Source organism: Hyperoodon ampullatus (genome assembly GCF_949752795.1).
Source record: "Hyperoodon ampullatus genome assembly, chromosome: 3".
Lineage (NCBI taxonomy): Eukaryota > Metazoa > Chordata > Mammalia > Artiodactyla > Ziphiidae > Hyperoodon > Hyperoodon ampullatus.
The window spans coordinates 134,307,764-134,451,942 of record NC_136916.1 but is presented as its reverse complement, the minus strand read 5'-3'; the positions used below and the strand labels follow the sequence as shown (position 1 = coordinate 134,451,942).

Sequence of the window (144,179 nt, the reverse complement as noted above, 5' to 3'; positions counted from 1 at the left end):
ATGGAGCGGCTGCGCCTGTGAGCCATGACTGCTGAGCCTGCGCGTCCGGAGTCTGTGCTCCACAACGGGAGAGGCCACAACAGTGAGAGGCCCGCGTACCGAAAAAAATAATAATAATAATTTTGTTTTGCTATGCTTCTGGAATAATCTTAAACTAATGATACTAGAAGTTGATAAAACCAGTGGGAAAAGAATCTCTGTCAATGCATGTTTGTGTTCTTTATTTTTATTTTTTTAATTAATTAATTTTATTTATTTATCTTTGGTTGCATTGGGTCTTCGTTGCAGTGTGTGGGCTTCTCATTGCAGTGGCTTATCTTCTTGAGGAGCACGGGCTCTAGGCACGTGGTCTTCACTAGTTGTGTCACGTGGGCTCAGTAGCTGTGGCACACCAGCTTAGTTGCTCCACGGCATGTAGGATCTTCCCGGACCAGGGATTGAGCCTGTGTCCCCTGCACTGGCAGGTGGATTCTTAACCACTGCGCCACCAGGGAAGCCCTGTTTGTGTCTTTAAATAAATGAGTAAGAACTCGTGACACTTTGAAATCTTTAAGAAAATGATATTTTTGAATCATTGAAATTTAATCTGGGGGAGCCTGTGGCATTAGCACAAGACTAGCCAGCCTGTCCTTATTCTTCCTCAGCTCTAGCACACCTAATTCACAGGCACCTGCTATAGCAAAGGAAAGGCTGCCTGGTTAAAGTAACGTAGTTACATCAGCTTGCTAAAATGGTCCAGGGCATAGATTTTGCTCAAAAGTGAGTTCTTTAAAAAAAAAGCCACCAACATATTCTGCAATTTTAGAATTTGCTGACATTTTCTACCAGGCATAACTATGCTCTTAGTGCAAAGTCTTACTTTGAAATACCAAAGATACTTTGCAAAAAGTACAGAGCTCAGTTACCAGCATTTCCTTGCTAAATCATTTTTTTTTTATCAATGAGTAATGTACTGATATTAAATTAATCAACTAGATACTTTCCTTGGAAAAGTATACAGTGGTTGGCTTCTTTTGAATGCACCACCACGTGGACCCCATCACACTACTGTAGTAGAGTTTACCGTTACTCTAAGAGAATCCCACTGATTTTTCACACCTCACTCCTTGCCCCTTCTTAAGACTGCTGGGTTACATGTAATGTTTTGGTGTGCCTTCAGCAAGACACATGTGATCAACAATACATACATGTATTGTTAAAGCAAATTGAGCCTGTTTTGTCCTTTCTTTAAGTGCCCCTCCTCTCAACAAAGCCAAAGCGTGCCTTCAAAGTGGCATAATGACCTTACAAAAGAGTGGGAGCATCTGATTGCTCCCTCTCATTCAGAGCCACTCTGGCTTTCTATCTCGGAGCCCCCATTTTCACAGTCAGATTATATGCTCCTTAAGGCCCCATTCGTTGCTCCTGTGGCTTTGCCATCTGTTCCTTTGACTACGGCTGCACTTCTCCAGCTTTCTGTATGTTGTCCTTCTCTCTTTTGCCTCTGCCCTTACTATACCTCCCATATTTCTTGACTTTCTTACCAAATGACTTGACTTTTATAAACATTGCTAGTCGAGAAGAAGGTTCCTGTTGGTCCATACATGATACCATGCGAGTCTCTACATATTGAGTGTAGGTTTGAATCCTCTCTCTTTCTCAGTGATTTCCTTCATTCCCTGCTACTCAGGGGCTACTTTTGCATGGCTGCATGCATTATTTTTTTCACATTTCCAGTACTGGCAAAGCTCTAGAGCTCCACTCTCTGAATAAAATCAATGTGTGGTTAATATGTGTGGTAAGAATCTCATTCTTAAGTTCATTAAATACTTCTCTCAAATGTCTTAAATATATTTCCACATATGTGTTTTTCTGTATGTTGGCACATCTGATTCTTAATTTCCTGCTTTGCGGAGGAAGTTGTACTCTGATGATAAAAGCCTTGCTGGAACATCACAGGGAAAAAAAATTGTTTTTCAAGCTCCAAAATTATTGGTTAAGCCACTCTTCATCTAAGAGGCACAAAATGAATAAAACTGGTGTTCTTCATCTTTTACCTTTTTTGCCATTGCTCTTACATTTAGGGTGGCTATCCAGCTGCCCAGAGAAGGCACAAGTGCTGTGGTTCATACAAACATGTTATTTACCTACTACAATATCACAACTCTGATGAGTCATTCCCTGAATCCCTAAGCAAAATTTGTCATCCTCCCAATCTATGTCTCATGGTAACTTGTTCCACTTTTGCTGCTTCACTTAAAACATTTCAATGTACTTTGTTATGTAGAGAGCTTGCCTTCTCCTCTGTGAGCTCTTTAAAGACATAAACTGATTTGTTGAATCAGTGAATGAATGAGCTATGAGAACACTTTTATTGACTATATCAAAATATTCAGAGGTAAAAATATCTTTTCATTAAGTGCAATGCTATTTAAATTGCCAAACTTGTCAATTTTACCTAAATGGAACCAAATTAAAGAGCATGACCCTCTCCAATGGTCATAGCTTTTTTTTTTTTTTTTTTGCGGTACGCAGGCCTCTCACTGTTGTGGCCTCTCCTGTTGTGGAGCACAGGCTCCAGACGCGCAGGCTCAGCGGCCATGGCCCACGGCATGTGGGATCTTCTCGGCCCGGGGCACAAACCCGTGTCCCCTGCATCGGCAGGCGGACTCTCAACCACTGCGCCACCAGGGAAGCCCGGTCATAGCTTTGTTATCCTTCCCTGAGTGGTTAACTTGTCTTCATGCCTGGAGTGCTGCCTGTTGGCCTTTCAAAGGCTCACATTTTTCCTCAGTGCCTTCTCAAAGGTCAAATGACTTACATGTTCTCTCCAGAGACACTGATGCTATAAATTAACATTGGGTTTTATCCTGTATTGGACTATAATTTGTGCATTGTTGTCAAAGATGAATTATTTGAATCTTTTTAAAAAATATTAAATTACAATTTAATGAATTTGTGGCAAGTGTTGTTTTCTTATTTGTTTTAAAAGCACAATTTAATATTCATTTAGGCAGTAACTGAGCCTGCCAACTTTATTTTTTTTTAATTTTTTAAATTTTTTTAAAAGAAAAAAATATTTCTATTTTTATTTTTTTTAATTTTTTTTTATTAGTTTCTGCTTTATAACAAAGTGAATCAGTCATACATATACATCTGTTCCCACATCTCTTCCCTCATGCATCTCCCTCCCTCCCACCCTCCCCATCCCACCCCTCCAGGCGGTCACAAAGCACCGAGCTGATCTCCCTGTGCTCTGCGGCTGCTTCCCACTATCTACCTTACGTTTGGTACTGTATATATGTCTGTGCCTCTCTTTCGTTTTGTCACAGCTTACCCTTCCCCCTCCCCTTATCCTCAAGTCCATTCTCAAGTAGGTCTGTGTCTTTATTCCCATTTTACCCCTAGGTTCTTCATGACATTTTTTTTTAAATTCCATATATATGTGTTAGCATATGGTATTTGTCTTTCTCTTTCTGACTTACTTCACTCTGTATGACAGACTCCAGGTCTATCCACCTCATTACAAATAGCTCAGTTTCGTTTCTTTTTATGGCTGAGTAATATTCCATCGTATATATGTGCCACATCTTCTTTATCCATTCATCCGATGATGGACACTTAGGTTGTTTCCAGCTCCGGGCTATTGTGAGTAGAGCTGCAATGAACATTTTGGTACATGTCTCTTTTTGAATTATGGTTTTCTCAGGGTATATGCCTAGTAGTGGGATTGCTGGATCATATGGTAGTTCTATTTTTAGTTTTTTAAGGAACCTCCATACTGTTCTCCATAGTGGCTGTACCAATTCACATTCCCACCAGCAGTGCAAGAGTGTTCCCTTTTCTCCACACCCTCTCCAGCATTTATTGTTTCTAGATTTCTTGATGATGGCCATTCTGACTGGTGTGAGATGATATCTCATTATAGTTTTGATTTGCATTTCTCTAATGATTAATGATGTTGAGCATTCTTTCATGTGTTTGTTGGCAGTCTGTATATCTTCTTTGGAGAAATGCCTATTTAAGTCTTCTGCCCATTTTTGGATTGGGTTGTTTGTTTTTTTGCTATTGAGCTGCATGAGCTGTTTATAAATTTTGGAGATTAATCCTTTGTCAGTTGCTTCATTTGCAAATATTTTCTCCCATTCTGAAGCCTGCCAACTTTAAATTTTATTCCAGTTGGGCTCCCCCTTCTCTTTTACCCTTGTCATTTTTATAAAACTGTCAGTCAAGTTTAAATCCAGAGCAGGAATGACTAGCACCTAATGAAAAAGGAAGAGGAGGAGGAGGAGGAAGAATATGAGGAAGAAGAAGAAGAAAGCTGTTTTCAAATACTTAAGAAAAAGTAAATTATTTTCATGCATATATAATTTGCCCTTATTTATAGGTGTAAAAAGAGAAGAAAAGGAGATCTGGACAAATAGGGGATAGATGACTCTGTAGGACTATATTCATACAATGGAATAAGAAACAGTATTAGTATTAAATCATTTAGATCTATATGTATCAACATGGTAATTCTCAGAAAACATTTGGTTCAGAGATAAAAGCAAGTTGCAGATTACACACTATATGTTACCATTTACACAAATCTTAAAAACATGCAAATAAAACACACACCCAACAATGCTAAGTATTGTTTATCGACAGCTACAATCGCAATAAAAGTATAAAGACATGGGTGAGAAGGGTCCAAAACAACTTCAGAATAATAGTTACTTCTGAGAAGAAAGGGAGAAGAAACTATTAGAAAGAGACACAAAGAGGGACTTTGATCATATCAGAACATTTTATTTATTTAAGAAAGAAAATATCTGAACCAGATATGAGTGGTTCACTGTTAATATTTGCAAAAATCTAAATGGTGAATACATAGATATTTGTAAAATTATTCTGAATTTTTCTTTTGCATCTTAGATGTATTTCATAAATGTAACAAGTAAATGAAAAATTTTCACTTGAAAATTTTAGAAGAGGTTGTGATGTAAAGAATACCCTTGGGAAGAAAACCAATTAACTAACTTATTACCTATAGGTAATATTGATGCAAAGCAAAAAACCTTCAGTTCATTCCTCTTTTATCCCCTCTTCCCCCAAAGTATTTATGACACTATTAGTGAAACATGTAAAAGTCCTACTGTACAAAAATGATACTTCTTTGTTAAGTGGAGGAAGTGAAGTTATGATTTCTGTCTTTCGGGAATAAAGACACTGACCTACTAGAGCATGGACTTGAGGATATGGTTGGGGGAAGGGTAAACTGTGACAAAGTGAGAGAGTGTCATGGACATATATACACTACCAAACGTAAAATAGATAGCTAGTGGTAAGCAGCTGCATAGCACAGGGAGATCAGCTAGGTGGTTTGTGACCACCTAGAGGGGTGGGATAGGGAGGGTGGGAGGGAGGGAGACGCAAGAGGGAAGAGATATGGGAACATATGTATATGTATAACTGATTCACTTTGTTATAAAGCAGAAACTAACACACCATTGTAAAGCAATTATACTCCAATATAGATGTTAAAAAAAAAAAAAAAGATTTCTGTCTTTACTTACCCTGGCATTACTGCTCCATTTTTCCAGCGAGAAGGCAATAACAAATCTCAGGCATTTATAAGCCACCTGGAATGTGAACTCTAGGGGCAAATGCTTCCGTAAAGAGGTTTAAAAGCACACACAGAATTGGCAGTGAGACAAGAGTATCAAAGTTCTCTTCTCATCCCTAAATCATTCTCCTATCAGCTTTTTTTTTTTGGTTAATTTTTAAAAATAAATTTATTTATTTATTTATTTTTGGCTGCATTGGGTCTTTGTTGCTGCACACGGGCTTTCTCTAGTTGCGGCGAAGAGGGGCTACACTGTGTTGCGGTGTGTGGGCTTCTCATGCAGTGGCTTCCCTTTGTGTGGAGCACAGGCTCTAGGCACAGGGGCTTTAGTAGTTGCAGCACACGGGCTCAGTTGTTGTGGCTCACGGGCTCTAGAGCGCAGGCTCAGTAGTTGGGGCTCACGGGCCTAGTTCCTCCTCGGCATGTGGGATCTTCCCAGACCAGGGCTCGAACCCGTGTCCCCTGCATTGGCAGATGGATTCTTAACCACTGCGCCAACAGGAAAGTCCCTATCAGCTTCTTTTCTGGTTAGTTCCATGCCCTCTAGAGCTGTACACAAACAAAGCACAGAAATATATGTCTCACTTATGACAAAGCATCATTCAATGACTAAGCACTCTGGAGGGCACAGGGAGCTAAGACGCATGTAAGGAGACACCCACACGATTCCATCATGTGTCTTTACGGAGCTGTGGCAAAGGCACTGTCTACGGTCACCCCACCAAGTGCCCAAACACTTGACCCCTATGCTTCATGCAAAATAAATTTCAAACATATTGTTAGGGCTAATGAAGTCTCAGTAAGCTCTAAACAAAAAGCTGATTAATCATTAAAATCTTTTACTTTTGCCTGAAAGATTTTAAAGTCTTATAAAAAAAAAAGAAAGAAAGAAAAGGCCCTACTTATTTAAATGAGTTAGTGCCAGGGACTTATGTCAAAAGCAACGGTGCAGCATAAAGAAACCATGCAGTGATAATGTTAGAGAGCTGATGGGAAGGAGAACTGATAACACCCAAGCATCCTCAGGAGGGATTTCCAGCTGAGAAAAGCCCGTGGCTCTGTTCAAGGCATTCTACAATCTTCTCACTACTGTGTTTACTTGCCTCAGGAAAGAGAGGTCCCAGGAAATGAGAACTCAGACTTGATAAGGTAGATTTATTTTTCCATAAAGAAGTGTTAAGGAAACATCCAAAGGTCTCTTGCACAATAAACAGATCAAAGCCTGGTTGAAAGTATTTATAAGGCAGTGGTTCTGAACCTTGGCTATCGTTAGAATCACCCAGGGAGTTTCTTGGGGGTGGAGGAGGGTTATTCCAGGGATTCTGATTCATACAGCATGTGCCTGTTTCTTGGTGTAAATACTCCCACCCTGGCCAATTTCAAGATACTAATGTGAAGAGACAACGTGGAATTGGAAAGAGACGTGCATAATCGGCCCCCACAAGCTCCTGAGTGCCAGCTCCAGCAACCACCTTTAGGAGCTTTTGATGATGAAGTTACAGTCAGGGGTGAGAAAACAATAAATTACGTCCTGGGGCTTTTTTACATACCATAGAGCCTTAAGTCAAAGATCATTTCCTCATGAGAATATGAGGAAAAACTAACATTATATTAAACCATGACTTATCTACAATTTCATCAGTTTTTGCTTGTTCTGAAACAGGAGGGAAGGGGGCAGGGCACAACCTTTGAAAGAATGTCATAGCCTGAGGACATGACGTAAACTGATTAGAACCAAATGCGTCCAAGATGGCGGACAAGTCGACTTCCACTAGACCTTGAGCCTCAGTATATGCTCCCTGTAACACATCAGCAAGCTAAATGACACACCCACAGGCACCATGACAGTTCCAAGGCCAACAATAAGGATCAAAAAGTGGGCAGTGGCCCAATTCCTGGAAATCCCTGCCCCTTCCCAAAATAGCTAGAATACTTCTCCCACTCATTAGCCTATGAAATTACCCACCCCTATAACCCCATACCCTGGTGCATTTCTCACCTTCTGAGATGGCCTACACTCTGTCTGTGGAGTGTGCTTCTCTCTAAATAAATCCACTTCTTACCTATCACTTTGTCTCTCACTGAATTCTTTCTGCAGTGAGACATCAAGAACCTGAGCTTCATTAAGTCCTGAAACCAGGTGTGTGATCTGTTTTGGCTGGGTTTGAGTCCCAGCCATGTGGGTTCAAGTCCCAATGTGGGTTTTGGCTGGGTTTGAGTCCTGGCACGTGGGTTCAAGTCCCAATCTGAGGTGCACGGTTTCAGTTCCACTCTATTCTTTATTTTTTTCCTATTTCTTTTTTTTAATTTTAAAAAATTATTATTTATTTATTTTTGTTTTTCCACTCTATTCTTTAAACCAAAATTTATTTTTAAAATATCGCTCTTATAAATAGAATTATATCTTTTTCCACTTTACTAATAATTAATATTTGAAATTAGGTCATTTTTGCAATAATAATTTATTTAGACTTATCAGTCTCACAACTAGAGTAAATTTAGTCTTTGGTGTAGAGGAATAAACTATGAGTTTCAAATGTCTCTGGTTGTGAGACATCTCATATAAAATTGTTACAACAATTCATGTTATGGAAGACTTGTTAAACAGAAACAATAGAAATGTTGTCCTTATACCATCCAGAAATAGAAGAAAAGGAAACCATTCACTTGTGAAAGTCATTTTTAAATAATACATTTATAAAACACTATCCTGTGAATTATAATCCTATCAAGCTTATCTCTGAGCAAGTGTATGACTACTTAACTATAGCAGAGAAAATAAATGAGAAAATTCAAAATCACACTGTAAGGAGACCAAAAAAAAAAAAAATGCTCTTTCTGGATCAATAAAAGAGATTTGTTAAGCAACAATACAAAAGTACCATACACTAGCTAGAAATCAAATAAGATGGAAACAATTTATTAATAAGATTCACATTTATGTAGTGTACAAAGAATTATAGTCCTATTAAGTTTCTATCTGAGCTATTGTATAATCAGTTAAACAAAATAAAAAATCAAATATTATTTTAGAAGCAAAAACTCATGTGTTTTGAGTTATTTTAATGAATCTATTAACAAAGATGAAAATATTGTAATTATTCTATCTACAAATGTTGTAAAATGAAAGCAATTGATTTTTTAAAAAATTTATTTTGCTGTGTCAGGTCTTAGTTGTGATACGCAGGATCTTTGTTGCAGCCTGTGAGCTCTTCGTTGTGGCATGCGGCCTTCTCTAGTTGTGGCACTCAAGCTCAGTAGTTGCAGCATGCAGGCTTAGTTGCCCCATGGCATGTGGGATCTTAGTTCCCAGACCAGGGGTGGAACCCATGTTCCCTGCATTGGAAGGCGGATTCTTAACAACTGGACCACCAGGGAAGTGCAGCAATTGATTTTTTTTTTTGTTTTTTTTTTTTGTTTTTTTTTTTGCGCTACGCGGGCCTCTCACTGTTGTGGCCTCTCCCGTTGCGGAGCACAGGCTCCGGACGCGCAGGCTCAGCGGCCGTGGCTCACGGGCCCAGCCACTTCGCGGCATGTGGGATCTTCCCGGACCGAGGTACAAACCCGTGTCCCCTGCATCGGCAGGCGGACTCTCAACCACTGCGCCACCAGGGAAGCCCAGCAATTGATTTTTAAGATTCACATTTTAAAGATCTACCATTGTAAAACATTATCCTAAGAATTTATAATCCTATCGAGCTTCCATTTGAGCCACTGTATAATCACTTAGTAGCAGTAAAACTAAAAGAAAAAAAAGTAATTTACTTTAGAAGAGAGAAAAAAAGTAACCTGCTATGGTCTTGGATTTTCAAAAGTAGACTCATTGAGAGCAGATCAACTTGGAAGGTGATACACTGTTTTCAGGCTGTGTGGATAGAGACTGAGCCTTGGTGTACAGACCTTTCTTGTTGCCAGTGGAGGATGTGCTGGGTCAGGAATTTGCCCAGAGGAGGGTGGAAAGAATTCCTGGGGAGCTTTGTCCTTACCTTCCAGAATAAGGGAAGAATAGGGGGACCTACTTCTTAGAAATTGCCGTGTGTCCCCCCTGCAACATCTAACTCCTGAAAGGAGGATGAGAGAGGAACTGCTTGGCTCAGAGGCTCCCAGTTCAGTGGGAAGTTGAACCAAAAAAAAAAAAGATCCTAAGCATCTGTCAGTGTAAGGAGCACCAGGAAAACTCTGTCTTGCTCCTGATAGAGGATCCATATCAAGATGAAGTTGGCCTGGGAATTCCCTGGCTGTCTAGTGGTTAGGACTCCATGCTCTCACTGCCGAGGGCCCAGGTTCAATCCCTGGTCTGGGAACTAAAATAGAATCCCACAAGCTGAGCAGCGTGGCCAAAAAAAAAAAAAAAAAAAGATGAGGTTGGCCTTATGGGTGGATCCTTTTTCTGGGATCCAAACCCTGAAACGGAGCAGGACCCTGTGGGGTCCTTCCGGGTACAAATCCTTTCTCTGTCCACCCCTCCCCTCCCACCCCTTTCTTGTTTGTAGGAAATAGGATTCATTCAGCCTCTTGGACTTTCCCTGAGTTCCAAAGGGCAGATTCAAACAGTTGCTAATCAGGGAAGGGAGGGAAGGGAGGGAAGGGAGGGAACGCAGAAACAAGGGAGGAGCAGTCAGGAAACAATAATACAATCTTGGGGGCAGAGTCCTGGTTCCTTCTCAAGGAATATACATAATAATATCTTTGAGTTCTTCTGCAGGAGCTAAGGGCCCCACCCAGGAGGAGGCTGGTAACTTCAGGCCTAGCACAGGATTCCTGGAACACAGCCCTGTTACCTCACCACCAACCAATCAGGAGAAGGTCACACGCCCTGCAGCCCTCACCCTAAATTTTACCTATAGAAGCTCCCCCAAAACCACTAAGAAGTTCAGGGGGGAGTTTTGAGCATGAGCCACCCACTCTCCTTGCTTGGCCCTGCAATAAACCTTTCTCTGCTCCAAGCTCCTATGTTTCGGATTGCTTGGCCTCACTGTGCATGGGGCACAGGAACCTGCATGTGGTAACAACCCCTCGGGGGTAGCATTTGGTCCATATAGGACCCTGGTCCTCATGGATCTCTGCCAAATATCCTATTTGGAAGACCAGGAACATAAGGATCTTTTTCCAAACGTCTTAAAGCATGCTTTTCTCTTCTTAAATTATCAAAGTTTCTCTCAGGCAACAGCTCTCAACCCATTACATGAGCCTTTCTCTCATGGAAAATAAACTAGCATTGATAATAGCCAGCAGTTCTTTTGAATTTTTCTGAAAGAACTTTGGTTTTTATTTCGTAGGACTTCAGCTCTTCACATGCATAGCTGATCTTCACACCTGCTTTGAAAAGGTTTCCCTCTATCTTCCGAGGGTAAAATGGTTATTTGGTACAGATTCCTTTCTTTCTCTTGATGCAGTTCACAAAGAACTTGGAGTTTCAGCCAGACCGTCGGCCCCTCCCTTGCCCTGTTGTTTTTGTTTCCTCACTTAAAGGCACTTACATTTACAGACTTTTAATGTGACCTCAAGTGCATCAAGTAACGTATCTTCGTCCATTAACTCAGTGTACATTTGGTTTCTCTTTTCTTTAAAAGGTTTTAAATAAATATTTAACTCAGATGTATCAATCCACTTCTTCAAAATCCCTTTAATTCATCTTCTAGGAGGTGAACATTTTCTAAAGCATTTGTTATATCCAATTCCAAGTGCCCACCATGTACGTAGTCTTAAGGATGGCAGCCTGGTGGCTCATTGTTAGCACATGCTCACCAGAACCTTGCTCTGACTTTATCATCCAGAACTTGTTCCATGGGCATTTTAGCATATTCTAACTTTTTTTTTTTTTTCTGTTGGATTAGTTTGGTAATTCTTCCTTTCTATTCTTCCTTTTCTTGTGAGTACAGATTTATGTTTCCCTGAAAATCAGAATTTTCATTCAAAGCATCTTTTAGTGCTTCTGAAATTGTTTCTCACTCTTGTCATGTATATTGAAGGCTGTTTTTGTTGCAGTTACTTGAAATTTTGTTTTTTGATGCCTCTTCTTGTAACAGGGAAGAGCCAATTTTGACTCCATGTTGGATCTTTCTTTGAATTTAACTTTGCTTTTTGTTGCTTCTGTTATTATAATCATACATAATGGCCTGCCTCAGGGAACCCTGCCCCTCTGCCTGAATTTTAAACTGAAGTGCCTTTGTTCAGCTCACAGGGAGACAATCTGACCCTGCCCACCTGTGAATGGCTACAGAAAAGAAGAAAGTAACACACCCCATCCCCGATGCTGGCCAACCAGGCAAACCTAATGGCATTTTTACTTTACTTCCTCACCTCCTCCCTCTCTCTGTTCTATAAAAGAAACTGGCATCCAGACCCCATAAGATGGTTATTTTGAGACATTAGTCTGCCATCTTCTCCTTCTGCCGGCTTTCTGAATAAAGCCGCTCTTCCTCGCCTCAACACCTTGTCTCCCGATTTACTGGCCTGTCGTGTGGGGAGCAGAGTGAGCTGGGACTTGGTAACATTCTAAAGACTGAATCTTTCTTAATGTCTATCATCAGCTCAACTTGTTTTAAGTGTTTACGTTTCTCTTCTTTCGTTTCTTTTCTCAATTTCTTTAAGCCCCAAAAAAGCATTGGAAATTTCCAACTCTGTATTCATGATTTCCAGTTTTTATATTTCTGATCATTTGTCCTCAAATGTGGCATCCATTAAAGTTGATTTGAGGCTTCTAAATTTTTTTTTTCTTTTCCTGAATTGGATCCTTTATCTTGCATTAAAGGATACTACTGGGACTTTTGATAAAATTTAATGGGCTCTCAGGATTGGTTTGTATTATCAGTGTTAATTTCCTGATTTTGATGGTTGTATTGTGACTATGAAGGAGAATGTCCTATACAGACCCCTAAACTATTTGGGGATGCTGGGGCAACAGGTTGGTAACTTACTCCCGAATAGTTTAAGATAAAATGTTATCTGTATTGTACTTGCAACTTTTCTGTAAGTTTCAGATTGCTTTTTTTAATTAATAAACTTTATTTTTTAGAACACTTTTAGGATCACAGCAAAATTGAGCATAAGGGACAGAAAGTTACCATACACCCCCTGTTCTCTCTCACACGCGCACACACACCCCTCCATTATCAACATCCCCCACCGAAGTGGTCCATTTGCTACAACTGATGAACCTAATTTGACACATCATTATCACCGAGAGTCCATAGTTTACATTAGGCTTCACTCTTAGTGTTGTACATTCTTTGGGCTTTGACAAATGGTATCCCTCATTACAGTTTCATACAGAATAGTTTCACAGGTCTAAAATTCCTCTGTGCTCCACCTATTCATTCCTTTTAGCTCCACAACCCCTGGCAACCACTGATCTTTTTATTGTATCTGCAGTTTTGCCTTTTCTAGAATGTCATGTGGTTGGAATCATACAGCATGTAGCCTTTTCTAAATTCTTTTTGAATGAAGCTAAGCTTGTCAAAAACTAGATGTCTTTCTCCAGAAGGGCACAGACTCCAGTAGCCAGTTCTTTCTGTCTACTTGCATAAAGTAGCATTTAATAATTAAAACTATGACTATGAATATAAGTACATCATTTCCAGGAATCCATGAGGATCTGGGCCAGGTCTGCATTCCTCTGTCTGTGCTGCCACCACCTGGGACAGTGTCTCTGGGACTGGTATGACACAGAGAATCTCTTGGAACACTTTATGTTCCCAGGACCCTGCCAGCTACCTCAGACTGCAGAGAAGACACCAGATCATTTGGCCCAGAGCCAAACCAGTGGCTGGCAATAGGCATAGACCTCAATGGAGGTGGGGAAGAAGAGCCAGTAAAACATTGGCCAATGGCTCTCCCTTTTTTGAGTAAACATTTTATTCTGAGGCCTTGGAGGCCTTATCCTGCCCACAGAGCTCACAGAAAACTCCCTATTCTCAGCTCCCTTCCTTGGTTTGTGTCTGGCTGGCCTTTGAATGTGAGTGAGGAGAAGTGCTGAAGGGGTTACAGAGTTTCAACTTCACTAATTTTACGTTTAAAACTAAGGGAGAGGGGGCTTCCCTGGTGGCGCAGTGGTTGAGAGTCCGCCTGCCGATGCAGGGGACACGGGTTCGAGCCCCGGTCCGGAAAGATCCCACATGCCACGGAGCAACTAAGCCCATGCGCCACAACTACTGAGCCTGTGCTCTAGAGCCTGTGAGTCACAACTACTGAGCCCGCATGCCACAACTACTGAAGCCCGCGCACCTAGAGCCCATGCTCCGCAACAAGAGAAGCCACCATAATGAGAAGCCCGTGCACCGCAACGAAGAGTAGCTCCTGCTCACCGCAACTAGAGAAAGCCCATGGGCAGCAACGAGCACCCAACGCAGCCAAAAATAAATTAAATAAATAAATAAAAACCCTAAGGGAGAAGCAAGTGGTATTTTCAAAATCTTCACGTTTCAAGAATGTGCAGTCCAACTGGGATCAAAGAAAGCATGATTTTCAAACTATGCCTGTATATAGTGGTAAAATGATTGATGACCCAGAAGGCCTTCAGGTGCTGTTGTTCAGAGTGAGAATCTTAGGGGCTGTCGTGTGCTGGATGGATGCTCCTCTCAGTGGCGGGAGTATTGGGCCATGTGAACATCTCCTCAATGCAGAGCCTGGTCCTTGAATCATGGGGCACCCAGGTCTGGTCCAGCTCAATGAGTAGCTCAATCTTGTTGACAATGAAACTGTGTGTCATCTGGGAATTGGCTGGTTTTAACTAGTCAGGGATGAGTAGGTCTGATGGCCCCTAGCTGGCCTTGCTTACATGTCTCAAGGTTACCTGGGGGTGAGCTGAGCTGGGCCGATGGATCTGGGCAGTGCTGCTGATCTTGGCTAGATTTGCTCATGTGTCTTGGGGTGAGTGGATGTAGGGTAGGCGGGGCTAGACTATCTCAGTGTATCTCTGGGTCAGATGGGAATCAGCTGATGCAGATTGGACCCTGCTGTGCACTAAGCTCTGCCCTACCTGTTCCATATCTTCCTCCTAGAACAGCAGAAAAGCCCAGTCACACCTTCCCTTGGCAACAGCAGAGGCAGAAGGGAGTCTTTGCATTTTAAGAAGTTTCCTCTGGCTGTGAGATGTCAACTGTTTTGATGGCCTTTTCTTTTCTTTCCATAGTCCTCACCCTCTGGGAGACTAAAGGCTTTTTGGAACTGGGATACAGAGTAAGAGCAGCTGTTGATGCCCATCTCTTCTTTTGTTTCTATGGTTCACTTCACCAGCTCCAGAATCACACCACATTTGCTAGGATCTGCAGCTGCAAAATGCATACCCTGACCTCTCCCTCTTTGCACATAGAGCTCCATTCTGAAACAAAGTCTTGAATCTGGTTAGCAGAATTTATATCACATGTCTGCACCCTAACAAGAAGGAAAGCTAGGAAAGAGAAATGGTTCCACACTGAGAAGGCAGGATTTCTACTGTGAGGAAGTATGATTATGGAGAGAGAATGATCAGAAGATTTGGGGCGGCCATGAATGACAGATGCTCATTACAGTTGCCATACTTGGATAATGTGACCTGGCTACACAGGACATAACGGTTCATCTATAGACTAAACATAAGGAAAATATTTGCCCTTGAAGTGGCTTATAGAAGGACTCTAATAGGGACATAGAGTGTCAAAGTGACACAGTATAACCCTGTCTCAGGGAATCTGAGTGAGACATACAAAGAGATGAGCAGTTAGCAAACAGAGAAAAGTAAAGGACCCACGTCTGGTTAATTTCATCCCAAAGCATATAATATTTATGGAAAGTGCTCAGGAGATGTTTGTTGAAAACTGAAACGAGGATGTAAGCTGTAAGTGCTGTGGGATTCAGAGTAGGGAATAATCGTTGTTCTAACTCCAGTGTGTGAGGTACTTTGGGTTGGTCTGCTCACCACAAATTCATTATCTGCTCTTCTCTGCCCTGCTTTCTGTGCCTTAGAAGGATGACCTCCAAGGACTGCATGTCCTGTACTCCCTTGGGAATAGCCAAAGAGAAGCACTGCTCCTGATAATGGGAGGGAGGGAAGGAGAGATACGGGAACTCATTACCTACAACCCTGCATGGTTCTGGCAGAGGTCATGTTACTCTATGGCTGCACCTACTGCCAGGGAGTCTCTCTTCCATGGTTCCAGCTCCCTGAGTCTCTATTGACACTGCTCACTTCCCTTGCCTTTTCAGATCTATGGTGGTAACAGCTCTCAGCTGTTGCTAATCCCTGGTTACTTCACCAGCACTGTGTCGGGGCCCTTAACCCTGCCCACACCTCTGACAATAGTCCTTGTTTAAACTCTTTCAGTTAACCCCATTGGCTGTGCCATTTATTTCCAGCCAGCATGCTGACCGATACATTATATTGATATTCTAGAAAGGAGGGAATTGTACTGTACTTGTCCCCAAGTAGTCTTACCACTTGGAGACAGGTCCAGTTCACACAGACTGAAAGAAAGTGCAAAACAGCCTTTAACATCCAGCACTGGAGATACAGGAGTGACCCCTCTGTTTTCTTATATCAGTTTCTACTCCCCAAATTCCTTCACTGGAGCCAGACCTCAACCTCTCCCTCCCCCACCTCCTTATCAGAGAAGCCTCCTCCACTATAACTACAGAGTTTTTTGTTTTTTAATCTCCCATTCCCTGGTTTCAGGGACCCATTTCTTCTTGTGCCAATTGTCAGTCTTTTGACCAAGTCCCTTGGGGTTTCCAACCCTGGAGGCTCAGGATGGAAAGAGAAAAAAGAGAACTTAGTTGTCTGCACACAGTTTGTGGTATCCGTAAAATAATCAGATCATCCATAGATACAGTTAAAAATCCTGTAGGTGTTTCCTGCACTTGCTAGAAGGTTTACTAAAAGGCTGGATGTCTTCTACTAGGCTGGCCTGACATGTATCTAACTCTGGGAAAGAAAGGGAGGAATTGGAGAGGGGACCTCTATCCTACCACCCTAAAAACTACTTCTTTGAGGAAGCAGAACTTGAGCTTAGCTTTAAAGGAGAAACATTAGGCAATGGATAAGGAAGAGGGCATTTCGGAAAGTGGAGAAGGATGTGAGCAAAGAAGATATAAATGCAGCAGCTGGGAAGAAATGAGTACACCACTGTGCTGGTTGATGTAAGCAAGTACCAATTTGGGAGGCCTTAAATGCCAGGATAAAAGCTTTAAGGAGTCTTTAAAGCTTTTATTTATTTTATTTTTTTAACATCTTTATCGGAGTATAATTGTTTTACAGTGGTGTGTTAGTTTCTGCTGTATAGCAAAGTGAATCAGCTATACGTATACGTACATCCCCGTATCTCCTCCCTCTTGCGTCTCCCTCCCACCCTCCCTATCCCACCCCTCTAGGTGGTCACAAAGCACTGAGCTAATCTCCCTGTGCTATGCAGCTGCTTCCCACTAGCTATCTATTTTACATTTGGTAGTGTGTATATGTTCATGACACTCTCTTACTTCGTCCCAGCTTTTTAGCAAGACAGTTTTTCAGAATTCACATATAAAATACATTGGAGGTGTAGAGAGAGGATGACAAGTTAGAAAATATATGCAGTTATCCAGATGTGAGGGTGTGAAGGTCTGTGCCAGGGTAGTGGTCCTTGAAAACATCACAAAGGAAGAAACTACACTTTGGTTACAGGGTACATGTGGTAGAAAAGGGAAAGTAGAACATAAGGATGACAAGTTTTGAAATTGAGAAACTGAGAGAATGATGGTGCAGAGGCAAAAATAGAAAACTTCTTAGAGAGAGCTAGTGTTAGATAAAAAATTATTTAGGTTTTAGGTACATTGCATTTAGGTGGCGCCCGTACTTCCTAGTAGAGGTGGAAATGGAGGCATGAAACAAAAGGAGAGGGACGAAGACATGAGTTGAAGTCATAAGAGTGAGCAGCACCTCTGAGAAAGACTTCGTATTAAATCAGGGGGTCCAGGACTAAACATTAGGACATGCCCACCTTTAGGGAGTTAGAAGAGAAAACAGAGAAACTAAAATAAAGGGGTGAGTACAGAAACAATGTGAAAAATGGGCAGAGAAAAAGGTGAGAAATGAGACAGCATAAGAAAACCAAGGAATGTTTCCAGAAAGGATGAACTCTACATTTGAATTTTTTTTTTTTCTGGCCGCACTGCAGGGCATGTGGGATCTTAGTTCCCCAACCAGGGATGGAACCTGCACCCACTGCAGTGGAAGTGTGGAGTCTTAACCACTGCACTGCCAGGGGGGGTCCCTCCATTTGAACTTTAACACAGACACCTCAGCCTTTGCAAAAGGATCCTTCAAGATTTTGAAAATAAAATTAGAGAATAAAGCAACAGGGTCACCAATATGAACAAGTTGTGTTAAATTAGGACCGCCTGTCAAAAATACTTCCCTGGAAATGTTAATTTACATTATTGGATACTGATATAATCCTGAAGCCATTGGAAGGTATATTAGTTAAGATGTCTTTAGATGCAGATAACATAAAAACCAGTTCAAATTATCTTATCCAGTGTAACTGAAAGTTTGCTGGCTCACTTTCCTGAAAAGACCACTAAATGGGCAGGCTTTAGGGTTGGTCCAAACTTAGGGAAAACACCATTTTCCCACATTTCTCTTGGTTCACCTTCCTCCACAAGCCAGCTATATCCTCACCCCAGTTTCTCTAAAGCTACCTGCTTCAGTGTTTACATCTAGGGTTACATCCTTCTCCCAAACATCACACTGTTTGTATCACACCTGAACCAATTGCTAGGGCCAGGGGAAAGCCATAAGCTGATCGCCTTGGGTGCTCATCATGGAACCAATCACTCTTACCACCTCACATCTCAATAACCCAGGTTGGCTGGTAATCAGTCATGTGACCTCTAGTTGTGGGGTTTATGGTCAATCTCACTCAACCACCAGGCCGGTTCCTAATGGCAGAAGGCTTAAACAAATGTTGGGAAGACAACTAGGATTCCACAAATGGATACTGAATTAAGATGTGGCTGGACAAGTCAAAGTATCATTAGCTTAAACAAAGTAGAAGTTTTCAATCTCTCTCTCTCCATTAAGAGTCTGGAAATTTGTAGCACAGGATTGGTACAGCAGCTCTGCTGCATAACGTCCTTGGGACCCAGAAGTCTCTCTCTAGCTCACCACCCTAATGACATTCCTAGGGTGTAGCCCTAATTCTCATTGTCCAAGGGAAGATCTCTCCTGCAGGCCGCAGGATGGAGGAAGTGACAAACAAAAAAGGGCAAAGGGGCACATGTGAAGGAAGGTTCCTAGAAGCTGTCACACATGGCTACCTTACCACATGATCATACCTACCTGCCAGCTAGGCTAGGGAATGAAATTTACTCTGGGTGGCCATTTTCCCGGCTAACCATTCTATTCCTGTAGAATGAGGGGAAAATTAATATTGGGGGAAAATCATTCTCTGCTGCTCTTGAAAAATGAGATCTGAGTTGATTGAATAACTTCAGGGTAATTAGTAAATTACTCGGGAAAGTAGTTATCCATTTGTAATCTGGCCAACAGGACAGGAGTGAGATGAGAGAAAAATCCCAATTCAGAAGAATGAAATAGTGAAAAGGAAACAATAAGTTATGTGTTAAAAGAACTATGTTTACATCCCATTTTTGCCACCTAATAGTTGGGCAGTCCTTAACAAGTTGCATAACCTCTATAAGCCTGTGATCTTATCTGTAAAATGGAGATAATATCATCTACTCCACAGAGCTGGAAAAAGATTAACTGAGATAATATCAATAGTTGTTAAGTGCTTTATAAGCAGTAATGCTCATACAGATAAAAGTTATTATCTGCAAACAGTAGCTATCGATTATGGCAAAGCTTACAATAACATTGTTAATATTTTAGAGACACATTTATTGAGTTAAATTTGTGTTAGCTTTTTTTCCTTTTTAAAATTTATTTTGGCTGTGCCAGGTCTTACTTGCCGCATGTGGGATCTTTTAGTGCAGCATGCGGGCTCACAGTTGTGGCATGTAGCCTCCTAGTTGTGGCATGTGGGCTTCTTAGTTGTGGCGTGCATGTGGGATCTAGTTCCCCAGCCAGGGATCGAACCTGGGCCCCCTGCATGGGGAGTGTGGAGTCTTACTCACCGGACCACCAGGGAAGTCCCTGTGTTAGCTTTATTTTTCCCCCATTTTTTTTTATTATGGTGAAATATACATAATATAAAATTTACCATCTTAGTCATTTTTAAGTGTACAGTTCAGTGGCATTAATAAACACATTCACATCATTGTGCTCTGTGTTAGCTTTTTAAGATCTGTCTTTCAGTACAAGAAGTGATTTTTGTGGCTAATTGAATTTTTTAAAATTCTCACTATATTTTTTTCCTACAATCATGTGTCGTCTATAAGACTGTTTGATGTATACCCAGAAAGCAGTTGAGCAAATATTCTCATTGTGTCATAACAAACACATAAACACAAACCAGAAATTTCAGATAAGAAAATTTGAGTTATAATATTTATGACATTAATTTCTACAGTAAAACGAATCTTTTAAATTATGATAAATTATATTAATGGAATCCCAAGTTTCAGATATACTCTCTTTTGCATAAAGAATAGGAATGAGTTGAAAAAAAGCATCTCATCTGCTTTGTATTGGTATAATGCAATTCACACGTTATAGTGGGAAGAGCAATGGAGCTGGCTGATTGGGAGAGGCCTCATTTCCACTACATGATGGCCTCAGTGGGGCGTGATGTCTCAGTCTGCCATTAGGTCAGGAGATTGATGGCATACAGGAAGATTAAGTAAGTATATTGAGACAATGGGAGCTAGACTTAATGTGGAAAGGAAGAAAACTTGGCCTGGAAGAAGTGATCCCCTAGTAGTAATGAACACTCCTAGCACCCAGAGGGTGGCTTCTGAATATTGTTCTCCACTAAGATGATCCAGAACTCCTTGAAAAAATGGTTGAAATCAGGGCTGGGACAGGGAAAGTACAATATGTTCCTGGAACATCTTGTTGAGCATAAAAGTAAAGAAGTACCCGAAAAATGATGAGGACATGTGGTGAAAAATGATGAGGCTCATGAGGACAAGAGACAGACTGAAGAGTTTCTGTTAGCTAAATCTGGGACAATTTAAACTTCTTTTTTTCTTTTTTTTTTTTTGGCCACACCATGTGGCCTGCAGGATCTTATTTCCCCAGCCAGGGATTGAACCCGGGCCCCCTGCAGTGGAAGCACGGAGTCTTAACCACTGGACCTCCAGGAAAGTCCCTGGGGCAATTTAAACTTAAAATGAATAATGAAAGCAACAGATTATGATTCTTTGGATAAAATAGGAATCCATGGGTCTATCCTGATGTAAATATATGTAAATAAATAAATGGGGCAAGAATAGAAGCTTTATTTTAGAGTACGACAATGCCAACTAATAAATGTAGAAGGAATGATGCAATTAGAATATCACCATTTGCCAACCATTATAGTAATAATTGGTTCAGCAAAGAACCAACAACGGACATGAAAACTGGGAGTGAAAATGTGATGAGGAACAGGACAGTTACATAATATCAAAGTAGCTCTCCATAAAATACTTATTAACAATGTATTAATTAATAAGTACAAGATACTTATTAATTTTACAATGAAGTTTGGCAGACATCATTTTAATGAAATGATAATAGTCAACACTGATAGAAATGGGACAAATTAACACTTGTTAATTTGCCTCCTGATAATGCACTGAGAAGAACATAGTATCATGTCTCTGGTACTTCTCCAAAAAGATGAATAACCTGAATCCAATCATAATAAGTATAAGGCAAACTCAAATTGATGGACGTTCTACAAAGTAACTGGCCTATTCTCTTTTAAAAAGTCAATATCAGGAAACCTCTGGCAGTCCAGTGGTTAGGACTTGGTGCTTTCACTGCTGTGGGCCTGGGGTTTGATCCCTGGTCAGAGAACTAAGATGTCCTGCAAGCTGCGTGCTGTGGCCAAAAAATAAATAAATAGTCAACATCATGAAAGACATGGAAAACTGAGGAACTGCTCCAAGAAGGAGACTAAAGACACATAAAATTAGGTACAACACATGATCCTCTATTGGATCCGGGATTAGAAGGGAACGGGTGATTTAATGGTACATAACTAGTGAAATTCGAATGCAGGCTATGGGTTGGATGGTAGTTTTGTGTCAATTTTAATTTCTCGATTTTAATGATTTTACTGGATTTTACTATACATACAAAATAATTGAGTGAGAAAGAGATAAGAGAGAGAGAGAATAAGACAAATATGGTAAAATGTTAACAACTGATTAGAGAATCTGCATAAAGGGCAAACTAAAATCCTTTATACTGTTCTGACAATTTTCTGTAAGGGTGAAATGATTTTAGAATAGTTATTTTGAAAAAGCATAATGTGTAATATAAAAAAAATTAAATTTCAGTCCGTGGAAAGTTACATTGGGCTTCTAGGAAGTAACGCCGTAGTTTTTGGATCTTCTCAAAACCCTACATACAAACAGAGAAATTGAAAAGCGAAATTAAAACTCATGGATAACACTTACAACAAAACAAGATGATAAGTTATCCCCACAAAATATGAGCAGGTGGGGACAAATCACCAACAACCACAGGACCATGATATTAGAGTCTATGCAAGAGAGGAGAGGAATCAATCAATTAGATATTCAATGAACCAGAAAACTGGAGAATCCCAAAGAGAGACAGATATTTCCTGGAAAGCCAATCTGAGAATAGCAAATGAAACTGGGAGGGGTTTTGTCCATTCCAATAGCAGATGAGTGCAATGGAGCCCTCGTAAGACCTGAAAGGGTGGGAACAGTCTCACCCATATGAATTCTCAATGCTGACCAACCAAACCTCCCTTCCAGGACATACCTCTGAGGAGAAACTACTGGCCTTGGAATAAAAACTGATACGGATAGGGACAACACTGATGAAGTAAAAAGGAGATCCAGATAAAAAGTAGTTGAGGGGAACAGGGTCAGGAAATCTCAGAAAGCAGTCATATTTTATTTTATTTTTTTTATTGTGGTACGCGGGCCTCTCACTGTTGTGGCCTCTCCCGTTGCAGAGCACAGGCTCTGGACACGCAGGCTCAGCGGCCATGGCTCACGGGCCCAGCCACTCCGTGGCATGTGGGATTTTCCCGGACCGGGGCACGAACCCGTGTCCCCTGCATCGGCAGGCGGACTCTCAACTACTGCGCCACCAGGGAAGCCCTACAGCAGTCATATTTTTTAAACATTGCATAAAAACAAGAAGAAGCACCACGGTCAGGTTAGATAGCTTTTCTATTTTTTTAGTAATTGGTGATAATATTAGTAATATTAATATCCGTAGTAGTATTAGGTTTGGGGTTTTTTTTGGTTTTTATTTTGTTTGTTTTTTTGGCTGCACCGTGTGGCATGAGGGACTAGAGATGGAACGTGTGCCCTCTGTAGTGGAAGCACGGAGTCTTAACCACTGGACCACCAGGGAAGTCTCAGTATTGTTATTCTGAGACAACTAGGATTGTTATTCCGGGACTGTTGTTGGTATCATGTGGGAAAATGTAAATGAAAACTATGGAATATTTTAACTCTATCATCCCCTGTTACCTTGAGAACCAGGGTCCTTGGTGTGGAAGACAGAAGACACAGATGTAATATATTAGAAGAGGTTAAGTAAAAACTATGTCGTTCTGAATTTAAAACAGAAATGTGAATATGAACTTGTAAGGTAATATATATTCTACTAAAGAGGCTTAGAAATAGCAACTATGTTGTGGTCTTGAAACATTTCCCTTTCAAAGAAACCAGGAGTCCTCAGGAAAATGGCTGATTCTAGGGTTCAAAGTCCGTGGCAGAAAATGGAGCATCTTGACATACCAGCTGGCAAGAATGCTATTGAAAACTATTATGATCATGTCCAAGGAGCCAATTTGAAGAGTCCCCACAATCAAACAAGGGAAAATTGAAACTTCAAAAAAGATAAGAGTTGGGGAATTCCCTGGCGGTCCAGTGTTTAGGACCCTGAACTTCCATTGCAGAGGGCGTGGGTTCCATCCCTGGTCGGGGATCGAAGATCCTGCATGTCACAGGGTGCGGCCTAAAAAAATAAAAAGGATGAGTTGCAATAAACTGAAATCTCTTAAATATGTTTATTTACTTATTTATTTGGTTGTGCCGGGTCTTAGTTGTGGCAGGTGGGCTCCTTAGTTGCGGCTCGTCGGTTCCTAAGTTGCAGCATGCATGTGGGATCTAGTGCCCTGACCAGGGATCAAACCCCAGTCCCCTGCATTGGGAGTGCAGAGTCTTATCCACTGTGCCGCCAGGGAAGTCCTTTAAATATGTTTAAGTTCATTATAATATTTTTAAAATCTCATTGAAAAAAGAATTTTTTTAAGAAGATGTTGGGGGTAGGAGTTTATTAATTTTATTTATTTATTTTTGGCTGCGTTGGGTCTTTGTTTCTGTGTGTAGGCCTTCTCTAGTTGTGGCAAGTGGGGGCCACTCTTCATCGCAGTGGGCGGGCCTCTTACTATCGTGGCCTCTCTTGTTGTGGAGCACAGGCTCCAGACGTGCAGGCTCAGTAGTTGTGGCTCACGGGACTAGTTGCTCTGCAGCATGTGGGATCCTCCCAGACCAGGGCTCGAACCCGTGTCCCCCGCATTAGCAGGCAGACTCTCAACCACCGCACCACCAGGGAAGCCCTCACTGAAAATTTTAAAACATGATAGGGAATCAATTCATTGTACCCAAAACTAGGGAAGTAGAAGGGAAAACTCAAACATTTTTCCTGCCTTTTCTGTAAAAACTGTTCCATTGGATAATCAAATAGTAGATGAAAGATAGCACCTCATTAGACAATCATGTATCTAAAGTAATACATAAAAGCAAAATGGTAGAAATAGAATATCATCTTTTTGCAACTCTCAATGAATTAATGAATCTAAATATTGAGTATCAATGGCTGCTAATGTTAAAAGGAAAAAAGAAACTAGACTTCTTGAAAAAAGAACACAAAGGAATCGAACCTGAGCCTGATGAAGCCTCTGGATCCAGTTGCCAGCTTCTAGGAAATGCAGAGGCCACAGGAACTTGCTGAACTATATCATGAGTGTGCAATCAGCAAAATCCAGTTGGTAGAACAGTCTATGTGCCAAACAGACTGAGTTTATAACAGATAAAATATAAGGCAAAGAAAGGACAGAGGGAGAACCTGTAGATTAAAAGAGATTTAAAAGACATAACAAGATGGGTTTTTTCTTTTTCTTTCTTTTCTTTTTTCTTTTTGGCTGTGTTGGGCCTTCATTGCTGCACGCAGGCTTTCTCTAGTTGTGGCGAGCGGGGGCTACTCTTCTTTGCGGTGCGTGGGCTTCTCATTGCAGTGGCTTCTCTTTTTGTGGAGCACAGGGTCTGGGTGTGCGGGCTTCAGTAGTTGCAGCATGCAGACTCAGTAGTTGTGGAACACGAGCTTAGTTGCCCCGGCATGTGGGATCTTAGTTCCCCGACCAGGGATTGAACCTGTGTCCCCTGCATTGTAAGGTAGATTCTTTACCACTGGACCACCAGGGAAGTCCCTCTACATTTTAAAAAGTTACAGTGGTTTACAGAGATAAATAAACCTGGAAAAGGTAAGAAAATAAGTATGTCCAATAGACACTTATTATTTATTTATTTATTTATTTATTTATTTATTTAATTTTTGGCTGCATTGGGTCTTCGTTGCTGCATGCGGGCTTTTCTCTGGATGCTGTGAGCAGGGGCTACTCTTCGTTGTGGTGCACAGGCTTCTCATTGCGGTGGCTTCTCTTGTTGGGAGCACGGGCTCTAGGCATGCAGGCTCAGTAGTTGTGGCTCACAGGCTTAGTTGCTCCGCGGCATGTGGGATCTTCCCGGACCAGGGCTGGAACCTATGTGTCCTGCATTGGCAGGCGGATTGTTAACCACTTCGCCACCAGGGAAGCCCGAATAGACCCTTATATAATATAGTTGATTATTATTATGTATTTGGGCAAGGGCAGGTCCATTTTTGTCTTCCAAAACTTAACCATATAAAATAAAAGTAAAACTGTTATAGAATCATAGAATATAAAAACTACTATACATAAAATAGATAAGCAACAAGGATTTACTGTATAGCACAGGGAACTATATTCAACATCTTGTAATAACCTATAGTGGAAAATAATCTGGAAAAAATATATAACTGAATCATTTTGCTGTACATCTGAAACTAACACAATATTGTAAATCAACTATAATTTTTAAAAAAGAATCATAGAACATATATAAACAGAAAAACAACAATACAAAGAGCTCTTACAGTTCAGTATTTTCTAAAACTGGCTTCTTTGGAACGTTCATTCCACAGGAGTTTAAGTGCTATCCCAAAAATGCAAAAAAAAAAAAAAAAGCCTAAATTGTCAAATAAGTCAGGGAAATGGAGTTAAAGAGTTTCTTTTACTGGCTAATATCTTAGGGGCTTTAATATACCACTGTGTAATTTGAAGCATTAAGAAGAGACTATAGTTGCATTATTTCCCAAACTTATTTGACCACAGTTTTTTTTCTTTTCTAAGGACACAAATATTACAATTTTATTAAATAAAGTAATGCCTATCTCTAACAACAGCAAATAAGGGATTTTATCATGTTTCATAATACCCTCTTCTCAATGAGATCAGGGACTTAGTTCTATATATAACCCCAGTTCCAGTGCCTAAAGCTATGCCTGATACACAGTAGGTGCTCAAAAACTACATATGAATGAATGAATGACTTCTCAACACGGCAAGCAGATAGGATTAAAGACCTTTTTTTTGTAGAAGATCAAATTCATTTGTAGATTTTGTAGAAAAGCAAAGAGTAGTGGCCTGATTAACAGATCTGCTGTCATCTCAGTGGACTTATGTGTTCCTTTCACATTATTGTGTTTCCACCAATAAATTTACAGGAACAATTATTTAAAGAAAGCTGTAATAACCAAGTACTAAGTTCTATTCCTTTTATGAATAACTTTCATTTTATTGTCTAAACATTTGCCTTTGCACCTTATGCATCTGGGGAGACAGTAAACATCATAGTTAATTAAGATCACAGGCTTTGGACTTAGGCAGTGACACCCCATTCTACTTATTTCCTTCTATTCTTACAGGAGGAAATTTTAATACCACAACATACTCTGACATCATGCTAGAAAAGGAACCAAAGATTGTCAGCTGAATTAACATAACCAGAGTTTCTGCTGCAATGACTGTATTTCCATGCTGCCCCACTCTCCTATTTATTTCAGTTTGGCATTTTGACAGAAAAAATGATCTCATGAGTAGAGCCTTGAACTAAAATTAGAGTACTATTTTTCATTTCCAGTGCTACCTCTGATAAGCACTATTACCGAGGGAAAGTTATTTAACTTAAGTGCATTTCTTTCTTCATCTATAGCAATGACAAAATTCTGACCTTCATGGAAGCAGATAAGATGATAACAAATAGCATAATGTGCTATTTTTTATCTCAGTATATTAAGGAAGTAGCAGGGTGTGGTGGAAAGTGCAGTGGGCTGAAAGAAAATTTGGATTCTAGTTGTGATATGTCACTAGATGGCTGGGTAGTCTTGTACACATTACTTAACCCCTGTGGGTTAGAATCTAGCTGCTAGCTGACCTCTGGGATCCTTTCCAACTTTTAAAAAACAGTCTAAGATTCTAGTCATTAGTCTGGCGATTACTATTGTGCATGTCTAAAACTTGTCTGTAAATTGTTCCTTCTATTGCCCCATGCTGGGGTCTTTAAAGGGGCCCAACACTATCACCCCTCTTTCCTGCCTCAATTCTGAGCCAATTGAGGAATAACATAAAGTCTAAGGCATTTGGGGCTGAGATGAACCAAAATATCAACTTTATTATTAATAAAGACTAGAGTGGATAATATGGCATATACCTGTGGGCAAGTAGACTTCTTAAAACTGAGTCCCACACTTAGAAGACAATCTCACCCAGGCCCAGACATTGGACTATCCCATACCTCTCTACATAAAATCAGGTAAAAGTAAAGTTTTTGGAATGGAAGAACAAAGGAAGGTGTGGGCTCCCAGGAGAAAGACTTCTGTAGATGTCCTTTACTAGGTTGAGAAAGTTCCCTTTGATTCCTGGTTTATTGATTGCTTTTATCATGAAAGGGCATTGAATTTTATCAAATGTTTTTTCTTACATCTATGGTTTTGTCCTTTATTCTATTGATAAAGTATATTACATTAATTCACTTCAGGTATTAAACCAACTTTGCATTCCTGGGATAAATTTCTTGGTTATGGTGTACAACTCAAATCCAAGCAATATATTCCAAATCCCATGTTATTCTACCATCCCATACTCATACTCTCTCTGACAAGCTGTACAATCATCATATATTGCTTAATGGCAATAAAGTGAGAAGGATCAGAGAAATTAAACACCATTGCTCTTATTCAGAATGATATGAGAGCATGTGCTTCCCTAATTAGAAAGAAATTAATACCAACCATCAGTTGCTATGAGTTTTAGTGAGCATGGAGAGACACATACTACTAAACAGGATTGACTTATAATTTCCCCAATGTGAAAGAAAGGATCTATTAACTTCTTTCTATATATACCATCAAAGACGATAATAAAAGCAATTTAAGACATTAAATATATCTTCAAGTCTGAGTTTACCCATTTCACCTGAGGGCTGAAGTTGAAGGAAGGTAGGAGTCAAGAATCAGGGAGTCAAACAGAAGGTAAACGACAGGCACAGATTTATGGAACAGTGAGTTCCAATAATTAAATAACCAAAAGGTAATACATAAATAAGAGAAGTTGCAACACAAATTGTAACCAAAAGTGCCTTGCAGTTTTCTGTGGAGAGAATAGGATTATGGATACCTTACCATAAGGGTCTGAGAAGACTTTGTAAACTAGGGATGTCTTTCCATGTGTCTTGAGTGAAGACTGGTTTTCTTCAAATTCTTATTTAAAAAAGCCCAGGTCTGGACAAAAAAGCTTAAAGACTTTGCCACCTTCTAAAAATCGTGAAATATTGGAAAACAAAATGACTATCCTTATGCGGGATTTAAACTTTTCTACAGTAGCTGGACTCTCTTCAAAGGAAATTTCACAAATAATTTGGAGGAATGCACATCTTGAGGCAAAAATTTTTCATTTAGGGCCATTTAGATTGTGAAAGAAAGCAACACTTCCCACCCAGAGATGCTGTGATAAAGTGTTGGTAGATTTTATACTGTTATGAAAGAATGTTTCACAAAAAAGATTGAGCATGTAAAATAAAAAAAATACTTCTGATTGTTCCAGAAGAAGTAAAAATATCATCAGTTTATGTCAAAAAGCCATTCCTAGTTTACCACACCTGCTATAGTCCTTGTTCACTATGTAACTTATTGCTTATTTATACAGGATAGTTCAGCAAATGTCACATCTGGTTATCCTACAGGTTTGGAGTTTTAGGTTTTTTTTAGCCGGGATGGCATGAGAAAGTTCAGTGCCTTGAATGAGCTTACACTGCAAAATATTTTAACCTGAACTTTGTTACATCTAAGACTTTACTGAAACTTCAAGATTGACCTGAAAAGGAAGAGAAAGTGAACACTGTTCAAAAGAAGTAGGATAAGGAAGATAGGGGGAAAGAAACATCAGTACTGAAACCTTCCAGATTAACTGTTCGCCCTGGACCTCATACACTTATTAATGCTTTATCAGATAACCTGGTTCTGTGCAGTGAGCGAAAAACCTTTCAATGATTTGGCTATTATACATAGTGGTTAGCACAGTTTTCAAATCACAGTTTTCTGAATTTAATTTAATTTTACTGTTAGCCCCTCTTAATATTTGGCAGGCAAAGAGTTGTACACTCTGGAAAGCATCATGATGCAGGGTTACCAGATTTCTGAAAAATTAGCACTATTCTTTGTTTCATTGTGAAACAAAATAAACAACAACAAAGCTATATTTGAAAGTTAGCTGCAATAGCTACCTAAACTAAACATGATCAAAATAACACAAAAACCAAAACACAAAACCCATCCTCCAAACATGACAACACACATACACACACACAGAGGCTAGAAGTCACAAGGCAATAATTTGATTAAAAGTACTTCTATTAAAATTATACAACCCCAAAACAAAAATACCAGAAACAGAAAGGATATGGGTAAACAGGAACCTTCATTTACTGCCATGGAAAATAGAAATTGTATGATACAACCTTTTGGAAGAGCAATTTGACAATATCCAGTACAGAGATGTGGGACTCACAAAGCAGCAGTTTCACTTGTAATCAGACAAACTAGTGAAATTCTCAGACATGTGCACAAGGAGATATGTTCAAGGCAGCACTGTTTTTACCAGAAGAAAAAAGAATCTAAATGTTTATTAATTTAAAAATGGAAAATCAAATTCACAGAGGGAAAACTATTGAATAGATAAAATGAATCAACTCAAGCTATCCAATACATGTATCAACATGGATAAATTTTGAAGTCATGCTGAATAACCACGATGAGCCACAGAAGAATATGCACAGTAAGAGGTAATTTTTACAAACTTTACAATTTTACAAAGTTATGTTATATATATTTTAAAAGAGATCTGTGAAAAAAGTAAAAAGCCATAGAAGTATACTGTTTAAGACGCTTGTCAAAATCACCGTTGACTCCCTTGTTTAGGCTAAGCCTAATTTGTGATCTTTTAAAAATAAGCAGTGATGGGACTTCCCTGGTTAAGACTCCGTTCTCCCAATGCAGGAGGCCCAGGTTCGATCCCTGGTCAGGGAACTAGACCCCACATGCATGCCACAACTAAGGAGCCCTCAAGCCACAACTAAGGAGCCTGCCTGCCACAACTAAGACCCAGCACAACCAAATAAATATTTAAAAACTATTTATTTAATAAAATAAATCTTTTTAAAAAATAAACAATGAGGTAGAAGTTTCAGAATATTTTCAAAAGACTAGAGATTATTCAAAGATTTTTTTAAACTTTTAATTCTTTCTGCAAAAATGTTCAGACATGACCACAATGGTTTCATCACTCTATTTAAGAAATTTCTTCTTTTAATATGTTCAAATGAATCTGAACACCCCTACCCCCATGACCATCACTGCTTATACAGAGGGCTTTGACCCAAATTAATGTATGCTTCAAATGGGCAAAATGTGGTACTATGACCCCTTAAAAAATAAATTCTCCTGAAGTCAAAATAAATTATAGTATAATATATAATATATCCAATCATAACCTCATTTGAGTCAAGTTTGATGGGTGGATTCCTCTTTGTTCTTTATTAACAACCTTAGTCAGAAGGCTGGCACACTTTGTGAAGAGCTTCTCACGGGAACTTTGCAAGCCCTACTATTGGAATAATGTGAATTAATCTTAGAAAGATGCTTGCAGATCCTGATGAGATTTACTTGAGAACAACTGTTAACAGTCAATTTGTTATTGCTGTCTTTTTTTTTTTTGAATGACGTAGGAAAATATTTAAACCTTTGGTGCATAAGAGGGGGTTTTCAAGCATAAAAAGGGTCTCCAAAAACAGATGCACATCACCTTCAAGGTGGTGATTACCTCTGGGAAGAGGTGGAGAGGAATAGGATCAGTGAGAATATAAAATAAGTTTTGATTGTATCTGTAACATTTTATTCTTTCATTTTTAAAAAGTGAAACAAAATTGCAAAGGATAACATTTTAAAGCTGAATGGTGGGCATACAGGTGCTCATTACATAATTCTCTCCTGTTTTCTGTATGCTTGAAATGTTATACTAGAAAGAAAGAAAGAGAGAGAGAGAGAGAGAGAGAGAGAGAGGGAGGGAGGGAGGGAGGAAAGTAAAAGAAAGAAAGAAAGAAGGGGGGGAGGGAGAGAAATAAAGAAATGTTGAAGGACAAACAACAGACTTGGAAAAATATATTCAAACCATATGCTAGAAAAGGGTCTATTTTCTTTCTTTCTTTCTTTTTTGGCCATGCCCCACTGCATGTGGGATGTGGGATCTTAGTTCCCTGACCAGGGATGGAACCCATGCCCCCTGCAGTGGAAGCATGGAGTCTTAACCACTGGACCTCCAGGGAGGTTTCAAAGGGTTTATTTTCTTAATTTATAAAGATAAATCAATAGGGAAAAGACAGATGACCCAAAAGAAAATCGGCGAAGGATATGAATGGGGAATTTATAGGAAAATAGTTAATTTATAAAATAGCCTAAGTATGTATGGGTCTCTCCATTTGTGTTTTGTGTGTTATACATTCATTAAAGAAATGCATATCAAGAAAACAATACTGCTTTTCATTTTCGTATTGGCAAAATTTCTTAAATTTCCCAAAACGCAGTGTTCGCAATGGTGGGGAGAAACATTTTCTGTTTCTGAGAAGAGTGTGAATTTGTGTAATTATTCTGGAGGGCAAAATTGTTAACATACATTCCCTTTGAAAGAGCAATTCCGTTTCTAGAGGTTTTTAATAATTGCATAAATGCACAAAGACATGTATCAAGGTATTATTTATCAAGGTAAAAACTGAGGAAAAATTAATTTCTATCAGTGGAAGACATTAAATTGATGATGATACATTTACAGACTACTTTGCATCGACAAATGAAGATGTCCACAATACAGCGTAAGATTAAAAAAAGCAAGTGGTGGAATACAATCTTATTTGCTTAAAAAGGCAAACAAATGTCTGAAAGAAATGTAACAGTGATTATCTTCAGGGGATGAAACTGGATGTTGGGGAATAGGAAAGAAATCTTTAATTTCCTCTTAGACTTTTATTGTATCAGTTAGGAGACTCTATTACTGCAAATGATAGAAAACTGCAACTCAAACTGCCCTTAAAAATGAATGAATTGGGCTTCCCTGGTGGCGCAGTGGTTGAGAGTCCGCCTGCCGATGCAGGGGACACGGGTTCGTGCCCCGGTCCGGGAAGATCCCACATGCCGCGGAGCGGCTGGTCCCGTGAGCCATGGCCGCTGAGCCTGCACGTCCGGACCCTGTGCTCTGCAATGGGAGAAGCCACAACAGTGAGAGGCCCGCATACCGCAAAAAAAACCCCCAAAAAACAAAAAAGTGAATGAATTTATTGGCTCAATTTAACTGAAAAGTCTGTGAGGAGTTTCAGTTCATCTTGAATCAGGGCTCCACAGTGTCACCAGGATGCTTTTTCTGGAGGCTGACTTTATCTTTTACACCTGTAATTGATGCTCTCTGCGGGTGTGTATCTGATGGTCCTGATTGTTTGGATGGCTTCCCTCAAATTAGCAACATAGTGACCTTAACCAAAGGCAAGAGTGAATGCTTCACTTTTCCAAAAGCCTCTACTTAATGTCTCTCAGGAGTTCATCAGTTATAATTGAATTATTTGCCTATCCTTGAGTCAGTCATCATCAATTGTGGTCATGGGCTTGGGGTCAGTTCCACCCAAACCAAACAACATAGAACTGGGTCTGGTGATTTCCCAAAAGAAAGAGGAATGCTGGCCAGCAAACATCAGATATCCAATATTGCTAGATAACATTGTCCCTAGTGCACATAATTATCTATCTATCTATCTATCTATCTATCTATCTATCTATCTATCTATCTATGTCTGTCTTCCTGTCTGTCATCATCTTACAGTCCCTTAGGGCCTAGACACTGAGTTCCACAGGAAACGACTATGTCTGTGTCATTCATTATCCTGTCCTTTGGGTCTAAGTTGGGTTCTGGCTGTCAGAGAATATTTGTAGAACAAAAACAAAACAACCTCGCAACTTCACAATCCTACTAATCATTGCCTATGAATTAGAAAAACTTTAGTCACAGAATGAGCATCATCAGGGCTATCTTCCACAATATCTTCATCCAAAATCATCAGAAGAGATGCTGATGCAGTGAGAGAGATGCAATTTTTAGCAGAAACACTGGTGGCTCTATTAAATAGTTGCTGATATATCTTTTTGTTGGTAGAAATTATTCAATAGTTTATGTCGATTCATTGCTTTTGAACTATTGCAATAATGGTTAAACTCAGCACATCCATTACTCTGTTGTTCAGATAGGGGTTTAGGATCAGGCTAATTTATTTTAAGACTTTTGTTACCAGAGGGGCAGAAATAGAGACACAGATGTAGAGAATAAACATATGGACACCAAGGGGGGAAAGTGGCGGGGAAGTGTGTGTTTGTGTGTGTGTGTGTGTTTTTGTGTGTGTGTGTGTGTGTGATGAATTGGGAGATTGGGATTGACATATATACACTAATATGTATAAAATGGATAACTAATAAGAACCTGCTGTATAAAAAGAAAATTATAAAATTATAAAAAAAAAGGACTTTTCTTCCTCCTCTTCCCTTTCCTTGATCCTCCTCTGGTTACTCCACTCAATGGCCCACTGAGAACTGGTTCTGCCTGTGCAACTCGCCACATAATTAGTGTTGCCACCACATAATGGTGTTGCCAGATTAAGTAAGTATCCCAGATATTGCATGGGATCAGATATTGAATGGGGATATACTCATCCTAAAAAATTAGTCGTTGTTTACTAGAAATTCACATTTAACTGAGCTTCCTGATTGTTATTGGCTGTAGTTTCTTATTTTATTAGCTAAATCTGGCAACACTACATATAATGCCAGGTGCCTGTGACTACTTTCAGTTTGCCAGAAGATAAATCCCTGGGCTTTCTGGACTATAAAAAACCTGATTATTGGATTTTTACCTTTAAATCTACCTCTTTTGCACTTCAAGAGAAATTATAAAGCAAACCCCTGTGTAACCACCACCCAGGTGAAGAAATATAGCAGAATGATGCCAGGACCTTAGAAGCCATCTGTGTTCTCCTCTGCAGATGGCATCCTCCTCCCTCCCCTCAAGGGGTGACCACTATTCTGCCTTTTATAATCATTCTGGTGTTTCTTTAGGTTTACCACCTATGCATGCATCCATAAACAATATTGTTTATTCTGACTATTTCTGAACTTTATATAGAAGTTTATATGTAAGTGACTTTTGTGACTTGTTTCATTCACCTAATTTGTGTTGTGAGAGTTATCCATGATGATGCATGTAGCTGTGCTTCCCTAATTCTCATTACTGGATAATGTTCTAATATGTGATTATACCCATGATTTATCCACCCACTGTATTGTTGTGCTGTTGATGGTCCAGTTTTAACTGCAATTGACAATTTTAACGTTGACAGTTTCAGAATGTTTTAAATTTATTGCACTAAGTTAAAATAACTATTATTAAAACTTTCATGGCTTCTCTGGTGGCGCAGTGGTTAAGAGTCCGCCTGTCGATGCAGGGGACATGGGTTCGTGCCCCGGCCTGGGAATATCCCACATGCCGCAGAGCGGCTGGGCCCGTGAGCCATGGCCGCTGAGCCTTCGCACCTGGTGCCTGTGCTTCGCAACGGGAGAGGCCCCAACAGTGAGAGGCCCGCGTACCGCAAAAAAAAAAAAAAAAAAAACTTTCATAATGTTTAGGGAAATTGTTAATACATAGTACTCCTCTGAAATTTTTTTTTATATTTATTTATTTTGGCTGCGCCTGATCTCAGTTGCAGCACGTGGGATCTTTTAGTTGCAACATGCAGACTTCTTAGTTGCGGCATGCTGACTTCTTAGTTGCAGCATGCATGCAGGATCTAGTTCCCCGACCAGGGATCGAACCTATGTCCCCTGCATTGGGAGCAGGGAGTCTTACCTACTGAACCACCAGGGAAGTCCTCCCTCTGAAATTTTTTGTTGTTGTGTTCAATAATAGGGAAAAGTTTAAGGTGGCTTATATAAAATGTTTTTCATTTATAATCACTTAAAAATTTTTTATTGAGGTATAATATACATATAGTAAAATGCACAAATCTTAGCTATATAGCTTGATGAATTTTTATATATGTATATACCTATGTAACCACAACCCTGATCAAGCTATAGAACATTTTTAGCATTTTTATTTTTTTAAATAAATAAATATTTATTTACTTGGTTGTGTTGGGTCTTAGTTGCAACTCGAGGGCTCTTTAGTTGTGGCATGTGAACTCTTAGTTGCGGCATGCATGTGGGATTTAATTCCCTGACCAGGGATTGAACCCTGGACCCCTGCATTGGGGGCACGGAGTCTTAACCACTGCTCCAGCAGGGAAGTCCCTAGCATCTTCTAATACGACTGTTTCACAGCTCTGTTTGTTTCCTGTTGCTACCTACAAGATAGCTGTCTGCCTAAATTTTTAAATACAGGCCTGATACAGGTCTGTAGGATGCTGGTTTCTGGGCTTTCGTGTGCCACCACGTGGTCAGTCTGCTGTACTGCAACTTGGTTCCTTTAAAGAAGGACTCCAACAATTAGATTTCCAACATGAAAAGTGGTAACACAGATTCTGATGCAGTTAACAAAGTAGGTGAACTAACGTTTCTATTAAAAAAAAAAGATTTATCTTCCAAAATGAGGATTTAAGATCAGGTAGATAATGACATCACATATATTTATAGTTAAATTGAATATATAACTTTCTGCTTGTATATTTAGCATATAAAGAAAAAAATGACTTATTGCAAACAATATCAGCTGCTAGCTGTAAAATGCCTTGAAGCTGGTAATGTATGGAAAGTATAAGAATAAAATTATATGCAAGTAATTTATTCAAACCTTTGAACTTATTCATTTTTAAAAATTATTGTACTGTATTCTGACTATAGATTGCTGTAATTCCCTTTGGAGTTATGCCATTCTACAATGGCCACATAATAGTATAGTAATAAGTCTTAAAATGTATGCCGAAATTTTTGAAAGCTCACTAGAGATACATCATTCAAATAGGTCTTTCCAATATTTTACATTTTCCAGTTTTTACATTTATGGGGAGAAAAGAGAACTAAGGCACTGAGAATTTTAATGAATATTAAGGAAGAGCATACAGATGATAAACGATTTTGTGTGCATATGCAATGCATGTTGAAGAATAAAGGAAGGAGGAAGAAAATGGATGATGTTAAACAGTGTTATATTCCTATAAATTTGGTGTTTATTAAGACTCTCTAAGGGGGGATTTCCCTGGCTGTCCAGTGGTTAGGGCTCTGAGCTCTCACTGCCAAGTGCCTGGGTTCGATCCCTGGTTCGGGAACTAAGATTCCGCAAGCTGCGCGGTGTGGAAAAAAAAAAAAATCTCTAGGAAGAATTCCAGGTCCAGGTGTAGACTGTGACACATGACAAACCCCACACCCTCCCACTGGAATAAGACAGATATTTTTTAAAGCACAAAGCCACATCAGTAGAAAATGATTAGAGTATCATCAGTGTACCAGAAAATTTGAGGACTACCTAGAAAATAGAAAGCAAATGGGTTTGAATTTCATGAAAAAAATCAAAAGAGGAGAAATTGCATCTCAGGACAAAGGCAAGCCACGTTCCTTCTAAGAGGCTCAGCAACAGCAAATTCTAAGAGAGGAGCTGTCTGTGGAGCAACCATCAGTGAAATTCATGAAAGATGCTTTCTGGTAAGAGTATTGGCGCTTCAGAGAAAAATCAAAGCCAGACTTGTAGTAACTTCAGAATTTGGGCCAAAAAAGCATTAAACAAGATACTTTATAATACTGAAGGGGAAATTCACAATGGAGATATAAAATCTATCCACTGAAGAACATAGCATTAATATTCATAAAGCAAAAACTATAGGCGATACAAGGAGAAATAGAAACACACAAGAAATAGAGGCTCCAATTCACTTTTCTTAATCTCAAGCAGGTGGAGAAAAAGTAAGACTATAGAAGAAAGTGGAGGGGATTTCCTGGTGATCCAGTGGATAGGACTCCACTGCCAAAGACCGTGGTTCAATCCCTGGTAGGGGAACTAAGGTCCCACAAGCAGTGCAGCCAAAAAAAAAAAGAAGAAGAAGAAGAAGAAAGTGTAGTAATGTCTTCAAAGATCTAAGGGAAGATCTTTTTAAACTTAGCCTTATTATTAAATAAGCATGCGGACAAAATAAATATATCTGGGAATTAAAAATTTACCACTCATGCTCCATACATGAAAAAATTACTTGAGGAAGTGCTTCAGCACAAAAATAAGAATCCAAGACATCAGGTTATACAACAATGGTGGCAACTAAGCAGAAGCAGAAAAAATTAAGGAAAGATTTAAGCAGCAAACTTTTTTTTTTTTTTGCGGTATGTGGGCCTCTCACTATTGTGGCCTCTTCCGCTGCGGAGCACAGGCTCTGGACACGCAGGCTCAGCGGCCATGGCTCACGGGCCCAGCCGCTCCACGGCATGTGGGATCTTTCTGGACCGGGGCACAAACCCGTGTCCCCTGCATCAGCAGGCGGACTCTCAACCACTGCACCACCAGGGAAGCCCTAATTTTATTGATTTGCATCTTCTCCCTTTTTTTCTTGATGAGTCTGGCTAAGGGTTTATCAATTTTGTTTATTTTCTCAAAGAATCAGCTTTCAGTTTTATTGATCTTTGCTATTGTTTCCTTCATTTCTATTTCATTTATTTCTGTTCTGATTTTTATGATTTCTTTCCTTCTACTCACTTTGGGTTTTCTTTGTTCTTCTTTCTCTAGTTGTTTTAAGTGTAGGGTTAGATCATTTATTTGAGAGTTTTTTTTGTTTCTTGAGGTGAGATTGAATTGCTATAAACTTCCCTCTTAGAACTGCTTTTGCTGCGTCCCATAGGTTTTGGGTCGTCGTGTTTTCATTGTCATTTGTTTCTAGGTATTTTTTTATTTCTTTGATTTCTTCGGTGATCTCTTGGTTATTTAGTAGCGCACTGTTTAGCCTCCATGTATTTGTGTTTTTTACAGTTTTTTTTCTATAATTGATCCAATCTCATAGCATTGTGGTCAGAAAAGATGCTTGATATGATTTCAATTTTCTTAAATTTTCCAGGGCTTGATTTGTGACCCAAGATGTGATCTATCCTGGAGAATGTTCCATATGCACTTAAAAGTGTATTCTGCCACTTTGGGGTAGAATGTTCTATAAATATCAATTAAATCTATCTGGTCTATTGTGTTATTTAAAGCTTCTGCTTCCTTATTTATTTTCTGTTTGGATGATTTGTCCATTGATGTAAGTGGTGTGTTAAAGTCCCCTACTATTATTGTGTTACTGTCAATTTCTCCTTTCATGGTTGTTAGCATTTGCCTTATGTATTGAGGTGCTCCTATGTTGGGTGCATAAACATTTATAATTGTTATATCTTCTTCTTGGATTGATCCTTTGATCATTATGTAGTGTCCCTCTTTATCTCTTGTCACAGTCTTTATTTTAAAGTCTATTTTATCAGATATGAGTATTGCTCCTCCAGCTTTCTTTTGATTTCCATTTGCATGGAATATCTTTTTCCATCCCTTCACCGTCAGTCTGTATGTGTCCCTAGGTCTGAAGTGGGTCTCTTGTAGACAGCATATATATGGGTCTGTTTTTGTATCCATTCAGCCAGACTGTGTCTTTTTGTTGGGACATTTAATCCATTTACATTCAAGGTTATTATCGATATGTATGTTCCTATTACCATTTTCTTAATTGTTTGGGGTATTTTTGTTAGTTTGGTTTTTGTTTTTTGTGGGTCTTTTTCTTCTCTTGTGTTTCCTGCCTAGAGAAGTTTAGCATTTGTTGTAAACCTGGTTTGGTGGTGCTGAATTCTCTTAGCTGTTGCTTGTCTGAAAAGTGTTTGATTTCTCTGTTGAATCTGAATGAGATCCTTGCTGGGTAGAGTAATCTTGGTTGTAGGTTTTTCTCTTTCATCACTTTAAGTATATCCTGCCACTCCCTTCTGGCCTGCAGAGTTTCTGCTGAAATGAGAATTCCTTTATATGTTATTTTTTGTTTTTCCCTTGCTGATTTTAATATTATTTCTTTGAATTTGATTTTTGTTAATTTGATTAATATGTGTCTTGGTGTGTTTTTCCTAGGGTTTATCCTGTATGGGACTCTTTGTGCTTCCCGGACTTGGGTGACTATTTCCTTTCCCACGTTAGGGAAGTTTTCAACTATAATCTCTTCAAATATTTTCTCAGACCATTTCTTTTTCTCTTTTTTTTCTGGATCCCCATAATTCAAATGTTGGTGCATTTAGTTTTGTCCCAGAGGTCTCTGAGATTGTCTTCAATTCTTTTCATTCTCTTTTCTTTATTCTGCCTCTTTGCAGTTATTTCCACCATTTTGTCTTCCAGCTCACTTATTCATTCTTCTGCTTCAGTTATTCTGTTATTGAGTCCTTCTAGTGCATTTTTCATTTCAGTTATTGTGTTGTTCATCTCTGTTTGTTTGTTCTTTAGTTCTTCTAGATATTTGTTAAACATTTCTTGTATTTTCTTAAATCCATGCCTCCATTCTATTTCTGAGATTCTGAATCATCTTTACTATCATTACTCTGAATTCTTTTTTGTGTAGATTTCCTATTTCCTCTTCATTTATTTGGTCTTGTGGGTTTTTACCTTACTCCTTCATCTGTGACATATTTTTTTGCCATCTCATTTTTTTTTTTTTTAAATGATTGGGATTGTGTTCCTGTCTTACTGGTTGTTTGGCCTGAGGCTTCCAACACTGGAGTTTGTAGGCTGTTGGGTAGAGCTGGGTTTTGGTGCTGAGATGAGGATGTCCGTGAGACCTCACTCTGATGAATATTCCCTGGGGTCTGAGGTTCTCTGTTAGTCCAGTGGTTCCAACACAGAGCTCCCACTGCAGGAGCTTTGGCCCGATGCCTGGCTCATGAACCAAGATCCCACAAGCTGTGTGGGGTGGCAAAAAAAAAAAAAAAAAGAGAGAGAGAAAAATAACAAAGTAAAAAATAAAATTAGACTAGGAAACTAACAGATATGTTAGAAAGAATATAAAAATAAAAATATAGATGAATCAACAACTGGAAGGTACAACAGTACCACAATAGTAAAAAAGAGGAGAGGGAAAAGAGAGAAAAAAAGAAAAGGGAGAAAAGGTCTTGGCTATGGAGAGCGGGGCCTAAGCAAGGGTGAGGTTTGGGTGGTGGGTGGAGCCTATGCTTAGGACCCACAGGGCTGGAAAAGGCCCTGGGGGCTGTGGGGGTTGGGGCTTAGGCTCAAGGAACAGAAGGGGCCCAGGCATGCCCCCCACCCCTGGTCTCAGAGGACAGGGAGCCCAGCAGGCCTCCTGGACTCGAGTGGGTGGGGCAAAAGCCGTCCTCTCCTTTCCTGCTCCTCTGGGTCCCAGAGGGCCCCTCCCCCCTGCTTCTCCTGATCTCCTCGGCCTCCTTCCTATGCACCCAAGGACCCATGAGGCCTGGAGGGGTCTTTGGAGGGCGAGGGATCAGCCTGGGAGCTCAGCAGTCTCCCCGGCCTGAATGGGTGGGGCAAATGCCCTCGCTCCTCTCCTGCTCCTCCCGGCTGGCTCCTCCCACCTACCTCTCCTGATCTCCCTGGCCTCAGGGGCACCAATCCTGTCTGGCCTCCAATTCTCCTCCCCCCACTCCATCCCTCCATGTCCTACCGGTTCACTTGGGGGTTCCTCCCATCTCCTTGGGCATCAGGGTACCCCACCAGCAGCTGGCAGGCGCCCTAGTTGTGGGGAGACGTTAACTTGGTGTCTTGCCTAAGTTTTTTTTTTTTAATGTGGACCATTTTTAAAGTCTCTTTTGAGTTTATTACAATATTGCTTCTGTTTTATGTTTTGGTTTTTTTGGCCATGAGGTATGTGGGATCTTAGCTCGCCGACCAAGGATCGAACCCACACCCCCTTGTGTTGGAAGGTGAAGTCTTAACCACTGGACCGCCAGGGAAGTCCCTTAATTTTTAATTTATGTAATTCAATTATTTTCTAACAAAAATTGGATTAATTAAAGATAAATAAATAAGACTATTTAAAACACACTGTCTCATTAATATTTATAAGATGTATTTAAAAAGAACTCACACACTAAAATTCACCTGTGGGTACAAGGCCTTTACTCTAAAAATTCACTATTAAGTTCCTTCCCATATTATGAACACCTGCTAAAACAATCATGCTGAAACACAAATCTCCTTAGTTTTATACAGATGAACAAATAATTTACCCAAAAAGAAACACTTGGAAAATAATTAGAGGGAAATACTAATACAAAATAGCAAGAGTGACAGAGCAATGTTAAGGAACATGCAGCCTTTCAACAGAAGAAATCATTCAAAATCATTCATTTTCATTATCAAAATCACAAAAATAATTATATCCTTTGATCCATTAAAACCATTTTAGAGAATATATTCCAGCACTCTGTTAAATTAAATCACAGTTTCTCTATATATTCTCTATCAATATACATCACACTATATATTTAGTCATGAATCTAAACTTCATGTAACAAATAAATACATAAATCCTGAATCAATTTGGATTTATTCAGATAAATCCTGAATCAGAAAAAGTGTATTATAGTCATTAAGCACATGGACTCATCACCTGCATCACAGTGTAAATTCCTTTAGGAACTGGGCAAATTCCTTCATCTCTAGCTCTCATTTTTCTCCTCTGTAAAATACTTATCTACTGGATGCTAGTTATTGTCCAAAGAAATTTATTATCAGTTCTCTTATCTTTTAGATACCAAATTTCCATCTGACATGTTAATTTCAAGCATTTCCCCATTCCATTGGTCTTCTTTTTCTTTTTGTGTTCTTTCATGGAACTGTTTCTTATTTTTTATATATATGAAAATATATTTTATATATGTAGTATTTGAATTTTTCTATTTTGCCACCAATAATTTCCTTTACTGTTTCTATAATTTCTTTAAATTTTTTAAAATTTTATACAATTTTTAAGGGTTACTTTCCATTTACAGTTATTACAAAATATTGGCTATACACCCCATGTTCTACAATATATTCTTTAATCTATCCTACACCCAGTAGTTTGGGTCTCCCACATCCCCACTCCTATGTTACCCCTCCCCAACAATGGTAACTGCTAGTTCATTCTCTGTACCTGTGAGTCTGCTCTTTTCTGTTATATTCACTAGTTTGTTGTATTTTTTAGATTCCACATAAGTGATATCATTTCTATTTCTATAATTTCTATGTTATTAGATCCTTTATTACTCAGTAATTCCCTGTCTGGGATTCTCCCCTAAGAAGTGATCAGAAACTTGAACACACAGAAAGGGATCACAAGAAGATGGAGATGGCAGTGGTGGGGAGTTACAGGTGGGAATAGGTGGTAAATGTATAAATGTTGCATTGTTTGACAGGTATTTTTACTTCTTTCAGTTTAAAAAAAATAGTTTTTAAAAATGGTACCACTCCCCTCTCCCATTATAAAAACTAGGAAATAAAGAAATAATTTTGTGATATGAAAAAATAAATGGGGCTTCCCTCATGGTGCAGTGGTTAAGAATCCATCTGCCAATGCAGTGGACATGGGTTCGATCCCTGGTCTGGGAAGATCCCACATGCCTTGGAACAGCTAAGCCTGAGTGCCACAACTGCTGAGCCTGCATTCTAGAGCCCACGAGCCACAACTACTGAAGCCTGTGTGCCTAGAACCTGTGCTCCGCAACAAGAGAAGCCACGAAATGAGAAGCCCGCACACCTCAAAGAAGTGTAGCCCCCGCTTGCTGCAACTAGAGAAAGCCCATGCGCAACAATGAAGACCCAATGCAGCCAAAAAATAAATAAATAAAATAAATTAATTAAAAAAAATTTTTTAAGAAAAGAAAATTGACCAAAAATTGACATTTTAAAAGGTGTTAATTAAATGATTATTTAAATAGGGAACAAAAAAGCTTAAATAGTTCATAAGAATAGAATGATTGTAATATATAATATATATAAGACAATAAATTATGCAGCAATAAAATAAAACATTTTCTTTTTCAGAAAGAAGTGTTTTTGTTTTTTTAATTTATAAGTCTATTGTTTATTTTTATTTATCTATTTTTGGCTATGCTGTGCAGCTTACAGGATCTTAGTTCCCCGACCAGGGATTGAACCAGGCCCAACAGCAGTGAAAGCACCGAGTCCTAGCCGCTGGACCACCAGGGAAATTGCAGGAAAGGTGTGTTTCTTAAGTAACTGAAAAATTTAACATTTAATTAGCTCTTCAGGGACATATAGTTACAGTTAGCTATTTGCACGAATTTTTAAGCTATTATTTATTGTACAAAAATTATTACAGGGCTTCCCTGGTGGCGCAGTGGTTGAGAGTCCGCCTGCCGATGCAGGGGACACGGGTTTGTGCCCCGGTCCAGGAGGATCCCACATGCCGTGGAGTGGCTAGGCCCATGAGCCATGGCCGCTGAGCCTGCGCGTCCGGAGCCTGTGCTCCTCAGCGGGAGAGGCCACAACAGGGAGAGGCCCGCGTACCGCAAAAAAAAAAAAATTATTACAACACTGTTAAAAATTAAAATACAAGAAAGGTTCACACAGTCTTGCCACATCACACGGTTCCTTCCAGGCTTTGTCAGTGTGTATGTATAACTTTTAAATCATTGCAATCTGCCAACTCTGTATTTACACATTTTCAGAGATGATTTTGGAGGTGTGTGCTTAAATTTTACGGAGCTTTTAAAAAAAGTGTTTTCAATCATATTTTATAGGTTCACAGCACCATAGAAAATGAAATATTTGTCACTGTATATAAAAATCTACATACAAAAATCAACCTATTTATTGCATTTCTGCTGTGTTTTCTCAGTTTCTGAGGGAAGAATCATCAATAGCTTTTAATGATTGGTGGAAACAAAGCAGCAATAAGTGGAAACAAAGCAGCAATAAATGAATGAGTTCTTTTTTCAAATTTCAAAATGGCATCTAGGGGTGCAAGCAATGGCTTACAGTGTTATGAATTAAGTGAAATCTAACCCATCCTTTAAACTAGTAAGACTGATTGGGAAACATCTCTTATACTTGTTTTCTTTTTTTTTAAATTTATTTATTTAATTTATTTTTTTTGGCTGTGTTTTGGCTGTGTTTTATTTTTATCTTCGTTGCTGCACGTGGGCTTTCTCTAGTTGCAGCAAGCGGGAGCTATTCTTCGTTGCGGTGAGCAGGCTTCTCATTGCAGTGGCTTCTCTTGTTGCAGAGCATGGGTTCTAGGCGTGCGGGCTTCAGTAGTTGCGGCATGTGGGCTCAGCAGTTGTGGCTCGTGGGCTCTAGAGCACAGGCTCAGTAGTTGTGGCACTCAGGCTTAGCTGCTCCACGGCATGTGGGATCTTCCCGGACCAGGATCAAACCCGAGTCCCCTGCATTGGCAGGTGGATTCCTAACCACTGCTCCACCAGGGAAGCCCTCTTATGCTTGTTTTCTGGAAAGATTTTACCAGTTTATAGTTTTGACCAACTAACGTTAATTTTGTCATTCCTACAAATTTTTGATAGCAATACGTCTTGCACTTTATTTCTCAATATTTTAATCAGAAGTGTGCATAGTTTCTATTGGTAGATTCAAGGATACTGTTATTATTCTTATTTTTGTCACTGTTATTATTTTAAAGTACCATTCGTTGAAAATCTACTATTTGCCAAGTATTTTATACAATGTTTCTTTATCTTAAAATTCCATGAGGAAGGTGTGATCAAACAGAGGCTCTGGAAGGATTGAGTCTCTTGTCCAAGGCCATATGTGGCCTTTAACCTATGGATTGAAAACGTGGCAGTGTTGGGATTTAAACCCAAATCTATGGAGTCAAAGCCCATACTCTTTCCACACTATGCTATACTCATCTTGGTAGCCTGCTAATCCAAGGCCTGGTTTACATGGACCTTGGAGTCACTAGGGAGTAAAAGTTTAAGTTACAGAGTGAAGTAAGTCAGAAAGAGAAAAACAAATACCTTATGCTAACGCATATATATGGAATCTAAAAAAAAATGGTTCTGAAGAACCTAGGGGCAGGACAGGAATAAAGACACAGACATAGAGAACGAACTTGAGGACACAGGGAGGAGAAGGGTAAGCTGGGACGAAGTGAGAGAGTGGCATGGACATATATACACTACCAAATGTAAAATAGCTAGCTAGTGGGAAGCAGCCGCATAGCACAGAGTGATCAGCTCGTTGCTTTGTGACCACCTAGAGGGGTGGGATAGGGAGGGTGGGAGGGAGACGCGAGAGGGAGGGGATATGGGGATATATGTATATGTATAGCTGATTCCCTTTGTTATAAAGCATAAACTAGCACACCATTGTAAAGCAATTATACTCCAGTAAAGATGTTTAAAATAACGTTTATTAAGCATATAAAGTAAGAGCATCTTTAAAACCTGGGAAAACAGAAAAGGAGAAGTCTTTGTGTGTAATTCCTTCACCCTTTAATTCCAGTGGAGATTAGAGGCCCTTTCACCCTCCTTTCAACTTTAACTGTTACAGGCAAATTGATTAATTAGTCAATTAAATTCCATTTTCCACCCAACCCCTCTCCCTGCCTTGTCAGAAACAGGGCTGGCCCAGGGAACACAGGAATGTCCACAGGATTTGGTTCTCATCCTAACTTTTCCCCTTTGTGGTCAGCCAACCATAACAACCATTTTTTAAGTGTTCACTGTACGCTAGCTGCTCTGCTGAGCTCTTCAGACAGGGTATTTTATTTAATCCTCATGACAAACTTACCAAGTTGGTATTGATAGAACCTGCATCAATGAAGTTTGAGAACAGACATTGAGCAACCCAGGACTCAGCTCAGGTTGGCTGGACTCTAAAACTCCACCCTTTACATCATAAATGTTTCTTGAATCAATGAATGATTCATTCCTTTTTGGTAATCCAGTTTCAAGACTCCACTTCAAGAGGTCCACAGATAAAGCCCATCAGACGAAGACCACCAGGAACACACTTGTGGTTTAAGTTTGGTTAATTTACTTGCTGCTGCAAGAGAGCATGCAGCCTCTCCCGGGGATCCTGGGATGTCTGGGCAAGAGAGACTTGGGAGGGGCTTACCTCAGGGCATGGGCCAGTGCTGAGTGATGCTGAGGAGGGAGCAGAAGAAGTGGGGATCCACTGTGGACTGGTGCTGTCACGAACAGGGGCACTTTAGGTTTCTCTGTCATCTTTGTTCTGGAAGCAAAAGCAGAGCAGGCGATGTCACTGGTAAAAAAGCAGTGACCACTCCAAAGGAGAGGAATTGTACAGCCTGAGGAGGAACATTGTTTACGTGGCCTTGGCCTCCTCCTGTTGGAAACGTTTTTTAAACTTCTGTTAGACATATTCTGGTCTGATTACCTGTTTCCTTGGAAACTACCATTTAAAAACCTCTTTTCTGAATCCCTGGGTTGGAAATTGAGGCTCCTTCCCTGTGTCAAAGTAACCCACAGGGAGTGAGACGTTCCATTTTCCTTGATATTTCAGACAGCGAAGTTTCTCATAAACTACAATGGCATTTTCCAGTAGAAATGTAATGTGAGCCAGACACGCAATTAAAATTTTTCTAATAGCCACATTAAAAAGAAACAGGTGAGTGGCGAGGCCTTCGTGGGGCAGCCAGAGCTGTGTCTGCTCAGAGGCCAGCCTCAGACACCAGCTCTCAGCCTCCCTCTCAGCCTGTGTCCTTGAAGCCAGAGGACCAGGAGGCCACTGGCCATGCCCAGCGGGCCCAGCATGCAGGAGGTGGATGCTAGGCAGCAAGGCTGCTGCCAGAATCATTTCTCCAATCAGTGTTCAGTGTATTATCATTTTGTGAATTTGTGGTGGGGGGAAGGTAGGGCTAATTTATTTTTCAATAAGGTTGGAGAGGTAAGTTTGGTCCACTGGCCGTGCGGAAAGAGACCCACTGAAGGGCCCCTCAGGCAGTGTTACCAGTGGGTTCCCTGTAGAGTGGGAGTGCCAGGACTAGCCTGCTCTGGGGCTCTGGGAAGGGGGGGAGGATCTCAGGCCAGTCCTCTCCAGGTCATGACACAGTTTGGCTTTTTTGGGGAGCAGATGGGATATTCCCACTCAGCAGCCCCCAGCTGTCCCACAGGGAAACCCTGGAGCCATCCTTTAAGCCAACAAGATGCCCCTGGGCTTGAGCAGAGAGAACTTCAGCACCTGGGAGGTGAGCCCTGGCCCAGCCTGATGGGCCTCACCCCCTAGCTGCCACCAACCCCTAGGACTGTGCCCCAGGCCTGGAGTGACCAACTTGGCAGCTGTTCTGAGTTTCAGCAATGAGACTGCCAGGTCCTTGGACCTGGACCAGAGGGAAGTGAGGCTCAAGGACCTCACCCAAGCTGTGGCAGCCATCCTGGGCATCCATCATGGAAGCAATAAAGCTCTTCCCGGAAACAAACAAACAAACAAATAAATAAATAAATAATTAAGTTTAGTAATATATTTTAACTCAATAGATTCACAATTTATCCAAAATATTATTTCAACACAGTATCAACATATTAATAAAAAATGTTGAATTAGACATCTCACTTTCTATTATTCACATGAAGTCTCCAAAATCCAGTATAGCAGATCTCAATTTTGAGTTTAGATTTTCATTGAAACAGTTTATCTGTATTTAGATGTCATAAAATTTACAGTTGAAAAAGTGTACTCACGGATCCAAGTTGTTCCAAACATACCTGAGTTTTCTAATAACTGAATCAAGTACCAGGTTGTAAATTCAAATTTAGACTGATTAAGATTAAGTAAAATTTAAAATTCAGTTCCTCAGTCACCCTAGTTACATTTTAGCCACATGTGGCTGGTGGCAACCATGTTGGATAGGTCAGGTCCATGATTTTAGAGAACAAGTTTTCTCATCACCATGACCTTGATGGTAACTAATAAAAGCAGATTTTATAGGTTCACATTATCCTTAGTTCTTTCTTCTCCTATCCCACCTTTTTTGTACCACAAATTCTCTGCCACGCTAAAAGAACTCCCGATTTTCTTAGATTCCAGTTTTCCTCTTCAGCTGCAGGGCAGGCCCGGCTACCCTAAATTGAAGCTCAGGATGGCTGATCAGCCCTGTTTCCTCCCCTTTGCAGAGAATCTATCATTATTGTGAAATAGAGACATTATCTTCTACATCTTGCAAGTACATCCCTGACAGCATAAAGGGACTATAAAGAAGTTTTTCAAAGCTCTTCCCTGAAATTAGATGCTGTTACAAGTAAGACACAGCACAGGTTCCTTTGGACAGAAATAATTAGAAGTGCCTGGAGTCAGCATTAAAGAGTTTTGGCAGGGCTTCCTTGGTGGCACAGTGGTTAAGAATCCGCCTGCCATTGCAGGGGACATGGGTTCGAGTCCTGGTCCGGGAAGATCCCCCATGCCGCGGAGCAACTAAGCCCATGTGCCACAACTACTGAGCCTGTGCTCTAGAGCCCGTCACCCACAACTACTGAAGCCCACGCGCTTAGAGCCTGTGCTCTGCAACAAGAGAAGCCACTGTAATGAGAAGCCTGTGCACCACAACAAAGAGTAGCCCCTGTGCACTGCAACTAAAGAAAGCCCACACATCAAGGAAGACCCGACGCAGCCAAAAATAAATAAATAAATAAATAAATAAATATAAAGTTCCCTTTTAAAAAAAAAAGAGTTTTGGTAGACTATGGGCAGCCTTCCCCTCTATGTCCATCTGTTAGGATAGGGCCATATCTCACCTAGTTCCCAAGGACCAGGCATGTTTGTATTCTGTGATGATGTAATAGAGGTAAAAGTACACCCACAGTTATGTTTCCGTTTTGCCTTTGACTAATTATGAATCATTGGGTAAATAATTTTAATCAGCACATTTTCTTTTTTTTTTTTTTTGTTCTTAACTTCTGTCTCCCCCTGCTTCTTTTTAAAAATTTTTTATTTATTTATTTTATTTTTGGCTGTGTTGGGTCTTTGTTGCTGTGCAGGCTTTCTCTAGCTGTGGCGAGAGGGGGCTACTCGTGAGATCTTCCCCGGGAAGAAGTGGCTCTTCTACCAGGAAACTAGAACTGTGCAGGCCAGCTCTAGAAAAGTAGATAGGGCTTGTCTAGAACTGTAGGAGCAACTCTGGGTGGTGGGCTTAAAAGATATGCCCCAAATATGAAGGGAGACAAGAAGGCAAAGAGGGAAAAATTACGCAAGATCTCTTTATTTCTGGGTTCCCTTGGGTCTGTACCAGGTCTGTACCAAATCAGATTATCTCCAGTGCTTTGCACACTGAAAAATACCTAATCACAGTAAAATTATGGGGCTTCCTGGAGCATCTACCTTTGCTGAAGATTTTGGGAATAAAATACTAAATAAATTCCATGTAGAGTTCACGTTTTATGAAGAAAAATGCATCAAGGTGATTTTTAAGGAAAAATGGGAGAGTTTGACAGTTTTACAATGAGATGGACCACTTCGGGCTGCTTTTTCAGACCACTGGAGACACTATGAACTCCCTTCTACCCTTAGATCTATGCAATGGAAAATGTTTAAGAAATACAGCATGACAGGCATTATCCTTTCATAATACCCTAGCATTTAAACTAAAGTCCTGTTTGAAATAAACCAGCCTTGTTTCAGTTACAAGTAATCAATGGACTGACCATGTGGGCTAAAGATCCCTAAAGGATGGTATATTTCAGGGAGATTAAGTTGGTGCTGCAAAGACAAGCCGCCACCACTTACAGTGGGAAACTTAGAGGTTCTTGATTTTATTTTTAGTAAGGAAGATAGCATTCTTTATACCAACTTTCTTCCTTTTATTGAATTTACTGTGAACTGAGTTGGAGGAGGAATCTCTTAGAACTTATCTGTAAAACCATTTGGGCCTGCTGTTTTCTTTATGGGAACATATGTAACCATAGTTTTAACTTCTTCAACTGGTTATAGGACAACTTAAGCTTTCTATTGAATTTATTCATTAATCTAAGTTCTCAAAATTGGCATATTGGTCTATTTATTTATTTATTTTTGGCTGCATTGGGTCTTCATTGCTGCGTGCGGGCTTTCTCTCGTTGTGGCAAGTGGGAGCTACTCTTTGTTGTGGTGCACAGTGGCTTCTCTTTTTGTGGAGCATGGTCTCAGTAGTTGTGGCTCGTGGGCTTAGCTGCTCTGCAGCATGTGGGATCTTCCCAGACCAGGGCTCGAACCCATGTCCCCTGCATTGGCAGGCAGATTCTTAACCACTGTGCCACCAGGGTAGTCCTGGCACATTGGTCTTAATGGTATTCTCTTCTTGTTTTTTTAGTACTTTAACTGTAATTATGCCTTTCCTGTGGATTGCTAAAAATGGCTCCCAATGAATCATTCCTTCCTGTACCCACTCCTCTTTGAACATGACTCTGCTACCCTTCCCATAAGATTGAACCTCCTTGAATCTGGGTTGGCCTTGTGACTTTCTTTGACCAATAGAATGAGGTAGAAGTGACATTCTTGGACTTCCAAACCCAGGTCTTAAGAGGTCTTCCATATATGCTGAGAAGGAACTCAACTGCCATGTACAGAAGTCCAAAATAGTCTGCTGAAGAAAGAGGCCAAATGGAGAACCTGCTGGAGAATAAGACTAACCATGTAGAAAGAGTGGCCCCAGTTGATGGTCCGTAACAAGGCTCCACACAGGTGGGTGAGATCATCTTGAATCCTCCTGCTCTACTGGGACAAAGAGATGAGAGAATGAGAGGAGAGAGCCCTATCTATCCCTGCCAGCACCTAACCAAGCCATCCCAGCTGCGACTACAGGCGTGAAGCAGAGATGAACTGTTCCATTGAAATCTGCCGGAATTCCTGACCCATTGAATCAAGATCAAATAATATAGCTGTCATTGTATGCTACAAATTTTAGGATAATTTGTTACACAGCAGTAGATAACTTGTATAGTCCCCTTTGTGTATCCTCATTCATGATGATATCTGTGTCCTGTTTTTTTTCTTTTTTTTTTTGCGGTACGCAGGCCTCTCACTGCTGTGGCCTCTCCCGTTGTGGAGCACAGGCTCCGGACGTGCAGGCTCAGCGGCCATGGCTCACAGGCCCAGCCACTGCGCGGCATGTGGGATCTTCCCGGACCGGGGCACGAACCCGTGTCCCCTGCATCAGCAGGCGGACTCTCAACCACTGCGACACCAGGGAAGCCCATGTGTCTTGTTTTTTGAATTAGTCTTGCCAGAGTTTTATCTATTTTAATTTTTTCAAAGAATTAAGTTTTAACTTGGTTGATTTTCTTATTGTAACTTGCTATTTCACTGCTTTCTTTTCTTTCCTTTATTATTTGTTTCTTTCTATTTTTTTGACATTACTCTGTTGTTATTTTTCTAACTTCTTAAGAGGGACACATAACTTATTAATTTTGAGACTTGCTGCTTTTCTAACATAAGCATTTAAGGCCTGAAATTTCCCTTAAACATCTATTTTGCATTATCTCACAAATTTTGATTTGTATTCTTTTCATTGTCAGTTAGTTTTAGGCATTTAAAATTTTCCATCATAAGTTCTTCTTCGGCCAAGAAATATTGAACTGGGATTTTTAATTTATCTTTTTGTTCTCAATGACTAACTTTATTTTTTTTAATTTTTTAATTTTTAAATTTAGATTTATTTATTTATTTTTGGCTGCACTGGGTCTTCGTTGCTGTGCGTGGGCTTTCTCTAATTGCGGCGAGTGGGGGTTACTGTTCCTTATGGCGTGCAGGCTTCTCATTGTGGTGGCTGCTCTTGTTGCAGCACGTGGGCTCTAGGGTGAGCAGGCTTCAGTAGTTGTGGCACGTGGGCTCTAGAGCGCAGTCTCAGTATTTGTGGTGTGTGGGCTTAGTTGCTCTGTGGCATGTGGGATCTTCCCAGACCAGGGCTCGAACCCGTGTGCCCTGCATTGTCAGGCAGACTCTCAACAACTGAGCCACCAGGGAAGTCCCTCAATGACTAACTTTATTGTACATATATGCTTTGAAATTTGTTGAAGCTTTCTTCATGGCCTAATATATGATTATTTGTAACTGTTCCATGTATACTTGAGAAAAATATGTATTCTCTGATTGTTGGATGTTTATTTGGCTTAGTTGTTAATTGTTTTGTTGACATCTTCCATATGTCCTTGCTAAAATTTTGTCTGTTTGGCCTATCAGTAATGAGAGAGGTGTATTGAATTACTCACAATAATGGTGGATTTATCAATTTTTTTCTGTAGCTCTATAAATATTTGTTTCATCTACTGTGAAACTATTTTGTTAGATGCATACAGGTCTCAGACTGCTCTAGCTTGGTGAACTGAATCTTTTGTCATTCCACCATGACCTTCTCCACCCCTAACAATGTACCAGCTTTCTTCTGGTTAGTTATTGCCTGACAGAGTATACACCATCCTTTTATTTTTCACTCTTTATATCCATGTGCTTTGGGCATATGTCTTTTTTTTTTTTTTTTTTTTGCAGTACGCAGGCCTCTCACCGTTGTGGCCTCTCCCGTTGCGGAGCACAGGCTCCGGATGCACAGGCTCAGCGGCCATGGCTCATGGGCCCAGCCGCTCCGCGGCATGTGGGATCTTCCCAGACTGGGGCACGAACCCGTGTCCCCTGCATCGGCAGGTGGACTCTCAACCACTGCGCCACCAGGGAAGCCCTGGGCATATGTCTTTTAAACAGAATATATCTGGATTTCTAAAATCCCATCTATCTTCTGACTGGTGAGATTACTTCATTTATACTTACTATAATTATTGATATATTTGTAACTTTTTCTATCATCTTAATTTGTAATTTCAATTTATCTCACCTTTTTTATGTTTTCTACTTTAAAAATGATATAGTAGGCAAGAATTTTATGACATCTTCATATCCCTTGTTTTTCCTTCATTTCCACCTTCCATATCTTGTTATTATCTAGAGTGTTTCATTCTAGGTTAGTTTAAATATATGCTCTCCTTTTCCTTTGCTCATAGCAGTTTTTAAACAACAACAAATATTACAAAGGTATTTGCTCATCTTAAAATATCTGTTTGTCTCTCTGTACCTGCTGCTATATAGAAGCAGGTGCAGTTTGTCCCAAGAGAATAGCAGGGATGACACAAAAGCCAAACAATTTCTATCATATTTTATCCTCCTTTGCCTTATGCCCCATGCCAGATGCATTATCCCATAAACACCAGTTCAGAACAGCCATATTGCCCCAGAATTTTCTATTTCCTTGGTATTTAGGTGTTTACCAGGTAACCTGGATGATTTTTGCTTTTTTTCTCTCTCTGTAGCTCCTCTGAGATTGATCTCTGGGGAAGGAGCTAGTAACTTTATTTTGTCAGCATCTTGTAGGAAACTGAACAGGAACTAATTATTTCATTTCATTTTCCTAACATTCCTAAGAGGTAGATAAGGAAATGGAGATTCAGAGAAGTGCAGAAAACTTGCCAATGTGAAGTGGCAATTTTAAATGCCATCCATTTGACCCCAAAGCCTATGCCCTTTTCCATTCTCAAATCAACATGTTAACAAGCTATGTTTCCAGCCAGGAAAATGAAAATACCTCAGTTTGAGTCCTGATTCTGCTACTTAGTTAGCTGTGGGATCTTGTACAAGTCACTGATCTTCAAAGTTCTTTCCATCATTAAAGCTGCTAATTCCTCAGTTATACTCTCTGCCTGTGTTTCAGTAATTCCTAATGAAGTTTTAATTCATTGCAGTATGGTTTCTGCCGCCATCCTTCAGCTGAAATAATTCTCACCAAAGCTGCCAATCACACCCTTGCTGCTAAACGGATTGAACGTGCAATGCTGTGTCCTTCCATATGTTATGCTTTGCTTTATTATTTCTTATTATTTCTTTATTATTTCTTAATTATTTCTTTAGTTTTAGTTAACTCAAAAAAATCATCTGAGGCTTTGCAGGGGCAACTTTTCCCACAAACAGCTAAACACACGGGTTTTATTTACATGTGATGCTGGACAATGTATTAAAAAAGTGAGAAAAGATTGAAGATACCACACACAAATTAATTCAAGATGGATCACAGACCTAAACATAAGAGCTAAAACTACCAAGTTTCTAGAAAAAAAAACATAGGAGAATAACGTTACCATCTTGTGGTAGGCAAATAGTTCTTAGAGAGGAAACAAAGCACGAAAGATAAAAGAAAAAGTTTTAAATTAGACTTCATCAAACTTAAACCCTCTGCTCACCAGTGATGCTAAGAAAATGCAAAGGCAACCAACAGAGCCAGGTTTTCTACTGTTAGGGTGGGAGGTTACAGATAAGCAAAGGGAGGAGGCTAGAATGATCCATGTGGTAATGGATTAGAGTTGGAGACATCAGCATGAACTCATGATTAGCTTAATGTAGGTACAGATGTTTACATATAGAAATATTTATAGATCTGTATATACATATGTTAGTCTAGTTTCTCACCCCATCAGCTGAGAAACTCCCTAGTTGCAAGGAGCACACCTGCTGTCCAGATCTTGGTTTCTAGTACCATTCTCCAATAAGAGGAACCAGTGCTCCTTAGAGAAATGGCTCATTCTAGTACTGAGGCAAGGAAAATATAAGATGAACCTGGAGCATATTGTAGAGCTAGAAAGTAAAGTAATACTAAAACAAATAAACAAAAAGAGACAAACAACAAACAAAACACCCACAACTATGGGGACATGTCCAAGTGATGGAGGAACAAATTGAAAGAGCTACCAATGGCTGAAATTAGAACAATGTGAGCAACAAAATAAAGTAGTATTAGCATGTAACCCAAAATAGAAAATAAATATCCACAAGTTCTAATGTAAGTGATTGCATAAACAAATAATGGGGGAGAAGAGACAAATTTCCCATGCAGAATAATTACAAGTAGTTTTTATGTTCATATTTTGTGCTCAAGAAGATGGAGTATAAGTTCTCAGTCCTTAACTGTGTTCTGCCCATACTTCCTTCCTTCCAAAGAGTACAGTATGGAAAGGGAGAAAGAGAGTAATTTTACACTGGAGAAATCTGGCAAACACTCCCTCAGCCAAATAATCAAGGTTAACAATAACAGTAATAAATCATGTTGATAAGATATACTCTTGATGTGATATGAGAATGGCACTTCACCTCTATGGTGTTTCTCCCAAAAGCCCATAATCCCAGTCTAATTACAGGAAAACATCAGACAAATTCCTATTGAGGGGCATTCTACAAAATACCTGACTAGTACTCTGCAAAACTGTCAAGGTTACCAAAAATACGGAAAGGTCTAAGAAACTGTCATAGTCTAAGGAGCCTAAGGCAACATGATGACCAAATATAATGTGGTATCTTGGAACAGAAAAAGATCACTGGGTAAAAATTAAAGAAATCTAAATAAAGTATGGACTTTAGTTAATAATAATGTATCTGTATCAGTTCATTAATTGTAACAAATGTACCATACTAATGTAACAGGGGGAAATGGATGTGGGGCATATCGGAACTCACTTTACTATCTTTGTGATTTTTCTGTTAATCTAAAGCTATTCTAAAATTAAAGGTTTATTATTTTAAAAAGTCAACGCACAGACTGGGAAAATATACTCAAAATACATATATCTGAAAAAGGACTTGTACCCAGAATAGATAGAACTGCTACAACTGAATACTAAAAAGACAACCAAATTTTAAAAGATAACCCTCAATTTTAAAAACATAAGCATGACTTCCCTGGTGGCTCAGTGGTTAAGAATCCACCTGCCAACGCAGGGGATACGGGTTTGATCCCTGGTCGGGGAAGATCCCACATGCCATGGAGCAACTAAGCCCATGTGCCACAACGACTGAGCCTGCACTCTAGAGTCCGTGAGCCACAACTACTGAGCCTGCATGCCACAACTACTGAAGCCCATGTGCCTAGAGCCCGTGTTCCGCAACAAGAGAAGCCACCACAATGAGAAGCCCGCACACTGCAACAAAGAGTAGCCCCCGCTCACCGCAACCAGAGAAAACCCGTGCACAGCAACGAAGACTCAAAGCAGTGAAAAATAAATAAGTAAATTTATTTTTAAAAAATAGGCAAAAGACTTGAGCAGGAATTTCACAAAACAAGATATAAAAATAGTTAATAAGCACATGAAAAGATGCTCATCATCATTAGTCATTGGGGAACTATAAAATTAAAATGAGATACCATTTTACACCACTAGAGGGGTTAAAATTAAAAAGAACTCCAAACGTTGGCAAGCATGTGGAACAACAACATGAGCTCTTAAACATCACTAGTGAGAATGTAAAATAGTACAACCACTTTGGAAAACTGCTTGGCAATTTTTTATAAAATTAAGCATACCCAGAATGACCTAGAAATTCCACATCTATATTTCCCCAAGAGAAATAAAACATGCCCACAAACATGCTTGTACAAGAATGTTTATAGCAACTTTATTCATAGCCAAAAGATAGCCAAAGCAATCTTGAAAAAGAAGAACAAAGCTGGAGGTATCACACTTCCTGGCTTGAAACTATACTACAAAGATACAATAATCAAAATAGTATGGTACTGGCACAAAAAGAGACACATAGATCACTGGAACAGAATAGAGAGGTCAGAAATAAACCCATGCTTATATGGTCAATTGATCTATGAAAAAGGAGGCAAGAATGGGGAATGGGGAACAACAAAGGGGAAAAGATAGTCTCCTCAATAAATGGTGCTGGGAAAATTGGACAACTACATACAAAAGGATAAAATTGGGCCACTTTTTTACACCATATACAAAAATAAACTCAGAACGGATTAAAGACTTCAATGTAAGACCTGAAACTACAAAACTCCTAGAAGAAAACATAGGCAGTATTCTCTTTGACATTGGTCTTAGCAATTATTTTTTGGGTATGTCTCCTCAGGCAAGGGCAACAAAAGCAAACTTAAAAGTTTTTGCACGGTGAAGGAAACCACCAACAAAATGGAAAGGCAACCTATTGAATGGGAGAACATATTTGCAAAAGATATATCCAAAAAGCAGTTGATATCCAAATATATAAAGAACTCATACAACTCAATATCAAAAAGACAAACAATCCGATTAAAAAAGAGGACCTGAATAGACATTTTTCCAAAGAAGACATATAGATGGCCAATAGACACATGAAAATGTGCTCAGCCTCCCTTATCATCAGGGAAATATTGATACAAATCAAAACCACAATGAGCTACCACCTCACACCTGTCAGAATGGCTATTATCAAAAAGACAAGAAACAACAAGTGTTGGCAAGGATGTAGAGAAAAGGGAACATTTTTGCACTGTTAGTGGAAATGTAAATTGGTGCAGGCACTATGGAAAACAGTATGGAGGTTCTGTAAAAAAATAAAAATAGAACTACCATATGATCCAGTGATTCCACTTCTGGGTATTTATCTATAGAAAATGAAAACATAATTCAAAAAATATATACCCCGTGTTCATTGCAGCACGAGAAGCAACCTAAATGTCTATCAATGGATGAGTCGGTGGTATAATAAGATGTAGTATACACAGACACACACACACACACACACACACAGGAGTGATACTCAACCATTAAAAAAGAATGAAATCTTGCCATTTGTGGCAACATAGATGGAACTGGAGGGTAATATGCTAAATGAAATAAGTCAAACAGAGAAAAACAAATACCATATGATTTCATTTATATATAAAAACCAAAACAAACAAACAAACAAAACAAAACAGAAACAGACTCATAGATACAGAAAGCAAACTGTTCGTTGCCCAGGGAGGGAGTGTCAGGGAAAGGACCAAATAGGTGAAGGGGATTAAGAGGTAAAAATTTTCAGCTATAAAACAAATGTCACGGGCTTCCCTGGTGGCGCAGTGGTTGAGAGTCCGCCTGCCGATGCAGGGGACACGGGTTCGTGCCCCGGTCTGGGAAGATCCCACATGCCGCGGAGCGGCTGGGCCCGTGAGCCATGGCCGCTGGGCCTGTGCGTCCGGAGCCTGTGCTCCGCAACGGGAGAGGCCACAACAGTGAGAGGCCCACATAACGCAAAAAAAAAAAAAAAAAAAAAAAAAAAAAAAAAAAAAAACAAATGTCACAGAATATGGTAAATAATATTATAACAACTTTGTATGGTGACTGATGGTAACTGGATTTATTGTGGTGATCATTTCATAATGTATAAAAATATTGAATCACTATGTTGTACACCTGAAACTAATACTGTATGTTAATTAGAACTCAGTTAAAAAAAAAATTCCACACCTACATTTCCCCAAGAGAAATAAAACATGACCACAAAAAGACTTGTACAAGAATGTTTATAGCAACTTTATTCATAATAGCTAAAAATTGGAACAATCCAATATCCATCAACAGGAGAATGGATAAGCAAATTATTCAATGGAATACTTTTCAGCAATAAAAACAACGGCTGATTCTTGTAACAGTAGGGATGGATCTCGAAAACATTACACTGGGAGAAAGAAGGCAGACAAGAAAGAGTACCTACCACTCCTATTTTTAAGGTGATAGAAATCAGAAGAGTGATTGTCTAAGCTGTGGGAGATTTGGAAGGGGGCTTGAGAGAACCGGGTGATGGAAGTGCTCTATATCCTGACTGGGTGGTGGTTACACAGCTGTTTACATTTAGCAAAACTCATCAAATCATATACTAAAAAAACTACGCTTTTCACTGTATTTGATAATTTTACCTCTATTTAAAAAGGAAAAAAAAAGGACGAGAAAAGAAAAAAGACTGGTAACGCTGAAAGGTAACAGTAAAAGATGTAAGGAGAAATTTGATGTGGTGATAAGCCCTTTCTTTAAAACGTTAAGTGAAGAAAATATTCCAATAAGCTCTGCTGGATTTATGTAATTAAACAAGGACATTAAAAAGCCCTGCAGACTCTGAGTCCCCTCTTCTCCGTCCGAGTTCCTCTGTCTTTTCTCGGATACCCGCGAGGCCCCGGGAACTCCAGGGCGGTTTCAGGCGTATCCTCTGTCAACCGCCGGCAATTGTAGCTCCCCGTCAGCCCCAGCGTTCCTACCGCTCCGCCCCTCATCAATATCGCATCGCGGACCCGCCCATTGATTCAGCTCACAGCTACCCTTTGAACGGTCCGTTCACCTTTCAATCAATTCAAATATAGCAAGGAGCGAACCAATCGCAAGCCTCGTCGAAGGGAAGAGGCGCGTACTTTTACAGGAAGTGTTGCTTAAAATACCTCCAATCAGAAGTTCGGTGTGGGAAGTTTGAATTTTGCCGAGTCTTGTAGGCATTCCTTCTTCGGAGGCGGCGGTGGTCTTCCAGGCCCAGAGGGTTCCTTTACTTTTAGTTTGGTTGAGGTTTCACGCTAGAAGCTGCCTCAGGTAGGTGGATGCTGGGGAGCTGGGGGAGGGCGCTTCTCCGCTTCCTTCTAGAAGGTCTAGAAGGGTCGGAGGACCGGCGGCTGCGAGCTGGACGCCGCTCAGGGGAGACTCCTCTTAGGACCGTGTTACCTGTCCTTCCCGAAGCTGATGACGCAGTCCTTCGGAAGAGTAAATATTTGTTGCCATGATCTGTGTAGCAGCATCATTTCACCACCGGGGCGTTATTGGCTTTGGGCCCCAAAATTATGCCAGTGCCTCTTTCCAGGTTCTATGACAACTAAAAACGCCTGGGTTGACAACCTTGGCAAGCAAAACTAAGGCATTCTAGACTTTCAAGCTGGAAGAAACTCCAGTCAGCCAAAGAAGAGAACTTAGATGTGTGTGAAGAGCCAAGCTGCCTGGCTTGAGATTACAGCTCCACTACCTTTTAGCTGTGCAAATGTGGGCAGTTAATTTACCTCATCTGTATAACGGCAGTTATACTAAATACCTTTTAGGGTTTAGGTGATAATTAAATATGCCTTCGGTGTTAGTTCTCTCTCTCTCTCTCTCTTTGCCGTGTATAGTTCTATGCTGTATTTTAAAATACCTAATACGTAATTTTAATTTTTCTTTAATATTTGCGGGAAGTGGCAAATCAAATAGTAGAGGAGAGTTCTTGATTAAAAAAGCACAGTCCTTTGTCACTTCCCCTGGGCCCTTAAAGGAGAATGTTATTAGCATCCAGGTCAGATGAATTCTCATGTTTTTATACTCTGTTGATTGCCTAAAATCATACAACATTTTAATTTGTTGCATTTCTTGTGCAGTTTTTTTATTTGCATTTTTCTAGTGGACTCTTTTCTTGTTGTTGAAGGTATAGTGTGCTTATATATATATTCTTAAATAGACCTTTATTGGAGTATAATTGCTTCACAATACTGTGTTAGTTTCTGTTACACAGCAAAGTGAATCAGTCCTATGCATACATATATCCCCATATCCTCTCCCTCTTGAGCCTCCCTCCCACCCTCCCTATCCCACCCCTCTAGGTGGTCACAAAGCACCGAGCTGATCTCCCTGTGCTATGCTGCTGCTTCCCACTAGCTATCTGTTTTACATTTGGTAGTGTATATATGTCGATGCTACTCTCACTTCGCCCCAGCTTCCCCCTCCCACCCCATGTCCTCAAGTCCATTCTCTATGCCTACCTCTTTATTCCTGCCCTAACTTTCTAATGGCAGACCTCCATCCTTTTTTTCCCCCCTTCTCTTTTAAGCTGGCAAGACTTTCCCCTGGAGAATCAGTCCTCTTTTTCCAGTTTGGCTTGGTTGTTCTCCATACCAGCTGTGTAGGAGATGCCTTTAGACTTTCCACTTTCCTTTATTCTTTTCCTCAGTTGGATCCATGATTTCTTGGAACCCATGACATTGTCTTTCTTGTTCTCCCAAGGATCTTTCTAAGAAAAGAGCATATGCCAAGTAAACTGTATGATTTCTTACATGGCCGAAAAAAATTTTATTCTGCCCTCAGCAGGGCAAACTGATATGATTATCCTTCTGCATCACCATGGTACTTCTGAAAACCCTTCTTTTTCTCAATCTCGTATATCTAACTGCCTATTTATCATTCCTACCTACCTAATAAGCATCTTGTGTGTTTTGTTTGTTTTGTTTATTGGCTTGAGAAAAAATGCCAGCACGCCTGCATTCATCACCAGGGGAAAGTTAAGGAAACTATTCTGTATACTATATCCCTATTTTCACCTTTAGTTCCTACTCTATTTTGCAGTGTTCTCTATGGTAAGCCTAGACCCTCTTATTTATATTCTGGACTTTAGCTTCCTGGGCTTCACTTCATCTGTCAAGCAAGTTCCTGTTCAGAACCCCAAAATAGGTTGTAGTGTTTTATCTTTTGATAACCTCCTTCCCACTCTTCAGTCACATATTTATTCCATTTTGTATTTTTTATTATGTAAATTAACCCATTTATTATAGGCTAGCAATGTTTCAAATGGTGGCCTTCTACTGGTTCTTCAGTTCCTTCAGTCTTCTGATGACTTTACTGTGACGGCAGAAGTGGTGTTGTAGGTCCAGGCACCATCAGCCACCGTTTTCATGCAGGAAATGCCAAATGCCCACAGCTTGTCTCTTCATCTTGGTTTTGCCATAGGAGCAAGTGTGCTAGGCGTGCTGACTGATTTCAATTTTCTTCACCATTTTCCTGAGGGAGGCACCATAATGGGTCCTGTATTTACCCACGATTCTGACCTTGTTGGTGCGTTTAGCCATGTTGCCACAACCTAGGTCTGAGCCCAGAGAGCTGTATTTTAATATTTTTATTTCAGAAGACTCGGGTAGGAGGTGAACTGGAATCCTAACTTTTTAAATAATCAAATGAAATTTCATGCAAGTTGGTCTTTCTCTCTTTTTCCTGATAGGATGGCTTCATCACATTTTGCCAGTCGACACAGAAAGGAATTAAGTACCGACATGATTAGAACTAAAATTGCTCATAGGAAATCACTGTCTCAGAAAGAAAACAGACATAAGGAATATGAACGAAATAGACACTTTGGTTTGAAAGATGTCAACGTTCCAGCCTTGGAAGGTAGAATTCTTCTTGAATTAGATGAGACATCTCATGAGCTTGTTCCAGAAAAGGCCGATGTCAAGCCAAGTAAGTAAAAGTCTATTGTAATTTCAAGTGTTTGAAGAGTGAATAAAAGTTGGTTTAATACCTGAGGTTAAAAACAACCCTGACGAGAAGAATGGAGTTTTGAAATGCCATTCTAAATAACTTGGTGTTTTCTACAACTAAATACTGTCTATTTCAAGTAAAGGCTGTGTTGGGAATTCCCAGATGGTCCAGTAGTTAGGACTCCACACTTCCACTGCCAGGGGCCCGAGTTTGATCCCTGGTGGGGGAACTAAGATCCTGCAGGCTGCCTGGCGTGCCCCCCTCCCTCCCAAAAAAAAGCACTCAAGTAAAGGCTGTGGACGTCCTAGCTAGGCTAAAGCCATTCGCCTGTGGAGTATTATAACACTTTTTACCTATATGGCCTTACAGGAATCCTAAAGTTCTTATTTCTGGAGCTTGGATAAGATAAATATTGACAAGATAAATTGATAAGGGACATAAAAATAGAACTGATTGAAGTATCCATGAAGTAAGGGTACTTTGCCAATGGGGACACTTCTTAGAGGGAAGAGCAAAGGATTCATCCCTGTAGTTTGCCCAAAAGGATTTGGGGTAATTAGTAGGGAAAGAACCAACCAGAAAAGAGAATGATCTCAGCAAGAGATAAAAATAATAAAAATGAATGTCTTAGAAGGCAAGGGATGCTATAGAAAAGAAGGAAGAGAACTGGGAAATGACATGCATTTAATCGGAAGGACTTATTGGACTCCTGTTTAGCTGTGTTTATGTAGCAGGCACTAGGATCTAGATTGCAGTGAAATAAAGCAAGGATAAATTGTAAAGAAATGGCAGAAAGATGAAGTCTTAGAAGTTTTATAGAGAAAGAAATGAGATGTCAAGTTGTTTTACGTGTTCACTACTTCAGTTTTATCATTTTTCCAGAACAAGTGTAATGTGTGACATGTACAAGACACTCAACATATTCAGCTTAATTGCTTCTGTAAAAGGGGAGGTTGGGCTAAACTATTTCTTCCAGACTTGTCATTTTTGTGATTCTAAAGGAAAGTGAGAGAAAGGAATTGGATTAAAGTGTCGTAGGGTACTTTTTTGTTTTTGAGATGAAGTGATCAGTTTATGTTTGAAGGTCAAAGGAAGTGGGTTTGGTGGTTGAGGGGGATAGAGTAAAGAATAACATCTCTTAGGAGTTCAGAGGAAATGAACACTGGGTCGTAGGATTATATAGGATGGCCTTTGAAGGAAGAACTAGACATTTTCTGTCTGAGAAGAGGTGACATTACCTTCTGAGTTGTCTCCTTGCCTCTACTCGTACCCTCTCAAACGCTTCTTTCCTCGACCAAAATCTTTCAAACAAAATTTAACCTTGTCAGCATGCTATTAGAATATCTTTTATTCCTCATTTGCGAAGGCCTGGAGGTGGGAGTGGGTCTGGTATGTTCCAGAGAAAGCAAGTAGGTAAGCATGGCTAGAGAAGGCAAACAGGTTAGCTCCCATAGAGGACTGAGGGCCATCATTACAAGGACATTGGCTTTTTTTTTTTTTTTTTTGGCTGCACCGGGTCTTAGTTGCGGCACGCGGGCTTCTTAGTTGTGGCACATGGGCTTCTCTAGTTGCGGTGCCTGGGCTCAGTAGTTGCGGTGCACAGGCTTAGTTGCGGTATGTGGGATCTTAGTTTCCCAACCAGGGATTGAACCCGGGCCCCCTGCATTGGGAGTCTTAACCACTGGACCACCAGAGAAGTCCCTGTTTTGATTATTGTAAAGGATCTGCTTCTAAGGTGACTCATTCACATTACCAGCAAGATGATGCTGGCTTTTGGTAGGAGGCCTTAGTTCTTTGTCATGTGGACATCTCCATGGGGCCGCTTGAGCCTCCTTAAGGTTCCACGTGGCCACTGGCTTCCCCCCAGAGCAAGTGATCCAAGAGAGAGCAGGACAAAAGCTGCGATGTCTTTAATGACCTGGTTGTGGGAGTCGTTCTCTATCATTTCCACAGTACTTTCTTGGTTACACAGGTCAGCCCTATTCAGTATGGGAGGCAATGACACAAGGCATGTCTACCAGGAGGTGAGAATCGCTGGAGGTCACCTTGGAGGCTGACTGTCATAGAAGCTAATTAATTTAAAAGTGAAGTAATACATGCCTAGTACATAGTAAACAGTTATATATTTGAACAAATGAAGGTAAAAGAAATAGGAATTTTAAAATAGGGGTGGAAATAACTTGAAGTGCTAAGGAATTAACAAGAAGTTACTAAAAGTATTTCTTAGCAACAGTTGAAGTTAGAAGTTAAGATGTTTGCCTCACTTTTTATCTGAAATGTTTTATATATTGTTTTTTTCTTTTTTTCTTTTTCCTACTTAGAGTCAGTGAAAACTATTCTAGGTGATCAACGAAAACAAATGCTCCAAAAATACAAAGAAGAAAAGCAGCTTCAAAAATTGAAAGAGCAGAGAGAGAAAGCTAAACGAGGAGTATTTAAAGTGGGTCTTTATAGACCTGATATTCCTTGTTTCCTTTTCTCAAACCAGAGTACTATGAAAGCTGAGCCAAAAAAGGTAAGTTTAGTATCCTAACTTGATATAGAGGAATAGTTCCTTTTAACTGGAATTTTCTTTAGGAGATTAGATGACTAAAATAACCATTTCCCCTGAGTCCCTTTATTCATTTAATTAGTTGGTAGGAGGTGGGAATGACATAATAGTAACTCAGAAGATGAAAACAGGGTCTCTTGATGTAGCTATATTTAGGTTGAGATTGGATAAAACTAGGAAAGCTGGTAGAGCCAGGCTGAACAGTGAATGCTATACCAAAGTATTTGGCATTTATCCTCTAGATATGGAGAGTCAAGGGAGGTTTATAAACGAGGTTGTACCATTATCAAAGTCATACTCAGGGAAGATTAGCCTGGACTTGAGGATTATAGTCTAGAAAGGGAAGCATTTACAGATAGGAGGACCAGTTGTGAGTCTATATTGTGAATATTCTCTGTAGAATAGGTGAGATGAGATAAGTGGACTGAGCCATTGGTTTAAAAGAAGAAATAGGTGGCTTCCCTGGTGGCGCAGTGGTTGAGAGTCCGCCTGCCAATGCAGGGGACACGGGTTCGTGCCCTGGTCCAGGAAGATCCCACATGCCGCAGAGTGGCTAGGCCCGTGAGCCATGGCCGCTGAGCCTGTGCATCCGGAGCCTGTGCTCCGCAGCGGGAGAGGCCACAACAGTGAGAGGCCCGCGTACCGCAAAAAAAAAAAAAAAAAAAAGAAATAGGTTTAAGACATCATTTTTCTGGAGATATAATTGATATATTAGTTTCAGGTGTACAACATAATGATTCATTATTTGTATACATTACAAGATGATCACCACACTTAGTCTAGTTACCATCCATCACCACACATAGTTACAAAACTTTTTTTCTTGTGATGAGAACATTTCAGATATACTCTTAGCAACTTTCAAATATGCAATACAGTATTATTAACTGTAGTCACCATACTGTGTATTACATTCCCAGGACTTACTTATTTTAAACCTGGAAGTTTGTATTTTTTGACCACCTTCACCCATTTCACCTACCCTGCACCTCACTCAAGCGATGGACACTTGAGTTGTTTACAAGTTTTGGCTATTGTAAATAATGCTGCAATGTACATGGGGATACATATATCTTTTTGAGTTAGTGTTTTCATTTCCTTTGGATAAATACTCAGAATTGGAAATGCTGGATCATATGGTAATTCTAATTTTAATTTTTTGAGGATCCTCCATACTGCTTTCCATAGTGGCTGCACCAATTTACATTCCTACCAACAGTGCTCAGGGGTTCCCGTTTCTCCATATCCTCACCAACACTTATTATTTCTTGTCTTTTTGATAATAGCCATTCTAACAGGTGTCATGTAAGACATTTTAAGAGATAAATTTGATAGAACTGGTGACCAAATAGATGGTGAGGGGTGGAGGAAGTTGAAGAGTTAGAGATAAGATGATGATTCTGAAGATAATAGTTTGATCAATAATACAAATTTTGCTGCTACTAAAAGAGATGAGGAAGGCAAGAAAAGCTTAAGTGGGTGAATATTAATACCCTTTTTAAAAAAAATCCTATTTGGACCATCTAGACATCAGGTGGTTGGGAATAAAAATTTGGAAATCAGGATGGGGATCCATGCTAAGATGTGGATTTTGGATATGATATTGGGAGTATGAATGGACACTTAAGCTGTAGGACTAAATGAGACCGTTCCAATTAGGATATATAAAATTATGAAAGAGTGAGGTCTAGAGAACACCTTTAGGTGGGCAGTGATAGGCTGAAAAGGGCTGGGCAGAGTGGCAGCAGAGCTAAAATGGAGGATAGAAGCTAAAGGAGGGGTGATCTAAAGGGAATGGTTAGTGAATCAGGAAGGATGAAGTTTGAACAGGTCAGCTGGATTTGTAAAGTTGCTAGTCACTGGTGATTTGCTATTTATTTATTTATTTATTTATTTATTTATTTATGGCTGCATTGGGTCTTCGTTGCTGTGTGCGGGCTTTCTCTAGTTGCAGTGAGCCGGGGCTACTCTTCGTTGTGGTGCGCAGGCTGCTCACTGAGGTGGCTTCTCTTGTTGCGGAGCATGGGCTCTAGGCGCGCGGGCTTCAGTAGTTGTGGCACGCAGGCTCAGTTGTTGTGGCTCGCGGGCACTAGAGCGCAGGCTCAGTAGTTGTGTCGCATAGGCTTCGTTGCTCCGCAGCATGTGGGATCCTCCCGGACCAGGGCTTGAACCCGTGTCCCCTGCATTGGCAGGCGGATTCTTAACCACTGCGCCACCAGGGAAGTCCCTGATTTGTTATTTAAAGATATGTACAAAAGATCTCATTGACTGTATACTCATTTCTGATTTAAATAAGAACTGAATAATATAAAGGCCGAAGATATTGCTTGTTTTTCTAGGCTTCATGAATCTCAATGATTCATTTGACAGATCTTTGATTTATTTACTCTGTATGATCTTAGGACACTGTACAAGAGACAAAAATTAATAAACTGTAGTTCATGGTGGAAGGATACAGATAAATATGCTCTTTATATTAGAGGGAGGATAGATTGTTTATATTTGGAAGAACATCAAAGAAGACCTCTTGGAAGGGATCAGATTTAAGCTGTCTTTTTAGGAATATGTAGATACCAACCATTGGTCTACACTGTAAGCAGCTATTTTAAAATATCTTAAAAATATATGTAGGAGGAACAAGAGACACATCATTGTGTTTTTTTTAAATTTTTTAAATTTTGGCTGCGTTGGGTTTTCGTTGCTGCATGTGGGCTTCTCTAGCTGTGGCGCACGGGCGTAGTTGCGCCGTGGCATGTGGGATCTTAGTTCCCCAACCATGGATCAAACCCATGTCCCCTGCATTGGAAGGTGGATTCTTAACCTCTGGAACACTGGGGAAGTCCCTGATTATGTTTCTTAAGAAATTTTACAGAGTTGATAAATACCTTATAATTTTTTAGTTGGTCTTTCTCATGCTAAATTTTTTTCACATTTTGTGATTAGGTCTCCATTTTCTTACTGACAATGGACAGGTGTATAATCATGAGATCTGAAGGCAAATTGTCAAAGCTAGGGAAGTAAGCTGTACAGTATCTTTTCATAAACAGAAAACAAAAGATCCTAATACTCTAGTTTGTTCATCTACCCCCTTTCAAATATGTCTAGCTAATCATATTAATGAGGATCCTAATACTTGGAAAATATGCTTTGAAATTTCTTCTCTCTCCTCATTGAGAAATATGGGTAAGTTTTGAAGTTATTAACTTAAACATAATTTAAATCAAGCCAGAACCAGAAAAAACAATAACTTAGGGAATTCCCTGGCAGGCCAGGGGTTAGGACTCAGTGCTTTCACTGCCAGAGGCCCGGGTTCAATCCCTGGTTGGGGAACTAAGACCCGCAAGCTGCACAGCACGGCCAAAAAAATTTAAATTTAAATTAAAAAAAAAAATTAAGTTAGCACGTATCTTTTTGCCATAAATGATTAAGGATAAAATTTAACTTTAAAATGGAAACTTTATTTCATAATGAAACATGGAAGTAAATTTTGGAAGTAAAGTTTATTTATTTATTTTTTTAACTTTATCTTCTTTTGACTGTTTTAAGGCTGTTCCATCTTCTGTACGGATTACAAGGTCAAAGGCCAAAGACCAAATGGAGCTGACAAAGGTATAGTTGATAGTTAGTAGGTCATTGTTACTAAAATGACAAATTGTACTTTTTTTCCTCAGAGTAAGTAAATTTATTTTTAATCTAATACCGTCTTCAAGCATAATGTATTTCACTAGAGTCAATAGTACTACCAAAATCACTGTTTTGGTTTGGTGGCAGAGCAGATTTGGCTAGATGCTAAGGAAATAGTCACTTAAAATATTCTTTGCCCAGACATCCCTTATGAGATCTATACTAAACTCTGTGCCACACTCTTTTTTGTTTGTTTGTTTACCGGGCTTCTATTATGCATCCCATGTCACCATGAAGTGCAGATAGGAATATAAAGCATACAGGGTGAGTGTTATAAACTTATGGGTCTTCAAAACACGGTTATGGATAAACTTATTAGGAGGATTACTAAAATAAAGTCAAGTGGGCAACGAGGGAAATAGTATGCCTCTTTGTCAGGTGAGGAAGCTAAGTTTCATGTATTCAGTGAATCTGAGTCACTACCATGTTCCTCTAGGCTCTAGAATATAACTGAGCAAAACAAACAAAATTCCCTGTTTTCAAGGAGCTTACATGAGAGATAGCACTAAAAAAAGAACTATATAGTGTGTCAGATGGTCAGAAGTATTAAGTATTATGGGGGAGATTAAAAAAAAAAGAAGAGGGCTTCCCTGGTGGCGCAGTGGTTGAGAGTCCGCCTGCCAATGCAGGGGACACGGGTTCATGCCCCGGTCTGGGAAGATCCCACATGCCGCGGAGCGGCTGGGCCCGTGAGCCATGGCCGCTGAGCCTGCGCGTCTGGAGCCTGTGCTTCGCAGCGGGAGAGGCCAAAACAGTGAGAGGCCCGCGTACAGCACAAAAAAAAAAAAAAAAAAAAGAAGAAAGGAGGTGGGGAGTTTTGAAGTAGGTGTAGGGTGGAATTTTGATCAGGCCTCACTGAGATGGTGGCATTTTATTTTATTTTATTTTTAATATATTTATTTATTTATTTTTGACTGCATTGGATCTTCATTGCTGTGCACGGGCTTTTCTCTAGTTGCAGTGAGCAGGGGCTACTCTTTGTTGCGGTGCGCAGGCTTCTTATTGTGGTGGCTTCTCTTGTTGCAGAGCACGGGCTCTAGGCATGTGGGCTTCAGTAGTTGCAGTGCGTGGGCTCAGTAGTTGTGGTTCACGGGCTTAGTTGCTCCATGGCATGTGGAATTTTCCCAGTCCAAGGCTCAAACCTGTGTCCCCTGCATTGGCAGGGAGATTCTTAACAACTGCGCCACCAGGGAAGTCCCCAGATGGTGGCATTTTAAATGAAGTCTTTAAGGAAGTAGACGAGTGAACTGTGGGAAAGAGCTTTCTACCAGGAGAAGAATTTTCTAGACAAAATTCAAAGGTCTAGAATTGAAAACATGCCTGGTATGTTTAAGGAGTCTCAGAAGATTATAGTCAGTTATTTTTTAATAGCTTAGGTTATTAGCATTTTCTAAATTCTAGGATTCTGAAAAAGCTTGTAAGGAAATGTATATAATGGAAAACTTGTTTCTTCATCTCATTTTATTTGGGGTAGTGGGTTTTTTGCTGAGTCATTTACAATATCAGGTTTCAGATGAGGGGTCAATTTACACATTAAAAATGTGGTGGTTTGGTTCATTATGCAATTAAATCACATAGTACCTAATCTTTTGAATAGATTGATAATGGGAGTGATGTTAGAGCAATCCGACCTGTTCAAAGACAAGCTTCTGAAAAGAAAGTGTTGGACAAAGAGAAAAAAGGTAAGTTCTGATGTTGCCACAACAATAATTAAAAATTACCACAAACATTTGATTTTATTATTTGTTCCCACAGCTATACAACCTGTAATGCCACCAGTGAGAATGACTCGATCGGCTACTCAAGCAGCAAAGCAGATTGCCAGAACAGTCCCTCCTACTACAGCAAGAAAGCCAGTGACAAGGGCTACTAATGGTAAGAACATTTCTTGATCAGTGACTGAGCTAGGATGTTTTGGTACTTGAGGTTCTTTGTGTTCAATTTTTTTAAATTAATTAATTAATTAATTTTTGGCTACATTGGGTCTTCGTTGCTGCGCGCGGGCTTTCTCTAGTTGCGGCCAGCAGGGGCTACTCTTCATTGCGGTGCACGGGCTTGTCATTGCATTGGCTTCTCTTGTTGGGGAGCATGGGCTCTAGGTGCACGGGCTTCAGTATTTGTGACACGTGGGCTCAGTAGTTGTGGCTCTTGGGCTCTAGAGAACAGGCTCAGTAGTTGTGGCTCACGGGCTTAGTTGCTCCGTGGCATGTGGGATCTTCCCGGGCCAGGGGTCGAACCCATGTCCCCTGCATTGGCAGGTGGATTCTTAACTATTGCAGCACCAGGCAAGTCCCTGTGTTCAATTTTTAAAATCATCATGTACTTCTTTGAGTAGGAGAGGAGGAAATGGAGATTCTAATTCCCGAAGATAGGTTTTGTGCCCTGATATCCTGTTAGCACACAGTGGGTGCTCAAGTGTTGAAGTACTGAATTGGTGTAAGCAGTGCTTCAAAGTGAAAAATTAATGGCCCCAATAAGTTACAGTCCATCCATTTGGTGGAATACAATGTAACCATTTAAGAACAATGTATGAAAGAACATTTAATGACGTGGTTAATCATATTAAGTGGGCAAAGAAAATCAGCTCAAACTCTGAACAGTATGATTGAAATTTTAAGATATGTATGTGAATGTGAACATAGGAAAAAACTGGGAAAACGTACTCTGAAGTGTCAATAGTGATTACCACTGAGTAGTGTAAGCTTGGGTAAAATTTTTGATTGTTGTTGTTTTTGTGCTTTTTAAAATTTTTTCTAATTTTCTATAATAAATACGTATTTGATATTCAGAGGCAAAAGGTAAAATACCTTAACACTTTTGTTTTGTTTTGAAAACAGATGGCCTAAACTTGGCAGGAAATTTCATCTATTTTTTTCCTATTTTATAATGTGACTTTTAATCATAAAATTCTTTGAGACACACATTCCTATTGCCTTTTTTCCTTTCCCAAATTACCTAGTACTTTTTTTTTTTTTTTCGGTACACGGGCCTCTCACAGCTGCGGCCTCTCCCGTTACGGAGCACAGGCTCCGGACGTGCAGGCCCAGTGGCCATGGCTCATGGGCCCAGCCACTCCGCGGCATGTGGGATCCTCCCGGACCGGGGCACAAACCCGTGTCCCCTGCATCGGCAGGCGGACTCTCAACCACTGCGCCACCAGGGAAGCCCCCCTAGTACTTTCAATGCAGCATTTTTTATCTAGTCTAAATGGATGGCTTATTTCACTTTTATTTTAGATAATGAAGCAGAAACAGAGACACCAAATCAAGGAAGACCTGCCAAAAAGATAGAAACAAAACCTGACAAGGTAGAGTATAAACATCTGTTTATTTCTAGGTACTTTGAAAATCTCACAGCTACTTTCATAAAATTGAAATTAAGCATATAGAAGTGCTTCAAGAAGTTAACTTACATGTGTGTTAAAATCTCTTGAACCATAAAGAAGCATCAGGAGGATTTACTGTTGTTTTTCAGGTGTCTTATCCTCAGAGTTTTATAGGTAGAGAAAGCATAATTTGATTAACAGGAAATAGAGAAAAGTGATAAAAACACAGCTGACAGAAACCTTCATGTGGGAACTAGCTAAGAGATAGGATGGAGTAGGGTGAAATGCATTGACTCTGGATTCAGTTAGGCCTGAGTTTGAATATTGTCTCGGCGTCCAGTTAGCTATATAACCTTGGACAACTTAGGAATTTGTTTTCCCATCTCCAACCCGTAATACCTACATAGAGTAGTTGTAAGAATTAAATAACCTAACATTTCTGATAGCGTCTACCATAGTACATGGTAGAGTCTTCAAAAAAGAGCCACAATTTTGAGGCCCCAATGCCTTGTTTTATAATCCATGCTACACAGTTCCTTAACCTTAAGAAAAGTTAGGGACTTCCCTGGTGGCACAGTGGTTAAGAATCCACCTGCCACTGCAGGGAATACGGGTTCGAGCCCTGGTCCAGGAAGATCCCACATGCCACAGAGCAACTAAGCCCGTGCACCACAACTACTGAGCCTGAGCTCTAGAGCCCGCGAGCCACAACTACTGAGCCTGCATGCCACAACTACCGAAGCCCATGTGCCTAGAGCCCATGCTTCGCAACAAGAGAAGCCACTGCAATGAGAAGCCCACGCACTGCAACAAAGAGTAGCCCCCGCTCAACGCAACTAGAGAAAGACTGTGTGCAGCAACGAACACCCAATGCAGCCAAAAATAAATAAATAAATTTATTTTAAAAGAAAAAAAAGAGTTATGCCAAAGTATAAGAAATGTGGCTAGATTCTTAACTAAAAATTAAAAATCAGAAATGTAAAAACCTCTAAAAATTATGTTTATATGAGTGGGTGAAATCGGTGAAGGTGGTCAAAAGTTACAAACTTCCAGTTACAAAGTGAGTCCCGGGGATTCACTATAAAACATAGTGACTATGGTTAATAATACTGTGTTGTATATTTGAAAGTTGCTAAGAGGGTAGGTCATTAAAGTTCTCATCACAAGAAAAAAAAATTGTAACTTTGTGTAGTGACAGATGTTCATTAGACTCATCATCTAGATCATTTTGCAATATATACAAATATCAAATCATTATGTTGCACACCTGAAACTAATATAATGTTATATGTCAGTTATATCTCAGTTTAAAAAAAAACCAAAATAATTAAATTGACAGAAAATAAGCTTCACATTTTATAAGGTTAATCTCACTGTGTCACACTGAAAAATATTTTTCTCATATGATAAATTTATTTATAATCAAGGTTATTTTAAAAGAGGATTTGGTCCTTGACAATAGTAGTCATCCAATAAACATTGGATTTCTGATTCTCAACCATTGTAATTATCAACATAATTTAAATAAAAAGGTAAGTATTTGTTAGGTGGGTAATTTTTCCACCTTAGTTTTCATATATTTAATTTTAATACTTAAAACCTATTATTTAATCCTTTTAATGAGGATTGGTTCTGTCTCTCTCTGGATCATGACAGTGGTTTAGTTAGCTGGCTACTGATTCCATATTTATATTTAATTATATTTATTTCTTTCTCTTAAATTATGCACAAGGGACACATATCTCAACTTTCATATTTTCAGGCCTGTAAAAATTGGTTTGAATATATCCCCAGAAGAGAAATTCTTACTGCATTCTGTTTCCTCCCATCTAGGCCATTTCTTTTAAAGTTGATAGTGAAGAAAGTACTTTGGATTCACAAACCAGTACAACAATTGGAATGGATCCAGTTGGAGTCTTATCAAAAATGGAAAATTTATCTAAGACAAATAGTGCAAAAATGAAGGGGAAGAATTCCTTTGCACCTAAAGATTTTATGTTTCAGCCACTAGATGGTCTGAAGACCTATCAAGTAACACCTATGACTCCCAGAAGTGCCAGTGCTTTCTTGACACCCAGTTATACCTGGACACCTTTAAACACAGAAGTGTAAGAATTTAATGTTAATAATGAATTCCTTGCTAAGATGGTTAACAAATGCCTTTCTTAGATTTGTCCTGTGCTTTTTAAAAGTTAATATTTAGTTAGTAAATTATATTAATTATAAATCATGAAAACTTGGTCTTTTAAAATATTCTTCAGAAGGCTACAGTAATGTATTTGACAGTTTTGATATTTCCTATACATTGTTTTTATCATTATTTTCATGGTACACTTTGTGTTTTGCTTTTTATAAGTGACTTTATTATAATACTTAGAAATAAATGTTTAGAAGGAAGAAATTTCTATAATACTGTAGTTCAGACATGATTTGGGGTTTTTTTGTTTGTTTTTTTGCCGAGTATTACTTTAGAAAAACTACTTCTAAAGCCAAAAATAATTAACTTGCAAAGTGGGGGGAAAATCAGTTGGAATCTTTAAGAGAAACAGCAAGGTTGTTTTGCAAAGACTGGCTGGCGGCAAATTTACTAGAAACTGCTCAGCAGCATCCAAGACTATGAGTGCTTATGTTCCATGAAGAGATCTTCACAGTATTTGGATCTCATTATAATTAGTAAAGATGAACATTCCCACTATAGGTGTTTAAATTTTTTCCCCTCCAGAAAGACACATTAAAAAGAAATAGAAACATTTCTATTAAATCCCAGGTTTTTAAAAAGTAACATCATTTTGAAATCCTTCAATTAGATATATGAGGCTCATGTTTCATAAAGTATTTTTTTGCTATTGTTTTTAGTGATAAGACTGAAGCAACAAAAGAAATCTTGGCACAAAAATGTAGAACTTTCTCTGCCAAGACAGTACGTCAAGATTCAAGTAAATTACAATGTACTTTGGGTTCTCTAACAGTTTGGAGTAAAGGTATTGTATTTTAATTAATTTTTTACTGGCTTTTCTGGATTGTGATTTATCAGACATTTGTTTAGAGCCCTTTTCAACGTATAGTTCAGGGATGTGATCTCGGGGTCAGGAGAGATGGGAAAACATGGGGAAAGATATCTGGAGAGACAAAGAGTTGGAATAAGGAATACAGACTGAGAAGATGGGGGGAAATAAATGTAAATTTGAGGAGATGAATATAAGGAGACACTTTAGAGGATATGTGGTGAATGAAATCATTGAGTGAGAAATAAAATTTTAAAATTCAACATTGAAAAAAATTAAAGGATTTAAAAAAAATTTTGTCTTGTGGGGGATGTCATTTTATGAGTTGCTGCTTTGAAATTTATATGTAATATTTTCTTTAATCTATAGAACATGTTTTAAATAAAAATGAAACTACTAATAAAAATTCAGATGGCCTTTCAATAAAAGAAGAAGTCCCGTCACTTGAAGTAAATCAAGATCAGATATCTCAGCCACAACATGATGTGCCATATTTCCGGTTTGTCCATTTGTTCCTAGTGTAAGAATTTTGTATCAATGTCTAGACATTTAAAACCAAAATTACACTATTTTTTTTTTTTTTTTTTTTTTTTTTTGTGGTACGCGGGCCTCTCACTGTTGTGGCCTCTCCCGTTGCGGAGCACAGGCTCCGGATGCGCAGGCTCAGCGGCCATGGCTCACGGGCCCAGCCGCTCCGCGGCATATGGGATCCTCCCAGACCGGGGCACGAACCCGTATCCCCTGCATCGGCAGGCGGACTCTCAACCACTGCGCCACCAGGGAGGCCCAATTACACTATTTTTAACCTGAATATAATAGATGAGTTGGGGGAAATTGAATTTTGGTGATTTTCATTTATCTTTTAAATTTTAATGATTTTTTTTCAGTAACTAGTACATTCATATGGTTCCTAATTCAAAAGGTAGAAAAAGGTACAAGTGAGAAGTCTTTTTCCCACCTCTGCCTCCCAGGGGATAGTTTGAACTTACACGGAGGCAAGTGTTACTCATTTCTTGTGAATATTTCCAGAGGTAGATAATGCATATGTAAACTAATATAAACATATATATATATATATTTTAATATAAACAATACCATACTATTTTGTTTCATTTAATGTTAAATGTAGTAGACATTCCATTTTAGTACTTAAAGAGCTTTCTCATGTTGTTTTGTGTGTGTGTGTTCTTTAATGGCCACATAGTATCCAATAATATGGATGTACCATAATTAATAGGTCCCTGTTGGTGGTTATTTACATTGGGTTCAGTCTCTTACTATTACAATCAAGGCTGCCAACAACAAACTTGTATATGTTTCAATTTTCTCATGTACAAGTATATAAGGACCTCAATTTACATTCCCCCCAGCAAGGTATGGGAATTCCTATTTTCTCATACCTTTTTTTTTCCCCCACAAAGAACTAAATTAAAGTTTATTTATAAAAGAAGGATAATGGGAGATGGTAGGAGGCTCTTTGGCCCACCAAATTATGAGATAGGATTATGTTTCTCCAACTGAATTGAAAATTAACATCCTGTTTGGGGAACTTCAACATGTCACCTAAATGCCTTGGAAGCATATCAGAGGCCTGCATTTCGAGAAAGGCCTTAACATTCCACATCACACAGAAAATGATTACATTCTGTTATCTTTGAATGAATATAGCAAGAAAATTCCCATACCTTTTCCAATACAATGTTAACAATTTTTGAGCTTTACCAATCAGATAAAAAATATTAGCTTTCTCTTGTTTGTTTTATTTATTTATTTTTTATTTCTTTTTTTTTTTTTTTGGCTGTGCTGCGTGGCATATGAGATCTTAGTTCTCCGACCGGGGATCGAACCTGTGACCCCTGCAGTAAACGCTCAGAGTCCTAACCACTGGACCACCAGGGAATTCCCCTTACTCTAGTTCTAATATCCATTCTTTCTATTATGAATGAGTATCTTTTTATATTTTGGGGAACCACTTCAATTGTTTTTAGAGCATAACGTTTTAGAATTATAAAGTCTTTCAGAGATTAGCTAATCCACTGTGTTGTTCAACTGAGACATTGAGATGATAAACAGTTTATCCAACTAAATAATGTCAGATCTAAGCCAGGTCTCTTTCTCATTAATTAAGCTGTTCTCTGTTGCCACTGGACATAGGCAGCTAAATTATTCTTCTAAGAAAAACTATCCTCAGTTTTCCTGCTCGGATGTTTTTGTAAAGAAACAGTTTAAATTTTTAAGCCAGGGTTTCTTTTTTTTAATAAATTTATTTATTTTATTTTTAAAATTTATTTTTGGCTGCGTTGGGTCTTCGTTGCTGCGCGCGGGCTTTCTCTAGCTGTGGTGAGCGGGGGCTACTCTTCGTTGCGGTGCGTGGGCTCCTCATTGTGGTGGCTTCTCGTGGAGCACGGGCTCTAGGTGTGTGGGCTTCAGTAGTTGTAGCTCGCAGTCTCAGTAGTTGTGGCTCATGGGCTCTAGAGCGCAGGCTCAGTCGTTCTGGGGCATGGGCTTAGTTGCTCTGTGGCATGTGGGATCTTCCCGGACCAGGGCTCGAACCCGTGTGCCCTGCATTGGCAGGCAGATTCTTAACCACTGTGCCACCAGGGAAGCCAGAGCCAGGGTTTCTTAACATTGGTACTACTGACATTTTAGACTGGATAATTCTTGTTGTGGGGTCTGTCCCCTGCATCGCAGGATGTTTTGTAGCATCCCTGGCCAGTAGCACTCCTCCAGTTTGTGACAATCAAAAATGCTTCTAGATATTGCCAAATACTCCCTGGTAGGAAAAATTGACCCAGTTGAGAACCATTGCCTTTGGACAAGCAAAGCCTAATAGAATCTGTAAGGCCCTATCACTGTAATTTGAGACTTACAGTAATTTGAGACTTAACAGTTTTTAGCTTCATCTTACTCTTGGCAATTGAATTCGTCTTAGTTCCATGGAAAATAACAGAACTAAGGAATGTCCGATTCCTTCTGCTTAGCCACTGAAAAATAAGAACAGAAAAGACTAGAAATATTAGCTTGAAAAATGGGCTCTTGGCATTAACCATCCACTTAAGTTTTAGGTGTGGAAGGATGGACATACATAGAATATCAAATTGTATTTATGGATTTTAACATATCACATTTCATAAAATAATTAAGCATCAGCTCTGGGAAGTTAACATTGTATAATTGTCATAGTGCTAATGTATGTCATCATTTTAGAAATACTCTCCAGTCAGAAACTGAGAAGTTAACTTCACACTGCCTTGAGTGGGACAGGAAGCTTGAATTGGACATTCCAGATGACGGTGAGGGAACATTTATATGTTTTTATGTCTTACCTTTATTTATTTTAATATGGTTACATTTATTTAAAAACAAAAATCCAGTGTTGTCCAACTTTATAATTTCATTGTTATTCAAAATAGCAAGAATTTTCCATATCTCACATATGTTCACTAATATCTCTGTGCTAAAATGGTACCTGACTTAAAAGATATAAGTAGTTAGAATATTGACTATGATTCCTGAGAGTTAGACATTTGCCTATTTTATTATTAAATTTTTTTTTTACTGTGACTTTATGAATGACAGCTATAGCTGGTATTGCTTAATTATACAAAAATATTTTCTGAACAAAAATTACCTAAATCAATATGAAATCAAATCAAAATCAATCAAGGGCCTCCCTGGTGGCGCGGTGGTTGAGGGTCCGCCTGCCGATGCAGGGGATGCGGGTTCGTGCCCCGGTCTGGGAGGATCCCATATGCCGCGGAGCGGCTGGGCCCGTGGGCCATGGCTGCTGAGCCTGCGCGTCCGGAGCCTGTGCTCCGCGGCGGGAGGGGCCGCAGCGGTGAGAGGCCCGCGTACCACAAAAAAAAAAAAAAAAAAAAAAAAAAATCAATCAAGTTTTCTGAAAAGTTCCAACCTTACCTATTCAGGAAAGCTATTTAGAAAAAAGTCATTTGTGTGCTGCCACATCAGTCCTTAGATACTGATGTGCAGTGAGTTGTTTGACGCTGAATTCTTATAAAATACAAGGAGAGGTAGAATGCTCTTTACTGTGTAGCAATATGTATGAGAATGTATATTGCTAATTTTTAGCAGGAATTGAAGCAGATGGTAAATGCTCAATATTTGTATGACAAAGTTTTGTAGTAGATATTTTTTGTTTTGCTTTAAAGTAAGAATTTGATTCTGTAACTGTAGGATATTTGGAATGAGGTCGTCTTATCAGCTGGTTGGCTTGCAGTAAAGGTCCTGTCTTGTCCTTTAACTTTTAAAAACATCATATTTCTTTTAGCTAAAGATCTTATTCGCACAGCAGTTGGTCAAACAAGACTCCTTATGAATGAAAGGTTCAAACAGTTTGAAGGACTGGTGGACAATTGTGAATATAAACGAGGTGAAAAGGAAACTACCTGTACAGATCTGGATGGATTTTGGGATATGCTTAGTTTTCAGGTATGTGGTCAAGTATTTTGAATATGTTAACTTTGAGTCTGTTTTTTTTGTTTTTTTTGTTTTTTTGAAAATGAGGTAACAGTAGTATAAAAGGGTTAGTATTAGCTACTTATGTGCCTGTAATATTATTTATGTATTTCTTTATTTATTTGTGGCTGCGTTGGGTCTTCGTTGCTGAGCGTGGGCTTTCTCTAGTTGTGGCGAGCGGGGGCTTCTCTTGTGGAGCACGGGCTCTAGGTGTGCGGGCTTCAGTAGTTGTGGCACGTGGGCTTCAGTAGTTGTGGCTCATGGGCTTCAGAAGTTGTGGCTCGTGGGCTCTAGAGCACATGCTCAGTAGTTGTGGTGCACGGGCTTAGTTTTGCTCCACAGCATGTGGGATCTTCCCGGACCAGGGCTTGAACCCGTGTTCCCTGCATTGGCAGGCGGATTCTTAACCACTGCACCAACAGGGAAGTCTCTGTGCCTGTAATATTAAATGAGATATTAGCACCTTTATAAACTGTAATGTGCTGTCTAAACTTTTTTTATTATTTTATTTATTTATTTGTTTATTTGGCTACGTTGGGTCTTAGTTGCAGCACACGGGATCTCTGTTATGGCACGCGGGGTCTTTTAGTTGTGGCATTCGGGAATTTTTCAGTTGTGGCATGCAGGATTTTTAGTTGCGGCGCATGAACTCTTAGTTGCAGCATGTGGGATCTAGTTTCCTGACCAGGGATCGAACCCGGTCCCCCTGCATTGGGAGGGCGGAGTCTTAGCCACTGGACCACCAGGGAAGTCCCAAGTGCTGTCTAAATTTGATGACTGATTTCTTCTTCTCCCCTGTATTGTCAGTATGATTTCTATTTGGGTTGGAAACTGAGATTATATTCAACTGTTGAATAATCTGTAATGATTCTACATGTGAGAAGATGAGTAAATCTAGTCTTTAGTAGTTCCGTTCATCCAGCAGTTACTGAGTTCCTACCGTGTGCCAGGCATTGTATTAGGAGTTGATAAAATAAGGCACATTCTCTGCCCCAAAGGAGTTTGTAGTTTGATTAGTGAGTTAGACAAAATATATAATTCCAATCTAATGTAAAAAAGTGCTATGAGAGAGGGAATCACTAGGAAGATCAGTAAGGGCATGGGAGGAGATGATACTTTGTAGATTTTTGAGCACATTTTAGAAATAAGCATATAAATTACTATTTCAACAACCTATAGTCAACACCTATTAGACATTTCAAGAAAGCCTCAAACCTGAAAGAAAGAAGCCAAAGCAAAAATAAGAAGAAAGGTATTTGGATGGAGGAAGTGGACCAATCTAGGAAGTAGTATCTAAATAATAGGAATTCCAGAAAAAGAGTACTGAAAAAATAGAAAATCATCAATGGAATGATTTAAAAATTTTCCCCAGTACTGCAGCACATGAGTTCCAGATTGAAAGAGCCCACTGAGTGCCTAACACTGTGAATCAAGAGTAGACCCACACCAATGTATGCCATTAAGTATAACTGTACAACTCTTGGGCTGAAGAGAAAACTGTAGAAGCTTCCAGAGAGAAAACAAGTTTCATACAAAGGGTCAAGGATCACAGTAGCCTTGGATTTCTCAACTGCAACATTTAAAGCTGGGAGAACAATGCCCTCAAACTTCTGAGGGAAAAAACTTCCAACCTGGATCTCTGTAGCCAACCAATCAAGTGTGAGGGTGGAAGGGCATTTTCCAAACACACACAGTCTCAGATTTTACCTCCCAAGCACTCTTTCTCAGCAAGCTAAGTGAGAAAGTACCTCACAAAAATGAGGGAGTAAGCCAAGAATGGAGGAGGAGGTGGGTTGGATCCCTAGCAAGGGGCCAAGAGAATTGAGGCCAAGGGGAGACAAGAATGTGTGAAGCACACTTAGGAAGCAGCACTTCCTGATGAGCACAGGGGGACCAGGGGTTCTACCAGACCTGTCTCTGGAAAGCTGAACTGAGTAAAATACCTGATTTGTTTTTTATTAAGAGGAGATTTAATGCATTCCTTTTTTTTTCTTTTTTTAAAATTCATTTTGTTTATTTATTTATTTTTGACTGCGTTGGGTCTTCGTTGCTACGCGTGGGCTTTCTCTAGTTGTGGCGAGCAGGGGCTACTCTGTTGCGGTGCGTGGGCTTCTCACTGTGGTGGCTTCTCTTGTTGCGGAGCACGGGCTCTAGGCGCATGGGCTTCAGTAGTTGTGGCACGTGGGCTCAGTAGTTGTGGCTCTAGGACTCTAGAGCACAGGCTCAGTAGCTGTGGCGCACGGGCTTAGTTGCTCCGCGGCATGTGGGGTCTTCCCGGACCAGGGATCGAACCCGTGTCCCCTGCATTGGCAGGCTGATTCTTAACCACTGCGCGACCAGGGAAGTCCTTAAGAGGAGATTTATACTTACTGTGCAGAGTTTAGACCGAATCGTTGATAGACGCATGAACAACTAAGCAAACAAAAAGCAAAACAATTATTAAGTCTAGAGAAAAGTGAGTAAGGGAACATAATAGTCTCAATAACTTAATGGCCTGGATGTGAATAGTGTTTATGTAGTCATAATATAAGCATTACTTTGTGAGCAGTTTTTATACATTTACCAGTTTTCATATTAATGAGTTAGTTAACTAGTATCCTTTGATGGTGATCAATTAATTCTGTGTTTCTTACTATCATTGTTAATTTATGGATTTAAAGATATTTGGTGTGTTTTCATTATTTACAGTTACTATCTTTATTGATGCTCATTTCTCAGCTTTGGCCAGTGACAGTCTCTTCAAACTGGCTGCTGGGGCCTTTTTTTTTTTTTTTTTTAAGAGTTGTATTGAAGTATAATCTGTGTCATAAAATTTGCCTGTTTTAAATACCGTATGCTAACACATATATATGGAATCTTAAAAAAAAGAAAATGGTTCTGAAGAACCTAGGGGCAGGACAGGAATAAAGACGCAGACATAGAGAATGAATTTGAGGACACGGGGAGGAGGGAGGGTAGGCTGGGACGAAGTGAGAGAATGGCAAGGACATTTATACACTACCAAAGGTAAAATAGATAGCTAGTGGGAAGCAGCTGCATAGCACAGGGAGATCAGCTCGGTGCTTTGTGCCTACCTAGAGGGGTGGGATAGGGAGGGTGTGAGGGAGATGCAAGAGGGAGGGGATATGGGGATATATGTATACATATAGCTGATTCACTTTGTTATACAGCAGAAACTAACACAACATTGTAAAGCAATTATACTCCAATAAAGATGTTAAAAAAATTTGCCTGTTTTAAGTGTACAATTCAATGATTGTCAGTAAATTTACAGAGTTGCACACTGTGACCATAATCCAAATTTAGAACATTTTTAGCACCACAAAAGGATCCTTCCTGCCTATTTGCAAGTCAATCCCCATTCTCACTCCTAGCCCCAGGCATCACTAATCTTCTTGCTGTCTTCGTAGATTTGCCTTTTCTGGGCATTTCACATTACGCAGAATAATACAATATGTGGTCTTTTGTATGTGACTTCTTTCACTTAGCATGATGTTTCTGAGGTTCATCCATGTTGTAGTTTGTATCTATATGCATCAGTTGATGGACATTTATATTGTTTCTACTCTTTGGTGATTATGAATAGTCTCCTATGAATATTCATATACAAATATTAGTGTGGATATATATTGTCATTTCTCTCGGGTAGATACCTAGATTTTGCTGGATTGTGTAGTAATTATGTTTAACTTTTTAAGAAACTGCCAAACTGTTTTCCAAAGTGATTACACCATTTTATGTCTCCACCAACAATGTGTGCTCCTGTTTCACCACATCCATACTTGTTATTGTCTGTCTTTTTTAATATAGCCATCCTAGTGGGTGAGAAGTGTCTCTATAGTTTTGATAATGATGTTAAGCATCTTTTCATGTGCTTATTAGCCGTTCATATGTCTTTTTTGGCAAAATGTCTAGTAAAATCTTTTGCCCATTTTTAAATTGGTTTGCCTTTATTATTGAGTGGTGTTTTTCATATATCCTGGATACAAGTCCTTTATCCGAAATATTATTTGCAAATATTTTCTTCCAATTTGTGGCTTCTGTTATAATTTCTTAATGATGTCTTTTGCAGTATAAATGTTTCTGATTTTTGTATTTTTTGGCCACACTGCGCGGCATGCAGGATCTTGGTTCCCTGACTAGGGACTGAACCCGTGCCCCTTGCATTGGGAGTGCAGAGTCTTAACCACTGGACCGCCAGGGAAGTCCCAAATGTTCTTGATTTTGATGAAGCTCAATTTATCAACTTTTTTCTTTTATGTTGTGTACATGTCTAAGAACTCTTTTTGCCTAACCACAGGTCACAAAGATTTTCTCATGTTTTCTTCTAAAAGTGTTATAGTTTCAGCTCTTACAGTTAGGTCTGTGATCCATTTGGAGTTTGTTTTTCTGTATGGTGTAGATAAGAGTCTAAATTCATCTTTTTTCTTGAGGATATCCAATTTTCCCAGTACTGTTTCTTGAAAAGATTGTCTTTTCCTCATTGAATTACAGTGGCAACTTTTTGAAAATCAGCGATCATAAATGTAATCCTGAGTCGTTTTGACATTTAAAGTTTTTTTTTTTTTGAGAGAGAGATTGAGAGTACATATGAATATAAATGCATAGTAAGGGGACTTGAAGCAAGTTTACCAAACTGTTGACAGTGGTTACCTCGTTGGAGGAGATTGGAAATACCAGAAGGATGGGGATATTATTTGAATCTTTTAAAATGAGATTGTGTGAAGAGAATGAGAAGGCATGCCACAGACTGGGAAATGAATGTTTGCAAAAGATGTATCTGGAGCTTCCCTGGTGGCGCAGTGGTTGAGAGTCCGCCTGCTGATGCAGGGGACACGGGTTCGTGCCCTGGTCCGGGAAGATCCCACATGCCGCAGAGCGGCTGGGCCCGTGAGCCACGGCCGCTGAGCCTGCGCGTCCGGAGCCTGTGCTCCGCAACAGGAGAGACCACAGCAGTGAGAGGCCCGCATACCACAAAAAAAAAAAAAAAAAAAAAAAAGATGTATCTGATATTTGATACAAACATCTGTATCAAAATATCCAAAAACCCTTCAAACAACCTAATTTTTAGATGGAGAAAAGACCTGATCAGACCCTTCACCAAAGAAGATATACAGATGGCAAGTAAGCATATGACAAGATAAGGGAATTGCCAATTAAAACTACAATAAGCTACCACTGGATACCTATTAGAATGGCAAAAATCCAAACCACTGACAACACCAAATGCTGGTGAATATGGAGAGTAGCAGGAACTCTGATTCATTGCTGGTGGTACATTGCAAAATGGTACAGCCACTTTGGAAGACAGTTTGACAGTTTTTTACAAAACTAAACATGCTCTTATCATACAATCCAGCAATCACAGTCCTTGGTATTTTCCCAAATGACTGAAAACATATGTCTACACAAATATGTGTACACAGATGTTTATAGCATCTTTATTTATAATTGCCAAAACTTGGAAGCAACCAAGATGTCCTGTAAAAAAAGAGAGAGAGATTGTATTCATATTTTGTAATTTAGGAAACAAAAACATTTAGGATATCTCTCCTACAATTTTAGTGATCAAAAATAATTTAGGAGAGTTATTCATATATGGCATTCTTTTTTTTTTGCGGTACGCGGGCCTCTTCCCGCTGTGGCCTCTCCTGTTGCGGAGAACAGGTTCCGGACGCACAGGCTCAGCGGCCATGGGTCACGGGCCTAGCCGCTCCGCAGCATGTGGGATCTTCCTGGGCCGGGGAACGAACCCGTGTCCCCTGCATCAGCAGGCGGACTCTCAACCACTGCGCCACCAGGGAAGCCCCCATATATGACATTCTTTATGTAGATTTTGAAGGTTTGTAAGACCAAAAATAACAATGAACAATTTTACTATAAGAGTTTTTCATTTGAATACTAAATTCAGGGTGATTTAGTCTAATTTTATGTTGCCATTCTCAATTTTTTTGAAGCTTCAGTTTATTAGTTTGTAATTTGAATGTGGTTAGCATTAATCTGATAAACTTGTGCTTTATTTATTAATAGATAGAAGACGTAAATCAAAAATTCAACAGTCTGACCAAACTTGAGGAATCTGGGTGGCAAAACAATAATAATACAAGCAAAAAAGTTTTTCGGGTAAGTTTGTGGGTTTCTAATATAGACTCTTCTACTCTAAAGAATTTTTATTTTCAAGCTTTATAAACATTTAGCTTCAGATTTTTTATCATTTTTTAAAATAAGTTTCATATATTGCTTACAATGTGCTGATTGTCTTTGAAGAAAGAAAGGAAATGAGCAATGCAAAATTCAGGATGGTTATTTCCGGAGGGAGGAAGGATAGGGGCTATGATTGAATTGGGGTTGTGGTTGATTGAGAGCTTCTGAGTTGCTACATAGTGCGTGTGTGTGTGTTTGTTTTATTCTTTAAATTGTGTTTATACTTTTTTTGTAATAATAATGGTAGAAGTAGATAATTTATGTAATGCTTAGTATGTGCCAAATGTTGTTCCAAATACTTTACATGTTTTAACTCATTTAATCCTCAACAATCCTACTGAGGTGGGTACTGTTATCCCCATTTTACAGTTGAGGAATATGAGGCCCAGAAATATTAAGTTACTTGCCCAAGATGGAGCTGGGTTTCAGGCCAGACTTTCTCATTCCAGAATTCCTATTCTTATCCAGTAGGCTGTGCTTTTGTGTGATATATTTCAAAATGAAAGATTTTGGGGGGCTTTTTTGGCCATGCTGAGTGGCTTGCGGGATCTTAGCTCCCCGACCAGGGATCGATCCTGGGCGCCCTGCAATGTAAACGCGGAGTCCTAACCACTGGACCGCCACAGAAGTCCTGAAACAATTTTTTAAATAGAAAAGAAAGAGGAACAATGGCTCTTTAGAATGTCTGTCTTCTTCCCTATACTTTGTCTTGTAAAATTTCCTATTACTCTACTTTATCATGATAGCTTCCATTCTTATCTATTTGTAGAATTTTTTCTAGTAATGTTTTAAACTCAGCGTTTTTGATTCAGATGAATGCTTCTCAAACCACAGTAGAGCATTGCCAGTTTTCCTTTTAGATTTTAGAAAAATGTCTGTGGTTATAAAATCAGGTTTCTAGATTGGTACTTTCTCATGCTATGTAATCTGTAGAAAAACTGTTTTGAATCCTTAGGAGTTTAAGCTGTTAGAGTATTAAAGAAACGTTTTAATAAAATTATTTTACTAATTGTTATGACAAAGACTCAAAGGACATTGACAAAATTGATTGAATGAGTTTTAAATCTACTAAACAATGAAGGATGCTTGAACATTTTGAAGCTACTGTGGATATTTCTTATTGAGTACTTAGTCCTGGAAACATTAATATCATCAGTGATGCAGATAATGGCTGTATCAGTACAGCAGTATATCAGAGCCTTGTAATTCTGCCCCTTATCACCAGGTGTCTCTCTTCTCCTACTTTATTTAAAGGCTGCTGTTAAGATATCGAACAAATAAAATAAAATTTATCTTTTACCTGTACTTTGTTACCATTCCCTTCGACCTCCTATTCATTGCCTCTCATTCCATCACTTATCCTGTTTTCGTCTTTCCCTCTTTTTTCCATCAGTTTTTAGATATGTTTAAGGGTCTTATCTCTGTTTACATAAGGAAAAAGCAAAACAACAACAACTAAACCTGTGAGGTCCACATCTCTTCCAGTTATCTGTACCTCCCCTTCCCCATTCCCATTTCTTTCTCCCCAGTCACAGACAAGCTTCCTGAAAAAGTTGTCTATACTCTGTCTTTACTATTTTGGTTCCCACTTACCTTTCCAACTCACTGCAATTCAGCTTCACCCCCTCTATGCTTCCAGAACAGTTATAACCAAGGTTATTGATCCACTAATTGCTGCAGTTATTAGGTACTTAATTATAAAATCTAGTCCCTCTGCAGTATTAAATACAGTCTACTCCCTCTTTCTTGAAATTATATTATACTGATTTTCCTCCTACCTCTGTCCCTTTTCTTCAGTCATGTTTGCAAGTTTCTTTCCATTCATCCCTTAAGTGTTTGTGATACTCCAGTTCCTACCTCGACTCTCTCCTCTCCTTCCATATTCTTCATGCGCAATCTTACCCACTCGGCGATGATTCCCATATCTGTATTTCAAGCCACTCTTACTGCTGACACAGTAATACTTTAAAATCTGTATATCCCAAACTGAAATCATCTGCACATACATCAATGTTTCCCTGTCTCAGAATGGTATTATCATCCCTCCAGGCGTCCAAGCTAGAAACCTGGCTATCTTCTGTGGTCCTTTCCTTTCTATATTTCACCACCTTCACCTGCACCTATCTAAAAGATTGCTAAGTCCTGTCAATTCTTCCTCGTAAATATCTCCTGAATCTGTTTACTTTTTTCCATTTTTTCCCTCCATGATCTAACTACTAGCATCTTTTTCCAGTATCACTGAAGTAATCTCCTTCCTAACTGGCTTGTAACCCTCCAATCCATTCTCCAGGCTGGACACAGAGTGACTTTTCCAGAATGCAAATTTGATAATGTTAACCTCCTGATTAAAAATCATCAGTAACCTCTGTTACTTTGTCCTCTGTGTAAATGTAGCTCCTCAAAATAGTTACATGTGAGGGATTATAATTAGCTGTTACTTACCTCTTGCCAACTCCTCTGTGCTTCCTTTCATTTCTGGTTTTGCAAACATGCTATTCTCTCTACCTAGCCCTTTCCTCATCCCATCTTGTAGCCCACCTAGCTGTGATTTCAGCTCAGGTGCTACTTCCTATAAGCCTTTCTTGATGCCTCTGAATTTCAGCCCTCTGAATTTATTTCTAACACGACATTTATTCTTCTCAGTGTCCTTATCTAGCCCTTCCACTGTGAAGCTGAGGACTCCTTGAGGGCAGGAACTTTGTCCTTTACCTTTTGACCCCCAGCATTTTATTTATTTATTTATTAAAAATGTATTATTTTTAAATTTTTGCCTGCTTTGGGTCTTCCTTGCTGCACGTGGTCTTTCTCTAGTTGCAGCAAGCGGGGCCCCTCTTCGTTGCGGTGCGCAGGCTTCTCATTGCAGTGGCTTCTCTTATTGTGGAGCACGGGCTCTAGGCACACGGGCTTCAGTAGTTGCAGCACTCGGACTCAGTAGTTGTAGCCCGTGGACTTCGGAGCACAGACTCAGTAGCTGTGGTGCACGAGCTTAGTTGCTCCGCGGCATGAGGGATCTTCCCGGACCAGGGATTGAACCTGTGTCCCCTGTATTGGCAAGCGGATTCTTAACCACTGCTCCACCAGGGAAGTCCAACCCCACCCCACCCCAGCATTTTAGCATGTATTAGGAGCTTGGTAAGTATATGATGAATGTGTTGAGTATTTCATGTATGCCTTATTTGTTTTTCTTATAAGATGGTAATGAATCCCTTTAATAAGTCATAATTTCTCTTCACAGAAAAAAGTTGTCTCAGGTATAGCGAGTAAACCCAAACAGGATGATAGTGGAAGAATTGCAGCTAGAAATCGCCTAGCTGCCATAAAAAGTGCACTGAGAGAGAGAATTAAGCAGGAAGAACATGCTGAGGCAGCAGCCTCTGCAATGCCAAAGGAAGTGGATAAAATAGTGTTTGATGCTGGATTTTTCAGAATTGAAAGTCCCGTTAAATCATTCTCAGGTTAGTTTTTCTGCTGATACTACTAAAGGGAAATATTTGGGTTGGATGGGAGCTTGTGTAAGAGGTGAAAAATAGTTTTCACATGAAGATTTATGTGTTTTCTGTGATTTCTGAGAAATAGCTTATGGAAGGTGGGTTTGGTTTTATTTTCATTTGGAGTAAAAATTTTCCTCCTATCTTTTTGAAATACAGAATGTACCAATTTCCTTATTTTATTTTATTAAAAAAATTTTTTAAAAATTTATTTATTTGGCTGCACCGGGTCTTAGCTGCGGCATGCGAACTCTTAGTTGTGGCATGTGGGATCTAGTTCCCTGATCAGGGATTGAACCTGGGCCCCCTGCATTGGGAGTGCGGAGTCTTAGCCACTGAACCACCAGGGAAGTCCCCCATTTTCCTAATTTTAAAATATTGCAGTGTAACCAGCTTTTACTACTTCAGGAAACCATTCTTTCTTATGATTTTCTAACTCTGGTTGTATTTTTCAATAGCTATTTTTCATAGGCTATCTTTATTAGATTGAATTTATTTACCTAGATTGAAATTATATATAAGCCATATAATGAGAGGTCATAGTTGAAGTAATCTGTTCCTTCAATCTTGATAGACACTTCTATTAATGCTTTAAGCGCTAGATGTTTATTTTCAAGGAGAAAGGGGCTAAGTCCTCTTTAACTACTAATCAGCAGAAGGGATTTTTTTTCCTATTATTTAACTGTGTCCACTTGGAAGATTTCTGACAATAAACTTGAGTTGCTATTTAATATTTGCATTAAAATGTAAATTTATCACCTCAAGTATATTATTACCTCCCTGTCAATTTAGGTATCACACCTAGTGTATGGTTTTGGCATGTTTCCTTTACTCCAAGCAGCTGCACTCCCTGGACTCCAGGAATTGCCTCACTGCTAATGGCATGGGTCCTTGTTACTTACTTCCCAAGGATCCTAGTGGTTTCCATGACTATGGGCCCACTGCTGTCTGTTCTTTCAGGGAGCCATCTGGGCACTTATGACTAGAGAGATCAAGGTTTTTGACCAAAATTGATCTTTCTGAAATTGAGTTTTAATTATAGAACTCAATAGAGTTTTAATTGTAGAACTCATAGTTTATATGAGGTTTGTTACAAAACAGAAGTCCCCCAAGAAGCCCCACTCCTCCCATTTGTCACTTCCTAAAGGCAACCACTTCCAGTGCTTAAAGGAGTCTTGGGGTATTGTTTACAGCCCTCTCTAAACAAGGTGTAGATTTTTTTCTTGAATTATTCCTTTGATGTACTTTCCTTGGTTTTCTCTGATCTTTCTTTCAGAAACTCTTATCTTTCTCCTGGGAAATAGACTGTTTTTATCATTCTTTCCTGTACTTGTCATTTTCTTCTACTTCCTGAATTTCTTCAACTTTCCTGTTGGCTATCATGTTTTTAATTCCCAAGAACTCTTAGTCTTTGAATGTTCCATTTTATAACATTCTGTACTTATTTCATAAGTGCACGTTTTTCTACAGACGTTAACGATAGCTTTTTTCTTTTTTTTTTTTTTTTGCGGTACGCAGGCCTCTCACTGTTGTGGCCTCTCCCGTTGCGGAGCACAGGCTCCGGATGCGCAGGCTCAGTGGCCATGGCTCACGGGCCCAGCCGCTCCGCGGCGTGTGGGATCTTCCCAGACCGGGGCACGAACTCGGGTCCCCTGCATCGGCAGGCGGACTCTCAACCACTGCGCCACCAGGGAAGCCCAACGATAGCTTTTATGTATTCTTCCCCTGGATAGTTTGTTCCAAGATACTCTCATCTGTTTGGTTTTGGTTTCTGTCTCTCGTATTAGAGGCTTCCATCGGGTGTCTGATGATCATTCACTGCCTGCTCATGGTTAAGAGCAGGACTCTGCACGGCAGCGTGTGGGTAATAAGGTCTTTACTGTGGGGTGATTTAGCTGCACCATTATGCTGGGAACCTGCACATCATCACTGTATTTAATTTAAGTCTTTTCTCATGGGCTAGATCCCCCAGAGAAGATCCTTCTGATCTGTTGCCTGGAGGGTATAATTCTGGCTTCCAGTCTTTCAGGAGCCACATGGGGGGAGGGAAACTGAGTGTATCAACAATTTGAAAAATACTCATTTAATCCCCCCTTTTCCATATAGTACCCATCTCTCAACCTTATCCCCTAAACCAGAGACGCCCTGTTTCACCTTTTTGGGGAGATAAGCCTCTAGTTTTTTTTATCTTGGTAGTGGGAGGGGGGGTTGTTGACAGTTTCCCAGCTGTGCATAATGAGGAAAGGAATCTGGACTCTAATTCTTCTTTAAACTGACTTTGAGCCAATCTTCCTGTTTTTACCTCTGCTTGCAGAGATTCTTGAGGCCACCAATTCTTTTGAGAGGTGCTGTGGTACAAACTGGGTTGATTCACATCTTTCCTGACTAGTGGCTTAGGATTTATTTTCTTGAGTCTACTGAGTAATATCCCACTCATCTATCTACATTACGCTTCCAAACTTTTCTGAGTTTTGTTGTTTCTGGTTTAGTTTCCTTTGTCCTTGAAAATTATATTTCAAATTTTAAAAGCCACTGACCTTAAAAAAAAGGATGCTTTGTCCTTGTAGCATTCAACCTTTCAAGGTTATCTGTTACTGTTTATAGTAGTGGGATGTCAAGAGGAAGCAGTTTAGTGTGTGTATTCAGTACTATCTTTAACTGAAAGTCCCAGGCATTGACTTTAACAAACATTATTTTATAGGGTAGGGGAATAGGAAGAATTTGCACTGTCTTCCTAGTTATAAAGAAAAATGAATGAAAGAGCTTTTTGGTATTAAGATGATTTCTCTCATCTTCTAGGACTTTCTTCTGAATGTCTTTCTCAACGACTTAGAATACCTAAGTCTGTCAGCAAAGCTGCGTCTGAGAGCAGGGCTGAGATGGGCGTTCTAAGACAAACTACATCACCAGAGAATCCTGATCCCCAGGGTACCAAAATTGAACATGTTGATAAGACTTTGATTTCAAATATTCCTGGAAACAGGTATTTCTTTAATATGTTATTATTAAGAGTGTAACAGATGCAGACATTAAATACCATTTCAGATTGTTAACCTGGTTAAGTATGCAAGATATGTATTGTTTATTAAATTTCACAATGACCCTGTAATGTATAGGCAATACTTCTATTTTTTTTTTTTTTTTTTTTTGCGGTACGCGGGCCTCTCACTGCTGTGGCCTCTCCCATTGCGGAGCACAGGCCCCGGACGCCCAGGCTCAGCGGCCATGGCTCACGGGCCCAGCCGCTCCGCGGCACGCGGGATCCTCCCGGACCGGGGCATGAACCCGCGTCCCCTGCATCAGCAGGCGGACTCTCAACCACTGCGCCACCAGGGAAGCCCAATACTTCTATTTTATAAATGAGGAAATTAGGGCTTCAGATTTCAGACTGGCAAATGGTCATATCTAGATGGGCAAAGTAAATGCTGCAGAACCAAGAAGAAAAGAAGTAATATAGTGTTCTTTGTTGACAAACGGCCTGAAACTTCGGTGCTTGACAGATCTGAGCTCAAAATCATCTCTATAACATACTAGCTATGAAACTTCAGGACAAGTTTAATTAACTCACTAAGCTTCAGTTTCATCATCCACAAAACAGTGCTGATACCTCCCTGCGGGGTCGTTGAGAGGTAGGCACTTTTGTACCGGCCATTATCGAAAGTACCTTGAGGTTGCTAACTTGACAGATGGCAGAGTGAGAGAAGGGGGAGCTAATATATACTGAACAATTATTATGGGCTGGACATTGTTCAAGGTTCCTATCATATATTATCTCATTTAATCCTCAGAACAACCATGTGAGGTACTGGATCTCCATTTTTAAAAAATGAGGAAACTTGAGAAGTTAGTAACTTACCCCAATTCAGCTTTTACAGTTGGTGAGAGTGGATGTTACCTACGTTCCTTATGCTACATAGTACTGCCTCCGCACAGATGCATCAAAATTACCTATATAGTCCTTGTTCGTGGAACATAAATGTACCAGAGATATGATAGGAAAAAGATACTTTAAGTAGGAAATAAAATTGTAGTCTGGAGCCAAGATAGGACTGTTGGATTTATTATTAATCTGGAGATGCGACAGCATTGAATATTCTGCTGTCACACCAAACAAGGTTGTCAAAAAATAAAGAACACCCTATGCGTTGACTATTTCAATGGGGAAACAAGTGAAAGTTTTTCTTCTTAAATATTTCATGGAACAAGTTATAAAATTTCTAGTTTTCAGTATAAACTAAAGAATATTTAGCCTTTGTAGGGATTAAATTATTTTAGATGTTTTAGAAATCTGTGGATTATAAAATACCAATTTATTGTCATTTCTTAAATTCAGGTTACTTTACTTTGTGTACCCTGTAGTTCATTATCTTGTACTAAGAAGATCCAAAATTGTATTTAAGTGATATTACAAGTACTCTTTAAAAATATTTTTTTACTTTATTTCCGATAATAGTCCTGAAAGAGCATCTTACAAATAAACAACTTCACACAATGAAGGCAAAGTGAAGCTGAAAACCAGAAAAATAGAGTATATATACATATTTTTATTTTTATTTTGGGGGGGGTTGGGGTTTTTTTTTCACGGTACGTGGGCCTCTCACTGATGTGGCCTCTCCTGTTGCGGAGCACAGGCTCCGGACGCGCAGGCCCAGTGGCCATGGCTCACGGGCCCAGCCGCTCCGCGGCATGTGGGATCCTCCCAGACCGGGGCACGAACCCATGTCCCCTGCATCGGCAGGCGGACTCTCAACCACTGCGCCACCAGGGAAGCCCTATACATATTTTTAAATGACTCCAAGAGGTTGAGACAAATGTTTCTAGTAAAATTCAAGTTAAGAACTTCAGGATTAGAATATATTGTGCTATCACTAGCTAACAAGTAAAGGTAGGCAAGTCCAGCCATACAATAATTGAGTTGATGCTTTAATCCCCCAGAAGTAAGCTTTATCCTGACTTTCTCTAGTATGTGGCTCTGGATTTGGCTGAGGTTCAAAAGATTGCCAGTAGACTGACCAGCATGGTCACAAGCTTGTGAGATTTCTGAGGAAAATGCGTTTGGTTTGTAAGGCCATCCTGCAGTAGCTGTCATCCAAAACTAATCTATTTGGATCAGGCCTGATCTTGGATGAGGCTCCATCTTTGACCCATAAAGGATAGTCTCAAAACACAAGTCAAAACATAGCAAAATGTTTATAATTATCTGAGTACAATGCTGCTTTTTTCTTTTTTTAGGAACAGCATAGTAGAAGATGCTAAGTGTCCTGGATTACAAGATTTAATTGAAGTAAACCATGTAAGTCCTATTCCAGTGCATTAGATAGCCCAGTATGTTATCTATTTATATCATTATATATAGTAACTCCATAAACAACCTCCTGAATTTCCATTGGAAATCTAAAGCAGTCATATAGAATGACAGTTCTTATTTCAAAGACCTTTGGCTTGTTTGAAATCATAGTGCCAATTTGGTTTTCAGCTCACATCAAGATTATTTTTGTAAATAAAGTTTTATGGTATCACAGCCACAGTCATTTGTTTATGTATTGTATCTGACTGCTTTCAAAATACAATGGTAGAGTGTTCATGTTTGTGCAGAGACTCTTTGGATCACAAAGCCTAAAATATTTATAGTTGGCTCTTGAACAACTATAGCATGAAGGGGGTGCCATCCCTCTGCACAGTCAAAAATCCACGTATAACTTACAGTTGGTGCACCCCTTATACTTGGTTCTTCCATATTTGTGGGTCCGCATCCGTGGATTCAACCAACCACAGATCCTGTAGTATTTACCACTGTAAAGATTCTGTGTATAAGTGGACCCTCGCAGTTCAAACCCATGTTGTTCAAGGGTCAACTGTACTACCTGGCCTATCACATGGAATGTTTGCCAATCTCTGAGCTGGACTGTTGGTACTTGCTGAGAAACTTTCCTTCATTTATACTATTGCTGTAATGTTATCTGGTCTAATTGTTCAAGAAGCAAGATGGTAGGATTTACAGTGTTCTTTAGCTTGTGCTCAGAATGTTATCCTTTTATTATTTCTTATTTTTAATAGCAATAAGACTTTTTCTGTTTATTTCAGTTTTGGGTAATTAAATGTAATAACATTTTTATTTCCAGGATGTAAATAAGATAAACTTTGAAATAAATTGTTTACCTAGTGAAAGAATGAATTGGGCTCTCCTTGCTGGCAAAGTGGCAGATGATGTTAATACTAATAAAAAGGAAGAAATTTCAGATGTTGTGTATGGAATGGAACTAAATTCAATTACAGCACAGGATGTTTTGATGATTAGCCCTGAAAAAAATGTACCATCACAAAATAACATCTCACAGGAAGAAGAAACAAAAATTTCTCAGTCAGGTAAAGTCTTTTAATGTATTTAAATGAGGCTTTGTTAAATAAATGAACTTGGACTAAAGTATAGATTATTATAAACACTTCGGGATACAGTTTCCAAGAATGAAGGTTGAGAAATTGGACACTTGCAATAAATATCTTGTGAGAATTAGTTTGTGTTGTGGTACCCTACTATTCACCCAAACCTTTTGAGGTAGACCCATTAAAAATCAACAACAGATACTAATCCATATTGGATGTCAGCAGCACTTTACATTAGACCTAACTATGTGGGATCCTTTGTTGTTTGTGAAGACTCAGAAAAATTCCCTGAAGTTTTTTTAGTTCTCTTCTTTTCCATCAAACATCCTCAAACCTTTCTTCAAAACACCCTCTTTTTCTGCCCTAATGCCTTTTCCTACCTATTGTGTTGTGATTGTTCAGTAGGAAATGGCTCTTGTATTTTTGTTATAATATAATGTGTGATGGTTTCACCTACTATTTTCATCTGCTACTGTATGGTGCTCTTCTGGGTGGGGTCTAAGGCAAAATAAACATTATAACTTTGGTCATTTAAGGCACTCCAGCTATGTTCTAGCATCTTTTGGGTACCTTTAAATTACAAGCATGAGATTTATTTATAGAAGCCTTTTTTTATACTGAAATTAAGGATGAGAATTTTACAAAGAAATTTAACTACATTTAAAAAAATATTATAGCATAAGATGATCCATATTTTTCTTAGCATATGATGTATGGAATTTTTCATATCTTTCAAGGCTTTGTTCCTTTCTAACAACACTTAACTGTGAGAATATTACTTTAAAAGTTAAAAATTATTCCTTTTTGTTTTTCAGTACCATTTGATAATAAAAGTCTCACTAGTGAATGCCATCTTCTTGATTCAGTAAGTTTTCCAACTTGATTTGAAAAGTTCTTTATATTCCAGATTTGTTTTATAAAATGAATATTACTCACTTTTCAATTTATGTGCAAAGTTTACATCTTGTCATTGTTTTATTTACTCTGAAATCCACTTTTATTCATTTTTTCTCAAAATGGGAAAAATTGTATTAAGTTATAGTAATACTTTAAAATATAGTGTGCTTTAGTATTAAACTCTGAAGATTTAATTCTCTATATGTTTTATGTATCAAATTTGTTGTGACAAAGTGGTTGAATACTTGAATATCTAATATGTAGCTTGGATTATGCTGGGTAGTTCTCAGTGGTGTATGAAAAATATAATGCAAGGTTTCTATCCTTTTGAAGCTTACAGTTGGGGAGATAATGTCTGTCCTACCTTCAGTCATTGCTTATTTTCTTTCTAGTTCTTTTAGATTACTATATTTATGTCCTGCTATTTTATTTGGAAGCTCCCCAGCCTTTACTTTTAGTGACCTCTTGCCTCTAAATCTAATTCAAACATTTGCCCATCTGTGAAGCCTTCCTGTAAAAGCTCTCATCTCTCGCATGTTAATTTCCGTATAGGCACAGGTGAACAATGCATACAGTGCACACACTGAATCTCTTATTAAGAGTATAATATGAATAAATGATACTGTATTCCTAAAACATATTGTACTTTCAGGAATCTATTTCCCTTATTAACTATAAATTCCTCTTTAGGCAGAGCTGTCTGATTCTCATTCATGGATGCTGGCACTGAATAGTAGGGCATGAATGGAATAGTGCTCTCTTGCCTACTAAGTGCTTACAGCATTGGCTTTCAGCCCAACTGCCAGATATTTTTATTTCAATGATCTGTATTAGGACGTTTGTCAGGCGATTCTAACATGTGGCATGGTCAACAACTCTGGTTTATAACCTTACCTTGAAATTTTCCAGGACCAATTGCTAAAATAAATCAGGGAGTGGCTTTGGTTTGCTAATCTTCGATCTCAGAATATAAAAAATTCATTAAGGCAAATGTAGGATCAAACAGAAACAATTTTTGTTAACCTCATGAAGGCTGGCAAATGCTTGGCTTCCTTAAGCCACTAATTCCTTAAGGACCTCTGAATATGTTGGCTTTTATTATCTTCCGAAGATGCCTTCTTTGTATTCAGCCTTCTGGGCTGGCTACATCTCAGGAGCTGAATGGAGTGTGTTACTGCAACCACACTGTTCGTTCTTAGTCTTGGCCTTCTTTATTTATTTATTTTAAAAATAAATTTATTTATTTTATTTTTGGCTACATTGGGTCTTCGTTGCTGCACACGGGCTTTCTCTAGTTGTGGTGAGCGGGGGCTATTCTTTGTTACGGTGCGCGGGCTTCTCATTGTGGTGGCTTCTCTTGTTGTGGACCATGGGTTCTAGGCGTGCAGGCTCAGTAGTTGTGGCACACAGGCTTAGTTGCTCCGCAGCGTGTGGGATCTTCCCGGACCAGGGCTCGAACCGGTGTGCCCTGCATTGACAGGCAGATTCTTAACCACTGCACCACTAGGGAAGTCCCAGTCCAAGTCTTCTTTTTTTTTTAAATTTATTTATTTATTTATTTATTTATTTTGGCTGCATTGGGTCTTCGTTGCTACGTGCGGGCTTTCTCTAGTTGTGGCAAGCAGGAGCTACTCTTCGTTGTAAGTTGCAGAGCATGGGCTCTAGGCGCACGGGCTCAGTAGTTGCGGCTCATGGCCTCTAGAGCACAGGCTCAGTAGTTGTGGCTCATGGGCTTTAGTTGCTGCGGCATGTGCGATCTTTCCAGACCAGGGCTTGAACCTGTGTCCCCTGCATTGGCAGGCGGATTCTTAACCACTGCGCCACCAGGGAAGTCCCAGTCTTGGGCTTCTTTAATCCTAGGCTGAGACCTAGAGGGACAGGGATTTCAGCATAAGGCCAATTTATATAAACCTGATTTAATCTTGTTCTCAGAGCTGAATTCTGAATGATTGGTTCTGATAATATGTGGTATTATAAGTAAATCTGGACGTTAATGAATCATAATATTCTATTTTTGATACATTAGTAATATGATTAAAATTGCTTCACAGTTATCATATATTATCTTGTTGATAAATCTTAGTATCTTAAAACTTAGTCTCCCTGTGAATTATTTTCCACTTCCATAAATTTTAGAATTTATATTTTTGGATTTTTTTTTTAATAGGTCCACCTGTCTATTTTAGACCCACATTATTACTAGCTCTATGCATCATTTGAACTTGAAGTAGGGTTTGAGAGGGAACAAAGAAAAGGATCCCAGCAGGATCACACTAGTAAAAGACCTATTAAGTACAATTATATGGACTAGGATTTGTGGAATCTGCATAAGTGGCCTCAGTTTTATTCATCCTGCATATGTTGCTAAAGTCCATTTACATATTACTAATCACCTTTTAAGGTGTATGTTCCTAATATGCTTTTCAGTTAAAAAAAACTATATGTTTGAAATTAGATCCATGGAAAGTAGCATAATCATGTTATTAATAATTTTTTATTGTGTATAAGAAATGTCATTTATATTATTAATTAATCCATTACTAATTTGCAATGTTGAAAACTTAGTTGGTGAAACTCTTGATGGTTACTTTAGTGACTTCTCTAAATTTATTCTCTAGCCAGGCCTAAACTGCAGTAACACATTCACTCAGGTGGAAAGAAGACATCAAGAACATACCAGACACATTCCCTTTGGTGGTAACCTGATTACGTTTTCACCTCTAAGGCCCCTCAGTGGAGATCAACCAGAAGAATTTTGAATTTAAAAATAAATCCAGACATTTTTCATGTTATCAGTGCTGTGGTATATTCTTAGTATATTGAAAAGTTGAAGAATATGTATTTGTGTTCACTTCTATTCAATCCATTTATATAGTGTCATACAGCAGCCCTCCGTATACTGAGGGCCTACTGTTGGGGACTTGAGCATCCTTGAATTTTGATATTCGTGTGTGTGTGCCAGGGGAGGAGGGGGGTCCTGGAACCAATACCCCCCACCCCAGGATTCTGAGGAACAACTGTATACTATTTCAATATTCAGTGTTCATCAAAGTATGTTTTAGATAGGATACTGTTTCTCAAAGGAAGTGGGGATATTTTGTATATTAACCATGCAGAATAAAAATGTACTGTGCCTTGCCTCTCTTGTTTAAAATGTATAAGCTTAAATGTTAAGTATACCTACTCAGAGCTAATGAACATTCTTTCATTTAATCAAAATACAATGTTAAACTCTGACAGAAATATTTGCATTCCTTTATACTTTATTCTTAATTTGAACTCTTAAATTTGTTGATGTTGAACAGCTTTGCATATTGCATTTTCCAGGGTGTGTTGAGTTTCTTTAGATGAGCTTTCTGGATTCTGAAGTCAGTTTACATGCTGCAGTTTCAAATGGTTAAATTATAAGCGGTTCCCATTAAATTCTTGTATTTTTTTTTTCATTTTCCCCTTGACGTGACTGACAGCCTTTGAAGGAAATGCTGCCTTCCCTTAAAGAGAATTATATCAATCACTTAATGCGTTCGAAATATTTTCTCTTTTATAAAACTCTTAACTACAGGATTTGTAGAAGACAGGGTGATCAGAATAACAGAGCACCAAGATGACTCATTGTAGCTAAAGCTTGTCACCAGACCTGGATCCAGTTATTTCTGTTTGCAAATGAGGTGAGTGTTCGAGGTATTCACCAAACAAGCAGCAACTTTATGGATAGTCCTTTAAGATGAGGAGTTTCCAAACAAGAAAGGAAAGCACATCTACTTTTGTTGTCAGAGGAGGCTTGTGGAAAAGACAGTATTTATTATCAAGCCCACGTGAGCAGTTAGGAGACTATGTGAGGTGCTGGTTTAGAAGCATAGTCTCAGAATGCCTAGTCTTAACAAAATATAAAAGCAGCTTTAACAGCCCATTTTTGAATAATTCAAGCAAGACATTCAGAACAAAGAAACATTTTATGCAAAAGTTAGCGTTTTCTAAGGGCCCAGGGCCATGAACATGTAAAAGAGATGGGTACAAAGCAACCCAAGACTTAGAATCTATATAAAGCAGTATGCAACAATTGGACTTCCCTGGTGGTGCAGTGGATAAGACTCCGAGCTCCCAATGCAGGGGGTCTGGGTTCGATCCCTGGTCAGGGAACTAGATCCCACATGCATACCACAACTAAGGAGTCCATGTGCCACAGCTAAGGAGCTGGCGAGCTGCAACTCAAGAGCCCTGGAGCCACAACTAAGGAGCCTGCCTGTCTCAACTAAGACCTGGCGCAACCAAATAAATGAATTTTTTTAAAAAATGCAACATAACAATAAAGTAATATTTGCCCTCAAGGATAAAGTAGATGAGAATAAAACAATGTGACTAAACATGATTTTTTTTGTAGGTTTAATAAGATGCACTATTGAATCATTTAGAAAGCTTTTGGCTATTAAGTGATAATGAATTGAACTCGAATTGGCTTAACAGTAAGGAAATTTATTATTTCACAAGTTGTCAGGGTGATTTCAGGCATTTTACAATCAACAGCTCAATGATGCCATCGAAGTCCAACATCTGTTCATAGTTCATTCTGGCATCCTTGGTGTCAGTGTCTCTAAAGCTGGGTCCTTTTGGAGTCACATGATGGTTGCTGGTGGTAATCAGAGCTGTGTCCTTCCCTTTAGTCTGGTTAGGCCAGCTAATGCCACATCTCCATCTGCAGATCAGCTGGGGTTTGCTTAAACTAATCAGGTTTCCCTATTTTATCTGGGATTATACCTGGGTAAAACCAGGACTGTTAGGAAGCAAGGAATGAGTTGTGTAGGCAGCCATCAGTGTGTCCTACAACTAGAGAGAGTGTCCTTGGGCTACTGGATTCTAGAATTACGAGGTATTAAGAAAATCTTTAAAGACAAAATGAAAGAAAACTGGGTAGAACAAGAGCCTTTCCAAAAATTAAAAAAAATGGAATTTCCATTTATTGAGGACCTACTATATGACAACCTCTTTGCAAACAATATTTATTCAATGGTCATAGTAACCCATTTTATAGACAAAAGATGTGTTATAAAATGTATTATACAGTTCATTTTACAGACAAAGGAATGAAGGCTCAGAGGATTTAAGTAATTTTGTGTAAACCAAATTCCCTTTTTTCTCCATAGCTTACTTTAATCACTGGAGTAGAACAGTCAAGATCAGAATGTTAGAATAAGGAATTAACATACTTTTTGAAATGAGCCGTGATATGCTGCTCACATCCCACTTTAGGACTGAAGGACTCATTTCTTTAGTTGCTATAACTGCTGCTAGCAGACAGTCCTTGGGAATCATCCTGTGTGAGAACTGTCTCAGGTGAAGAAAGCCACTTCACCCAAGATCAGACTGTTTCCTAGGTGGCCTGTATCCACTGACTGAAGTGAAAATATGAAGGCATCCCCCTCTCGACAGCTCTAAAACATCATCCCAGCTCATAACCCCTATAATGTAGGCTGAGGCATGGATGCTCAACTTTTACTCTGCCTAATTGCGTGCCTTCTCGTCTCCACACCTGTTGAGAAAAAGGTCACTCCTTCATAAACCTCTTGCATTCTAATCTCTTTGCCTCCTGGGGGACCCAACCTGTGGCAACAAAATACTTGAGAAGATGGTATTGTAGAAACAATAATAGATCAAATACTATTTGGTCTCCTATAACATGAGGTGATGTGAGCACATCCTGGTTTTGAAATTATATTAATCTTTGGCCTTGCTGGTAATGAGGAAGGGCAGAAAGGCATGGCTGAGAGTATTAACAATGGAAACTATTAACTTTTTCAAGCTGATTACATTTCTAGTTAAAAACCTACTTTTTTTTCCCTCTACAAATCTGGAGATTTCATAAAACCAAAAGAACCCACGGGAAGATTGTCTGATATTGGTATCAATTACTGATTTGAAAGCAGTGAAGTATAGTTTAGAGAGATGAAATAGTTAAAAGGAGTCCAGAGAAATATACCAGAATGCTAACAGTAATTGTCTATGGGTCCCCTATATGTAAACTTTTTCTTTCTGCTTTTCTCACTTCCTGCATATATTATGTTTCCTGAAGTAAGAAATAGAACGATTTCTTTGTAGCATCTGTTGGACAGGTTAATTTGGGGGTAGTATTTACTCCTATTTACTTTTATTTTTTTTGTCTTTATTGAATTTGTTACAATATTGCTTCTGTTTTATGTTTTTTGGCCATGAGGCATGTGAGATCTTAGCTCCCTGACCAGGGATGAACCCGCACTTCCTGCATTGGAAGGTGAAGTCTTAACCACTGCACTGCCAGGGAAGTCCCTCCTCTTTAAAAAATAGTTTAGCAAATATTGAAAACTTTGGGAGACTCTAATGCAGTATTAACATTGCTACATATTTCTTTTTCCATTGAGTCCTTTTCCATTGAGTCCACTGCGCATTATCAAGAATAAACTGCCCCAATTAAATGACATATAAAGACAGGTAACTCTTTATTAAATGGATGATTTGCAAGAAGGACATTGATGAATAAAGGTACAATTTTTCACTCATAGTGAACATGAAACTTTTAAATGTGTAAGGTTTACGTTCAATTTCATTTCTTTAAAAAGTATCTGCCCCTTTATATCATGGTGTGCGAAGCACTGGTGAGATTTATGTCACCAGAAATTCCCAGTTTGCTGATTTCCCTGAGATTTTTCACCCGATGATTGTACTGCAACAAGTGAGCATCATTGACCGCAACCTTGAAGTGGTCAGCTTCAACCAGGACTTGTATCTGAAATGGCACGAACACAAAACTGTTAGGAATGCCCATTCATCTCAAAACCAGTCTGGCCTGAGCTCAGGATGTCCAGCATTTCACCTTTATGATCAATTGTAGAACTAATTAAAGTCATAAAAAAGTAACTTTACAGCAAAAATAAACTCCAACTTATTCAAGATTTAAACAAAACAAAATGATAAAATTGTTAGAAGGATATATAGGTGAAGCCACCGAGGAAAAGATTAATAATTTATCTACATAAAAACCTAAAGTTTTTGTATGGCCTCAAACACCTAAGACTAAAACTAAAAATAAATGCTAAAATAGGAATCCTCTACTTAGAGTGGCAAATGTTATGAAGATGGATAATAACCAGTTTTGGCAAGAGTAAGGGAAACATACTCTCCCAGTAGTTAGAGGATGTGTTAATCCTTACATCCTTTTGGAAGCAGCACTTTGGCAATATCCTTATCTAAATTTTAAACATGTGTATTCTTTGAGTAAAGTTATTCTAGGAAGCAAAGATTTATAAGGATAGCTCTCACAGTATTTTAGTAAAATAAATAAAACTTTCCCGGTTTGATTTGTTTGGAATATTTCCATACACCAAATTTTCCTCAGTAGGGTACTGACTGAATTATTACACATCTGAACAATGAAGTACTATTAGGTGGCAATGTTCTCATAAGGAAAGATGTCCACCAAATGTAGAATATGGTCCCTGTTAGACCCTGCCCTTGAGGAGCTGGCAGTCTAGCTGTTTTATAACCCACTCTATAATCAGCCCTTACCCGATACTGTGGACCTAATAAATATTTGTTGAAGCAGTGCTTAAAAATAAAAAGTGTGGGCTTCCCTGGTGGTGCAGTGGTTGAGAGTCCGCCTGCCGATGCAGGGGACACGGGTTCGTGCCCCAGTCTGGGAAGGTCCCACATGCCAGGGAGCGGCTGGGCCTGTGAGCCATGGCCGCTGAGCCTGCGTGTCCGGAGCCTGTGCTCCGCAACGGGAGAGGCCACAACAGTGAGAGGCCCGCGTACCGCAAAAAAAAAAAAAAAGTGTGTTGCTTGTCATAGAAAACACTGGAAAGATACTCAAGTTGCAACCTTTGTGAGGATGGGGGAAGTGGTAAAGGATGGAGGACTTTTTAGTTAATTTTTTAAAAATCTATAAATTTTTCTTTTCATAAAACAAGTATGTATTACTTTTAAATTTAAACATTTTAGGTTTTTTTTTTTTTTGACCACGCCACATGGCATGTGGGATCTTAGTTCCCCAACCAGGGATTGCACCCACGCCCCCTGCATTGGAAGCACGGAGTCTTAACCACTGGACTGCCAGGGAAATCCAATAAAAATTTCATTTTGATAGCCGTGCTAACTATGTTGTTTTGAGGAATTAAGTCTCATCCCAACTGTACCATAAAGACTTTCTACTTTTTTAATTTAAGATGCTATTTTTCTCACTTCCAGAAAAGCTTAAACTCAGAAGGGTGGTAATGGGTGACGGTAAGGTGCCTGAATGGAGTTGGGGAGAGTGCCACTATTTCTGAGACCAGTCCCCTGGTATGGAGAGCACATGTACTGGTTAGGTGTCCCAGGACAGCTGATGAAAATTCATTTCCAGTGCATTGTGGTTTAAGAGTGATTCCCCATGAGAAATATACATTATCAATATATAATAATAGCAATAACTTACTTTGAAAGGTTTACCGCTTTCAAATGGGAAAACCGTCTGTCTTTCTTCCTTCCCCCAGTTATTATTCAGCTTCGAATTGCAAACGATGACTCTCCGGTTGTCCTCGTTGAAGCGTGGGTTAAAGTGGAAGGCGACATCACTCCCTGTCTTGAAATCTAAAGCAAGTCTGTTTTAAACCAAAGACCAGAGTTAGTAAAATTATTCAAGTTGTACATTTGCATCAAGTGAAGAACATAAAATTTTCTAAAGAGCAAATCATTTATAAAATACAGGGAAAATTTCTAAACAGAAAGCAAATAAACCAGAGAATGGGTTCAAACTGGAAAGTATAGTGGGCCAAGTACAGTAGTTCCACTTTATGTGCAGAGGGTATGTTCTAAGACCCCAGTGGATACCTGAAACCATGGATAGTACCGCGAACCAAATATCTGTTTAGCTACCTAGCTAGCTGGCTAGCTGTACACGCACACTTTTTTCCTATACATCTATACCTATGATAAAGTTTAATTTATAAATTAGGTACAGTAAGAGATTAATAATAAAATGGAACAATTACAGCAATATACTGTTGTAAAAGTCATGTGAATGTGGTTTCTCTCAAAATATTGTACACATTTAATGCCTTTTCCATATGAACTAAGCACTTATATGCACTGGGGCTGTAACTTTTGCAGTTTGAGGTATGACAGGAAAAAAAAAACTAGCATGAGTTTCCTTTCTCACAATTTCATGGACAGAATATTTGTACTTACTATAGATCTTAGCAACCTCAGCATACAATTTTTTTCTTTCCATTAAGTCAAGAACCTTCCCTTTTTCACTTAAAAGGAGCCTTTTATAGCTTCTCTTTGGCATATATGAATTGCCAGCATCACTACTCTTGCTTTTGGGGTCATTATTAAGTAAAATAAGGGTTACTTGGACACAAGCACCAGGGTACCATGACAGTGGATCTGATAACTGAGACAGCTACTAAGAGACTAATAGGCCAGATATGCTGCACAATGGGATGATTTCACGTACTGGGCAGGATGGGGCTGGACAGCGTGAGATTTCACCATGCTGCTCACAACAGTGGCAACTTAAAACTTATGAATTGCTTATTTCTGGGAATTTCCATTTAATATTTTCAGACCGCGATTGACTCTGGGTAACTGAAATCGTGGAAAGCGAAACCTCAGATAAGGGGGAACTACTGTATTCGATGCACTACCACAGTATCTCAAAGTAAACAAGACAATATGTGTTGAGTTTTTTGGCCTCGTTGTCTTTGGTGATATCATATTCAGCTATAATTCCCTTTTTACTCTCTACACATAAAAACAGTTAAGGTGCGCTCGCTTCGTCAGCACATATACTAAAATTGGAACGTACAGAGAAGATTAGCATGGCCCCTGGGCGAGGATAACACGCAAATTCATGAAGCATTCTATTTTTTTTCCCTGGTGGTGCAGTGGTTAAGAATCCACCTGCCAATGCAGGGGACACGGGTTCGAGCCCTGGTCCGGGAAGATCCCACGTGCCACGGAGCAACTAAGCCCGTGCTCCACAGCTACTGAGCCTGTGCTCTAGAGCCCACGTGCCATAACTACGGGTGCCTAGAGCCCGTGCTCCACAACAAGAGAAGCCACCGCAATGAGAAGCCCGCGTACCGCAACGAAGAGTGGTCTCCGCTCGCCGCAATGAACGAAAGCCAGCACGCAGCGACAAAGACCCAGTGCAGCCAAAAATAAACAAACAAAAAGGGTCAGGGTTTCCTTGTAGAGATTTGGGGCCACTTTGAGGGCACTTTATACCTGACATTGTGGAAATGATGGCTACCTTTTACCTGCCCTGCCAGGTTACTTTTAATCCCTGTTAAAAGTAAGGCAGTCGGGGTTTCCCTGGTGGCGCAGTGGTTGAGAATCTGCCTGCTAATGCAGGGGACACGGGTTCGAGCCCTGGTCTGGGAAGATCCCACATGCCGCGGAGCAACTGGGCCCGTGAGCCACAACTACTGAGCCTGCGCATCTGGAGCCTGTGCTCCGCAACAAGAGAGGCCGCGACAGTGAGAGGCCCGCGCACCGCGATGAAGAGTGGCCCCCACTCGCCACGACTAGAGAAAGCCCTTGCACGGAAATGAAGACCCAACACAGCAAAAATAAATTAATTAATTAATAAACTCCTACCCCCAACATCTTCTTAAAAAAAAAAAAAAAAAAGTAAGGCAGTCACATAAAAAAGTGCTATCAAATACCTGGCTTCCTCATAGTTAACCAAAAACCTAGTCCTAAAATAGCAAGAATGAGAAAATATAGTTAATATTCAGTATCCTATTGCTAAGTTGTAAAGTCATAATAATACATGTACTAAACATTCCATGATGTGAAGTGGAATTAATGGAAGTGCTGGATAAACTTTCTACCCTATTCCCTCTCCTTGGATGTTAATACAAACACAAGTTATCTGGCTGTTAAAGTATTACCCCTACCCCACAGTTTCTCAAAGTGTGCTCCCCAGAGCACTAACCTCCGAAGCAGCTGGTGCTCTTGTTTTAAAGCAAGGTCTGTGGGCTTCCCTGGTGGTGCAGTGGTTAAGAATCCACCTACCAATACAGGGGACACAGGTTCAAGCCCTGGTCCGGGAAGATCCCACATGCCATGGAGCAAGTAAGCCCGTGCACCACAACTACTGAGCCTGCACTCTAGAGCCCGTAGGCCACAACTACTGAGCCCATGTGCCACAACTACTGAAGCCTGCAGGCCTAGAGCCTGTGCTCCGCAACGAGAGAAGCCACCACAATGAGAAGCTCGTGCACCACAACTAGAGAAAGCCTGTACACAGCAACAAAGACCCAACGCAGCCAAAAGTAAATAAAATAAATTTTTTAAAAAAGAAAATTCAATTGAGTAAAATTTAAGAAAAAAAAGCAAGGTCTGCTTTCTAGACCTACTAACAATGATTCCTTGGGTATTTCATTCACCCAGTAACAGACACATACAACCACCAATGATTAAATTCACAGGGAAAGGACCAATATGGTCAAATGGCAATAGAATTTGTATTTGACTAAATATGCAATGCCTGTATTTTCTCAGCAGTGAAAAGGAAGATAATTGTCAACTCTACCACCGTAAGGATTTTTTTCTTCCATATAATTGCTCACATAGATTTTGCAGATCAAAGCAATATATTTCTCAGTTTACTACCACCTTAATCATTTCAACCAAAATTGGTTTTGACCTGCCACAGTCTCAGTCGACATCTCTATTGTTATTGGAACTAACCTTTTTAGTGCAACAGTCGTAAATAAGGCAAAGATACCAGTGTGGTCCTGCGTGACAGCAGCTGCAGCAGGAGGAGAGCAGATATTACCAAATCGTGAGTGCTGTCTGCAGAGGATCAGGGCGCTGGGTCCTATGTTATTTTGGGAGGCAAGATGGATAAGGACACAGGCAGAGAATATATATGTTGTGTAACTTGCTGTGAGACAAGCTTTATTGTGTAGGGAAGTATTGTGCTGAGAGAAGCTGTATATGCTGTGTGGAAGGAAGAGCTGGCTTAGGGTAGTGACTACCACGTAGAACCAGAGGAGGCTGGCTGGAGGTGGAGTGAACTGGTTAGCTGAATGTAAAATGATCAGATCAGAATCTGAGTCCACCTCCTGGTAACAGAGGAGGTTGCTCCTGCCGATTCCCGAGGATCAAGATGACAGGCACTCACAGAGGCTGTTTATAGATTCTTAAATAAACCTGTGTACACAGCTGGAATTTGTACCTTTTTTGTCCTGTCTATAAGACCCAGAAACAGATATTAATTAATCTAGGAGCTTTAATAGTACTACTAACCTCAAGGACAGACATACTGAACAGCTTCAGGATAGCCCTAGCCTGCTTGTATTATATATAAATATAACCAGTGGTGATAATATAATATAATATATTATATTATATATATAATATTATATATAATATATATTATATATAAATATATATTATATATAATATATATATTATATATAATATATATAATATAATATAATATAATATAATATAATAAATATAACCAGAGCCAGACATCCCAGGGCAGCCCGTAAATCAGCATGGATTTTCCTAAGTGAGCTCAAAGTCTTACCCACCCCTAGCTCACCTCAACCAAACCAGTACCAATGGCAGAGGCTGATTTATTTTTACGAAGTCTTTAACTTGCAGAGTCTTTTCAAACCTTTTAAGTAAACAGTGTCTACTCAGAAGACTGGGGTTCCCCACCTTGTCACTTATCATCTGTAGACCAGGCCAACAACGTGGGAATCTGTGGCTCTGCTGTTTCACCCAGTATGAAGACGGAAATGGCGGCCAATCTCACAAATCTGAGAGTGCACCAAGACCTGCACAACTGCAGGGAGATTTGTACCAGTATGAGGACAGAGAGGTATAATATTTAAGCTCTCAGATCAACTAGGCATCTTTTTGTCTTTGACCCTAGTTTTCTTTTTTTTTTGGCTGTACCGGGTATTAGTTGCGGCACGCAGGATCTTCGTTGCGACATGCAGGATCTTTTAGCTGTGGCATGTGGGATCTTTTTTAGTTGTAACATGAGAACTCTTAGTTGAGGTATGTGGGCTCTAGTTCCCTGACCAGGGATCAAACCCCTGCACTGGGAGCATGGAGTCTTAGCCACTGAACCACCATGGAAGTCCCTGACCCTAATTTTTTTTTTTTTTTTTTTGCGGTACGCGGGCCTCTCACTGTTGTGGCCTCTCCCGCCGCGGAGCACAGGCTCCGGATGCGCAGGCTCAGCGGCCATGGCTCACAGGCCCAGCTGCTCCACAGCATGTGGGATCTTCCCGGACTGGGGCACGAACCCGTGTCCCCTGCATTGGCAGGCGGACTCTCAACCACTGTGCCACCAGGGAAGCCCTGTGACCCTAATTTTTGATGGGCTTTGTTTTTTAGACAATCTATGGCTCAGAGGTGGAGGGATGGCCAAACATTACATTACAAAGGCTCTACTTTCCTTTAATCCTGAGGCTTTCACTGCCTAGAAGAACCAACAGAATGGGTTTTCCTGCTCTTCCTCTTTGTCCTCACAAAGTAGAACTCTGTTTTATTCTGGTTCTGGGAGAAACACAAGATTTAGTGAGGGAAACCCTGTCTTCTTGGTGGGAATGCATATTGATTTATGGGAAAATCCCAAACTGTGGTATAGCCAAGATTCTAAATGTGCAATTTTAAAAACTGTATCAAAATTCAAAACAGATCACCCTTTATTCCAAAAGCAATCAATAAATATGTTAGACTTGCTGACTTGGCTCTTTACCTGTTTGCATTGGGCTTTACTGTGCCCAGGATTGTTATCAGCATGCGAGGCATGACTCCTCCGGAAAAAGGCAGGTCATAAGGCACATTCTGGGAATAAAATATATATATATATATATCAATAAAGAGTCATGTTTTCTTGAGGGAAGAAAGAAAAAGATATCGCTAAAGTTCAACCACTTTTAATATGTGTGAATAACACATAACCCTACTTTAGCCATCTTTTCAGACTCTCAGGCCGCCTTGCCCAGGGCCTGAAGAGAGAAGGCTCCCTACACAACTGCAGCTAATAATCGAGAATAAGGCCATCCGTTAATTGGTGCCAAAGGCAGAACATATTCCCTTTCGGAGCACTGTTATCTCTCATGACAAGGCCCATTCCAATCTATGACTCATCCACTTGACCTATTTTTTGGAAAGATCCTTGTCATAGAACATTCTTTGTCAGGTTCTTCTGCTCCCTGTGGGCAGGCACTGTGGTACCTTCTGGGCTTCTGAGGCCCCCTGTGTTCCACACACACAAGGCCCTGAGGAGTGCTTTGAATGTGGCAGGTACTTGATATTTGTAGAATGGACACTTTCCAATTAATACCCTCCCCAGTTCATTTTACAAATATTTATTGACCTTCTATGTTCAAGGCACTGTAAATATTCCCAATGCTCTGTCCTTGGCCTCTTCTCTTTTTCCTGTAAAATTGTTTCCCCCTGGGTTCAACCAACCCCAAGTCTTTTCTCTCTAGAACTCTCTAGCACTGATCTGTCTGATCTGTACTAGTCCTGTGCTTCCTCCCGGAACTCAGCAGTCCTGTGCTATTGAACTCTTTCCTCATATCTGTATCTTTTCTCCCAACTACACCATCTGGAAGGGAAGGGTCTGTGTCTGAGATGTGGCTGGAGCCCCACAGAGTTTTATGCTTAGAATTCATTTATTAAAATGGGTTTTAATGTAAGTGAAAATTTAATCCTTAGATCACAAAATTATCTTTAGAAGGTTTTTAAAAACCCGATTACCGTGGTTCCCCCAAAGGTTCCCTCTATGACCATGGGAAGGTTGTATAACTCTTTATTGCCCCATTTCCTCATTTGTGAAGTGGGGATAATAACAGTATCTTAGAGGGTGCTTATGGGGTTGAATGAGATCATCCATGTAGAAGCACACAGCTAGCACATGTTATATACTCAGTGTTTATTAATAATAATAACCAAAACTTCCCCCATTGCTATGATCTTAACTTGATTTATATTAAAGCTGCTTTACAGATGCCTTCAAAAGATGCATTAGCTTCTCTTTACTCTAACAGCACACATACTGAACTCAACATGAGCAACTATTTTTTCTATTGGACCAACATACACTGTGGCTGGTCCTTGCAAAGCGGCTCTAAGCAGTGAGTTTAAAGCTTCAGTTCTCCCGGAAGCCCTTTGCAGGTCAGTACCCAGAGCCAGCTCCCAGCCACAGCACTACAAAGTGATGGCACCACCGCTCCAGACAATTGCTACGTGTTTCATTAGCTTTGTCCTGGTCACATTCAAGCATACGAAATGACTAACACCATCTTACCAGGGGTCCAGAAGGGATGCCATAAGGGCCAGCAGCAGGGTAGGCTCCAGGAGCACTTGGCTGTCCAGGAGGTGGGTAGACCCCAGGCCCGGGGTAGGCACCTGGTGCAGTTGGTCCAGGATAACCAGATGCAGTTGGGCCAGGGTAGGCCCCTGGAGGTGCCTGGCCTGGGTAACCCCCAGGAGGTCCCTGGCCAGGGTAGGGGCCGGGTGGTGCCTGTCCAGGGTAGGCCCCAGGATAGGATGCTCCCGGGTAGCCTCCTGCCCCAGCAGGCTGGTTTCCCCATGGAGCAGGCCATCCTTGAGGGTTTGGGTTTCCAGACCCAGCTAAGGCATCATTAAGCTGGAAAGAAAGACATAAACAATTACAGGATGAAAGACATTCACAACAAGAGAATTTTCAGGAATATGTGATCTAAGAATTAGAGCGATATGGTGAAGATATGAAATTCATATCAATAAAATTTTCCCCACCTATTAGTTTTGAGTTCCTAAGACTAAAATTAGACTTTAGGATTATACATGCTTTATCACTCTATTCTTGCTTTCCGTCATCTCAGATCATTAAGGGTTGCCTTTTTGTAATTTGCTAAAGTCAGGAGCTAGCCATCCTCTGTATAAAAAGCACATACTTTCTAACTGACATGAGAAAAACAATCACGAAAATCAAGATGCATTTGGGCTGGAAAACCTCCACCAAGCTGGAGCCAGTTGCCTTGGCCTTCCCTTTGCTGGATGTCTACTGCACTTCAGGTGCACCAGGTTAGTCACCACTTAGTGGCATCCAGGCTAGAATCAGAGAAGCTGCCTTGTACACAGGGAGGAGCCTGGGATGTGGAATCACAAGATTTGGTTTGAAATCCAGTGCCATCCTTCAAGAGCTCCAAACTCTTGGAGCCATCGTGTCACTTGTATAGGACTTAGTGTCTTTGTCTGTGTAACAGGGATAATGATCTTATCTCAAGTGATTGTTGTGACGAACAGATGAGGCAGCATTTGGGACGGCTCTTTATAGACCGCAAGATGCTGTGCCAGTGTTGGTTTGTGTCCTTTCTCTCCAGGAAGAGACTCTGCCTTCTCCCTCTCTGACTTCTACAGTATTTAGCAGAGTGCTAGGTGGTATATGGAAGATACTCAGTAAAAACGTCTATGTTGATTGAATATGATCTGCCAGGATTGTCTGACCCTTTGGTGCATCAGGAACCCAACCCCAGACCTGGTATTGGGGCAGCAGAGTGAGGCTGTGAAGGGAGCCCATAGGGTCTGGGGGAGGGGGAGAGATAAACAGAGGGCTGGATGATGACGGAAAGTAAACCGGATTTAGAAAACAACTCAAGCTCATGGCTGTAGGTGGTGTGAGTCATTCTGTTAAGGAATTTGAGAATACATAAGCATGCATGCTAATAGGAATTTATTTTGGCTGCTTCTTACTCCAGCATTTGGGAAAGGAGGAGGAGTAGAGGGCACTGCAGGATTTAAAAAAAAAAACAAAAACAATCAGGATGCTCAGACTGTACCACACTGCCCTTTGTTCAGCTGGTTTCTCAGCTCCTGCCAGTGGAATCCACCCACTTCTGTCCTAGGCCTTGGGTAAAGGGGTTACTGTTAGTGAGGCCCAGGCCTCTCTCTGCCTGGCTTTCTTCCCAAATCTGTTGCTGGAAAAACAAGACTCCAGCTAACAGGCCCTCATTGGAAGGGTGAGGCCAGAGGAAGCCACATCGTGGGAGAGTTAGGAAAACTTGAGTGGTTAAAAAAAAAACAAACAACCTTCAACCTGCATGACTGTATACATATTAGGGTAGGAAAACAGACATAAAACACTTACCGAAAAACTGTCTGCCATTTTCCTGAAAGGAGAAACAAACAAACAAACACAGGTTATTGATCCTAAAAGATTTCACTGGTTTCCGTATGAATTCAACATCACAAACAGCTCATTGTGCAGGTCTAGTCAAGGTACAGGCATTCTCCTAACACAAGCCAGTCTATTCGTCAAATATGCTGAAATCATTAGCGGGGAACCACAAAAATGTCTCATCAAAGGGTGGGGATGCATTCCACCTGGATCACCACGCCCTATTTAACTCATACCTTCAAACTCTAATCACACTAGCCTGTGGCCTGAATCCTGGGAGTACCCGGTGATCCAACGCAGGCGGGAGGCGGGGAATAAAATCTCTGCCCCTTTCCTAGGTAACAAATGTAAACAGTCCTGGGTTTTTGGTCCTCCTTCACCTTCCTTCCTGTGTTCTTTTTCTACCACCTCATAAAAAGTGTTCAGTGCATTAATCTCACCCACCTCCCCTCCGGTTCCCTCTAACAGCCCCATGCCCTCCTCTGGGTTTTGGGAGGAAGCAGTTGGTTCTTCCTACTGAGATTTGAAAGACAATCCTTGCCTTCCCAGCCCCACCCGCCAAGACCTAGTTGCTGCTGTTGATTTATTCATTCATTTGTACACATTTATGCCTACTCTGGACCAGGCACTGGGTGGCTCCTGTCTGGATTTGAAGATGAAATCGACCAAGATGTATGGCCAAAGGGTCCAGAGGCCAGAAGGGGGTGACAAGTGATGGACGCTGTGAGCCAGACTGCATGCTGTGGGAAGTCACAACTCGAAAGGTGACTTCTAACAGGGGAAGAGACAGTGTTGGGCTTCCCTGGTGGCGCAGTGGTTGAGAGTCCGCCTGCCGATGCAGGGGACATGGGTTCGTGCCCCGGTCTGGGAAGATCCCACATGCCGCGGAGCGGCTGGGCCCGTGAGCCATGGCCGCTGAGCCTGCACGTCTGGAGCCTGTGCTCCGCAACGGCAGAGGCCACAACAGTGAGAGGCCCGCGTACCGCAAAAAAAAAAAAAAAAAAAAAAAAAAAGAGACAGTGTTGCTTGAGCTAAGCCTTGAAGGAAAGGTGAGATTGCGATGTGGAGCAATAAAGAAGAAAGGCGGGCACAAGATTATTCCCTTTTTAAAAGATACCTGTTATTCCAAATGAAATGGCTGGCAGTATAACAAACAACTAAGGTTAAAAAAAAAAAGTCAGACAATGTGGAGGAAAATATTTTTGGGTAGGATGCTACCAGAGAGGGTTGGTCTTGCCCACAGCTGCCTCAAAGGGTGGCCCCGAGACATCATTCTTGCTTCTCCGGCTCCTCCCCCTGTGCCAAGGCCCCATCCAAACAGGATGTTTTACACCTGCTCCCGCTGCTTTCCTTAAGTTGCCTATTTGTGATAGTCACTCAATTATTATTCTTAAAATAATTGAGTAAGTGGTGGCTACTTGATAGGTCCTAAAAATGTAAAATATTAGATTTTATTGTTAAAAAAACCAAACAGGCAGACCTCCTCCTAGAACTTAATGTGTGCTTTATTTATACACCAGATATTTTATCCTACTCTGCTGTTATTTATAACACGCAAATATTATCCTTCACTAAATTATTTTTTTCTTTTTGCACATCTCTTTTAATCTGGGCATTCTCAAATATATTTGGAAACCCTCAGGTTATCACTGTTATCACTGTGCCCGTTTTCCAACGTGGAAACTGCTAGCAATTTGATTAGGAAGTCACGGTGACTCTCCCAGGACTTATATTCACTGTATTTAGTATATAGTATTTGATCTTTTAAAGCAAAAGTCAGGTGCTCTTCTGTGCTTCCTTCCCCAAAAGGCTACCACTGCCTTGAAAACTGTGCTGCTACCCCAGAGAGAACTTAAGAGTTGTTAAAGAGAAAGAAAGGACATTTCTTAAGTCAAGAAAATAAAGCTTCTCATTTTGGATGCCAGTAGGAAACAATCTTGAACTTCATAGTGGGCAGAAAGCTTAGTTACTTTGATTACACAACTTCTTCTTCCACTCCTGGGCAACGTATCAAAGCCTCAGCAATAACATTGTAAGTGTTTTGACTTCTTTTAAATATCCCCATCGTGTTCGGGCTTATTCCCAACCTCACACCACTGACATTTCAGGTGGGATACTTTGTAGGGAGGGGCTGTCCCATGCATTGCAGTATATGCAGCAGCATCCCTGGCTTCAACACACAAGATGCCAGTAGCACCCCTCCCCCCACATTGTGATAATGCAGAATGTCTTAAGACGTTGCCAAATAACCCTGGGGGAAGCGGGAAGAGGGCAAAATTGTGCCTGGTTTGAGAACCACTGGTGTAGACTAATTAGCATATGTATCCTCACATAAATGTACCTATGAAGGTCAATAAAAAACAGAAAGGTAGTTTCAATTGTTAAAACTAGCTAAATCTGTTCCATTGGCCTCATAAAGTGTCTTATTAACATAAATCCAATTAAACTTAGATGTGTTTAAAGGCTGATCATAACCAGAAACTCACACAAAGACATTTACATTTACATTTCCAAAATGTAACATTTATTCTTTTCAAAGTTTCTGTTCCAGCATATTCAGTTTATTTTCCAACTAGCCCCAAACAATTTAAAAAACAAAGCAGATTCCACTTTATTTCTACTGTGTTTCACATGACACCAAGGATGACAGTTTGGATTGTGTTGTGACGCATTAGACAAGCCCATTAGAATAATGACACCCTGCATTTATGTGGTGCTTTTCAGTTTACAAAACACTGTCACATACCTTACCTATTTTGATTCTGATAATAATCTTATGAGATTGACAGGGAAAAGTTAATATCCTCACTTTAAAGGTGAGGAAACTGACTCTCAGAGAGGTAAAGTGGTGACCCAAAGTCATTCTGTCATTGGCAGGCCAAGGACCAGGGTCCAAGCATCCTGACTCCTAATTCAGGCTGATTTTACATTAGTATAAAACCTCACACTTTGAAATTTTAAAGTATAGTCCTTCGAAAGTGTTAGTTACTTCATTTAGAAATTAATTCTCTGGCTTAAACATTCAGAACTGCATAAACATGCTGAAATTGTAAACAAATTAAAAAGAGATCATGGGCACTTCCCTGGTGGCACAGTGGTTGAGAATCCTCCTGCCAATGCAGGGGACATGGGTTCGAGCCCTGGTCCGGGAAGATCCCACATGCCGTGGAGCAGCTAAACCTGTAACCCTCAACTACTGAGCCTGTGCGCTACCACAATGAGAAGCCCGCCCATAGCAATGAAGACCCAATGCAGACAAAAATAAGTAAATAAAATGAGTAAATTAAAAAAAAAAAAAAAGATCATGTTTTTGTCAGAAAACTAGCTGGGTGACTCAGTGTGCAGTGATATCGAATACAAGGATGGCATTTTGCACAGTCACTTTGCTAATTATAACCACATTTAAACCGAAAAGGCTTATTTTTCCAAAAATTGGGTATGCATTGTTTTGATTACGTCAACTCCCAACCATCAGATCTCTGATGAAACAGGTTCTAACCAATGTTCTTTTGAAATCAAGGTTAGCAACCTTAGAACTTAAAAACAAAAAAAGGAACCAAAAAAAGAATAAAAAAAACAACAACACATCTATTTGGGTAAATATCTTCCTTACTTGCCTGGAAGTTTTCTTTTTTCTTTTTCTTTCTTTCTTTCTTTTTTTTTAGAGGAGTAGCTTATAGAGACAATCAAATGTAAAATTTAAAAAATCTTCCCACTCCACAGGTACTATAGGTTTGTGAACTCTGGCATTCCCAGAATCAGAGAATTTTGAAAAGCCAGGATAAAAACACTACATCAAAGACAAAAACATTTAAAAACTACATCAAAGACAAAAACTTTTAAAAACTACTATCTGAGTCTTCACATTTGGAAAAACCTACAGAAAGTAGTTCAGTATTGCTTTGGAATAAGGAATTTAAACATGAGTCAGAACGCAGACCACTTTAATCGGTTGTTAATTGCAGCTCTGCCCTTTAATAAAGAGTGGCTATCCACTGTACTATGCTGTTCTAGGCCCATGTAGCAATTAATTCAGTTGCCAGGGTTCCCAGGAGCACTTCTGAAATTTCTGCCCACAAAGGGCCCCAACTTTTATACGAGCTGTAAGGGAAGTAGATCCCAAACGTATTTCCTCAGAACCCCAAGCACTGCCCACACTCCTCCCCAAAGAACACAGGACAGGCAGTCTACGTCCTGGCCTTGCTGAAACACGGGACAGGCCTTGAGGAATGCCCACTTACCAAAGCCAAATTCAATGATGCTGGTTAGAATAAAGGAAACTGGTCCTTTACGAGGATTTCTTTTTCATCATTGTTCCTCAGCATCAAGGAAGGTAAAGTTACTTTGTGCCTCTCAGTTACTGATTTTTTTTTCCCTTATGGAAAAGCTGAACATCAGTCAAGAGAGAACACATGATACTTAGTCAGCAGCAAATTGGAATTACTGCCCTGGCAGGCTTACCACTCAGAATTTAATGAGAAGAACCCGTTCAGGCACCAGACACAAAATATTAACTAGCTGTCCTCAGCAGAAGCCTATGTCCCAAACTATCACAGGAAAGAGAGGCTAAGTTTTAGATCAGTTACTATGAGTCTCAGGTACATGAAGTTTACAAGCCAACTGGTATTTAAGGTAACATAAGAGTCTCAAGTTTTACTACATGAATAAATATCTCTATTACAGTTAAAATTTAGAGCCTGGCTGATGAAGGTTCTAGGCAAACAGTATCTAAATCATAGGTGAGACCAATATTGGCCTTTGACCTCACGAGCAGTAAGTAAGTAAAAAGTCTTTATAAAGCACTTCTGCATATTTGTGGCATAGCAAAATGTCATTGATTAAGGACCCCTCAACAGAGTGAGATCTGATATTCCATTTTTTAAAAAAAACTAGCTTTTGGACTTCCCTGGTGGCGCAGTGGTTAAGAGTCCGCCTGTCAGTGCAGGGGGCACGGGTTTGAGCCCTGGTCCGGGAAGATCCCACATGCCGCGGAGCAACTAAGCCCGTGCGCCACAACTACTGAGCCTGCGCTCTAGAGCCCGTGCTCCACAACAAGAGAAGCCACCGCAATGAGAAGCCCGCGTAGCGCAACTAAGAGTAGCCCTAGCTCGCTGCAACTAGAGAAAGCCCGCGTGCAGCAACAAAGACCCAACACGACCAAAAATAAATAAATAAAATAAATAAATTTAAATAAATAAATAAAAATTAAAAAGGCATTGGTGACTTACAAAAGAAAAGCATGTCTTAAAAAAAACCCAAAAAACTAGCTTTTGGGGTCAATCTATCAAGCAATGCTCCTTCTTTTCTGCTTCTTATGTAACCTGGTGAGGCACCACCTAATATTTCTAAACTCAAAACATTCAAGACCCATCATCAAACTTCTCCCAAGAATATGACGTAAATGCTGATTCTAAGTATAACGCCCACACATTATTAACTTAGGAAAGAGCTCCAATCTCCCATAGATCAAGGATGGGGCACAGCCATGAAAGGAATGAAAGACTCTCCTCTAGGGATTCAAAGTCAATGTCTGAAAAGGAGACTATTGTGCAACAATAAATTTTTATTATTAAACTTTAACTTTTATGGAAACAATTTCCTAGTATGGAAGATAAACTTGAGGCAAATGAGTCAGAATTTTGGAAGCTGGTGAAAATTTTCTCTCATGCTCTGTGCCAAGAGGTCAATTTTCATTGCTATCATTTTCTTCAGAACTAAATGAGCCTTTCTTCCATTCCTTTCCAGAATCCTAGAAACAGACTGGGTCACTGAGGTCCAACCGTCCTCATTGTCCAGCAACCCAACTCCCAGGAGTCACTTTACAAATATTCCACGGTATCTGGAATAGGAATCGCTAAGGGGAGGGCATGAAGCATAAGGCACAACCTCAAGCCCTGCGTCCCTGAGCTCCTGCTCCTCAAAGTGCATGCATTTTAGTGCTTTGATTTGAGCAACTCACAATCCAGAATAAATGCTCAAACATGTTTGAAAAGCCTCCCCACCCCCGCCTCAGCTAGGAGGCCTCTGCACCCTGGGACCAACATTCTGCCACACCCCACATATCCCCGGCACAGATGTGAGATCGTTAATGCCCAAATCTGGACAGGGATGAGTCACTGATTTGTAAAAACTCAGGGTGTACGGTCTTTGTCAAGCCGGGCACATGTCCACTCAGCCTTGGGGCAGCACCATTTTCTGCGGGATCAGCGTCCAGGGAGAGGCTGCAGCCCCTGACCCTGTTGGCCTGGTAGCAGAGCGCATTCCCATCCCACAGTAAGATCAAGTGGTCGACAGCCAAGTCAGGGGTCGTGGAGCCGCCCGACAGAGTCCGGGAGCAGTACCTTCTGTGGAATGGGGGCAGGAGGGCCTGCTTCCTCCCGCCCAGCTGGAGCGGGCGGCTGGGGTGATGCGCGCGCGCGCACCGCTCACCGCCGGCGGCCCTGGGCGGCCGGGGACGGGAGGGCGCGATGCCGGGGCTGAGCCTCCCAGTCGCCACAGAGAGTAACACACCCGTCCGCCGCGAGTAAATGCAGGTGAGTCCTTGTAAGGCGTTGCTAACTTTCCCCGAGTCTCAGACTCCGCTCTCCCTTCTCGGCGACCCCCTCCCGCGGGCCCCCGGGAAGTCAAGTCCCGGCCGCGCACCGAGCAGCGCCCGGGCGCCCTCGCCCTGCCAGGCTCAGCCGCCAGCAGGCCCGTGCGCGCCCCCGTCCCGGCGCCCCGCGCCACTCACCCGACGCCTCGGCACTAGCTCGCACGCCGCGGGGGTGGCTTCGGCAGAGGTGCTGTCGTCCTGGCTGGGCGGCGGCCGGCACTGCGCCTCAAATACGCCGGGCCAGGCCCGCCTTTCCCGGGGCGGGGCCGCCACCCCCGGCCTCGCTCTGCGAACCAGGCGGGGCGAGTCCGCGGTCCCGCTGGACACCCGGGCGCCCGGGCGCCGCGGTTCCAGGGCGCAGAGGAGACGCCTGACTCGAAACAGCGGTGGGTGGGACCCTGACCCGAGGCCTCCATCCCCGGAGCGTCCAGTCGGTCCCCTCCGCAGCTGCTGGAGAACGTGGTTCACCGCCGTCTCACGAGATTCACCTGCTAACTCCTCAGACCAAGATAGGGAGAGTCTGCGAAGCTTTTTGTGTGTGTTTCTTTGGGGAGTTTTGCTTGCTTACTTGCTTTAATCGTGTTTACTCTTTTTCTGCCTGAATCTCAGGCACTCTCAACCGTTCTGCATTTACTTTACCTAAATCCCTTCTCAGCATCAAAGCCTTCGCGCAATGACTTGGGTCACAGTTTTCTGAGATGCTAGGTGAGATGCTCCATGTTCTTGGTCTTGCTTTCATTCCCTTTATGAACTGTGATGTGGGTCCACACCTCAGACTAGGAGCCCTAAATTGTTTTGCTGTTTGCTCCCCACTGCATCCTTAGCATCTACCCTGTGTTTGGTAAATATTTGTTTAATGAATGAATGATTGAAATGGTGAATCACTTCCTATTGGGAAGAGCCCTGATAAAGGAGGGAAGAATTAAATAAAATAAAGCTATGGCTCCAAAAAGTTTGTTACAACAAGTAGTGATGCTTCCAAGAGAAATGGTATTTGTTTGGTAGCATTTAGCTGGGTAATAGCTGAGTGAAATGGCTAAGGATGTCAAAGATGAATTTTTTTTAAAGTTTAGACTCACAAAAATTAACTCCACTCACAGACATCGAAAACAAATTTATGGTTACCAACGGGGAAAGTGAGGGGGGGATAAATAAGAATTTGGGATTAACAGATACATACTACTATATATAAAATAAACAACAAGGAACTACTGTATAGCACAGGGAACTATTCAATATCTTGTAATGCCTATAATGGAAAAGAATCTGAAAAATATATATATGACTGAATCACTTTGTTGTACACCTGAAACATTGTAAATCAACTATGCTTCAAAAACAAATGATTAACTCAAAATGGATTAAAGACCTAAATGTAAGACCTGAAACTATAAAGCTCCTAGAGGAAAACAGGGGAAACCTCCTTGACATTGATTTTAGCAATGATTTTTTTGGATATGACACCAAAAGCACAAGCAATAAAAGCTCAGAGTAAACAAGTGGGAGTACATCAAACTAAAAAGCATCTGCACAGGGACTTCCCTGCTGGCGCAGTGGTTAAAGCATCTGCCTGCCAATACAGGGGACACAGGTTCGATCCCTGGTCTGGGAATATCCCACCTGCTGTGGAACAACTAAGCCAGCGAGCCACAACTACAGAAGCCCATGCGCTCTAGGGCCCGTGTTCCGCAACAAGAGAAGCCACCACAATGAGAAACCCATGCACTGCGACGAAGGGTAGCTCCTGCTCGCCACAACTAGAGAAAGCCCGCGTACAGAAACGAAGGCCAAATGCAGCCAATAAATAAATAAAAAGCTTCTGCACAGCAAAGGAAACCATCAACAAAGTGAAAAGGCAACCTACAGAATTGGAGAAAATATTTGCAAATCATATATCCAAAGAAGAGGTTAATATCCAAAATATATAAGGAATTCATTCATACAACTCAATTACAAAAAAAAAATCCGATTAAAAAATGGACAGAGGAACCAAACAGACACTTTTCCAAAGAAGATATACAAATGGCCAACAGGTACATGAAAAGATGCTCAGCGTCACTAATCATCAGGGAAATGCAAATCAAAACCACAATGAAGTATCACCTCATGCCTGTTAGAATGGCTATTATCCAAAAAGACAAGAGATAAGTGTTGGAGACATGTGGAGAAAAGAGAACCTTTGTTTACTGTTAGTGGGAATTTAAATTGAAACAGTATGGAAGTTCCTCAAAAACTTAAACCTAGAACTACCATATGATCCAGCAATTCCACTTCTGGGTACATATCCAAAGGAAATCAGATCACTATCTTGAAGAGATATCTGCTCCCCCACGTTCATTGCAGAATTATTAATAATAGCCAAGACCTGAAAACAACCTAAGTGTCCGTGGATGAATGAATGGGATAAAGAAAATGTGAGATATATATCTATAGCTATATACTGTATCTATATCTATACACATTCATACACACACACACACACACACACACACACAGTGAAATATTATTCAATCATAAAAAATGGCAGGAAGGAAATCCTGCCATTTGTGACAACATGGATGAAACTTGAGGGCATTATGCTCAGTGACGTAAGTCAGAGAAAGACAAATACCGAAATGATCTCACTCATGTGGAATCTAAAAAAGTCGAACTCATAGAAACAAAAACATAGTTTGGTGGTTGCCAGAGTCTGGGGGATGAGAGAAATGGGGAGATATTGGTCAAAGGGCACAAACTTCCAGTTACAGAATGAATACGTTCTGGGATCTCATGTATAGCAAGGTGACTATAGTTAACAATACTTGAAAGTTGCTAAGAGAGTAGATCTTAAATATTCTCATCACACACACACAGAAAGGTAACTGTGAAGTGATGGATGTGGTAACTATTGTGGTAATCATTTCATATATATATATGTATATATATCCATTATACATAAATATATCTCATTTTATATGTATATGTAAATGAAGTTTAGATAATATTAATGGCTACTATTCATCAAGCACTTCTTATGTGCTTTGTATTATACCTAGTGCTTTACATGCCTATATGGGGGGGGAGGTATTTTTATCCCTATTTTAAAGATGAAAAAACTGAGGCATAGAGAATTAGATATGACCAAGATCACAACACAGATCAAGTTGAAAGTATATCAGGGTCTAAGAAATAAGCCTTTGGAAATGGGATTTGCTATTCCACAGGTTGAGGCAAAGAATACACCAATGAACGAAGGAAGGAAGAGAGGGAGGGAGGGAAAATGCCACTGCCAGCAGGCCACCAAAAATTGGTAGATTTAGAAGTTGGAGGGGATCATTCAGGAAAGGAAAGAAGAATTGACCTCACAGTGAAATGATCTCTGAAAGAACAGAGGAGTAGACTTGCTCTTTTGATTCCAGTGTTTCAATTCTGAGGGACAGTTTTCTATCTTATAGTGGGATTCTGTGTCTGGCTGATAGCATATGTGAGAAAGCTTCTGTATTTGCTTGGCCTGTGTCTGGGAGCTTTTGGGTTTTTGGCTAGAGGAGGAAGGGACTTGGTGCTAGACAGTGGAGTAAGGACAGAGAACTAGGGAGGGGATGTCGAAACCAATTCCAGTCCAGCCTCTTTTGCTGGGCTGGAGCCCCAGGGAGAGAGGAATGGGGCCAGAAGCTGATGGGGCTGTCTTTGTGAAAGCTTTTTGAGAAGTGGCATCAAGGCCCAAGTGACAAAGTACAGCTCTGGGGTGTAAGGCATCTATCCTTTCCTCTTCTGCACACACCCCAGGACTTGCTGGCTCTTTGCAGATTTCCAGAACAGGCTCCCCGGGACCGACGTTAGCGTTCTCACCAGGAAGAACCACTGGCGCTGGGGGTTCCCTCAGGTAGGTAATGGACATTTCCCAAGGGGCGGGCAGAGGCTGCATCTGCCAGGGGCTGGGGTGGGGGGTAGGGGAGTGAGGTGAGGTGGCCGGCACACTGGTTTGTTAGCATGAGTGGGGTCCGCACAGGTTACTTCTTTGGGGTGCACTGAGCAGGGGAGGGGCTGCGGAGGGCTCTGCTCTATGCCAGAACAGACTATGGGAGCCATAGTCCCACAGTGGGACAAAGGAGGCCTCGCTAGAACTGGCCAACTGGGAGTTGTGATGTAACTTGGTGATAGTTACATGTGTTCTGTGTTTTGGGCAATGAGTTCACTCAGTAAACTAAAGTGGAAAATGGAAATGTGGCCTCGTGGTGTAATCTCTGATACAATAGGATCGAAGGGTAGAAATTTATGAAAAGTCCAAATTACATTTTATGCCCCCAAAATATATTTAGATATATAAATATTTATCACTCCATGTATCCGTAAATAACTCTGAAAACTAAGATACATTAATGTTTTTAAAATGTGTGATTCACGATGGGCTGCAACGTTCCTATGAACTCCGACATTACATTAGGGTGACCCAGGTAGCCTGACAATGTTGCTTGCGTGGGCCCTATGATGTCAGAGAATGAAGGATATGTAATATATAAAGCTGTATTGCCCCTAAGAAAGTTGAAGGAAGCAAACATTTATATTTGGAGTTTAACTCTTACTTCCCTCCTATTCTCCTCCCCTTGCTTACCCACTGGGGCCACAAGGGCCCCCAGCTGTTCCATCTCTGCACACAAGGTTCGCTCCGAGCTTAGCATCCTTGCCCGGCTGTCCCCATATGTGAAACTGTCTCCTCCCATTACCAACTCTGTCACCTCCTTCAAGTCTTTGCTCGCGTGGCGCTTCTCCAGGAGTCTACTATTCAGTATTTTAGCTCCTTATTCAAAATTGCAGCTCAAAAGTTCCCCAGTTCCTCATGCTGCTGATCCCCCTTTACCCTGCTCTAATTTTTCTTTTCTTCATGGTATTTATCAATTTCCAGCGTGCTATAGAATTGATTTATTTCTTATATCTACTGTTTATTGTTGGTTCCCCCTGACTTTCTTCTACTCCCCTCCCTGACCGCAGAGTTCTTTGCTGTATTATTCACTGACGAATCCAAGAGGCACATAGTAGGCACTCAATATTTGCTAAGTAAATAAATTCATAGTGTGGGCACTGGAGAAAAACCCCGTGGCTGTTTGATTTTATCACTTTCAGTGCTTTTCCCTCTTAGTTAACTATTTAATGCCTCTTAAAATGATTAAAATTTTAATAATGAAGAATTCAATTAATAGGTTGCTATGTTTGTAAAATACAAACAAAACAAAACAATAAAGAGCAAAAAAAAACTTTTTAATTTTTTTTTTTTTTTTTTTTTTTTTGCGGTACGCAGGCCTCTCACTGTTGTGGCCTCTCCCGTTGCGGAGCACAGGCTCCGGACGCGCAGGCTCATTGGCCATGGCTCACGGGCCCAGCCGCTCTGGGGCATGTGGGATCTTCCCGGACCGGGGCACGAACCCGTGTCCCCTGCATCGGCAGGCGGACTCTCAACCACTGCGCCACCAGGGAAGCCCCTCCTTAGTACATTTTGCACAGGAAAGTCAAATTATGTATACTCTCCTTTTAACTTTGTCTTATCCTTTTGTTGGAAGACATACATAAGTATTATCATCTCATTTTTACTGTCAGGGAAAGTGACAGTTATCCAAGCTCATCCATGTCTAGGAACAGAACAGAAGTCCTGACTTTTACAACTCATCTAGACAAACACGGAGCAGTGAATCCTTGCAGGGACTGGCTTATGTAAACTAGGGAGGAAACCAGGTATAATCTGCTTCCTAAATAATTCCTGTCCTCTCTAAAATAACCAAATAATTCATTGTGTAAAGATGAATTCTTTCATCCAGTCTTCTACCATAGGAGGGAAGTGTGCACATGAAGGACTCACTTGATGGAACTGGGAAGGTGTCTTGCATCCTTTAGGATACATTTGAAAGTGCCTTAGTGGCTGGTACTGTTTTTTCATTGCTGTCGTCTCTAGGCTTATACATAGAAGTCACTGTATGCTGGGGATTGTTTATGAAAATATAACCCCTTCTCTGAAGAGGGTGCCTGGCAACCAATTGACTTGAAAGAATCATCCATAGTACGTGACTAACCTATGAGTATTAAAAAGGAGTTACCCACAGGAATGGCCTTTGCCTCTTCAGAAAATGCTGTAAATCTTAAGACTTTGAGTCATGAGGCCACTGGGCGGGCGAGGAGTGGCATCGCTATCCTTAGAGGGCTAGCCTCTGGTAATAAGAAAAAGGGATGGCCAAACCAGTTGTTATGGAGACAAGAGATGAGTCACCCTCTTGCCTTTCTTTCCAGTAATCCTCGGTCATTTCAGGGATAGATAAAGCTCATGCCCTTGCTACTTAGTGGGCTCATCATGTGCTCAAACATCTTTTTCGCTTCACTTCCTTAATTGCACATCCCCAAGCACCACTCTTTGGTGTCAAATCCATGCCCCTTAGAGCTAACAAAAGGGTTTTGCTATGATTGGGTGTGCCTGGGAATTTATAATTTGTATACATGCAGTAAATGACTCAACAGTACCCTACCCAAAGCCTATAAAACTCTTCCAAGACAAGTGTAAAAAGCAATCTAATAACGTCAATAAAAATATCATTGAGTGACTACTATATACAAATCACTACGGTATTTGAAATAAGGGACAAGCCCAGTATTAGCCCTCAAGCAATAGTTTGGCTGATTTCTACTGATAAAGAGATTTTTAGGACCCTGCCATGAAAGCAAGGACCCTGGGAGAGGCCTCTCACCAGGATGGGGAGGAGGAACTTTGAGGAAGCTGGTGGCATGCCAGAAGATCCAGAGGGCATCTGGATGAGGGGAACTTTTGTTAGAGAGAGCCAGGGGAGAGTAGACAAAGAGGGGAGCAAAGAGGGTGAGTAAAGAAAAGAGAGAGGGCTTCCCTGGTGGCACAGTGGTTGAGAATCTGCCTGCCAATGCAGGGGACACGGGTTCGAGCCCTGGTCTGGGAAGATCCCACATGACGCGGAGCAACGAAGCCCGTGCGCCACAACTACTGAGCCTGTGCTCTAGAGCCTGCAAGTCACAACTACTGAGCCCGCGCGCCACAACTACTGAAGCCCGTGTGCCTAGAGCCCGTGCTCCATAACAAGAGAAGGCACCGCAATGAGAAGCCCCCACACCGCAACAAAGAGTAGCCCCCGCTTGCTGCAACTAGAGAAAGCCCGCGCACAGCAATGAAGACCCAATGCAGCCAAAAATAAATAAGATTAATTAAAAAATAAATAAAAATAAAAATGGTCTTAAAAAAAAAACACCACCAGGCACTGAATGAATACATGTTGAATAAAGTGAATAAATGGTTAAATAGCATCCCCTTTTCTTAGACATGAAGGAAGGAGTCACTAGGACTAATATTCTTGATAGCAAGGGGTGAAGACAATCTTTTTTTTGTTTTTTTTTTTTCAGAGAGAGCCCCAACTAGGGTGCATTTATTTCCTCCTGGGCCTGGCAGGCTGGGAGCAGAATACAGACAAAGGCACTGGGGCATGTGACCTGTTATGGCCTGGAGTTCAGCTGCCTGGGTGGTAACTGGGTGGGTGTGCCAGGGTGTGTAGGGACTGGAGTGATCCTCCCAGAACTGAGAGAAGGGCCCTTGGGATGTGCAAGCAACACAAATGTTGGGCTTGGCACAGATGCAAGAGAGGGGTTATGGAGCAGATGTGAGATGGGTGTGCTGGGGCAGGGTGTGTTGAAGCATGTTGGGCCCTGGCTGTTGACTGAGAATCCGGGTGCCAAGGGCTGGGAGAACAGAAAGGCCTGTGGGTCAGCAGGAGCCATGAAGATGTGACTGCAAACAGGATCAGCCCTGGGGGAGACTGAAGAGTCCAAGGTGACTCCTACATCGAGGCGATGAAGGGGCGGGTCTGGGACTCCCGTTCAGGAATACATGGTCAGCTGCAGCCACTCCTGGGTGTTCACCTGGGTTTGTCCAGTGCCATCTTTGTCAAGAGGTTTGAAGGCACGGAACATCACATCCAGTCTGATCAGGCAGCTGATGAAGTTGTCAGAATAAGTGTTCCCTCCCTCCTCTGAGTAGCGTCGGATGATCGTGTTGTAGAGATGCTCATTCAGGCAGAATCCTGCTGCCTCAAAGGCCCCCGGGAGTTCACTGCTGCCAATGGTCCCTGAACGGTCAATGTCAAACTGTTTGTATATGGCCTGCCACTTTTTGATGTTGTTCCACAAGTACGTGAATTCCTCGAAGCCCAGCTTGCCGGTCGTGTCACTATCCATAACGGCCACCATGCTGCGACATGTGTCAATGCCAAAACCATCAGTCTTCAGATCAGGATGTCGGGTCACGACTTTGTTGAGAATGTTCATGAGTTCTGTGGCACTGACCTCCATGTCCTCTCCAGCCAGCTGGGCAAAGAGCCTCCGGAACTGCTGGACCTTCTCACTCTCATTGGCCTGGATGTTGGAGTAATGGGTGCGAGGGGGCGGGGGCTCTGGTTTGTACTGCGCAGACGCCTCACCCATTCTGTTCTTGCTGGACAAGCGTCTTCCTCCAGGCCCCGAGACAATCTTTTTTAACTGGTGATAAAGAAGGTGGTGAAGAGTGCAGGTGTGGACAGAGAAACTGGTGGTCCAGTTATGATCAAATCCACCAGAATTCATATAAAAGCTATACCAGAATTTTCACTCTTAAAGACAAAGAAAGAAAGGCAACAGTCAATATTTCCTTTACAAATACACACTAAAAGTCATGTGACTAAGTATTTCTAAAGCTCAGTGACTAATGATGGATATGGTACTTCCTTTATACTTTTCTTTCAAGAGATAACACCCAGACAAACATAGAATAACCAGCTTTGTCTTCTAGCATTTCTCTGATAGGTGGAAACTTTCTAAAATAAATAGAAGTGCACTATTTTTTCAAATATAAGTGTGATCAGGTCTGGGAAAAAAGTGTTTCTTCCACTTGTGTCTTTTTTTCCCTTTGGGATTAAAAAATTTTTTTCAGTGTTTTCCCTTTGACATAGCCTGTGAGGAAACAAAATTGCATAGATTTCTTTTTTTTAAATACATTTATTTATTTAATTTATTTATTTTTGGCTGTGTTGGGTCTTTGTTGCTGCGCACGGGCTTTCTCTAGTTGTGGCGAGCAGGGGCTACTCTTTGTTGGGGTGTGCGGGCTTCTCATTGCGGTGGCTTCTCTAGTTGTGGAGCACGGGCTCTAGGCACACAGGCTTCAGTAGCTGTGGCACGCAGGCTCAGTAGTTGTGGCTCACGGGCTCTAGAGCACAGGCTCAGTAGTTGTGGGGCACGGGCTTCGTTGCTCCATGGCATGTGGGATCTTCCCAGACCAGGGATCGAACCCGTTTCCCCTGCATTGGCAGGCGGATTCTCAACCACTGCGCCACCAGGGAAGCCCCAAAACTGCATAGCTTTTTGCCAATAAAATCATAATTCTGGCAGCTACGTCATCATATTTGTACCTCCTTATAATTAAGATGAGGTTTGAAAAAAATATTTTTATTCCTTTAATGATACTATAGAGCCTATGTTATTCCTTCTGCTCTTTCTCATCTGCTGATCTGCTTTTTCGGAAGGGTAGGCACTTTTACATGCCAGTAGTTTCCAGGTTACTGAGATCTTTAGACAGCTCTCTCTAACTGCGTCACTCCCCGTTCCTCACCACCTCTTTATATTTTCAACTGTCAGTGAACTGTGGGACAGGAATCAGGTCTGCCACCCCAGGACACAGAACAGGCCTCAGGGCCTCAGATTTCCCACTTCTTGAAGAGACAGAACCCCTGTTTTTTTTTATGGGGACTGTACAGGTTGGTTGCTAACTCCCTAATTCTCTTGAAACGGATTTGAGATTCTTAGAGGAAAGGTCTGAGTGAGGAAAATCCAACGTGGTTTTGAGTTGGAGGTCAGTTGGCCTTGTAGGTGCCCCCAGGGTGGGTCCTCGCAAAGCTGGAGACGAGGCAGATTCAGCCATCCCAAAGAAATGGGTCCCTCTGACCATCGGTCCCTAAAGCCAAAGTCTTACGGAGTAGGTGTGTTAATGTTTTGGGTTAGGTCCCTTTGGCTGTTTTTAAAAAGAGGATGCTTGGTGGTTCCTCATGTTATCACAATGGCATAAAATCCTGTGTTCCTGTGTTTCTGTGTTTAGACATCAGGGTACCTCCTATTCCTGGCTCAGTGGGTTTAGAGGTATGTGTCATGTGCCTAAGCATAAGCGCCTCTCTGGGGAATCCCTTTGTCTCCTGTTGCTACAGGTGAGTGTGTCCAAGCATTTAGAAATAGGGCGTCCTCACAGCTTAAATGCATGTGAGAAAAACATAGATAGAACTCAAGCCAAGTAGCATGGTTTAGTGGCTGAGTTGGCAGTAGAGACTCTCATGACACAGGAGACATGCTTCAGACAAGGACAGAGTCTTGCATCTGGGTGTAGCCCTTCAGGGCAGTTCAAAGCTCCAGACTTGACTTGAAGTCAAAGGGAGCCTCTGTGGTTGAATGGAAGCAGTGGACGGTCTGATGTCAGTCAAAGCCATATGAACTGTGGTTCAGTCCTCTGTGCACCTGGGCCTGGTAGGCAACAAGGCAGGAGGCCTGGGGGTTTAGGGGCAAGAGATCCAGTTCCCATATTCATAAGAGCCTCAAATTTGGACTTCTGCACTACCTGCAAATGAGGTTATGAATTCAGACACAAAGCTGTAGTTACAGGAGGGAAAGAAGACAGTATTCATCATATAAGTTTAATTTTAAATACACAAACATTCAAACTTACTATGATTTTAAAATCTTATTTAGCCATTGTTCATTTCTTAAATATACTAGGAGCCTCAGAGATGGAATTGACCTGCCTTCACTCTGCCTTCTTGCTCTTACTAACAGGGGCTGTTAGTAAGTAAGTGTTGACTGAATGACTAGGAGGCAGGGAGTCTGAATAATCCATGATTATGGAGAGTTTACCAAGAGAAACAGTTCTACACCCTTTTCCTGGCAGTCATATGTCTCCTGTTCACCCCCGAGAATGTACTGCTCCCAAGGGACCACAGCCAGCTGCTACCACCCCTGCCAGGGCTGCCAGAGCTGCAGTGAGCTCCACACAGAGCCCACCAGCTCTAGCGCAAGGCTCAGCTTCCTCCCAACCCCTGTTGCTCCTCGAATGGCTCCACCCATCTACTGAGCACTTTGGGTGGTGGGGAGACCAAGATATATCTGGAAGAGGGCATGTGAAAAGAGACATAATAATAGTGCAGGTTTCTCCCACTGCACGAGGGGAAACAAATCTCATGATGATTTATAGTTCATGTTTTGCTGCAGAGCTGAGCTCTCTCTGCCCTGCAAAGCCTTTGGGATGAAAGAGGACACTAACGCTCATTTCTCCCTTGGCTGTTCACACAGCGTCAGTCGTTAAAGCCACACCTGAAGCCTTTCATCTAGAAATACATTTAGGTTAATGAATTCAGAGTATCAGTATAATCAGCCACAGAGCTTTGGTATTCAGGCTCTTTCAGTTAAACAGTGTAAGGCCCAGGACACCAAGAATCACCAGTCAAGACAGACGAACCAGCAGCAATATCCATGGGGTGATAGGAATGATAATCTCTTTTCAGTTCGATCCAACAAATATTTATCTAGGCTTACTCTGTATAAGCACTGCCAGGTCTCAGGAGGAGAGGGAATTCACTTCTTGTCCTCAGAGACATTGGGAGCAGTTTGGTGTCATTCCGACTTTAGGCTTTGGAGTCAGACCAGTGTGCAAAAGTGCTTGGCAGAGAAACTGTCACATACAGGATCTGAGTAAAGGGTGTGGTTCCTTTTCTTTTTCTGCCAGAAGCTTTGCTCACACCAGCCCCGTCAAGGACCGGCCTCCTGCCCCTGAGTCCCAGTTCTTGGCTGGGCCCCCGCACTGTGTTGCCAGAGCTGGTGGAAGCCAGGCACCTTCTTGGCCCTCTGCTCAAGTCTGCTCCTTATAACCAGACACCATATTCCTTCTGCTCTCCAGGATGCTTATCTGTGGCCAAAGCTGAACCTCCTTGATGCTGCCTGCCTGAATTTCTGGGATCCATCCCTGACCCGGCCTGTCATGAGACCAACTATATCTAGACTATGTCCATTTTACTGCTGAAAAACCTCTGATGCCCCAGCTCCAGGCAAATCAGTTTTCTTAAACGTCACCTTTGGTCATATCACACCTGTTCAGAAACTCCCAGTGACTCCCCATGACCTCTAAATTAAGATGAAATCTCAGCCTGAGGGTCTCGGTTTGGCTTAATCTAGCCTAGCCCACCTCTTTAGATTCATCTTTCTTCCCACCTGTGTGTAACATACCAGCCTTAGTGGCTCCACTCTTAGGGGACTAATTGCATTGCTTAAGTACGTTCTGACACTTCCTTCCTGTGTTCTTTGCCCTTGCTAGACTTTGATGGGATTTCAACATAGGAAGATAGAGGGAGATGGAGGAAGATGGCTAAAGGGGGCAATAGGAGCATAGATGACATAGATCTGGGAGTGTATGGAGACCAGAGAGGAGATATGTTTGGTTACTGGATATCGGGCACTTACAATCCCAGAATTATAACCCTTAAAGAGGAAACTTAATGTACCATCTGGTCTACCCCTGGCCTTAATGCTGGAGAAATATTTTTGTTCTTATTCTATATATTAGACCATAAAAGCTCAGAGAGGTTAAAATGACATAAATGGAGGTAGGGAGAGAAATGTTTAGGCAGACAAATTGAGGGCATCCTATAGAAGCCTTTGATGCCAGGTTAAACAGCTTGTACTAAATTCAGTCAATGATGGGGACTACTGACATCTTTCACTGGGGTAGTGACGTGATTAGAGCTCTGTGGGGGGCAGTGTTTCCAGACTGTGGGATATGATCCATTAGTGGCCCACAAATCCAATTTCGTGGGTCCCACGATAAAAAAAAAATATCAGAGTGCAGTATTGCTTTGTGTGTTTTGTATGTGTGTACTGGGTTGTGAGGTAAAAATATATATATATACATATATTTTTTTAAATTTATTAAAAAAATTTTTTTGGCTGCATTGGGTCTTTGTTGCTGCACATGGGCTTTGCCCTAGTTGTGGCAAGCAGGGGCCACTCTTCATTGTGGTGCACGAGCTTCTCATTGTGGTGGCTTCTCTTGTTGCGGAGCACGGGTTCTAGGCGGGCGGGCTTCAGTAGTTGCGGCACGAGGGCTCAGTATTTGTGGCTCACGGGCTCTAGAGCGCAGGCTCAGTAGTTGTGGTGCAGGGGCTTAGTTGCTCTGTGGCATGTGGGATCCTCCTGGAGCAGGGCTCGAACCCAGGTCCCCTGCATTGGCAGGCAGATTCTTCACCACTGTGCCACCCGGGAAGTCCCTAAAATATATTTCTTATTGTGAGTCATGGCCAAAAAATTTTGAAAGCCCCAGAGCTAGGAAGACTAATCTGATGACAAATCAGAGGCTGAATTAGGGGTGCGGAGGAGGAAACTGGAGCCTGTGAGTCTAGTTAGGATGCTCTTGTCATAGCCAAAGGGGGCAGTAAGAAGGACATGAATGGGAAGGAGAAGCCATGGGAAGGGCGATGAGGGGAGGACGTGAGGTATTCTGTGAGGTGGGAATGTAGGGTCTCAGGATGTTGCATTGTGGGGGGCTCAGGGAGAGGGACGAACCAGTCAGGGGTGACTGAAAGTCATATGCTGGTACCCACAGCCAAGGGGGGAAGTTGGAAGAAGGGGCTGGTTTGAGTCCTAGCACAAAAGACTGATGCAAAGACACACAACCACCATCAGGTACTGGATCAGTCAGGGTCCCAGCAGTAGAAGGAATCCACTGTCATGGTTCCAGTGCAGAGACTGAAGGAAAGGAGGATTTCCAGAGCTATGCTCAGGCTTAAGGGAACCAACCTGGGATGATGAGGTGCCCAGAGATTAACCACGGAAGGAAGCCCAAACCTATAGGGCACCACTCCCAACTTCTCTTCCACTCTCCCATCCCTGAAACAAGTCCCTGACTGCCTTTTTTTTTTGTCGCTATCATTACTCCTAGTGCTATTATTTCTAGCCTCATCGTCACAACGGGCAAATGTTTATTGAACCCTTACCCTGTGCCAAAGGCTCTACATTTGATTTAATCACATTTATGTCATGAGTTGTTTCTATCAATATTTCAGCTTCACAGATAAAGAAGTAGAAACTCAGGGACATTAAAAAAAAACTTGGCTAAAAACAAAAACAAAAATAAAAACAAAAAACCTTGGCCAAGACCACACAGTTAATAAGTGGCAGAGCTAGAGTATGAAGCCAGGCAGTCTGATTTCTTTTTTTTTTTTTTTTTTTTTTTTTTTGCGGTACGTGGGCCTCTCACTGTTGTGGCCTCTCCCGTTGCGGAGCACAGGCTCCGGACGCGCAGGCTCAGCGGCCATGGCTCACGGGCCCAGCCGCTCCGCGGCATGTGGGATCTTCCCGGACCGGGGCACGAACCCGTGTCCCCTGCATCGGCAGGCGGACTCTCAACCACTGCACCACCAGGGAAGCCCCAGTCTGATTTCTTGACCACTGTTATTCACTGCAATGCACTCCTAATTATTGAGAAATAGAAGATAGCAAAGGTAGCAAATGGCAGAGCAGTTGAGCAGCTTCCCTGGTGGCGCAGTGGTTAAGAATCTGTCTGCCAATGCAGGAGACACGGGTTCGAGCCCTGGTCTGGGAAGATCCCACATGCCACAGAGCAACTAAGCCTGTGCGCCAAAACCACTGAGCCTGTGCTTTAGAGCCTGTGAGCCACAACTACTGTGCCCGTGTGCTACTGAAGCCTGCATGCCTAGAGCCTGTGCTCTGCAACAAGAGAAGCCACTGCAGTGAGAAGTCTGCAGCACCGCAATGAAGAGTAGCCCCCACTCGCCGCAACTAGAGAAAGCCTGTGCGCAGCAAAGAAGACCCAACACAGCCAAAAATAAAAATAAATTAATTAATTAAAAAAAAACAACTTAGACTAAAAGACTAAGTCACTGGTCACGTGGGACTTACTCTAAATTTGATACAAGTCGGACTAGGCAACTCGTGGTCTCTCTTTCCTAATTCCTTCTTCAAAGCTCTAGTGGGACTTGTCAGTTCGTTTTTTGTTTTTGGCTGCGGAGAACGGGGGCTACTCTTTGTTGCAGTGTGCGGGCTTCTCATTGTGGTGGCTTCTCTTGTTGCAGAGCACGGTCTCTAGGCACGTGGGCTTCAGTAGTTGTGGCGCACGGGCTTAGTTGCTCCGCGGCATGTGGGATCTTCCCGGACCAGGGCTCGAACCCGTGTTCCCTGCATTGGCAGGCGGATTCTTAACCACTGCCCCACCAGGGAATCCCCTGTCAGTTAGGTTTTATCTAGAATATCATCCTCCCACTCACCCACCACCTACAGGGTCAGCTGCTAGAGTCATGATCTCCAGTTTTAGCTGGGAGCAGAATTGGGTTGCCCTAGTTGCCTGACCATGGATTCTGCAACCTCTTTCAGAACTTCCTCCTCAGTTTTTCCTCTGGTTAGGGCCTCCTGGTTGCCCTTTGGCCCTTCTTCTCTGCAACTGCTTGAATCAAGTCCAAGTTGGGAGCCCCGTGATTCCTCTCAGGGCCGCAGGCTGGTGCACTGATTGTAGAGTTGCCCCCTTATGCTCCCTCTGCCCTCTTGCACTTCTCACCTTCGAAGTCTTGCCTTTTCCCATGATCCAGTTCACATCCCCGTGCAGGGTGCCTGAAGTGTGTGTTACCTAACCAAGTGTTACGGCTCGGTCTATCCTAAGTCCAGATTCACAGTCCAAGCCACTCTGTGAACCTCATTTTCCAGCAGCTGAGTGGCCCCCGCCGAAATCCCAGGACCTGTCTGTCTGCCTTCCCCCTGTACCTCCAGCTGCCTCCAGCTGCCCACCATCCTGTACATCAGCCCCCTCTGGACCTCTCACGAGGCCCTCTTCTCACATCAGAAGGGCCTGATATCCTGCTCAGCTCACTGATCGGAGAGGCTTGTGCAGGGTTAAGCAAGGCTCCCCCAGCTCATGCCAGCAACCCCGTGCTCTCCCCAAGCTGCCTTCTGATGACTCACTGCCCCCCCGCCCATGCCTTCCCTCCCCACTTTATTTCAGGAAATGACTTTTGAGAACGGTATCACTTTTTTTTTTTTTTAAGAATAGAAAAATACTTCTCACTTACACGGGATAACAACAGCAATCCCTAATGCTGTTAATAACACACACACACACACATACACACAAATGTACACACACTCTCCAAAAGGGGCTTTCAAAAACCAGGCTTACATGGAAGGGGACTGGTAGGGTTCTCCTGGTGAAAGTGGTAGAATATTAACTACCTTGTTTCCACTGCTCCCACAAATAGAGAAATCACTTCAAGCTGGATAGGAAAAGCACAAGGGCAGTCCAAAAGAATGTAAGCCTGAGATCAACTGCATGTCAGGAAGAGAAAGTCCAGCTACTTTAAGGGCCATCAAGTTTCTATGTCCAGAAATATTATGTCCCAGGATGTGGATTGCAAATTTTTAGTATTATAACTTTTTCAGACAAATCTAATATGAACCCTAATTTTTTTAATGTTTAAATAATTTTTTTGTATACATTTAAAGTTAAAACTTATTTAGCATTCACTTCTTATAAAGTTAATCTATGAGGAAAAATTATTGTCTTGATGAATACCAAATTTGGAACAATTAATATAGGTATGACCATTGCAATCTTATATAAGCTCAGCATTTAATTTACTTCTATACATTATTTTAGTTGCAAAGAGTAAACAAATATTTATTAGAAAACAAAATAAAAACAGCTTGCCTTATCACCTATTATTTAAACTGATCCAGAAGTTTGAAAAAAGGAGTACTAGAACATTTAAAAATTTCCAGATAATCATAATCAAGACTATTGAATTTCTTGTCCAGGATACAAAAGTCAGACATGAACTACCCAACACTTTTTATAAGCAGTAGAACCAGGTGACAGGTTACGCATTCACTTGTGAAAGATCACTGAGGCCTGACAAGAGCAGGGACCAAATAGATGCTTCTGAGTCTGGTGTGACTGAGTGCTGCATTTTGGGGAACTTTGTTACAGGAACAGACATAAAAGGTCAGTGCAGACCCATAAGCTTCCTAATCAGTGGTACATGACTGACTAGTCTATGGTGGTAGAGTCAGATGGTGATGGGGGAAGGGTGCCAGTGACTTGAAAGGGCATAAGGGGACTCTCTGCAGTGCTGGACATTGTCTATATCTTGATATGGGTGGCAGTTATATGGAGTATATATGTATGAAAATTCATAAGCTGTATACCTAAGAATTGTGCATTTGACTGTAGGTAAATAATACTTCAAAGTCCTATTGGCTGAAAGAGAGAGGGAGAAGAGAGAGAAGCAGGGAGGGCCCAAGAAGCTCTATCCCAGGATTTGCTCATAAACTTGTCAGCAAAAGTTTATGTGCCACATATATGGAATCTAAAAAAATGGTACTGATAAACCTAGTGGCAGGGAAGGAATAAAGACACAGACATAGAGAATGGACTTGAGGACACGGGGAGGAAGGGGAAGCTGGGATGAAGTGAGAGAGTAACATTGACATATAATCACTACCAAATGTAAAATGGATGGCTAGTGGGAAGCTGCTGCATAGCACAGGGAGATCAGCTCGATGCTTTGTGAAGACCTAGAGGGGTGGGATAGGGAGGGTGGGAGGGAGATGCAAGAGGAAGGGGATACGGGGATATATGTATACATATAGCAGATTCACTTTGTTGTACAACAGAAACTAACACAACATTGTAAAGCAATTATACTCCAATAAAGATATTTAAAAAAAAGTTTATGTGCCAGTGTTTTCCATTGTGTTATGATTTGATAGCTAACACAGCTGCATGTTTGTGTTTTTAATTATAGTTTTAAAAAATAGTTTTAAATGTATGTTAAAAATGAAATCCAGGTATATTTAAAATATAAAATTCAAATCAAATATAGCTAGAAGGTGAAATTCAAATCAAATTCAAATCACTAGTGACCTCTCCATCATTCCCGACAATATGCAAAAACTCATGGAAGATTGAAAATGCTCTGGGTGACCAGAGATGACCAAATGGCTGAAGGTCAAGCCTGTGGAAAAGGCGAGCACAGCGTGCTCAGCCCCTTGGAAAGCACACAGGCCTCTGCATGTCCCACCTGGGTTCAAGTCCTAACTCTGCTGGTTACCTAAGGTCCTGCATCTAGTACCTTATCAAATACACAGCCTCAGTTTCCTCATCTGTAAAATGGGTATAACGCCATCTGCCTCAGAGTTGTTGCGAGGTTAAGTGAGACTATAACTAAAGTGTCCAGCACACTTAGCTGGCCCCCAACAAATGTTAGTTCTCATCTCTTCTGCATCCCATAATACACTAAAATATACTTGGTTTAGAGGGGGTCTGCCTACCTTGAGTAAGGCATGCCTTTGACTTGTTTTCCCAGAGGCAAGAGGGACTTGCATCTCACCATACACAGCCAAACCTGGCACCTCCTTGCTGCCAGCGACACATCTGCAGGACTATACACAGGCCCTGGACAGAAACATTCAACACAAGTGGAGGTGCTAGTCATCCTACTTTAGAAAGAAAATGACCAGAATGTGAGTGAGCAGACTATCCATTCCAGGCCCTGGCTCCACAGCCACAGGAGCAGAACAGAAATTTGTGAGAGGACAGGAGGAAGTTTCTTCTCTTTCGAGGTTTCTCCTTCCTTTTCTTTTCCTCAGCCAAGCTTGGGAAATGGGAGAAAACTAACCAAAGGCAAGAAGGCAGAAAGCGGGAATTCCCTGGTGGTCCAGTGGTTAGGACTTGACACTTTCACTGCCAAGGGCCCGGGTTCAATTCCTGCTCAGGAAACTAAGATCCAGCAAGTTGCATGCCATGGCCAAAAAAAAAAAAGGCAGAAAGCATCTCTCATCCTTTGATCATGAGAGTGAAAACATGTTTCATGTTTCTCATAGCATATTAAATGCTAGGTTCAAGATGTCCTGTTGGGGAGGTGGTGTCCATACCGGAGATGGGTGTGGCCATCACACCAGTGTGTTAGCCTCAGCATTCTGGGCTTGCATGGACTCCTACTATTTGGTCTATCGGAAATATTTCCTCGTAAGGATGAACGCTTAGTTTGGTCTCAGGGCCAGGTGTTCCCCTTCAGATCATTGCCTGAAAGAAATGGTTTTAAGCTACCAAGAAAACAAGTTAGGTCTGTCTCACTTATTCTATGTGAACCTTCAGGTTCCAGCAAACCTGCTTCTCAGATGTACTGGATTTTCATCTTCCAGTTTCAGAGATCTGAACCAATTATGCCCTGGAAACAGATCTCAGTTTCCAAGCACTCCTCTCTGCCTGGTATTCAGGGTATGAGGGGCTACATCCTGCTTTGGTAAACTCTGTCCCGGTAGGAGTTCAAGACCAAGAGTAGTTAAAGCTGGAGCCCAGAGGCTTGTAAGAGATTTACCAAGTTGCCCCGAGAGAGGTTGCTTCTCAATCTTTAGCCCTTTTTATTTTTAAAATCTTTTTATAAATTTATTTATTTATTTTTGTGTGAGTTGGGTCTTCGTTGCTGTGTGTGGGCTTTCTCTAGTTGCGACGAGTGGGGGCTACTTTTCGTTGCCGTGCACGGGCTTCTCATTGCGGTGGCTTCTCTTGTTGTGCGTGGGCTTCAGTAGTTGTGGCTCGCAGGCTCTAGAGCGCAGGCTCAGTAGTTGTGGCACACGGGCTTAGTTGCTCTGTGGCATGTGGGATCTTCCTGGACCAGGGCTCGAACCCGTGTCCCCTGCATTGGCAGGCGGATTCTTAACCACTGCGCCACCAGGGAAGTCCCTTTAGCCCTTTTTATAAGTAAGGCTTCATGCCCTCCCTCTGCTGGAGACTTCAGACCCCAAAAGGTATTTGCCTTTCCAGAGGCCTCTTCTTTCAGGTCAGCCCCAGGCTAACCTAACCTTGTGCAGTTCTGACCGGCTCTGTTAACCTTTTATTTCACTCTCACAGACCTGGTGAATGCCTTTGTGAACTGGCCTTGAAAAAGTTTTACAGACTCCACAGTCTGGATTTTCTCTGCCAGTACTCTGTTTGCTTGTTATGTTGCAAGAATGGGACCCAACAGCCTCCATACCCCACGACTCAGCCTCACTCTAATGAGCTGTGTGTTGCAGGCCTTCCTGGGGCAGCGCCCCCTCTAACTTCGGCCAGGTGCTGCCTAGGCCACCAGAGACCTGCCTGAGCCAGGACGTGAGTCAAAACACTCCCCACAGGCAGGCAGAGGGAAAGGGAAGGTGAATTCCGGTGTGTCCCACTCCCCAACACTGCAGCCACTCTTGGCCTTTCCCCGTCACAGCCTGGGAGGCACCAGTTAAGGGTTAGGAAGAACTTCTGTAGTGAGATCCTTTTTTTTTTTTTTTTTGCGGTACGTGGGCCTCTCACTGCTGTGGCCTCTCCCGTTGCGGAAAACAGGCTCCGGACGCGCAGGCTCAGCGGCCATGGCTCACGGGCCCAGCCGCTCCGCGGCATGTGGGATCCTCCTGGACCGGGGCACGAACCCACGTCCCCCGCATCGGCAGGCAGACTGTCAACCACTGCGCCACCAGGGAAGCCCGTGAGATCCATTTTGATCCATCCTTTTCTCAGAGTCAGAGATAGAGTGGCTATCTCTGACTCTGAGAAAAGGCAATGGTGATATCCACCTCAGGGTTGTGTGAAGAAGCCTGTCTTATTTTCAGCTAATTGGTCTTAGATTTGTAGGGCATCAATTTCCTGGAAAAAAAAAAAGTCTGACTGTTAAGCTTTTGGGGGCAAACCGGAGGAAATCATAGAATTAACAATTGAGATTCTCAGAATCTCTGGCCAAAAAAAAAAAAAGAGATGACAGAGAAAAAGAAATCACTGTGCTCTAGAGCTGTGGCAGAAGGCCAAACACTGGATAATGGCCACAGAAGAGATATTAATGAATTACGTTTAAACATATGCTTCTCTTTGGAAAGGAGTTGCTTAGTGGGAAAACTGCTAAATGGGAAAACCTTAACTGATTTTACCTTAAATTCTTTTAACCTTAAACTCTTTTACCAGATTTTAAAAATTCAGGCCTCCTTGCAAAAATGCAAACACATTTCTATCTCTAGATGGGCTGTAACAAAAGCAGAAGACTTAAACAATAGTCAGTTTTATGAAAAGAGATGAAATCTGACCACAGTTCACACATTTCCCAATGATTTTCTGTTTGCTACATCTTATCTATGAATCATCTGACACAAAACAGCTGTGAGGCCTCTCTGCTATAAAGACATGATGGTATAAGTTCCATGCTCTAACAGGAACTGCACCCCAGTTTGTGGTCTAGTCGATGACAAAATTTACATAATACGAGTTCCAGTCCACTAAGCCTACCCCACAGGGTGGCTACCCCTCCCCTCCTGCAATCCCTGGAACGGCCATACTTTGGACTGGCTCCCGCCCCAGCAGGAAACACAGGCCTCTTGGCTGCTAGTTCCAGAGTGTTGCCTGGTTCCTGACCACACCCGTAGATTTGTTTGCTTTCTTTCATTTTGGGGAGGGTCTTTTTATTTTATTTATTTATTTTAAAAATTTCATTGAAGTATAGTGTTGACTTACAATGTTGTGTTAATTTCTGCTGTACAGCAGAGTGACTCAGTTATACATATATATATTCTTTTTCATATTCTTTTCCATTATGGTTTATCACAGGATATGGAACCTAGTTCCCTGTGCTATACAGTAGGACCTTGTTGTTTATCCATCTTATATATAACATTTTGCATCTGCTAATCCCAGACTCCCAATCCTTCCCTTCCCCTCCCCCACCCCTTGGCAACCACAAGTCTTTTCTCTGTGTCTGTGAGTCTGTTTCTGTTTTATAGATATGTTCATTTGTATTGTATTTTAGATTCCACATATACGTGATATCATATGGTATTTGTCTGTCTGACTTACTTCGCTTAGTATGATAATCTCTAGGTCCATCCATGTTGCTGCAAATGGCATTATTTCATTCTTTTTAATGGCTGAGTAATATTCCACTGTACATATATATATATATATATATATATATATATATATATATATCACATCTTCTTTATCCATTCATCTGCCAGTGGACATTTAGTTTGTTGCCATGTCTTGGCTATTGTAAATAGTGCTGCTATGAACAAAGTGGCACATGCATCTTTTCATATTATATTTTGTCTGGCTATATGCCCAGGAGTGGGATTGCTGGATCATATGGCAACTCTATTTTTTAGTTTTTTGAGGAACCTCCATACTGTTCTCCATAGTGGCTGCACCAATTTACATTCCCACCAACAGTGTAAGAAGGTTCCCTTTTCTATACACCCTCTCCAACATTGATTATTTGTAGACTTTTTAATGATGGCCAGTTTGACCTGTGTGAGGTAGTCACTACCTCATTGTAGTTTTGATTTGCATTTCTCTAATAATTAGTGATGATGAGCATCTTTTCATGTGCCTATTGGCCATCTGTATGTTTTCTTTGGAGAAATGTCTATTTAGGTCTTCTGCTCATTCTTTGATTGGGTTTTTGTTTTGTTTTGTTTTGTTTTGTTATTGAATTTATGAGCTGTTTGTATATTTTGGAAATTAGGCCCTTATTGGTCGCATCATTTGCAAATATCTTCTCCCATTCCATAGGTTGTCTTTTCATTTTGTTTATGCTTTCCTTTGCTGTGTAAAAGCTTATAAGCTTAAAGAGGTCCCATTTGTTTATTTTTTGCTTTTATTTCTATTGCCTTGGGAGACTCACCTAAGAAAACATTGGTATGATTTATGTCAGGGAATGTTTTGCCTATGTTCTCTTCTAGGTGTTTTATGGAGTCTTGTCTTATATTTAAGTCTTTAAGCCACTTTGAGTTTATTTTGTGTATGCTGTGAGTGTGTGTTCTAACTTCATTGATTTACATGTGACTGTCCAAGTTTCCCAGCACCACTTGCTAAAGAGGAATTTTTGTTTTGATACAATTGCAATTTTACAGAAAAATTACAAGAACAGTACAAGGAACTCCTACAATCTTTGATCCATTTATTTGCATTTTTGCCTTATTTGCACTCGGGCACACACTCTCTCTCTCTGTCTCTCTCTCTCTGTCTCTCTCTCTCTGTCTCTCTCTCTCTCCCCCTCTCTCCTCCCACCCCTTCCTTCCCTCCCTCCCTTTTAAAAGTGAGCTGGAGATGTGGTGCCCCTTTACTGCTAAATACTGCAGTGTGCATTTTCCAGGAAGACATTCTCTTACCACAGTTCAGTTAACACAATCAGGGAATTAAGCATTAATCCAATACTACTATCTATTTCATCAATTGTTCCCAAAATGTCCTTACTTTTTTTTCTCTCTCTCCAAGTCCAGGACCAAATCCAAGATCACACACAACATTTAGTTGTCAGATCTATTTATTTTCCTTTATTCTGGAACATTCCTTCAGCTTTTCTTTATGTTTCTTGACCCTATCATTTTAAAAGAGTACAGGCCAGTTATTTTGTAGAATGTCTTTCAATGTGAGTTTGTTTCATGTTTCCATGATTAGATTCAGGTTATGCATTTTTGGCAGGAATATCACAGAATTGTTGGTGTGTCCTTCTCCAAGCATCCCAATCCGAGGCACATGGTATTGGATATTGGTTTATACTAATATAGCATTGTTAGGTTTGATTACTTGATTAAGTGCTTTCTGCCTTAATAATAACTCTGAAGTTATTATTTTTTCCTTTGTAGTCAATAAGTAATTGGGGGGCATACTTTGCAACTGTGTAATTGTCCTTTTTTTTTTTTGAGACTCATTCTCTTTTTTTTAAAATTTTTTTGGCTGTGTTGGGTCTTCATTGCTGCGCACGGGCTTTCTCTAGTTGCAGTGAGTGGGAGCTACTCTTCATTGCAGTGCACGGGCTTCTCATTGAAGTGGCTTCTCTTGTGGCGGAGCACGGGCTCTAGGCGCGTGGGCTTCAGTAGTTGTGGTGCATGAGCTTAGTTGCTCCACAGCATGTGGGATCTTCCCAGACCAGGGATTGAACCTGTGTTCCCTGCATTGACAGGCGGATTCTTAACCACTGCGCCACAAGGGAAGTCCAGTAATTAT

The 144,179-nt window shown here is 40.7% G+C and overlaps 3 protein-coding genes and 1 pseudogene across 4 annotated transcripts; 1 reads left to right on the top strand and 3 right to left on the bottom strand.

The window, feature by feature from the left end:
* Positions 1 to 61,681: 61,681 nt before the first annotated feature.
* Positions 61,682 to 61,948, bottom strand: LOC307050330 (large ribosomal subunit protein eL43-like; annotated as a pseudogene). The gene has a single exon. The product of its transcript is annotated as a large ribosomal subunit protein eL43-like (transcript).
* A 150-nt stretch (positions 61,949 to 62,098) lies between these two features.
* Positions 62,099 to 99,510, top strand: DLGAP5 (DLG associated protein 5; the record flags this gene model as incomplete). The annotated part of the gene is made up of 18 exons (XM_079700669.1): positions 62,099 to 62,336; positions 64,679 to 64,872; positions 68,455 to 68,517; positions 70,190 to 70,274; positions 70,348 to 70,467; positions 71,829 to 71,899; positions 73,751 to 74,025; positions 74,774 to 74,898; positions 75,292 to 75,421; positions 78,130 to 78,215; positions 79,211 to 79,371; positions 85,429 to 85,521; positions 88,838 to 89,057; positions 91,890 to 92,073; positions 94,323 to 94,383; positions 95,213 to 95,456; positions 96,290 to 96,339; positions 98,990 to 99,510. The coding sequence occupies 18 exons, from the start codon at positions 62,099 to 62,101 to the stop codon at positions 99,128 to 99,130; spliced, it is 2,541 nt and encodes an 846-aa protein (XP_079556795.1). The 3' UTR covers positions 99,131 to 99,510.
* A 3,307-nt stretch (positions 99,511 to 102,817) lies between these two features.
* On the bottom strand, positions 102,818 to 120,333 carry LGALS3 (galectin 3). The gene is made up of 6 exons (XM_079699804.1): positions 120,254 to 120,333; positions 113,494 to 113,515; positions 111,670 to 112,011; positions 110,110 to 110,198; positions 104,812 to 104,977; positions 102,818 to 103,128 (listed from the first exon to the last, which is right to left on the bottom strand). Exons 2-6 carry the CDS (start codon positions 113,509 to 113,511, stop codon positions 102,973 to 102,975), a joined length of 771 nt encoding a protein of 256 aa, XP_079555930.1. The 5' UTR covers positions 113,512 to 113,515; positions 120,254 to 120,333; the 3' UTR covers positions 102,818 to 102,972.
* A 7,639-nt stretch (positions 120,334 to 127,972) lies between these two features.
* On the bottom strand, positions 127,973 to 128,443 carry LOC307050578 (calpain small subunit 1-like; the record flags this gene model as incomplete). The annotated part of the gene is made up of 1 exon (XM_079700686.1): positions 127,973 to 128,443. One exon carries the CDS (start codon positions 128,441 to 128,443, stop codon positions 127,973 to 127,975), a length of 471 nt encoding a protein of 156 aa, XP_079556812.1.
* Positions 128,444 to 144,179: the final 15,736 nt, after the last annotated feature.

Bases quoted from the DNA above. Each gene is read 5' to 3' on its own strand.
- LGALS3 (XM_079699804.1), bottom strand. The intron at 110,199-111,669 runs GTAAGATGGTGT...TTTTATTCCCAG, and splicing joins GCATCCCTTCTGGACCCCTG to AATGTGCCTTATGACCTGCC. The intron at 104,978-110,109 runs GTAAAGAGCCAA...GGTTTAAAACAG, and splicing joins GTAAAGCCCAATGCAAACAG to ACTTGCTTTAGATTTCAAGA.